This window comes from Gossypium hirsutum, chromosome A01 (assembly GCF_007990345.1).
Source record: "Gossypium hirsutum isolate 1008001.06 chromosome A01, Gossypium_hirsutum_v2.1, whole genome shotgun sequence".
NCBI classification, from domain to species: domain Eukaryota; kingdom Viridiplantae; phylum Streptophyta; class Magnoliopsida; order Malvales; family Malvaceae; genus Gossypium; species Gossypium hirsutum.
The window spans coordinates 117,690,409-117,833,171 of NC_053424.1; the positions used below are offsets into that span (position 1 = coordinate 117,690,409).

The window sequence follows — 142,763 nt, forward strand, 5'->3', positions numbered from 1 at the left end:
TGATGACCTAATGGCTTAGATTTATGAGGGAGTGATAACGAATTTAGCTTTGGGAAGATGGGATGAAATTGTAGTGGAAAGGTAAAAGTTGAGTTGTAATATTATAGCAAGAGGTAATTATGAACTTGAAATAAATGAGTTTTTGTAGACTATAAAATAGATATGGAAGATGAAAAAAAATCAATCTATTTGTATATTTATGTATGTTGGGGGATCAACCCGTATAAACAACGAACATAAAAAGTAAAAAAGATCGAACACACATATTTTACATAAAAAATTTCTTTAAATAGGATAAAAATTACAGGCAAAAGAGGCTTTGTCACTGCTAAAACTTGTACTATAGGGTGAAAAGAAAAGAAGAAAAGAAAAAAATTGGGTGTTCTGCTGTAAGGCTTAGATTTATTCAATCTAATTCTCATTATTTTTATTTTAAAGTACTCACTATAATTTGTCACAATTAAAAGTACTATAAATAAGCTAATTAAACCTTAACTTAATTGGTAACATTGTTTTTTTTTTTGAACAATTATTTGGTAACATTGTTATTGTTATAAAAAATTTGAGCATGTTTGAATCACATATTTTCCTTCGATTTATGATTTGCGGAGATTATGGATAGAAATAAATATTATAAAAAATTATTTAATTAGAATTTAAAACTCAAATATACCAACATTTATATAGCATATACGAAACGTAAAATGGTGTAGTAAATACAACGTTTTAGATTTTCAGCTGTTGGGACCATGAAGTTCCATCTCTCGTTCATTGTTTGCCTGCACTGGTCTTGCATTTTGTTCTGCATACTGAAAATAAAAATAAAATTAGTTAGAATTGCTTTGGGAATTTCAAATTTCAAATAATGTTCATCATGGTTTAAGTTAAATTCATGCATACTTACATCATGAACAGCCTCTCGGATTGCATGTATTTGTTCCTTCGAAACAGTTGCTATCTGGTATTATAGGATCGCATTTTCAGACAACAAATTAAAAAAGAAAACCAAACATGACCTAAAAAAACGTTTTAAAACATGACAAGTCATTATTTCTTAAGATTGTACACCCTTAACTAATACGCTAAACCCTAGGGGTCCAATTTGCCTCTATATCTATAGTATTTTTACTCAATAGTCGAATTAATTAGATCATCGACTTTTAATTTGATTGATTTGACTGGTTTGTCTAATTCAACTATCAATTTAATCGATTGTATTGTTCACAAATTAGTTGATATTTTATCTTATTTAAAACTAATATATTAACATATTTTCAATCCAACTGATTTGATCAACTAATCCAATCTAACTCTCGAAAAAAAGCTTTTACCTTCTTGTTAATAATCCAAATGACATTTTCAGTGCAAGGAGGGACAGTCAAAGAACCAATGTATCTATAATACTCCACGTCATCAATTTCTATAAGGTTTGGATCAGTCACCCCCATTGATCTTTGTTGGACCACATCAATCATATCTGTAATGTTGCTTATGAGCTGCAAAATTTTTCGTAATCAAATTAATGATAAAATCATATTTCCATGATCTACTAATTCTTTATAATCATCATGGAATTTTTTTTTTTCACCTTGTGTAGGAAATCATTAGGTAAACCATCTTCGTAAAGTAGTGCAGAAACAGCTAAACTGCTCTTCACATTAGGGTCCGCGGCTTTATGCACCATATGTGCCTCCAAGGCATACCTAATTATACATATATATGAACAATACGAACCTTGTGAGTTATACGAAAATTGTGCCACATTATCATATAAAAAAATATATTTTTTTCTAAAACGATTTAAGTGATGATATAACACAATCTTAGAATGTTACATCATCATAAGGATCAAAATTGAAATTTTTTTATCAAATTTAAAGATTAATAAGGAAAAAAAATCATAAACAAAGTATGGGAAAGTTGCCAATTAAGGGAAGTGACCTTTTGCCATTAATGGTATGTTCAGAAGGTGAGTGCCAATGAACTTGTAGGAGAACATATTCAATTCCATCGATTATAATTGAACCCGCTTTATGATCCGGCCATTGAAGCTACAAATTCAAAGAACAAAATTGAAAAAAAAAAAAATTTCACAGGAGTTATATTAATTCTCTATTATAATTAATGTTATGCTTTAGTTCAAATCAAATAATTAATTAAATTTCATTTAAAATGATAAATTGGTAGAAAATAATATTTTGATATGTATAATTTCACAGGTAAAAGTATCAATGGATGCCTCAAAATATTGACAAATTAAATCAAAAAGTAAATTGATCATTCATTTTTACTACTAAAGATTGATCTCTATATGTTAGAATGAGTTATACATTGCACATTACGTGCAACTATTAAGTTATCCTGTCAACTAGACCAGTTTTTAACAACAAGACTGGATGAATGTTTAACATAAAAAACCAGTTTGCTCTTCGATCTAATATACATAGGTTTCAATTTTTTTTTTTGAGTAAAGGAGGTAAAATGCAATCTAATTCCTTATACAAAGGCTTTCATGATACTTTCACCTAATTTCACATTATAAACGACATAGGAAATATAGAGACTAAATCCTTAAAACGAATATAGTAGGGACTAAAACCAGAATTTGGCCATTTCTAGAAACATGGAAACAATGATATATATAGTTTATCGTGTGTGTGTGTGTGTGTTGGATTGTTGAATTTGTTACCGAAATATCATGGCCTCTGTTTTTGATAATTGATTCTGCAGGCTTGTAATTCTTCTCTAGCTCTACAGGTTTCGTTATTATTTTCACTCTATCATTTGTTAAATCGATTGGGGACTGCATAGCACCATTTTTGCAAGCGGCCCATTCTGTCTTAAGATCTCCCCAATGAAGTGGCCCTTTCGAACTATTCTCCTTGTAATCGAATTCCCTCTCATCCTCTGCAATTCATTTCATTCTCATATATATTTATACAATGTATGCAATCCAGAAAAAAGAAAAGAAGAAGAAGATAAATGTACTATGTTTTTGACATTACCTACTTCTTCATCGTTGTGGGCAACAGAAGCAGAGAAGCAGAGAAACAGAACTGAAAATATGAGAAAAAGTGGAATGAAAATGGGTTGCTTTTGGCCCTTCATGCTTGATCTTTTTAAGCCTAAAAAACCAATCGATTCTCTGAAAATGTTAGGTGAGATGGTTTGTGGGGAATGATTATGGAGGATATTTATAGTTTTCTTGGGAAAATAACAGGTGAATTTTCCTAGGAGTTTCATGGTAACCAATTATTGTTATTGATTTGAGTGGACCTTAATGAACGTAAGAAAAACATTTGCCAAAAAGATATACATGGTTGTTACCATGGCCAAAGATAGAAATGTAATTTTATTATTTTAATATTTATATTTTTATAATTTTTAAAGGATTAAATTAAATTTTTATTATTTTTAGAAGGGTCAAAGTACAATTTTACCTTTATTATTTTAAAATTTTTTAAATTTTAGAAGGACCTAAATAGAAAAGTTTCCACTTACTATTAATAGAGAAAACTTTAAATAAGGTACGAGGTTGTTTGATTTTGTTTTTATTTTATTCAATTTTATTTTAGTACAAGCAAGCAATTATATACATAGAGATTGAATTTTAAATCTTTATGTCGATCCAGGTGTCTAATAAGTTTTTCTATTCACCTTCTTTCATTGTTTTTCTATCTTTTTCATCTTATTCTATTTATGTTTCCACTTTTCAAATTTTTTTGTTAGATCAAAATTTGATTTCACTTTAAATTGTATTTGATTCTATTTAATCGGCAGAATTAAAATAGGATGTATAAACAATATCAGCTTGAAATTCAATTAAGTTATGGTAGTGAACTAGTGGCATGATAGAGTTTCTATTTTAATTTACCACAATGGGACATGAGTAAATACAATATAATAGACCTGTAAATTTTAATATAAATATAAAACTTAGATTTAAAAGTCAACTATCCGGATTTGCTCAATTCAAACTTGAAAACGATTCAAACTAGAAACAACTCGAACTTAAAATTGACTTGAATAGACATCAAAATTTGCTCCATATTTTCATTGAAAAAAAATTTAGTTGCTCAATGATGTGCTATAATTTTACATATGCAATTAGGCCATTTTAATGCGTACTTTAGCTTGTTTCTTTAATGAAATTGTGTCTTTTAGTTGTTAGTAATTAGAGACGTTGCATTTAGCATTAGTTGCATTTTTATGTCGTTTTTAGTACTATTCTAGTTTTATGTAGAAAATGGTATTTTTTTCGTGCTTAAATTGGTTATGTAGGAGAGCTAGGAGGATCATGGCAAGTAAGGCTTGAGAGATTTTGGTGAAACAAGACAATGTCTCGACATGACATTGGTCAATGTTGCAACTTAAGTTACTATTTTGGAATGCTAGGAGATGCTCAGATTGAACGTCACGACATTGATGGAGATGAGGTCGCAACTTGAAAGATTGTCAAAAATGAGGAGTTGATTCTCAAGCCTGACGTCACGACATGAGTTGATCGAAGGTGTGATGTTGATTGGCCATAGCTTGGAGACATGGACAGAGAGTTAAGTCGCGACATGGAAAGCATTGAAGTCTCAACTTTGGGCCGCAATGTATGCTCCATGAAGTCACGAAGTCGATACCAAACATTAGCAAATGAGGAGTCTTTCGACAATGTCACAACGTTGTAGGGATGGGGGTCGCGATGTTTAATAGGGAAAAATGGTCATTTAATATTTTTTTAGCCTTCTACTAAAGATATATGGTTTGTATTAGAATTAAAGGACTTCTAGAGAAAAAGGGAGAAACTTTTAAAGACTTTTGAGAATTAGAAAGAATAGAACAATTCTTGAAGTTTGTTGAGGTTTCCATTTCCAACTCTAATTGTGGATTCTTCTTTATGACTGAGCAATTCTAAACTCTTTTCTTTGATTCTTTCCATTCTTTTAATGTTTAGAATGGTTGCATGTGCTTTGAATATCATGATGTGATGGAAATCTTTGATGGTTGATAGGGATGGTAGTTGTTAATTGTAGTTGAGATGCATGTTTGATGGTTGTTTAATTGTTTTAATATGCTTAGTAAGCTAGAATTGGTGGCTCTAGTTGCAAAAATAGGTAGATGAGATCAAGCAGAGAGTCTATCGTGTAAAACTTTAATACGATCATGTCAAATAGTGGGACCAAAAAGTGAACTATTAACTAGTTGAGAGTAAGAGGAAATCTTAACTGGTAATTATTAAGTGTGATTGAGACCGAGAGGAGATTTCCATTTACGAATGAAAATCAAGACAACCTAAGCATGTATGTTAGCTTAATTAGTAATTGCATTAACAATCCTCAAATCAAGCTCAATTAGTAATTGCATTAACAGTCCTTAAATCAAGTTATTAATTGGCTAGCTAGTAAGTTGTACAACTAGTTCATAGTTATCTATCAATCCTTGTGGAGACAATCCTTGGAATGCTTACAAGAGTATTTCATTGAAAAAATACTACTATATTACAACTTGACACCATTATGCTTGCTGTTATTCCATGTTGAAAAGTGAGAAATATATGATTTATAAAATAAATGTACACGGGCTTTGTTAATAATATTCTCTCATTTTCTTTTGTTTTTTCAATATACTTTATCATAGGTTTTTGTTTACATTTTCGTGGTTTCTGTTTTGTCCATTCTTTTTTTCTAAAGATAGTGGTGTTTTTAATTTAAGTTTTAAATTTTTAGTCGTGTTCTAGGATATATATGAGATTTGTCAAGATAAGGGTGCCACCAGACCTATTAAGAACCGTTCTCTGAAGGTTTTAGCATGATAGAGCACAATGATGCAGTAGGTCTCTTAAAACTCTTGGTAGTGGTTTCTTTGGTGATCAGAGTTTATAGCTAAGTTGGTCTAATAATGGTGAGGTCAGGATGCAATTTTCATCAGTTTGATGTAGATGATGCATCTCTAAATTCTTACAGTGTTGCGATTACTACCAACTTGTCTTTCTCCTCTTTTGGGATTATTCAATGGATGTGGCATTTGTGCATCAATTTTGTAATTTCATATTTATCATTTGCATTATGTGTCATGTCTTTGTATTCTTATTGTTCATGGCTCTTATTAATGGAAATATTTTCTTAAAAAAAGAAAAGACTTGAACCCAAAATCACTTGAATTCTAAATGACCCAACTCAAAAAACTCAACTGACAACTTGAATGAACCGAACCCAGAATAACATGAACTTGAAATGACTTGAGCTAATGATAACCCGAATTCTAAATTATCCTAACTAGGAATTGTTTGAAAATTTTAGAATCAGAACTAATGAAGCCGAGGTTGACCTAATCCATAGTCAACTCAACCCATTCAATTAGGTGACTATTGATGCAGTTTACCCTAATTCATTATTTAAAAAACTTTTTATTTAATTGGTTTTTTATGAGAGAAAAAAAATAATGGAATAAAGTCTTAACTTAGTTGGCACCATTGTTATTGAAACAATTAGAAGAATGTGGATTTGAGGTCGCTTAAGTGTGTGTTTTCCTCTGATTTAAAGGTTGAAGGGGGTTTATGAGTAGAATTAAGCATTGCATCAATATATATATAATTAGGATAGGATATACAAATGTCTTTGTTACAATTTTTAAGAATCGAGATCAAACTAAACAACGTGTAAACACTAAGTGTTAAAATTTTCAGAACCAATACCAAGTTGGCATAATGTGGGAACATTGAGGGTTAAAAGTGTTATTACAAAAATTTTGAAACTATCACGTCATGTTTCAATTAATGGCATTTAATGGAAATGGACAAAAAAATAAAATTGATAATTGAGTGATCATTTTGATGTAATTTACCCAATTCATTATTTTAAAAAAACTTAAATTTATTTTATTTTCTTAGGAGAAAAAAATTAATGGAATAAATTAATACCCAATTTTTAATTTTACCTAATCAAAACTCATAAAATTTTATTTTAAGCATCCTAAAACTTAATTGTTATTAACTCTTAGCATTAAGCAAATTCTTTTTGTTAAAAAAGTAACTTAAGATGAGAAGATTTTGAATATTACATTATATAGAAAAATAATTAAATTAAGATATTAAAAGTAATATAAATAGATTGATTGAATTTTAATTTTAGTTAGTATTGTTATTATTGTATAGTAACGAAACTGCAGGTTCAAACGGACTTAACTGTATTATTTTCTATATTATCAAAAAATATATATAAGTAATATAGGATATACAAATGTATGGACATTAATATAACATAAATGATTAAAAAAATAAAAGAATTTAAGGGGAAATTTCAGTATAAGCTTCTAGATTTCATATGAGACTGTAAAGTTCTACTTCTCTTTGATTTAGTGGCTGCACTGGTCTTGCATTTTCTTCTGCTTTCTGAAAAGAAAATGGATTACAACAACAAAAATAAATGTTAGATTTGCTTAGAAATTGCTTAGAAATTGCTCATTTCAAGAAGGTTTAATACCTATTTTTGCCCATAATGAAATTCTCACTTTAACTTTTTTACCATTTTTATTAAAAACGATTTCAATGTGAATAGGTGAAAGATTAAAGTGAGAATTTCACTACAAGTTAACGGGCAAACACATGAGAATTTTTTTAAACAGAGATGATGAAGGAGCTAACATGAGCAGAAAAATAATAGAAAATGACAACATGAGAAGAATTTCATTATAGTACAAAATCCAAAACAAGTATTAATCCTTTCGAGAATGTCGACCATTCTTAAGCTTAATTGATGTTAGAATATCAAATTAATAAGCATCTTTACTTACATCATGCACAAGTACACGGATTGCATGAACTTGCTCCTTTGAAACTTGTTTTACCTACGTAATATAGATTAAAACAATCAAATGAGTAAATTATTTTTCGTATGTTTAATTAATAATTACTTTAAACTTGAAAAAATGTTAATTTGTCGTGTTTAAGAAACGCGAGGAAAGAAAAAACCCAAAATTACTAAATTTTTTAGTTGCCGTTTACAAATTTACCTGTTTGCTGCATAATTAAACATACAAGGAGTGAAGTACTCTTTTTTTTTTTTTAATATTAGAGGGACTAGTTTACTTCTAAGTTTATAGTAAAGAACTTGTAATGTAATTTGGGCTTTCCTTAAGGGTCTATTAGATATTATACCTGCTTCTGGACTGACCAAATGACACCTTCAGTGCAAGGAGGGACAGTCAAAGAACCAATGTATCTGTAATACGCCTTGCCACCCATCCTTATATCAATATGGGTTGGATCAACAAACCCCAATGGCTTTTCATGGATTTGACCATTCGTGGCACTAATGTTGCCTAAGAGCTGCAAAAGAAAATCATAAGCAAACTTAATGATAAAAACTGTTGATGACAAAATACAGGTTTGACGGTTTATAACAGTTCACTCGAAAAACGAAAGATGGGTAAGAATTTGGGGAGTTTCTGGAGTAGCCGAGAAGAGCTATCCTTTCTCCTAGTTTTCTTTTGGGTTAAGGATGAGACCTCGTTTGGGTTAAAAGGGGTAATTTATTTAGCTCTTAAGTCTTGTCGGACAAGTGTGGAGCACAATGTAGCAGTTTGTGAGGTAGGATGCCGGTGAGGTCATCCTCAATATTGACAAGGCAAAATTTTCATAAGCAATTAATGATAAAACCTATTGATGGGGAAATACATGTTTGATAGTTGATGGTGGTTCACTCGAAGACCAAAAGCGGCATAGGTGGATAGGGTTGGAAGAGTTTTTGGAGTAGCGGAGAAGAGCTATCCTTTTCTCCTAGTTTTCTTTTATGTTGAGAATGAGGATTTGCTTTTTAGGTCTCCCAAGTCCCCTGGGACAAGTGTGGGCTGTAAAAGGCCATGCGTAGGTCATGTGTCAGTAGCCATGTAGTATTTGGCGAGGTAGGATGATGTTAATCAAGCAAAATTTCCGTGCGTAATGATTGATTTGACGAAGTCTTTCAAGTACGATGGAAACGTACACTAGCTCCACAAATTGATTTGAATTTGGAAGGCATCATAATAATCTCATGTTTGTCTAATTATTTTGGAAATTGATGTGTTTTTGTTTACCTTCGAGAGGAAAGCATCGGGTTTACCATACTTGTAAAGTAGTCCAACAACAGCTAGATTGTGCTTCACTTTAGGGTCCTTGGCTTGGTGCACCAAATGTACCTCCAAAGCGTATCTAATTATTGTCCAAAACCATAAATACATGGTGAGTTTGGTATAATGACATAATCTTTCCTCAATCGAATTTAAACTTTCAATGCTACAATAATAACTGTACCAACTAAATTAACCTCAGTAGACTGATATATAAACATTTTAAGTGTTTGTGTAAATGAGAAGAGAGAAAAGGGACCTTCTGCCATCAATGGCATGTTCAGAAGGAGAGTGCCAATGAGCCTGTTGAAGAAAGTATTCTGTGCCATTGATTTTGATAGAACCCGCACTCTTCAGCCAATGAATTTGCAACTATCAAAAATATATATATTTAATATATTTTATATCTGTTTTACAATCCATATAATGTATATAATAACTTTCTATTTCTTACCGAAATATCGTGGCCTCGGTTCTTAACAATCAATTCTGTGGGCTTATATAACATCTCTAGCCTTCCAGGATTCTTTATTACCTTCGCCTTACGACTCAGAATATCAATTGGTGATTGAATTTTTCCAGTTTTGCAATTAGACCATTCTTTCTTAATATTTCCCCATTGACTGGGTCCTTTCCCACTTTCCTCCGAGTAACTAAATTCTTTTTCATCCTCTGTGCATTCAATTCATATCCATATATATATATATACATCAAAATGTACAATGCATGCAAATAAAAAAAACAAAACAAAAAATGTTGTTTGGTTTTGACACTACCAACTTCTTGAGCTGAAACTGAGGTGGAATGGGAGTGAAACAGGGCCGAAAAGATAAGTAAAACATGAATAAAAGCTGGTATGGTTCGGTTCTTCATGTTTTGATCTTTCAATGCCAAAAGATCAACGGTTTTCTTTTCTTTTTTGTTGGGGGAAAACAGAGTGGAGAAATTTTCTACGATTTTCTGTTCTTTTTTTCTCAGCAAAGATTCGAATTTATTAAGAAAATTTTTACGATTTTCATGCGTAACCAACCTTTATTATTAATTTGAATGGACCATAAGAAACCCATTTATTGCTGGCTGTTTTCACTAAGTTAATAAGAAATTCTATATTATTTAATTTTTTTAATTATTAATTATTAATATTTATTCTAGGTGTGTTGGAAACTTTAATTTTTGATGACACATTTTTTTAAAGAAATATTTTGATACCAATTTTGCATGGTAACGTGGCTATGTTGTCCATGTCCCCTTGAAATTAGTGTAATTATAATGATATTATTATAACACCTTAACACGAGTTAATATTGAGTTGAAGATGTATAACTTAAAATTATATGGTAACAATATAATTTAATGTTGAAATGGTTGATAACCTTAAATTTAAAATCACCAGATAACAAAAATTATAATGTTAATTTTAACAGAGAATTAAGTAGAAGTCGACATCTTTTGTTTTTGAGTTTGTCATAAAAACTTAGCAAAATGGCAAGGATCAAGGTAGAGGTTGAGGTCAGGGTCGGGGTGGAGGTCGATACAGAGACAAAGATAGAGGCATCCTTGTTGAAGCTATGCTGGGCTATTTGTACTTGCCGGTCCAGGTGAAGGACCTAACTTCGTAAATGTAGAGGTTTATCCTAGATTGCTCGAATAATGGATGAAGGTTTGATGCACAAAGTAGACCATTAATGTAAATTTTTTTTATACGGTTGCACAACTTGGTTTCCTAGCTATTAGTTGTATTTATGTTATTGTACTAAATAAACATTAAAATTTGTCGATTGAGTCTTAACTCAATTGGTATGGGTATTGTTGCCAAAGCAGGAGGATATGGGTTTGAGTGCTCTGAAACTCATTATCCTCCTAATTATAGGTTGGGAGAGAGACTCTGGATAGTTTTAACCATTGTGTCAAAAAGACAGACATAATCAGAAATCTATAATAGAATTATTAAAAAAATAAATATTAAAACTTGTCATAATTCATTTCCACTTATTTCATTTTACGGTCATTGTGTTATTCATTTATGCTACATATTATCTATAAATTCTTTTTTTAACAATCTCATTATAGATTCTGATCATATTTGTTCTTTTTGACATAATGTCTAGAACTACCCATAGCTCCATCTCAACCGATAAATAGGAGGATAAGACTGAATTCACGTCCTCCTACATTGGCAACAATGCGCATGCCAATCGAGCTAAGACTGAATTGGCATGTTATATCTAAATTCTAAAATTTATATATACACCAAAAAGAACTTGAAACTTTGAGAGTTGATATGATCCTTATGAAAATGTAATTCTCGTATCTTTTATCTACTTTTACCTATGCATTTAAAATAAACGTGTTAGACTACGTGAATAGCTTAGTAAGTACTCAACTGAATTCAATCTTACCATTTATAACTAAATTAAATTTATAACTAATAATTTTTACTTTAACACATATAATCACTAATCAACTTTCATATTCATATATCAAAATGTTTTTCCTATGTCACAAACATAACATAAACACTTAATTCACATATTTCTTTTAACATTTAATCAGAATGTATTATTGGAACCTATATATAATTAAAACATTATTTTTACTTTTACATATATGTTTTGCAATCCTTAGTGAATCGTAGAGGAGTTAATAATTTCAATACATTGTAGGGATTTAGGCTAAACACAAACTCCTGGCCTAAAATAGAATTTTGATAACAATAATTCAAAAAAAAACGAGAACTCTAGTAAACATATCACATAACCCAATACTACTCTCTTAATCCTTTTTGAATCCCCGTATCACCAAACCGATTCCCATCCAAATCCCCAACCCCTCTCAACTTTGAAATCATTTTATTATCATATATCATATTTTCTCTGAGTTCATTAAGGCATTTATTCACATATCACTTTCATATAACATACTTGATATGTCACGCATATATCACTTTGTATCATATAACTTATTTACTTTGAATCACATAAATACATTTACTATAGTTTTATTTCACATATTCACTTTATTCACAATTCATCATAATACTTAGCATTTTAAGTTTCGATTCACAACCATTAAGCACTTTACTTTCTTATAACTGTTGGACAAAACACGTTAACGAACAAATATAAATATAAATATTTATATTAAATACAAGATCTAAACAAATAATATAAACAAATATTTATATTTATGTAAAACACCAGATCTAAACAAAACAAATTAAATAAATATTTATATTTATTTAAAACATCAGATCTGAAAAACAATTAAATCGATGCTCAAAGTAAGCCACTTGAGAATGATAATATTTTTTCTTTTTGACACAATGCCTAGAACTACTCATAGCCACACCCAACCCATAAATAGGAGGATAATGTGTTTCAATGCACTCGAACTCATGTCCTCCTGTGCATGCCAATCGAGCTAAGACTGAATCGACATATTATATCTAAATTCTGAAATTTAGATATGAGACCTTTATAACGGTATACCATATGCTCAAAATAAATGAGTGATAAATGAGAAATTGATGCTCAAAGTAAGCCATTTGTAAATATTTGTTGAGAAAAAGAAAATTTTAAATCCCACATTGGTTAAATACCAAGTGTGAGATATGTACATATATAAGAACGTACTTGAAAATTATTGAATGACTAAGCTTGAAACTCTAACTCGCACGTAAGGGGTGCAAGTCCAAACCTGCTAAGGTTGGGGGCATGCTCACACGACATGGGGTGTTTGGTTGAGCCATTTGGTTCACCATATTATGGGATAATAGTAAACTTTAGTGGGCTTTATTTTGTGGGCCTTAAACTGACCTTTAGACCTCTTAGTAGGGCCATTGATATTTCTCCCCAACAAAAAGCAAATGAATAAACATGATAATTTTGATTATTTATAGGTTACCATATCTATAAACAGTGGTGGAGTCAAAAATTATTTTTTGAAGAAGTTAAAATTAAATTGTATATTTTTTACGATAGTAAACATATAATTTTATTATTTTAATAGTTTATATCTTTATAATTTTAAAAATATTAAATCAAATTTTTATCATTTTTAAGGACCAAAATATACTAATTTAAAATTTTATAAATTATACAAGACTTAAAATAAAATTTTACCATTTTGAAATCATAGAACCTAAGTTTCAACTATGCTCGGCCACTGTCTACAAGGGTCTCCAGATTGATAGATAAATTATGATGCTAGTCTTATCCCACATTTCACCATGGCGAATCCTTTTCACCAACTATTACTAAAAAGTTTATATTTAACATGACACCCATATAAAATCTTATTTTAATCAACTTATGCCTTATGAATTATGATTGGGCAGTTCCAAAGGCAAAAACATAAAGATATGACAATATTTTTTGTCTAAACAAAATACAATTTATTAAGTAGAGATTGAAAATTATTATTTGTTCCCTAAGTTAGATGAAGATACACTAATTACCCTAAATTTTATTTATTAATTAAGTCTTAACTATAAAATAAATTCTTACTACATTTATTGGAGGTGCGCTTAGAGACTCAGAGGTAAATTGGCTATATAAATACTCGATGATATTTAGTAAGTATACTATTTTTAAAGTAGAGTCAAGAGAGATTTTGAAAGAATTTCTCATAGCTTGAGAAAAGGGATTTAGACAAGTAGAGGTCGAATATGATAATGCATTACTAGTGGACTTGCTTTTGGCTGGTGGGGGAGATAATAGCAATTTAGTCAAGTTACATTTGTTGCTTAAGAGAAGGAGGTGAAAAGTAAGAATTTACCATATACCGATGAATCATAATGGGGTTACCGATCAAATAGCTAAATATACTGCAACCAGAAGTTCAAGTTTACAGGTATTCAACAATCCCCTAATTACGGCGAAAGGCTTATTGTTTGTTAATCGAGTTGTATCGATGTCAAGTTAGATTTTAACTAGTTAATATTTTCGCTTTATGTTATTCCTTTCTTCCGAAAAAAAATTCAGCCTTTATTGATTACTTATTGTTATACTATTTTTGTATTTCCATTCTTATTTATTCACTAATTTTCAATATAATTAGCTATAGGAGTATATTTAAACTATATATAAAAGTCCAATAATGCTGTTTATCTTTTGGATAAAATTTACTGACTATATCTTGACTTAGATTGTCCATGAAAGAAGAAGAAGAAGAAGAATGCTTATATAATTACAAAAAAAAAAAGTAGAGTATTATAATGTATATCTGACATGCAAACATTGAAATAGTGTAATAATTTTCAAAGTTATGGACCTCACCCTGCCAAATATTAATCAAAAGAGTCAATAAAGTAATCTTTCAGTGGTCCCTCATGTATTTTTCTTTAAACAAGTGGGTCCATTTACTAAATAATTTTATAAAACACAAAATCATGTCTCCAGTCCATTCTTTAAAAAATGGGTATAATTCATTCTTTACAAAAATAAGATTAAATGCCTACCTTGAATACATAGCTGGTTTAAGATTCATATTTAAAATTTATGATTGTTTTTTTTAATGATGTCGTCTTTAAGGTTCGAATTTATAATTTTTTTCATGAATGCGGTATGTCTTACTATTATATTTAATAATTATTGACGTATTTAAATCTTATTTGTAAAATTATTCTTTTTCATTAAAATAATAAGATAAAACTCAAATAACAAACGCAATTAATACTACTTAAACTTAAACTACATCAAAACGATAAATACTTTTGACGATCGTGCTATCACATAGAGTTTAACATCTATTTGTGGTTTTAGTTCTACTAGAGTGGATGCTTTACATATTGATGAGGAAAAGAATATGAAAACAGCTTGTTTATCAAAAAAAACAATAATAATATTCAAAGGAAGAATTTCGTTATCCATGATTTGATAGTATTCGGTGCTTTGCCAGTTTTTTGGATTTTTCTTTTTTTTTTCTTTTTCTGAATAAAACAATGTATATTACATTAACCACTTTTACAAATTTATCACAAGGCATATATATGGGTGAAACTCCACATCAGCTATAATGTAATTCGAATGATTTTAATTTTTATATTTTTCGAATTTTAAAATTTTAGTCTTGATAAAATGATAACGATTAAATTTATTTGATTAGATTTTATTAATAATCTCGTATTATGCTTAAAATTGTAGATTTTGTCATTCTTAGTCCTTATATTTTTCGAATTTTTAAAATTTCAGTTTTAGTTATTGTTGTTAAATTTATTAACTAATTTTTTTAAGTATTATGTGAAAATAGTAAACTCGTATAACATTACACGTATGATAATAAATCTGCCACATCAAAATTTAAAAATTTAAAAAATCTAAATTAAAATATAAAGACTAAATTTACAATTTATACGTTACAATTAAATTAATTAATATATAGTTTAAAAAAGTATAGATAGATGCATGTTAGACCTATTTCCTATGTTGGATATAGCTTTTGACTTTTGGATAAACGAGTGCTTAAATTCTTTTATATAGTCTTCACTTGGATTAATGCTTGCTATATCAATGCTATTGAGCACCCCCAAGCAATTACAAAGCCGAAAGAAGAAAATATATATTAGGTATCGGATTAAGTTTTAGCTTAATTAATATTAGTGTTATTGTTAGTATAGGAGGGTGTCGATTCAAGTACGTTAAAACGTATTATCCTCCTATTTAAGGGGTTGAAAAGTGACTGTGAATAATTTTAAATATCATTTAAAAAAATAAATATGATAAAAATTTATAATATTATGATAGTGAAGTAAAACTTCTATTAAAATATAGATTTTATTTATATTGTTTTAAAAAAAGTAAAATAAGATTTTGTAAATATCCAGCAGCCATTAGGGCCGCAATGGTGGCTAACGCCGCTCCTTTTCCTCCCAAGTTGTACAATCTCTTTCTATGTTAGTAGGGAATTAAAAAGTAAAGTGTGAAAATTTTAGTTTTTTACTTTTTTTTTTAATTCAATTTTAATTGTTAACATTGTTAGAAAAAATTTATTAAAATTGTTCATCTGAAATTTTAAAATAAAAAAAATATTCTATTTTGTTTCTTTGGGGTTACTTTTTCTTGTTTTATTAAATGTTTTCATAGTGGTGTTTTAGTGGATAAGTTTCGTTAGGTGATAATAAGTGAAAACAAGTGTGTAAGTAAAGTTTGTTTTGCTTTGCAATAGTCTACTCTATTTGCTGTAAAAGCGGTGACATCTAGCATTGTTATTGTTAACCAGAGTTCAGTATTAGCACAATTTAACTGTGGCGGGGGCTAAGATGCTATTATTAGTGATTGATCACGATGGTGCATTCCTGGTTAATTATCCTTATTGTGTATATATCTCTCTTCCACATGGACACAACATCCAACTATTAGAATAATGTGAATAAGCTATTACTAGCCGTTAATTATGATGATGTATTTTTTTGATCAGACCTTTTTTTTTGCTTATACTTAGTGAACTGTACCGTCAACATAATTTATTAACACGTTAATTTTTATGTTTCATTTTAAAAACTTTTTACAAATGATTTACCACTAAACTAATAGATTGTTGGTAGAACTTGGGTTTAACTTAAATTGATAGTAGGGTTTCATAAGTTTAAAATTGAGGAATGAGTTGCACTTTCTTGAGGGATACATAAAAATAAATAATAATATAAAGTATGAGAAAAATGGCAGTTAACAGTTAGATCCATTCATGTTTTGTTTTATTAAATTGAAGAGAGATTGATAACGTGGCATTAGTTATGTTTGTTTATTTGTCCCCATGCATGTCCATAAAAAGAAGAGCATTGAATAGGCAATGCCAATGCCCAATGCCCTTTTGGACAGACCCGGATTCATCGCTGACCACGCCTCTCTTCTATTTTGTATTCTTTAATTTTAACCTACATAAATCATTATTTAGGTTTAAACTTTTTTCTAAGTTGATACTTGATACTTGAATTTGATAAATATTTTCATATTATGGTTTAAATTTGGTAATTATTTTCATATTGAAATTTGAATTTTAGGGGTTTTAAAGAAATAATAAGGACTAACTTGAAAAAAAAATTCAAGTCTCAATATGAAAATAATTGTCAAGTTCAACGCTTAACTTGAAAAAAAAAAAAGAGTATGACAAGGATATCCAATTAAGCTAACTTTTTAATAAAAATTGTTGATTATATTTATTGAAAATGTTGATTAAAATATTAATTTTTAATAATGTTGGTGCTAATTGCTGGTGTTTATGTAAGCAATTTAACACCAAAGTTTGATAAGGAAACCCAATTGAGCGAACTTTTTAGTTTTCATAAAATATGATAACTAGATTCTAATAAACTGAAGTAAAGAGAGTATTAAGAAGTACACATAGACTGTTACGCAGGTAAACTTGATTATAGATCGGATCGGGTCACTACAAAAATGGGCCTAAAATTTCACTCAAGCCCAACCAAAAAAAAATACTAAACTTGAGTTCAGCTTACTCGTATTAAATTTTTTTATTTTACTTTTTATATAAAACAAATTTTAAAAATATAATAAATTAAATACACTAAAAATATTAAAATAAATGTTTCTCAACAAATTAAAAATACATTAAAAAAAGTCTTTATACTTAAATAACACTCAAGCAAATGCATCTAACATAGTAGCAAAATTAATAATAAAACAAGAGTTATACAATATCCAAATAATAACAGTAAATAGTAGCAATACAATAGCAAAATGCCAGCAAAATAACCTAAAAATGCCAACAAACAACAACAAAACAACATTAAACAATAGCAAAAAGAATTTACGTAAATTCAAACCAAGTCAAACCCGGGCCAAAAATCTTACCCAAGGCCAACCTGTTTAGAAAACGAGTATTATTTTTTTTGTTTAAACCCATTTTTCGGGCCTATATTTTATCCAAACCCTTTTAATTTTTGGACGGACCTTCAAACCTGAACAAATGACCTGACCCATTATCAAATTTACATGTCAGTTACCAAGCCAACATCATTAAAAAAATAATATTTTAATCAAAATTTTTATTAAATATAATTTTTATTTTTATTTTTATATAATATCTAAACCACAACCGAAATTAATTGACTGTATATTTTTCCGCAAACAATTTTTTTTTGTTGTTGTTGTAAAGTCTAGATTCTAGAATCTATGCTAGTCAATTTTATTAGAATGTTCTTTTTTCTTCAATGGAAATTTCAATAGGATCTTTTTCTTTATCCATTTTCTCAAATTTGGCACATCATTAATGTTGCACTCTTTAGGGTCAGATATGCAAAAATATCATATTTTGATGGACATTGTAGTGTGTGCATATATATAATCAACATGTAAAAATGTTCAAAATAGCCGAAAATATATAATAATAAAAAAATTTCAAACTATTTAGAGATAAATATTAAATTTATACATAATTTTTTGTCTAATGTATAATTTGATATACGAATTTTAATTTGGTACAATTATATATATGGAACTTGAATTATAGTTCATATGTATACATAAAAATTTGATTTTATTCAATTGTACATACTCAAAGAAATTAATACATGCATTTATTTTTATATTGGATTAATATAATTGTTTGATGATGCAATATATCAATGTAAATGGTGTTAGTTCGATATTATTGTTAATGATTTGTAAAAATTGAATCAAATCAAAATTTTATGTATAAAATCATAAAAAATCAACGTTCATGTATAATATTACATATCGGATTAAAGTTCATGCATAGTTTTTATATTTAACCTAACTATTTAACTACTCTCGACTCTTGTTTAATGTGTTGTAGTACTTTATTGTTAAGAGAACGGTCTCTTTTGAAGGAAACTTCATCCTAATAAATAAAATGCCGAAATTTGAAGAATTCATGTGTCCTAATCTTAAATGAGGCAATTTCGAAAATTCTAACACATGCATTATGTGAATGTCAATGTTGCACATGTCAGATGGAAGTTTATACTATGGTAGATTGTTAGCTGTCCTTCAAGTATTGTTCCACACTTCATACTCTACAACATCTGAAACAACTTTGAGCTCAGAAATAATCTTGTCTCAACGCTATCGGATAGGAAAGAAAGGATTAATTGATAATATTCATAGAATTCAAGGAAGCCAGAATAACCCATTTCACTTGGTCGTTGTATGAATATGTTAAACAACATTATCTTGAAATTAAGAACACAAAGACTAAGTTTTCAAAGTTGGAAGAATATAACCGATTAAGTCTTAACTCAACCGGTATGGACATTGTTGCCAATGCAGGGGGACATAAGTTTGAGTGCGTTGAAGCGCATTATCCTCCTATTTATGGGTTGAGGAGGGCCTTTGAATAGTTTTTGGTATTGCTCAAAAAGAAGTTGGGGCAATATTGAACAATTTTGGAAGCATTAGACATGAAACCAATGTTGTCTGAAGCGAACCGGACCGATTCGGGTATCTATCTAAAGTGAGACAAAAAAATTTAGTTGAATGGTTTTTATAACTTGGTAACTTTTCCTACATTGGGCCTGAACTTTTTCTTTTATTCAAATTAGGCTTTAAACTTGGCAATTGTTCCTACACTGGAGCTTGAACTTTTTTTAGGCATAATGTGAGAACAATTGTCAAGTTCAAGATCTAACTTAGATAAAAAAAAATTCAGGTTCCAATGTGAAAAAAATTACTAAGTTTAAGTCCTAAATAGTTATTTAATTTTTTTATATTTTTTATAGTATTTTAAAAAAAATTAATAATTTATTTTTTCTAAACGAGTTAGACCAAGAATCAATAATTCGACTAGTTCAACCATACAACCAGACGTGGCATGAAACAAGGAAAAACAAGTTTGGGAAGTGGGAAATGGGAAATGGATAGAGGAATATTCATGCTAGTATGCAAGAAGCTTGACTTTAAAACAATATCTCTAAAGATCTGCTCCCTGTTCCCTGCTCATAAACGGCTTCTCCATTTCACTTATTACCCACTCTACTTTAAACCAACTATACACTCCAATAAAATGACTAAAAAAAAAACTCCCTCCATCACCCACCATTATCAATAAAGCTTTTTTGCTACAACACCATTTTCCTCGAGTGAAGTAAGCCTTATTTCTCTCCCTTCCCTCCCCCTTTTAGTCTCAATGAAACCCCAAAAAGTCCATTATTACAATGATTATAAAGCAAAGTGCATATGAACCACACTGTTACTAAAACAAACCCTAAAACCCCCAAACACACACTAGTGTTGTAATAACCAAACAATGTTGTCCATCAGCTGCATTGTCTTGTTCTTCCTCCTCTCCTCATTTTTTCCCTTCACTATATCCACATTCAACCTCACCGTTCCTATCCCACATCCCAATCCCAACGAAGTTGCTCAAGAAGTTCAAAGGTATGTATATATACATATATGTATGTGTAAAGACATATCAATGTTCATCACAATAGTTTCGTTTTTTTTTTCACATGTTGTAGGAGAGTAAATGCTTCGATTTCAAGAAGGGAAACCTTACAAACAACCCAAAAAGATATATCCAGTTGTTTAACAGGTAACCCCATTGATGATTGTTGGAAATGTGACCCTGATTGGCCTAACAATCGACAACGGTTAGCCGATTGTGCCATCGGTTTCGGTCAATACGCTAAGGGAGGCAAAGGTGGTGAGTATTACATCGTGACGGATTCGTCCGATGACGATGCCGTGACACCAAGGCCAGGAACACTTAGGTATGCAGTGATACAAGAAGAGCCATTGTGGATTGTGTTCCCTAGTAATATGCACATTAAGCTCAAACAAGAACTTATATTTAATAGCTATAAGACATTGGATGGACGTGGGGCTAATGTGCATATTACCGGCGGTGGGTGTATTACTGTGCAATATATCAGCAATGTCATTATCCACAATGTACACATCCACCATTGTTATCAATCAGGTATGGAAAGTGTTTTTTTTTTTTTGCATTAAATTTTCTGATATGAAATAATTTCACTGGTAACGTTGGTTGTAGAAATTGATTATCGGAAATATTTGTGTTTTTTATAATCATGCTCGACATTTTCTTCTGAAAACTCTTTAAATACATGAAAATTTTCAAATTAAAAAAAGTTAAAGATACCCACATCTGATACTTTCACCTGAGTCCGAGTAAGATAACTCTCGAGCTTTGCTTTGCTTTTTTTTTGTAATTTTTCAGCTAAATTGGAATTTGATTGTGGGGTGATACTAACTTAATCAATACTTTAAATATAGATTAAAAATTTTATGTAGATATAAATTAAAAGTTAGGGACTTATTTGAATATAGGTTAAAATTAATAGTTTCTTAAGTAACAAATAAAGTTTAAAAGCTATAAAATAAAAAATATAAAAACATCTCCAAACAAAGTGACAAACTTTAAATACTTAAATAAATATTTTAGCTTTATTCACTGTTGTCTTCATGAATATAACAGTCCAGTGGTAGTGAAGGAATACAAAATTTTAAGGAATACTGTTTATGTTTAAGGTTTGTGACTATTTTTTATATTAATGTTTTTTTTAATATTTGAATCTATTATTTTTTTTAAAATACAATGTGTCATTGATAATGTAGATTTTCTAATACAACTGGATTAAAATATATCTATAGTAAAGCACGTTACATCTTTAAAAGAGGATTCGGGTTCAAATTTTAGACATCATATTGTTAAGAGTAATATTTTAATTTCAAAAATAAAATATTAATACAAATTTTATGGATATGGAATAACTTGCTAATGCAGATTATATGATTGATTTCCCTTCACTTTTTTGAACCAAAATATCCTATACTAAAGTTGTAGGGATCTTTTCCTTTTCTTTTCTGAAAGTAGGGGTCCCAGATCAAAAACAAAAAATTAGGGTAAATTACTGTGAAAGTCACTTAACTAAGAGTTTTTTTTTTGGGTCGTCCATCAATTATTCAATTTGTCTTTTTTATCACTAGCTGGCTAATATAAAAATAAAAAAAAATACCTAAAATTTTAAGATAGGTGGATGACCAAATAAGACAAAATTAAATAGTTAAGTGATTATTGATTTTTTTTTTTTTTAATATCTTTGATGTTGGAGTAATGAAAATGTTGGATTACAGGTGAGGCAAATGTAAGATCAAGTCCAACACATTTCGGGTGGAGAACAGAATCTGATGGTGATGGGATCTCCATCTTTGGAGCAAAAGACATATGGATAGATCATTGCTCCTTATCACATTGCAAAGATGGGTTGATTGATGCAGTGATGGGATCAACAGGGATCACCATATCCAACAATTTCTTCTCTCATCACAATGAAGTGATGTTGTTGGGTCATAGTGATGACTATGAGCCTGATTCAGGGATGCAAGTCACCATTGCCTTTAACCATTTCGGTGAAAAGCTGGTTCAAAGGATGCCTAGGTGCCGACGAGGGTACATTCATGTGGTTAATAATGATTTCACTCAATGGGAGATGTATGCTATTGGTGGTAGTGGAAACCCCACCATTAATAGCCAAGGGAACCGTTATACTGCCCCTAGTAATCCCAATGCCAAACAGGTAAAAAAATGGGTTAATATAAGTTTTAGTCCCTGAATTTGGCAATAAGTTCACTTTGGTATCTATTTTTTTTGTCCACTTTAGTACCTGAACTTAACAACTGGATCTGTTTTGGTCCTTGAACTTAGCAAAAGTAAAGTTCGATAATTTGAGTGTTATGTCATCAAATTTTGATCAAATCCAAGTTCAAAGATCAAACTAGACCTAGTTGCTAAGTTCAAATACAAAAATAGATTTAAAAAAAAAAGTACCAAAGTTACCTTAATTGTCAAATTTAGGGACTAAAACTTATATTAACCCCAAAAAAACCCTTACACTTTTTGCTTTTTATTATGTTTGAAAATATACCTGTAATAATAGAAAATTAAGTTCACTTTGGTACTTATATATATTTTTATCTAAACTTTGACAATTAGGTTCATTTTGGTTCTTGAACTTAGTAGAGGTACACGTCATTGGAATTCAAATTCAAAGACGAAAATGAACTTAGTTGTCAAGTTTAAGTAACAAAGTAGGCAAAAAAAAAAGAAGTATCAAAGTGGACCTAATAGCCAAATTCAGGGACTAAAACTTATATTAACCCGAAAAACCCCTTACACTAATTGCTTGTTTGGAATGTTTGAAAATAAGCCTGTAATTACGGGAAATTATGTTTGGTTGGTTTTTCAAGGTGGGGTCTTTTGAAAGTGAAAGCACTTGAGAAGGTTTTGAAGGGTCTGTTTTTTTTATTTATTTAAAGCTGGAAACCATGGCTGCAACTTTGGACATAGTTTGGAATCTTTTTTACACTTTTCAATGAGAGATAAGGTCTTTCATGAAACAGTTACTAGCATCCTTCTTGGTTCATTAAAACAAAAGGGTTCCATGTAGCTATATCTTGCTTTTCTTTTTTCTTAAACCTTTGGTTAAATTATTTGATGGGTCCTTGACAGTGTTATCTATTTAAAGATTTCATTACAGTGAGATCCCATAGGATTATTTTAAATCAAACTTCAATCAGGTCGGAGTTTATCTTTTAACCAATTCAACTGGTTTCTACACTAAAAAAGGAGAGAATTTGATTTCCAAGAAAAATTAACGTACTCAATAATTAATTTAACAAGTTCTAAGTCACCAGCATAATTTTTTAATTTTTGACATGTTTCAATCAAACGACTATAGTCTCTTCATTTTTGCCTTTTAACCATAGTCGTTGATTTAGAAAAGATCCTTTGGGGTCTTACTCTATTAAGATCTCACCTTAAACATTATTCTCCTTGTACATTATGAGCAATTTAGCATTATTAAGATTTTTAAAGTGGTAATGACGGTGGTGTAGGTGACAAAGAGAGTGGATACAGATGAAGGAGATTGGAAAGGGTGGAATTGGAGATCAGAAGGTGATGTAATGGTGAATGGAGCTTACTTTGTTGCCTCCGGTGAAGGTGTTGAGTTTAAGTATGAAAAAGCTTATAGTGTTGAGCCTAAATCAGCTGTCCTCATTGACCAACTCACCATGCACTCCGGTGTTCTTGGAGTTGGTGGCAGGTATGTTTTTGAGTTCGAATTATTTCAAGTTCAAAAATTTCAACTCACTTTTTAAATTTTTTGAATTTGATATCTGGACTGTTTGAATTTTGAGCATTTGGGTTCAAGAGGGGTTAGCTCATATAACATTTTGTTGGGGGTTACGGCTTTTTTCTCAAAACCCTATATCCTTTTAGACATAATAATTTATTATCTTTCTAGTCCCTTGGCCATCCCCATCAACCATCTTTGGGTCCCAACTCTCAACAAGGTTGGTGGGAAATGATTTGAGCTCAGGCGCCTTAGCAATAAAAAGAACAATATACATGTTTCAACAATAATAAGTAGATGAAAATCTAAAATTTTGAAATGAAATGATGAAAACAGGGACAACAATTTGGGGAAGTGGAGCAGCGGAGCCAACGGCGGTGGAAGCGGTTTTGACTTGGGTGATGACGAAGACGACGACTATTCTGATGACATGTCGGGAAGCGACATATTGTTATCAACTCCATTTTTACCTCTTTTCATTGCAATGTCAAGCTTTTTGTTGTTGTGTTTTGAACCTATTACATCACCCATGTTGTGACAAAGAGGACCAAGTTTAAAATCACTTGGTTTCACTTCTAAATTGTTGTACCAGCTTTCAAAGAAGAAGAAAATGGCTGGCCTTTTCATTTATCTGAATTCACCAATTAACTTCCTCCATTAATGCTCCCTTTCTCCCCCTCTCTCTCTTCTATTAAAAAGATTAGATAGTACCCGAGTCTTTCATGAAATTCCTTCAATGGTTGCTGACCAGATACGATTAGATATATGTTTTCTGTTGTCCAATCCTATTGTTGCTCGTAATTGATATTTCTTTTTAATTTGTTACCCAAAAAAAACCGGTAAAAAGACTATTTTTTGTTTCTCTCAATTTTGATGTTAAGCAATTTGGTTTCTTTTAAAAAAATTGAGTAATTTAGACTATATCAATTTTAAAAAGTGAGAAACTAAGGATAAATAATCATAACATTAATATTTTTTCTGTCGATTGTACATTTTTTTTGGTATAATAATAAATTTAGCCTTCAAAATTTATACATTTTGTCAGTTTGGTCCTAATTTAATAAATTTAGCCCGTAATATTCATATATTTTGTCAATTTAGTCTTGATTGTACAAATTTATCTCGAACATTTACACGGAATATATAAACATCGAGGGCTAAGTTTGTTATTATACTAATTAAAATTAGCGTAAACTACCAATATAGTCACTTTTATTTATCTCATGTTACATTTTAGTCACTTATGTTGAAATGTGCTTTTTAGCCACTTGCATTATTGCGTTGTAACATTTTAGTCATTGAGTCGTTAACGGTGTAACGGTAAGCTGGCGTAATATTTTTTTATTTTGAGCAATTTAATTTTTTTCTTTTATGTTCTTTTAACTTTTCTTTTCTTTTTCCATTATATTTTGTTTCCCCCTCTGTTTTTCTCCCTTCATCATTTCTTTTAACGTATTTTTTCTATGTTTTCCATTTGTTAAAACTAGTCCCTATACTTTTTTTTTGAACAATTTAAATTTTTTTGAGTGAGGTAAGCTTGTGAACTAGTTTTAACAAATGGAAAATATAGAAAAACAACGTTAAAAGAAATGAAGAAGGGAGAAAAAAATAGAAGGAGAAGCAGAAGAGAATGAAAAAATAAAGAAAAAAATTAAATTGCTCAAAATGAAAAAAATATATGAACCAATTGTAGAATTTAACCTAAAATTTTCATTTAAAATGATGATATAACGTGCCACGTCAGCTCATCATTACATCGTTAATGATAATTAACGGCTCAATGATTGAAATGTTACAATACAGTAACGTAAGTGACTAAAACGTAACATTTTAAACATAAGTGACTAAAATGTAACATGAGGCAAACAAAATTTACCCTTAAAATTATATACAAGTGACAAAAAAAATTAATGTCATGATTAATTGTCTCTAGTTACTCACTTTTGAAATTGACAAGGATTAAATTGCTCCAATTTTTTGAAAGGGACCAATTTGCATAATAACAACATTAATATTTTTCATCAAATTTACATAAACCTATTGGTATAATAACAAATTTAGCTTTCAAAATTTACACATTAATGTTATACATATATTTTTTGAATCTTTTAATTTTTTTTAAATGTTATACATTTTTATATATTTTTTTTGAATCTTTTAATTTTTTTTAAATGTTATACATTTTTTGATAATTTTTTCAGAATCAAGATCAAATTGATAAAATGTATAAACATTGAGAGCTTAATTTATTATTATATCAATTAAAATTATGTATAATTGACAAAAAATACTATCATCATAATTAATTATCTTTAATTACTCACTTTTAAAATTCACAGAGATTATAAACTATTATTTTTATTAAACCCAACCTAACAAACTAGTTCAAAGTATTTCTATTCAATCACGGATTCAATTAATCATTAATTTCAAATTTAATCCCGGAAAAATCTCTATTTTTTTTCTTATTGACAAATTCAAAGAACATGTCCGTTATTGGCATTTATATTGAATTGTCTTTGTGTCCAATCTGTTTCCCAAAACTTGACATGGCACTGTCATACAAAACATTTCTAACAGGTATAAGTTCTTGCAAAAATGGCTGTCTTGTCAGGTTTTTTTTTTAATTATCTCCAGTTACTTCAATTTGAATAATTTACCTTTTTTCTCCTTTTAAAAAGAAAACTTAGAAAAAATGAAAATTTCAAGAAGTTCATGTAATTTTTGAAATTTAATTTTATATTTTAATTTTTTTATTTTATAATTTTTAAAATTTCAAAATTTAAATTCAATTATTTATTTCGTCATTTTTTAATTATATGACTATCAAGTATATATATATTTTTTAATTTCATAATATTACACCGACTAATTTAACAAAAAATTCAATAATATTAACAATTAAAGGTGAATTTTGAATTTTAAAATAAAAATATAATGATTAAATTTTTTTTTTAAAATACAGAGATTTATGATATATTTTAACATATATTCTAATACAAACAAAAAAATATTGATTTTTTTTTGGTTAAATTTAAAACTCAAAAAGGCCATTCTTCATTTCAACATGTTTGTTATTTTTATAGTGCTTCATGTTTTTCTATTTAATTATAATTATTTTTTTAATTTCAAAAAGGAATCAGATATTGTAATTTAAATCAAATCCTCATAAATTTGAGCTCTTTGTAAATATTTTACTTAAAGAACCTAATTGAAAGAACTGCCCTTCTTTCTTAAAAAAAACCCATAATTTTAATTAAATTATAGATATTTTTACATAATTTTTAAATTACTATTCTTTTTTAAAAATGTATCATTCATTTAAATTATACATACTTTACATAATCTAATTATTTATTAAATTACATTTAAAAATTAAAACCATTACCAGCACCTCTTACCCAAAGGAATCCCCCTCCTCATATTGTAATTAGTACAAATACATATATAAATTAATGATTTTATAATATTTTAATTTTGATAAATAATGTGCAATAGTACTAATTTATTACATTAGACCTTACATTTTTGTAAATTGATGATTTTGTAATATATTAGTCATTGATGTTGGTCCAATTTTAATTAATAAACCAATATTCTAATTATAAAGACAACATACATAAAAAAAAAAGAAGACAAGTATGCCAATTTATTTCTATACATAAAAGCAAAATTTAACATCTACTATAAAATTCTCAAATTGAGCCTTTACTCGATTGACACCATTGTTGTTGCAATAATTAGTAGAATGTGAGTTTACACATGCTTAAATGCGTTTTACAGAAATTATTGGCATTAACAGGGAAGAGGAAGTGAAATACAAACCATAATCGAACCCTTGACTTCATGCGAAAATAAAACTATCAAACAACCTAAATGTTATGCTTCTAACATTTTTAATATCCAGCAATCTACTTATCAGTAATCACATTCCATTAAAATGAGGAAATTATAAGGTACCAAATGCCTACTTTAGTTGCTGTAAAGTTAATGATTCTAACATTTTAATATACAGCAATCAGATTCCCGGTAATCAGATTCCAATGAAACTAGGACATGGTAAGGCCTCGAATGCCACCTTAATCCGGGTATTTTTCAATGATCAAATTGAATACAAATTTGGGGAGAAGAAAAGAATAATTATTAGAGAGGGTTGAGAGAAAGAATACCATTAAAATGGAGGAGTCTGCTTGAATCTAACTCCGACTAATCGGTTAGACTGTAACCATAAGGTCTCCACCTCTTTCCGCTGCTGCATCCGCTAGTTTTTTCCATATCATTTCTCGTTGCTCTTCCAAATCTCTGGCTTTGGCTTTTTTCTCTGCAAACCGTGCCTCGCACTCATCGAACAACTCGGCATCCATTTCCAAGAACATCTTCAACACATTTGCTGTTAACCCATGAATGTCCTCATTCCAATGATGTTGGATATTCCGTTCCAATGCCTCAAAGATTATCGGTAATATCACCCGCCGATTATGGGCAATTAAGCCCACAATGTGCTCATTATTCCACAAGAAGAGAGCTCTTTCTGAAACCTGCAATATAAAAGGGTTTTAGGAAGAGTCCTGAAGAAAAGTTCTTATGTTATAACTAAGACCAAAAGCAAGTCTTAAAGAAGCCAATAACTTCAGATTAACCTGCGATTCCATCATTGTATTAACTTGTAATTTCATAAATTCTAAACGGATTAAGTTGCAATTTTACCGTTTTGAGCAATAAGGCCTCTACCTCCCCCACCCCTACTCTGCCTTTGAACCTGCTCCCTCCCTCAATTCTAAATTTTGATCGGCACAGTAAGATGCTAACTCGTAAACATAAATTCCAAAACAACTCAAAACTCCTTTGTATCCTTATTGACAAAAGGTAAGCTATCATGTATGAAACTTAGCTCATAAAAAAATGGTTAAGCAGTGTCCTGATTATATGGTATTTAAGGCAAAAAAGTCATCTAAAAAACCAAATGAAAAAGGAAAAGAAGTACAAAGACTGAAGGAGAGTCGATCAATTAAGGTATAGTCATCAGATAGAATAGTTATAGTTAAGGGAGTCATGATGATGCCACAAGGTCTAGAGAATATACAGCCGAGAAGGTTTATTGAGCCAATCAATAAGTAGTGTGATATCTAGAAACCAGTAAATGTAGAAGAAATTATATTCCAATCTTGGTGAAATTATGTCATGAATTCGTGATTCAAGCAGCCATGCAAGATCAACACATGTAAGAGGAAACAACAGAAAACTTCCTAAGCAACCACAAGTAGATGTTTGGATCATCATATATCGGTTCGTAAGCTCTAAAATAAGTGATTGGTTGGCAATAAGATATTAACTATGGATAAAGAGGAAGACAGGAAAAATCAATGATGTAAGACATTCTATAAAGCAAAAGAAATTGAATTTTGTTTGATAAAGTACCATGGAAGCCCCTATACTAGGAGTCAGATTGCATTTTGTCCCCCCCAACTAAAAAATTGGTCAAATTAGTTCCTATATGTTAGATCAAAGAGCAAATCGATCGCTCTATTAAAAATTTCATCCATTTCTCCTGTTAAAAATTGGTCCCTATACATTAACATGAGGTACATGTGTTACACCACGTCTCTATCAGGTTATTCCATCGTACACGCCAGTTTTTAACTATACAAATGGATGAAATTTGCAACAGAAGTGACCAATTTGCTCATTAATCTAAGGTACAGGGACTAATTAACCCATGTTTTGAGTAGAGGGAGCAAAATGCAATCTGACTCCTAGTATAGGGGCCTCCATGGTAGTTTTACCACTTGTTTTCTTTCTGACAGAATCTCAGCCAACACAAAACCATGATAGAAGAGCCCTATCAAAAAAACATAAATAAACTACACCATGGGAGAAAATAGAAACTAGTAACTTACAACTTGGACACTGAGCTATTCTATAGTCCTCAACGAGTGCAAGTATAATGTTCAAAACTAGGCAACATTCTAACACAGTTAGCATCAAAATCAATTACTATCACAATGGTTTCTAAGGTGATTGACTACTTAAACTATTGGTAATTAGTAGATACATAATGTCGAACTCAAGATACAAAAAGGCCCTTAAAGTTACCTGAAAATGAGCACTATTGAGGCATCGTGCAATCTGTCTGAAAAGTGGAACAATACATCGTTGGAACTCGGCAGTCTGCGTTGCTTCGAGTACTTCCTCAAGTTCTCCAAGGAAAAGAACTTCCTTTTGACAATTAATCATTGGCCAATACTTCAATAACCCTCTAATAACTTTATCAGCAAGCTTATAATCTTTCTCAACAAACTGTACTACACAATAAGACAATTGCTGGTGATATGTCGAAACAGCTTTTGGCTTATGCAAAGGAATCAATACTCTAACAAGGAACAACTTATGTTCTTCTTTCATGGGCAAAGTGAAACCATGAATAATACTTCCTAAAATCTCCAAAAGCTCACCAATACCACTATGTCTCTGGGTTTCATATATAAACCTATAGAAAATGTTATTTATGGCTTTCCTAATTAAGGGTCTATGCACCATGAATTTACCGTAAATCCTATGAAGAATCATTCTTAAATACTCTCTTTCCCTGGGATCCTCTGAACCAAACAAATCAATTAACTTGGAAACAAAGGTATGATCAATGTATTTTTTGGCAACTTTGGTGTCTGTATCTGAAGAAACAATGTATCTCAAAAGAAGCTCGTAAACAAGCTGTAAATGCGGCCACGAGGGTTCCAAATAAGGTTCCTCGTCTTCAGGATCCTTGGCTTCTTGCCCCGTGTTTTCGTGAGACGCCGGTGGGAGACATCGGAAAATGTTGACTACAACCATTTTAATCATCTCTTCCTGACACCGCTCCGTGATTTTACCCGACCCGGCTTGAATGAAATCGACGAGTTCAAGCAACGTTTGCCGTTTGATTTCTTTCTCACGGACCAATTTCAAGGTATTAGAGAAATCCAATCGGAAGCAACAAATCTGCAATTTCCGCAGGAACAGGTTTTGCCTATCGGAAACGGCTACGTCTTTGAATAACGGCAAGGGTTCAACGGCGAACATCGGTGGCAGTGTCGTACGGGGGCAGGGATTTGAGGATTTTGAGTTATGTCCAGGCCGGGAAGCATAGTTGACGACTACAGAGGAATTCGTACCCGAAACGTGATGACCGGAGCCGGGTAAACCGTACCCGTGTAAAGATCCATCAATGGAATCTGATTTCGAATGCTTCTTATGCCCTCCTTTAATTATTTTCTTAAACATACTGAATCCCACGATAAACGTTAACAAAATCCTAATGAGGATTAGGAATTCGACGGCTGTGATTTAGCGCTTTCAATGGATCGGCATGCATGGAATGTTGGTCACCGTTGATTGATCTAAAGAAAGGAGAACGGAGACTTCATCGGTTTTGTCACCGTTGGTTGATCGGGAAACTGGAGATCGTCATCAGAAAAGGGAGTTCGCCGGAATGTTGGTCAGTTGATCTAACGGCGGTGGTTTTTCCGACAATTAATCAACAAAGTAATTTGTGGTAAAAGAAAAAAAAAAGGGAAAAAGGTGAGTGAGATAAGTGGAGGGTAATTAAGGGAAGGAAAGCTTAAAAAATGGTTGCAATTAACGGATTTTTTATTTTACAAATTAAATTATATTATTTTTTAAAATATTTTTGTTATTTTATATTTTTTATATAAAAATATAAACACTTACTAACTTACTATAATTTAAATAAAAACTTTTACTCTTTTAAATTCCCGTAATTTATCCCTCAATCAAAATCTCATTTATTATTATATTTATTAATATAATTATGCTTTTTACCCGCATAACATTTCTAAATCTATTCATGGATCGAAACAAGCTATAATTTGATTTCAAAAATATTTTAAATTCAAACTTATTTTCAGTTTGATTAATTCAAAATAATTATTTCACTGTTAAAATTATTAAAACATTTTATATATTTTTATAATTAAATTTAATTTTTAAAATATTTTTATTATTTAAAATTAAATTCGAAACATAAAAAATGGGTTGCCGGATCATAGACAGATCAAATCTTGTCCTAAATGAAACACATTTGGTTCAACATGTTGAATGGATAGGGACAAACTACATGTGAACGTTGAAAAGACTAACATTTTGGTTCAACTATGAAAATATTTTGGAATAATATCAAATTTAACCTTCCTCGTTTATAATTTTATCAATTTAATCTTTATTCTTTTTTTAAGTTAAATTTATTCTCAACCTTTTAAAAAATGAAAAAAAATATCAACATTTCAAAAAGAGTCAAATTATTGTTTATAATTTTATTGTGTTCTAAAGACAACGAAAATCTTCACATGCAACATGGCAATATGCCGAAATTGGATTCTGATGTTCATTCAACATCTTCTGCATTTTTATGTACAAGGAAACGAAAATTGATTTAGACATTTAGTCGGTTTGTTTTCGAATAATAATCGAACCGACCCATCGAAGATTACTTGCGTAACAAGATATGCATATGATATTTACCTCTATGATACAACTTTCTAATAGACATGGCCATGTAACTCCTCGATACCGACTTGTCCCGATGCAAAATTTTAATGATATATAACCCGGATATTGTCATCATATTTGTTCCCAACCCATCAACAGCTTCCAAACACCTTCCTCAATTTTTCGTCTTGGAGTAGATAAGCTAGCTCCTTCATCGAGTAGGACTCGGTATACCTCCCACTCTTGATCTCCGATCACGTGTCTCCCAATCTCCGCCTGGAAAAGAAAGAATGCGAAACGTTAATCTGAATATTATAAATGTTCAAGGACACGGCATACCCATCAAGTACACCATATCCTACGACACTTTAACAGCAAAAAAGAGGAAAACCAGGAAGCATATATGCTTACCAAGAAGATGCAAGTGTTGAGCATCTTTAAAGCAAGGGTAATGTCATGAAAACCGAGCGGTCGACGCTTGCTCGATAACTCAACAGGGTTTGCCACTAGAAGCTCTGTATCAGGACCTCGGCTCACAACAACTACACGGAGTGGTCGAAGCAGTTCCATCTGTAGCCGTGAAGACAATGCACGTTGCATGCTAGGATCAATGATCTTCTTCCCATCGGCTTGTGTTATAAACAAGTCGATCTCGCACTTTCTTCCTTGTTTTATATAAAACCGTCCATATGAGATCTAGTTTACATCATATAAACAAGGGCAGTAAGATGGCGATACTTGTGTTTCGGTTTTACATAGGCTCAGAATTTTACCTGAATGTTGTAATCCTTCAGAGTTCTCATTATGTCATAAAGAAGACCTTTATGGTCTTGACAAACGATCTGAACGAGCGTGTGAGCCGGACTGAACGAGTTGTCCATTGTGACGGAAACGTTGTTAGAAGTACATAATACAACATCATTCGTTATTGCGGATGAGAGAAATGGAGATGCTTGAGAACATGCGGTAACTTCGGGTCCAACTTTTTCGATATTGCAGCTAATTATAGCAGCCTGCATAACATCTACCAACGCTTCATACGTCTCCTTCTGCCGCATTTTTGTATGTAATAGTTCCCTAGGAGAAAAACAATCGAAAATATACAAGATGCATTAGCTTATCGAAGATAGTATCTTCGTAAAACCGATTTGAATCTGCAAAATACGAAGTTCAAGCATATACATGCATTCCCAATCCATTTGCAGTCACTTAAAAGAAGCCTAACTGATCAAAGCAAATCGAACATAATACGTATATAACCAAAGGGAACTTGTAATACAAAACCTTGTATCAGTGACAAAGAACAAGTTCATCACCGTCCCGACCGGAGTTGTCGATACCTTCACTTTCTTTATATTGAGTTCGAGATTACAAAGAACTGTTGTGATATCTGCCATGAAAAAGCACCTATAATTCATTCACTAAATATAGTTTAGACCCACATTTTCAATGCACAAATTCATCTATGATTGACGAAACTAACAAAGAGGAAAGTTAAAAGTTAAATTCTGATATCAGTCCCTGTACTTTTTACTTCTCAAATTTTAAAATTTCAGTCCTCAACAAACAATAAATTGTTAAATTCATTAAGTTTGGTTATTTCCAAAATTTTATGGTTATTTCCAAAATTTGATGGGACAAACATATTATCATAAGTCTCATGCCATGTTAGCTTGTTATTTTCATATAGTACTCACTAAAACCTAGTTAATAGATTAACTACCATCATTTGCAACAAAATTGAAATTTCAAAATTCGAAGATATAAAGAACTTGGAATTTCAAATCGGAGAAGATATACTAAATCTATAACAGTTCGCATAGCAAAAGACTAGTAATTGTTTTTAACCAAACGAATTTAACTACTAGCGTTTGAGTCAGACTAAAATACAGGGACTAAATCCACAAATTTCACAGAGTATAAAGACTAAAGAATTTAACCAAAAATAAAAGATCTTAGCAATCCTAAAATTCAATATAATGAAAGAACCCCGAATCAAGAACAAAAGCTTACCATGTGAAAGGCCTTTTCTATCATAACAAAAAAGCTTGATAAGAAACACATCTGTAACCATTGAAGACGGTAATTCAGAACTGTAATATGAAATACCAAAAGCTGAAGAACAAGAAGGGCAAGTCCCAATTAATCTGTTCTTCAACAATTCCCATCTACAAGTATCCCATTTTATAATTGGCTTAGGAATCACCCAAAGCACTATGTAACACCATTTCCCATCTGTTGACACATCTTCACAAAAAAAAAAAAGACCATAAAAAAGTCAAAATATCAAATTCTCAATATCTTCACAAAATCAAAACTGAAATACAAAACTGGGTTTTTAGTTTTTTACCCCCTCTAACAATGGTGAGACCAAAAAAGAGTAAGATACGGCATAAATCACAGCCTAAACCGGTTTTGTCAGGGCAGTTAATGGTGATGACACTGGGTTCTGCTTCATTCTTTGATTGATTTATGATCACTACGTCGTCGTGTAGGATACCCATAGCTTTGTTCTTATTCTAAGCTTTCAGAAAAACAAAAAAACCATTGAATGATTCTTGATTTTTATTCATTTGGGGGCTGGGAGTGCTTTCATTTGGCTGTTTTTGAAGGTCCCAGAGAATATTAAGTGTAAAAGTACTTGCATTTTTACTTCCTAATTAAAAAAATTAGTAAATTAATTTTTCTACGAGTAAATCGCTCTTTTCTTTTCTTTTTTTTTTAATTTTCGTCCATTTGTGCACCTCATACTGATGCTAATGTAATGGAGGAAATTTTTAATAAAATAATTAATTTACTTTTTAATTATTAGAAAATAGAAAAGACGGTATGCAATCTCCAGAATACTTTGGTTCATATTGCATTAGTGACGAAAATAAATTATTAAAAAAATTAAAAAAATTAAAAATTATAAAATTAGGTTCAATCATGAGCGCGAACGATTCTTCTTATTGTTTCGGATTGATGTATTGGTCGATTTTCAATCTAAATTCGATTTCAACATTATTGAAAATAAATATAATTTGCTAAATTTTTTATATGTATATAAGTTTTAATAAAATTACTATTTCTATTAGATAAAATTTGAAACAAAAATTTATTCATGCCATATTTGTATAATAATATCTATTTTATTTCATATTTTAATTATTTTTATGGTAAAGTTATCACGGAAACCTTTATACCAAGAGCAAGATTATATTTTATTCCATCTACTCAAAAAATATCCAAATTAGTCCTTGTAAGTTAATTTAAAGAGCAAATTGATCATTTCTATTAAAAGTTTTATCTATTTATACTATTAAAAACTAGCGCGGCTGGCGCAATAATTAGACATTGATACGTGACGTGCCACATATATCTCATACTAATGTATAGGGACTAGTTTTTAATAACAAATAAATAAAATTTTTAACAAAATGATCATTTTGCTCTTTAATCTAAAATATAAAATTAATTTAATAATTTTTAATAAAATGAATGAAATACAATTTATCTCTTATTATCGGGGATTCCTCTATAATTATACCAAGTTTTTTATGGAATTTAATATCAACCGGAAATGAAGATATTTTGATTTTACCTGTTACTTTCACTCCATTGGGTCAGCATTTACGTTACCCGAGCGTGACTCACCTGCACACGGGCTACCGCCATCACGTGTCGTATTTTCTGGATGGTCCCCATTGGTCACGTGACTTTCTAAGGCTTTAAAACCTAGGTTCCTGGGAAAAGTTACCTTTTGTCATCTGTCAACTATACGTCACCGTTTCGAGTTTTTTTTTCTAATAATAATATTAAAATTAATACAAAGTTTCTCATCCAATAGGATCTCACCACTTGTTAATGATCAATCCAGCAAAGCACAAATGAAAACTACATTTTTTATTTTAAATATATATTTTCATTATTTATTTATTTTTTAAACTCGATATTTATAGATGTTAAAATCTTCATAAAATTAATTTTTCATAAAATTTATACTCAAAATTTATGAAAAAGTATATCATACTTGACCCCAACACTCACAGATATCAAAATTAGAGTACTTTCATAAATATATGGCAATCTGATTCTCATCATTTAGAACATATTAAATTAACCTTGCATTAACTTCGACACTCATGAATGTCGAGATTAGTCTTATTTAATAGAGATTCTCTCAAGAATCTTGTACTTACATTGATACAGATTTAACTTATGATATATTAAGGTTAAAGTATCTAAAAAGTCCCTATAATATAGGGGTTAGGATTAAATCAAAACAATTACTAAATTGCTAGACATTCATATTCAAGTTTCAATCCCTTGTACCCTAACTCTACCGATACAAATGCTTTTCATCAATGTTGTCTTTCACAAGTGTTTAAACATTATTTGGATACAAAAGTATATTCAAAAAGAACCCAGAACCCTTAATTGGGTTTATGATTTATCAAATGTTTAACTTTAGTTTGGAGAGGGGGATGAATCAAGATTTAGGGTTAATGGAGTTAGGGTTTAAAGAATATTGTATATATTAGGGTTTAAAGAGTATTGCATATAAATTAATAAAAAAAACTTTGATCTACGAACATGGAATATATTAATTGAATTGTTAAAATATTTATCATACAAAAAATTATGAATGTGTGCGAACTATTTTACTCGTACACATGCCAAGTTGAAAGACAAAAGGCAGAGCTTGGATGAATCAATAACTAAGGCCAAGTTGAAGTCCAAGAGCAGCATGGATAAGAAACAATGCCATTATCCCACTGCCTAAAATCCCATGCACATTTCTCAATCCAGGTTTACCCTACAAAATGATACCATCATAGTATAGAAAAATAAACATAATAATGAAAAAGAGATTGTCTGTTTAAGGATCAAACCAAATGTTTTCATCAATTTACCTCAAACAATGTTGGCAGAATGGTTTGGATTGTCAATAGGGTAAGACCAATGAAACCTGTAACAGCATGTGTACTGCAAAAAAACACAAAGATGACATTCATGCTGGCTTATATACATTTCAAGAAATATAAAGATGGAAGGTAAAAGTACCATGGAGACCCTTGTATTAGGAGTCAGATTGCATTTTGCTCCCTTTATTCAAAAATGGGCAAATTAGTCCATGTGCATTAGATCAAAGAGCAAACTAATTATTTCTGTTAAAAAATTTTATCAATTTCTATTGTTAAAAACTAGTGTGGCTCACGTGTACCTCATTCTGATGTACATAAACCAGTTTTTAACAGTAAAATAGATATAACTTTTAACAGAAAGACCAGTTTGCTATTTAATCAAATGTGGAGGGACAAATTTATCTATTTATTAAGTAGAGGAAGCAAAATGCAATCTAACTTTTAGTACAAGAGCTTCCATGATACTTTTACATAAAGATGGAATTATATATGATTACCTTTCAAAAATAGGTTTGTCTGAAGTTAAAAGAGATGTTACTCCACCTGTTGCTCCTAAAGCAAAGAAGAAAAACATACCACCTAGAAGCTTTGGGTGCAAATCTTTAGCCTTGGCCTTTTCCTCCTAACATGATCAGAAAAATTAAAACCATTACGATATGGTTGATCTTTCACGGTTTTCTAGTTTTTTCCGTCATTCACAACTGAAAACCAGTTTGGGTTTTTAAGACTTTCTTACCACATCATCGGAATAACGAATGCGGAAGCCTAGATATGTTCCACACCCTCCCATGGCAAAAAGCACAACTGCCTAATAACATATGAAAAAAAACAAAGCTAAGAATAATGTGAAAGGTAAAGCAATTTCCAACAGATAAATTGAGAAACAAGGCATAGAATCTTTATACCATATTGCCTGGGTGCCCCCAATGGACAAGCCAATCAGGTAGATTCCATGATTTCACTAGCTCAACAAAAGGACCAAAGAGAGACCTTACATTCCCAGCTGCTTGTAAACATATTCAAAGCTTGAAATAATTAGCAATGATCCAAATTCTACCTCTCTATCTACTAGTTTATCCAACACATCAATCAAATTCCATGGAGCTTAACAGCAATCATGGTGAAAAACACTTTGTTGAGGGGAGGTCAGACTCGCTCTGGGAAAAATCTTCTCAAATGACAGAGGTATTATACCCGGGGTGTTATCCTTGATTTTATCTCCCAACTCGGCCCATGAACCCATCGAGGGCTCTCCGCGGAGTGGAAGACAAAACCCAAGCATAGACACCCGAGGCATGATAACTCCACCGTTTGAAGGGTCTGTCACCTCCTAACACTTGGAAAACATTTCCAGAGAGTCCGACCGCCTATCAGCAACATCCCATAGACTTCCTCTTTGATATGGAACTGACAGAGTATTTCAAACAACATATTACCACAAAAGTTGTTAATACATTCGCATATGACATTTACATTCTCAATTTTTCTACATTAGAGAATCATTTGAAAAGATCATATAAAACATTCTAGAAAAGAAAATATGAGAGCAGCCATGGACTAAACCAGAAAGTCAAAACGAAGCAACTGCAGCATATATTAGTTACTATTTACCTCCAGGAAGAGCAGCCAAAACTAGTAAAGGCAAAGGAGTGAAAGAGTACAATAATGTTTCACTAGACTCCTCCATTTCTTCCACTTTCACATCATCTCCTCCATTATCAACTTCACTAAGCTCATTTTTTGCAGCAAAACATTGACTGAGCATAACATTTGTCTTTCTTTTTGCTTGCAATACTAAAGGCAAACACTTGGTGGGCATGCCAAAAGAGGTAGGCAAGGGATAAGGAAATGAAGCTGCAACAATAGGGAGGATAGGGGTAGGCCTTGTACATAAGGCATGGAATCCATTTGCCAAAGCCATTTATGAAACAAGAAAAATAAAAGTTGGGGAAAAGAGCAAAGGAATGAAAGAATGTCAGAGCTTGAAGACGAGGATTAGAGGAAAGAGCTAAAGTGAGAGAGGAAAGGTGAAGAAAGAGACACGCCAATAGATTGTGGAACCTTTACACGTGCTCTCCATACGCTTCCTTTCCTTTCTAGATTGTTTCAATGTTTTGAGAGTCGTTCCCATACTCGGTTCGAGTCAATTCATAGGCTAATTGATTTTATGTCTCTCATTCATTCGGTTTAGAATGTTTTAACCATAATTTTGAAAGTTAATTCAATTAATTTAAATTTAAATTTGATTTGATAATAAAAAGTTAATAATCTAAAATTTATTCATCAAATTTAAATTTAAATTTAACTCAAATTCGAAAAAAATTTACTCTTTAAAGTAATTAGAATTCAAAATGACCCAAATAAATAAATTCAAAATGACCTCATCTTGAAGCAATCGGTACCCATAGTAACTCAATCCAAAAAATTAAAGTCTCAAACCTAAAATAACCCGAACCTAAAGCAAAAACAATCCTAACTCAAAATCAACCCAAACTTGAATTGATCTAAACTCGAAATTAACCTAACCCAAAATAATCTCGAAAATTTTATGACCCAAATTAATCAAATTCAAAACAACCCGAACTATCAAATTAGATTTCAACCTTTTAGTTACTACAAAAGAACATTGATTTAGAAAAAAAGAAAAAAATCCACTATTCAATAGCTGTGTATTATCATGATTCAGCAATTCATGAAAATTCTACAATGGGTTACGTTTTAGCTAGAAAATTTGACATTGATATAAAATTTGAAATTTTAATATAATTTAAAAATTTTGGTATGAGCTTTTAGAGAAAAGAACATCTTTAAAGTTAAACTGAGTTGAGTTTTTCTACTTGAATGGACCTTTTATTAAGTTGATTAAGGTGAAAAATGGAAAGAATCAGCCACGAATCTCATAGACAACGTACTTTGAACCGTGAGTAATTCAGTATATGAGAACAGGAAAATTTGCACTGAAAACTAATCAAACCATCAACATTTCAAGAAATGCTATATAGGAGGTTATTATTTGCAGGAAACTCCTTAGCTGCAACTTGTTAAGTTCCCATGTTTCAAATTCCCAACTCACTGAATCTTTAAAGCTCTGAACTCAATGGGCAAATTTTGGTGGACAATGTTCCACCTAAAGTTCCTACAAAACCTCATACAAGATTCCGAGATACTCGATGTTTTACGGAAACCAAAAGATATACAGTCACTGAAAGTCATTTGTACAAATTCTAGCACTAGATAGAAAAAAAAAGAAAAAACCTATTGCTTCAATGTCTTTCTACTGTGAGTCACTGGAAAAAAACTTACACAACTATTACCTTACCTATCAAAAGTTATATAGGTTTTCGGTGATATCACAACGAAAACATTGAAGTCTTTATTTTGTGTTCGACCAGGAATGGATGACTTCACTCCCCAAATCCTGTGGCCGTGCATGAAACAAGCCAACATCCCCAATGCAAGCAACGAGCTTTCTCTGTTCTAATCGACATCATCGGATGCTAAAACCAATCCACCACTTTGCTCTTGGCAAACAATCTGCAATTACGAGTATAACTTAACAATGGTACATCAGCACACATTTTAAATCTTATCGAGGGTCAGTTGGCTCCTTGAAGAGAAGTCTTTGAAATGTCATCCGCCGGGCAACCGACTGCATCCCCAACAACCAAAGGTATGTCCCCCGAAGGAGGGTGTTGTCTCCTGTGCTCTATCGAGAGCCAGCGTGCAATGAGCGGCTGCCCTGAGGGCTCTTGGCAGAGCACGGGAGACAAAACCCTCTCCCTAGGGATAATTCCTTCGGTTGTTGGGGGTCCGATTGGTTGTCTGGCTGATACTTCGAGAACTTCTCCAAAGAAACTGACCGACCCTCAACAAATCTTAAAATGGAAGTAGTAGACATCTTCACTATTTCAAAAGTAGAGGTAGGGCTCCCTATGCCATATCGAGGACTCTCAAAGTTTAGGCTGACATCAGTTTAGGCTTAATAAGCAACCAGAAACCCGAGAGTATCGAATATAATATACTGTAAGAATGGAGATTACTCATTGAAAAGCCATTTACCTTAATGTTAATGCAGAATACAAAGAATCTCTCTCTTTTATCCCATCGAAGTTTATCTATCAACTCGGAGAATGTTGTTGCATATTCTACTGCTGGTTGTTGACTCTCTTTGAGGATCAAGTGTCCATTGACCGTCAACAACAAATTTTATCTGCAATTTAAACAAAATGATGGAATGAAAGTCTTAAACGGTATCACTTACTATCATTCAAAAAACAAAGTATCAGTTTTAGGATATCTATAGGAATCTAAACAGCATAACATAAGCAGGGCAGCCCTTTGAAGTGAATTGAAAACCAAATGGTTTGGATATATGAAACAAAATATGTCGAAGTAAATACATTAATATGCCGGTTGCGAATATAGCAATGTAGCCACTAAGACAAAGTTATTATGTTATTCAGTGGTTCATAATACCTCGTATACCCCGGGATAAAGCCATAGCACCGTTGACCATATTTTGGACTTACTGGCAAGTATGTGAAACGTAATAAGTTCGAAAATCATATACTAATAATAGCAAAATGTGATCGCACATAACATATAATTTAATCTAAAAATACCAATAATCAATCAAAAAAGTTATTCGACAAAAAAGAACATGGAACACCTTGATTCAAGGGGGGTTTTAATGGTAGAAGATGGCTTAGGATCCAATTTAATCCGATGATGCCAACCATTGAAGCTACCAGATACTTCCACAATTTCACCATCTCCAGTGTATTCGAGTTGCACCTATTATTGTAGTAAAAAATTCAGTTTTGTTTGGTTTGATATCTACTTGAAGAAAAAACTATAATAACAAGAAGCAAGAAAATTATAGGGGAGATCAACACAAAAGGATAATATAATCTCATTCTCCGAATGATTTTAGTAAGAAAATAATAGGGTTAAATCATTATTCGGGGTCTGAACTTGGCAACACTCTCGCATTGAGGCCTGAACTTTTTTTAATCCATGTTTGTCCTTAAAACTTGATATTGTTCCCATATTGGAGGTTTGAACTAGGAAATTGTTCCCACATGAGGGCTTAAACTTTTTTCTGTCCAAGTTAGTCCCTAAACTAGGTAATTGCTTCCCATACTGGGGACCAAACTTTAGGGTTTTCAAGGAAATAGCAGGGACTAACTTGGACCAAACAAAAGTTCAGGCCCCAATGTGGGAGTAGTTGCCAAGTTCAAGCCCCAAAGATTTAACCCAAAATAATATTATGATCCTTAAAAATATATATAAACAAAATAGTGGAAAACAGAAAAAGAATGAAGAAGCCAACCAAGACTGCTACAAAAATGTACCTCTTGTAGGCCCAATAAGCTTTCTTCAGCAGCAAGCAATTCAGCATCCTTCTCAGAGACAAGTTTTTGAGCTTTTTGGATCTCTGTTTCAGCCTTGTTTTGCATGGAAGCCAAAGCAATCTAGAGAAAAAAAGAGTGGTAAGGAAAGTTATACTGAAATGAACCCTCAAAAAATGTGTAGCAAAAATGTGTATGTCGGACTTTATACAGTACATGTGCAAGAATCATAAAAAATGGTTTACAAAGAAACATGCCTTCAGAAAATAACTAATGTACCTTTTCCTTTTCAATCTGCTCCTTCAATAGGGATAATTCTAATTCCTTCTGGTGCTATTCACAAGAAGAGAAGCAATAAAGACGTTAATGGTTTATTTATGTTAAGGAAAAAAACTTTATATACCGACAAAACTACAGAGAAATAGTTAGTGGTAAGAGACATTATACATTAAAATTATATACCAGCAAAAACTTGAGATGATTAATCTCAATTATGGTGTCCCTTCCAGTGGTCTGCAACAAAGAGGAACATACAATGAGATATTATATGTGAAAATAAACACTGAATTTAAACCGAATTAGAAATTGAAAAACCTTGGAATCCAAATCCTCCCTCGAATCATCACTGTTTAGTGTTTGAGCTTCCATCTTGTCATAACTGCAAATAAATTAAATTCTGGTTCAACTATGTTACTTGGACAACACAGTATGTTAAATTTCTTTTTTCCCAAGATTTCTATGTATTTGGAGGGTCCTTGGAGGATTGTCAAACACAGGTATTTTGAGAAAAAAGAAGAGTCGAAGCAACATAAAAGTTTAATGACACTAAACCACTCACTGATCAGAAAGTAATACGAGCTTAATGAATGGCTAACCTCCAAGGAAGATAATCCATTGCTACGGGAGGAGCAACCTGCTTGGCAACTGTTGCACTTCCATTCGATTTGAAGACAGCATCATAGGCATTTCTCGAGTGATCTTCACTTCCTGTCCTTGATTGAGTTGCTACTTCATCATTAGTTTCATTTAATTTCTCGTTAACAGTATCTGCATAGCAAGCACCTACAGATACTTAACTTCATGTTTCGAACCGACCAAATAAAAAAAGTGGCAAATTTTCAATTTTGAAACATCCATTATCATTCTTTCCAGGAATGTACTAGCGTATTGAGGAAATACTAACAGCTGCTATTTATCTACTGAAACTTACACTCGATTGCATCCAAATCTCCATTCTGAACAAATCTCGCAACTTTTTCCTCCAAAATTGACATGGCCGGAGATTCTTCAGGCATGAAACTACTATCATCAGAATTCTGGTCCAGATTAACACTCAAACTCCCAGAATAGTTTTCCTCGAACGGGAGCAAAGTTGATGCGGAAACATCTTCAAGCACAGTGCTTTCCATTTCCATTTGATCTCCTGAAGTATACACTGTAGTTTCCCTCATGCAATTATGGTTATCGGAATCAATATCCTCTGCAACCAACTTATTCTCCATGTTGAAAACTTTGGTTGACAAAGGAACAACTTCGATTGCATTCTCCCTCTTTAGATATTGACCTTCAAAACAATAGAAACAGGTTACCACCAAAATTAAAGCGAGAGGGTTCATGCATTGGTAAAGAAATTTATATTGACCTTCAAAAGTATCTTCCGAATCACTGTTGGCATTGTGCTTTTGAACTACGCTTGTATCTGCAATAAGTCCATCGGTTTCTGGTGAGCTCGAAAGAAGCTTTTGGATAAGCTTGTATCCTCTCCTTCGAACAATGTTAGCCAGATCATTCCTAAAGAGGAACAATTAAGCAACAAGGTTTAAACTTGGTTCCTTTCATTTCAATCATTAGTAATTTAGAAACATATATATCTCCAAAATAAAAACTTGGTGTGATTCAAGGCCAAAAGGTTTAAACTTTTTTCATACAAACCCCCCAATTTCCCTAACAAATTAAATAACAGACAAAAACTTGATCTTAATCAAGACCAAAAGATTAAACTTTTCATACAAACCCCAAATTTCCCTAACAATTCAAATAACAAATCAGAACTTTGGTCTTAATCAAGGCTAAAAAGCTTACATTTTTCATTCAAACCCACAATTTCCATAACAATTCAAATAAACAATCACAACTTGGTTTTATTCAAAGCCAAAGTTCAAACTTTTTTCATACAAACCCCACAATTTCCCTAACAATTAAGACCAAAAGGTTAAACATTTCATACAAACCCCCCAATTTCCCTAACAATTCAAATAACAAATCAGAACTTGGTCTCAATCAAGGCCAAAAGGTTTAAACTTTTTTCATACAAACCCTCAATTTCCTTCACAATCCAAATAAACAATCAAATTTTGGTTTCAATCAAAGCCAAAGTTTGAACTTTTAATACAACCCACAATTTCCTTCACGATTCAAATAAACAATCAGGACTTTGTTTCAAGGCCAAAAGGTTAAACTTTTTCATACAAACCCCTAATTTCCCTAACAATTCAAATGAACCCTTTTCAAATGAAACAAAATAAATTAACAAAAACTATGAATTTTCAACAGTAAAATTACCTTCCATGCTGAGAAAGTTCTTTGAAGGAAGGAACATGACCCTCTGGAAGCCCAACCTCAGCTACAAATTCCCTTATATCATTACACAGTTCCTCATTACTCTTTACCTTTCTTCCACTCCTAATTCAAAGAAACAAATAACAAAACCAATGAGGAAACTAAAAAGGCAATTGAACCATTAATAAAAATAAAAAAAAAACTTTATACAAAAAAGTACAAACCTAGGTCTTTTAATAGAAAAGGCACATATTTTTAAGCTTCTTCTAGGTCTAAATTCATGGGTTTTCCAGCTTATCCATTGTTGTGGCTTTGATGAGAAGATGGGTTTATGAGAAGAGAAGGAAATGAAAGTTGGAAATTGAAACAAAGCTGCCATTGTGAGTGAAACCTTGTTGTAGCATTGAATACTTTATTATCGTTCTATAATGTTTTCATGTCAGACAAAGCAGACTTAGATTTGGGATACACAGGCTTTATAATATATAATTAATGATTTCAGGTTTGAGGCTTGCCGAAAACAAGGTGGTGGGTTGCTGGTGTTTTACAAGATTTTTTAGTTTAATAGTATCAATAGAGTTATTTTAAACTGTCAATTTGATGATTTTGTTGAAATGAAATGTCAGTAAAACATTATCTTTAAGATTTTTTTGTTCCAGTTTTTTCTGTGTTTTCCTTTTAGATAACTTTGAACAAGTATTGTCATTTGGAAGGCCCAAAGGGGAGGGTTTTTCTTGCCAAAATAGCCCACAAAGTTGTTTCCAATGCTGGGTTTTGAAGACAAATTGAGTAGCATAAAAGAAACATATTTAAAAGATGATCTTGTTTTTTTTTTTTAATTTCTCAAAGTATTTATTTATGCACATTCTATAGACCGTCAAGAGTTAAATATTGACCACGAATTTTAAAATTACTCCATACCCAATGCGAGGATCAAACCCTCGATTACTGGTTAATGTAAAGGAGACTTTTCTCATTTCACCAACTCTCGTGCTTTGAAATTTTATTTCACTTGTTTTGAAATTTATATAATATTTTTTTATAAATTATGTAAACTTTATACTATAAAATATTAAAATATATATTAATTTACTTATGTTTAGAAATTTAGCAAATGAATAAATATAGACAAATATAAACAAATTTAAATTAACTATTTATAAATATGAACATATTTTAGTTTTTAATTCGAGTTGATATTGGACAATTATATATAATATTGATGGAGGAAAGGCTTCTATTTTTTGACCAACCTTCTCGAAGCGTCATTCACCTGCCGACGATGGACATCGAAATGATTGCTTTCTCAAGGACTATTACTTTAGCTTTAGTAGGCTTTAACCCTCTTTTGTAACCAAAAAAGAAAGAAAGTACAAAGCAACTAAAAATATGTAAAATGCAAATAAAATCTATACTATATATTAAATGTTAATTGAGTTAGAAATTATCAAATATCTCTTCATTTTAGAAATAAAATTGTTATTTTAAGGGTATTTATGTCTTTTTAATATATATATATGGTAATACGAATTATGAAATTTGAACTCACGACATCATATTTTTAGATTTTGACTACTTAATATTTTAATATATATATGGTAATACGAATTATGAAATTTGAACTCACGACATCATATTTTTAAATTTTGACTACTTAATTATACAATTTCAACTAAAGTTATATTATAAATTTGTTAAATATTTATGTCTTTTTTTTATAAAAACTAAAAATGTATATACGCATACAATAATTATGAGATTTGAACCAAAGACATCATAATCTTGATTATCATTACTTTATAATTTCAATCAAAATTACATATGACTTTTATAACAAATTTTAATAAATTTATTATATAATTATTTTCACCCACATCGTGAATGTGTTATAATCTAATAATAATAGAATTAATCGATTTTAAAATTAAAAAAATTGATGAAATTGATTTATTGAAAACATCCTTATTTTTCACTTCACCAAAAAGTCTAGTAAATTTATTTATAGTTTGACCCTCCAATTTTTGCTCACATTTGAATTTGGGAGTTTTTTTCCACCGCCACTATTGCAAAGAGAAGGAAAATTACAAACAAAAAGAAAATGAAACCCCACATTTGCTTGCTTCAAGAAAATTAGCATTTTTCTTCTAGAAAAAAAATTATATTTTCTATTGGGACCATAGATGAACTTTAGCATTTTCTTGATATTTGCAAAGAGAATTATGGCTTTAAATAAATTCGTCCAAATATTAAAATATATAGTTTTTATTTAGGAGAGAATTTTACTTAATAGGGATAATTATCAAATTTATACATATATTTTGGTTTAATGTGCAATTTGATACATGAATTCTGATTTCGTGCAATTATACATATTTAAAGAAATGAATACATATATTTATTTCCATATTGAACTAATATAATTATTTGTGTATGCAATATATTAATGTAAAATAGTGTTACTTCGATAATATTGTTAGTGATTTTGTGAAAATTAAATTAAATCAAAGTTTCGTTTATAAAATCACACAAAATCAAAATCTATGTATAACATTGCAAATTGGATCAAAGTTCATATATAGTTTTTATATTAATCCCAAATTAATATGGTTTGACACGCTTTCATAATTTTTCCTATGGCTGATATTATTTTTATTTAGTGAAGGGTTCACTTATAATGGTTGGATTGTTAAAATATTAGTTGTAAAAAAAGTTATGGAAGTGTGTAAAATCATAATTTTACATACATGTAAATAGATTATTCTCCTTTTATTTATCATAAAATGCAAAAGTATTCTTTTTAATGTTTTAGTATTTTTTGAATAGTAAAATAAATTTTGGTTAGTGATGGATCGAGCTTGACAATATTATTTGAAGAGAGTAAATTGGGCTTACAAGATACCATTAAGTTAGCAAAATATGATTGTGGAATAAGTAAGGTTTAAACATGTAAAGTTGAGAGTGGAGAAAGAGGAGGGCCATACATCAAGTATTTATGAAGCCATGAATAGGAAAATTGGAACAAATCCTAAGAGTGAGTGTGCAATGGCAGGTGATGGTTAGTAAGGTGGAATAAGATTAAATGTGATTAAGAATAAAGCTAATCTAAGAAATACGAGTTAAAATACTAAAAGTCCCTCATAAGTTGTGAATGGATCCTATTCATAAATTTTAAGAATAGGAGTAATGACATGAATTTTGGGGTTTCAGAAGAGATTATTAATTTTTAAATTAATAAACTTTAATTATTGTTTGGGTAATAATGAGTACTGAACTACAATTAAAGAATGGAAGAAGCACTTAATAATTTTAGGGTAGGTTAAGAGATCTTTTAACTAACTTCAGATCTAATCTGTCAAGTCAAGCTCTTTAGAGCATTCAAGTATGAAAATAACCTCAAAATATTGTCATATTTTGCGGTTATTTATACTTCTTTTTCTTTGGTGTAATAGCACATTATGAATTTTTTTTTAAAAACATTATTCGAAGAATGTGCCTTCTCGAATAATATTGTTCTAATGATTAGTTATTCTGCAATGGAATCATTCTTGAAAAAGATTGTTTTAAATGGCAATTATTCTTAGAGCAGAGTTATATTGAGGACACATGGCAACACAACAAGTTACCCGAAAGACGCTCTTTTGATAAGTGTCAAAAGTAACATAATTTAACTTTATTCTTAGTGCATTTTTAGGTGATTATGTGATATTAATTGTGAATTATATACTCCTAATCCTTTTATATTCATGTTTTGATGCTTAATAGGGCAATTGGGAGCAATAGGAGTGAAAAACTAGTGGAAATTAGAACATTGGAGCATTCTGGAAGCTACACACATGCAACAGACTTTTACACGGGCAATCCACATGGCTATGTGATCATACGGGTGTGTATCCAGGGCGTGTTGATCTTGGGAACCGTGTGCACTAACAATTGAAAATCACGACATTTAGGATTTTTTAACATTTTAAGAAGACATAAATAAGGAAATAAAGTAGGGAAGTGTTGGAAAATCAGATTTGGAAAACACAGTCGAAAATAGGTTTAAGGGAAAATCAAAATTTTAATTTTTTTTCTAAAAACAAGAACTTGATTGTATTATCTAAAAATCATACATTTATGATTCATTTAGGATGAACACTTTGACCCAATAATCTTCTCCGCTATTCTCAAGCTCATGTCTGCCAAGTCTGGACTTACTTCAAATCAGAAAAATTTTCACAAAATTATCAATGGAACAATTTCGTAATTTCTCTAAACTTATTGAGTCACAAAATTATTCTAAACCAACTATTCTAAATAAAATTTGTTGTTACTAAATAAATATTAAATATTCACACCCGTAATTATGCCAAATCAATTTTGTTATTAATTTTAGAAGCACATTTTCTCACAAAATAAATTTATAATTTTATCAACCTTGTAATTTCGATTGCGGAATTACCAAAGAAACTTTCAAATGAGGTTATGGGTTTTTGATAGCTACTTGTTGCATCAGATGACTTATAAGTTTATATAACAAAATTTAATTCAAATTTTGAATAAAAAAATTAAAAAATTTCAGACGACACCGTTCTAGCCAAGGCAATGAACACGTCTGACTATAAAAGTCAATCATGAATTCATGGAGGATGAAATTAAAGAAGATTCTAAACTCAAAGAGAAGGTAACGACATCATATCATTAAAGATTAAACACATTTTCAATAACTTATATGGAAGATTGTTTATATATAAATATATGAACCACAAATTTTCCAAAGATATTTCTTTTGGGAATTCATAATTTGATTTTATTGCTCAAAAATTCATGTGATTGGATGACATATTAATCACATTTATTAGCAATCTGTATTTTAGCTAGGAACCAATCCAACTTTTATTAGAAGAAGATGTGAACATATTTAATATTCTAGTTATAGAAAATATATATTTAATTATATGTCTTTCCCCATAAAATTTTCTCTTGTTTTTTTTCTTCATGCCGTTTGTTTCTTATTTATCGCCCGCCTTTTTTTCTCTCTCATCAACCCTTTCTTTCTTTCTTTTTCTCATTCACTACACACGACTTCTCTCTTTTCAGTTTGCAAATCTATTTTTTGGGTATTTTTGTTGTCTTCACAAGTTGTGATAGATAGATGACGGCGCATGTTGTTCAATAAAACTTCACCGACCACTAGTAGTTTTTCTTGGAAAGTGTGTGGTTCTTTATTAACTTCTTATTTTATTTCTGATTTGAGAGTATTTCAGAATAATAAATAATTTCATATGTCAATTTGGACACGTGTTGTCTTAAATTTTATATCTTTTTTGTTTGTTTTTTCATTGTTTAATAAACCTTCAGTTTTAGAAGTTTTTATCTGCTCTTATAGCATATTTTTTAGTCTTGCTTATGAATGTAATTTTAGTTTTACAAGTGATTTTAGGAATGATTTTGTTGCCCTCCTCTCTAGTTTGGTGAATGCTCGATTCTTTTGTTGATTTTTGCTCGTCGATTTGAACCAACCAGGGCTAATTTCATTATCGTATTAAGTGCTTACAATCACTCCAAATATATCGTGCTTGAGTTGTGACAAAACCAATTGTTAACGTGCCATAATATTCTATTAATGCTGAGACTAAAGACTTTATTGTATTGATGGAGCTTGATATTCATCATCTACGACAAGTGTTTGCTATTTTTTTTCCGTCTGAATTTTATGATTCCATTCATTGAATGAATTAATGAATTTACCTTTCAAAAAAATTATAAGTCTTTCCCTTAATTAATGTTTTAACTTTTTAAGTGTCATTATAATAACAAGTGGTTCTAACCCAAGACTAATATTGTTTGAATTAAGAGCGATATTTAAATAAAACATTTTTAATAATAATGACATCAAATTCGATCTTGATTCAAATGCTTAGTTCAAATATAATAAATTTATATACAGACTGCAATTCCTATATAATATATTTAGTTACGTATATATATAAATTTCACGATAAATATAAGATTTGATTTTACTCTTATATTTATAAATTTATGTTTTTCAAATTTTACTTCCATGAATTTATTTATATTTCTTCAATGATTAAAGGAGGATTATAAATATAAAGGATTAATTTAGTTTCAATGGACATCTATAGATACGTCACAAATCATATATGACTTTTTTCCTTTGAACAAACTAAAAGTGTATAAACTATCTTTCAATATATATAACTATAGGCTATCATTTTCAATGTAAATTGTGTCTCATTACTTCTAATTTTAGTTGACTTTTGTATTCTTTTAAGCAACGAAATAGTAAACCAAGATAGCTAATTAGGTTTTAATAGTGTTGGACAAAGGTTTGAGGCTCTGAAATTTAAAGATTTAGATTTGAGTATTATCGTTTGTAATTATAATGTGAGTTTATTTTATTTTATGTGTATGTTTTTTGTGTGGGTTTTATCTGATTTTTAAAAAAAAATAATCTAGTTTTTATATAATTTTTCATCCGTTGTGCATTGTATTAGTTGAATTCTATATTATAATTAGTCAAATATATATTTGTATTTGTAATCGTACTATTTTTTTACTAGAAAAATTTAATAAAGAAAACACTAAGTTAAGGCTTAATAATTTGGTCCTTTTAGAGGTCTCCTTTGCATTAATTAAGAGTTAGATTGTATTTTATTCTCTTAATAAAAAATAGACAAATTAATCATTATACATTAAAAAAAAAGTAAATTGGTCTTTTTGTTAAAAAATTATCTATTTCTATTGTTAAAAACTGGTCCATGTATGTCAGAATGAGATATATGTGACACTCCACGTGTAACTTTCAAGCTACTCTAAATAGATAAAATTTTTAACATAAAATATCAATTTACTCTTCGATCTAATGTATAAAAATTAATTAATTTATTTTTTAAGTAAAAAGAAATAAAATGCAATCTATCAGCACCGTAATATGTGAAAACCGTCGTATGGAAACTTCTTTTCATATAAAAGAAGGCTTGCCATTTTGACTTTTGTTTTCACACATCCTTAACTCTTTATATATGTAACCATAATTTTTTGTTAGGTGTTACTTTAAAGCAGCTCTTGTTTTCTTCAAAAACCCAAAGTATATAACATAGAGATGGGAAGAGCTCCTTGTTGTGACAAATCTAATGTGAAGAAAGGTCCCTGGTCACCTGAAGAGGATGCAATGCTCAAAGACTTCATACACAAACATGGAACTGGTGGCAACTGGATTTCTCTCCCACAAAAAGCTGGTATGCATATGTGTGTATGTATGTATGTATGTATGTATGTTTTTTAATGTGTTTGGGTTTTATGTTATAGGTCTAAGGAGATGTGGGAAAAGTTGCAGATTAAGATGGCTGAACTATCTAAGGCCTAATATTAAACATGGAAAATTCTCTGATGATGAAGATAGGATAATCTGCAATCTGTTTGCAAGCATTGGTAGCAGGTATATATATGTTTATACACATATTAATCATATTTCTTGATGTGGGTCTTTTTTTGCTTTTTGCTTTTAGTATCTTGTTTGTTTCCTGAGAAAATTAACTAAGAAAGGAAAAGACAAACTTTTTTCTATGTTAAATTTCAAGAATTTTCTTTTTACAGGTGGTCAATTATAGCAGCTAACTTACCAGGTAGAACTGATAATGATATCAAGAACTATTGGAACACAAAGTTGAAGAAGAAACTTTTTGGCATGGTTCCTCATAGCTATTCCTCGTCAAGTTTTTCAAACATTACCACTGCTGGATCAGTTCTCCAATCACAGCAACAACGGGGGTTTTCCGCCAACCGGCTTGGCCAGAACAAAGACTCGGAGTTTGGATACGGTGGTGGCAGTGGTGAAAATCATGGTGATCAACAAATTGGCAACTTGGAGAGTTGTTTCTACAATGAAGGTGATAAAAATTACCACCACAACCTCATGGACTCATCTGGGGATGTTGCTAATGGATTTTCGAGTTCGATCGGTTCAATCGGTTCAACTATCGATTCAAACTTTTTGTATGGTGAAACAACATCATTAGATTATGGGATAGAGGGAATTAACCAGCAAATTAGTAGTACTTCTTCAAGTTGTGAAGGCTTTGGTTTTTATCAACACAATGCAAATGATTATCCATGTTAATTTGACAATTCGGGTGTTTGTGAATGTCATAATATCGTATTTCATAAATTATTAAAGGGTAAAAGTACAATTTCATTATTATATTGACATGTAATTTTATAAAAAATTAAGGAGTTAAATAGTAAATTTACTATCTTTTTGGGGCCAAGACTACTGTCATGTTCAATTCAACCGACCAATCTAATTAAGTTGCGATAATTTTATTAAAACGTTTTCTTTAATTTAAATGAAATTCCGTTGGTTAACTTTGAATAAAGTCAAGCATAAGGTGAGGGGTTTTTGGATCTTTGTGGAATTATTCCACAAAGTCTGTCAATTTTTTATATTTTTAGTACAATAAGCTAATAAAAATCTATGAAATGTGGGCACAATAAGCCAAAATCAATACATTAAAATAAGTTATCATTAAATAGTGGCCAATGTTGATTGTTGTAATGACTCAAGTGTAAAACATATTAATTTCATAAATATTTGTTTAGTTTATTGATAAATTATAGAATTTTTGGTTTTATGAATTTAAATTTTTTTGATAATTTTAAATATTGAAAATAAAATTAATTAGAAATTTGTTTCGTACAATATTTTTAGTGACAAAGATTATGAGTGATTTAAAAAAAAAAAAGATTGTTACGGAAAAGAGTATCTTTTCTTTGCAATGATGGAGAGAGTTTATAGAGGGGGCTTGCTATGTGGAATGAGTATTTTACTATAGGGGCGGTGTCGGGGTAGGGGTCCTGGCCCCTCTAAACGGAAAATTGTAAGTTTGACTCTTGAAGTTTTATAAATTTACAATTTAGTATATGATAAAAATTACATTTTGACCTCCCAAAGGTATAAACTAATAAAATGTTAAAATTAAAGTTTAACTCTTATAAAAATATGTAACTTAATTTCGGCTCTCAGAAAAAATTCTAACTTTGCCCTTGCCTTACCAAGTAGAGGTAGGGACTAAATGTAATAAGAAAGAACTAAATATAGTTGTAATTTGTCTTGAAGAGTTGGTATAGGATCTCTGAGATGTAACATGAATTCACTTTTTCTAAATTATCTCGAATTTGACAGTAATTACGCGACCCTGAATTAAGCGAGCTTTTATTTAAGTTAGCCTCTCTTGTTCTGATAAATTTTTTGACAGTCTGCTTTTGAACGAGACAATTTTAAAATGTTAAAGACTTTTTGACATAAGTAGCATGGAACATGGAAAGCAAGTTCCAATTTCAGTTGGAGAGGAAAAAAAAAGTAGGACAGCAATAATAAATAAACCCAACTAGCTTACACTTATATACATGCATACATAAATAAACCCAACTAGCTTTTATATATATATATATATTATATATAATTGAAAAGTGGAAGAGAATCCTCATGGGGAAGGCAGTCCAAAGAGCTCCAAAATCATATGATCTAAAAGATAATGATGCCTTTGGGTACTTCTATCAATTATATTGGCTAAATCAAAGAGAGTGAAATATAATATAGTTCTTCTGCCATAAGAAACATAAAAAAAAAAATCCATTGACCTTTTCACATTTTGTTTTATTACATAAAAAAATCTAATGGATTTTTAAAGATAAATTATTTCTAAGCATTTCATATCCATAGTATAGGATTAAATCGTAAAAATTACTTGTTAACGGTGTGGGAAAAAAATATGGATTATTTTTGAAACATTTCTTATAGTAACATCATAGACTTTCTTGAAATATGAAAATGTAATGATTTTTTTTCTCACCCCTTTTCATCCTTCATACCAACTAAAGGCCAAGGATAATATTAATAATGTTTGAGCATGGAGAAGTACATTTATCCTTTTAATTAAAGGTTGAGATAAGTTATGGATAGTTTTAGGTATTTTACAAAAAAAAATGTACAAAGACTAAATCCATAAATTAAATATAGTAAAGGGACTAAAACCACAATTTAACCCAAACTTTAAAAGAAATGATCTTCAACCCAATTAAAGCCCAATTTTATCTATGAAAAAGGCCCTAAGAACCTATAACATTCAAAGTGAATTAAGTCCAAAATATAATCATCTTGGTTATGCTAGGAAGGTTAAGGTTTATTGATTTTTATTACTAGTTCTCTCTCAAATTATTTTAAATTTAAAACCTATTATATATAAAACCTATCTTAAAGTCAAAGTAGCTTAGTTACATGATTAAATTACGTTATTGGGGTCGATTGAGTTTTAGTTTGATTGATATCGGTATTATCATTCTATATTTAAGGGTTGGAGAGGGACTATGGGTAGTTCTAAGTATTATATCAAAAAAATTCATCCATTCTTATTGTTTAAAATTGGCATGGCTGACCAGAAAGTTATATATGACATGTCGTATGTACCTCATTCTGACGTACAAGAATCAATTTTTAATAGTAGAAATAGATGAATTTTTTTGCTCTTTAATATAACGTATAAAGACTAATTTTTTTATTTTTTGAGTAAAAAAAGTAAATTGCAATTCGAATCTTAATGCAAGGGTCTCTATTGTATTTTTACCATATACATATGATATATTTATGTAATTTTCCTCTGGGGTCCAATCACAATCAGCACAGAATTCTCAGCAATAGCAGAAGAAATTTGCAGGTGGAAGCAGAAACAACATGGCAGGCTGCAAGAAGCGGACTTTGAAAACCCAAAGTGACTAAACAAAAGTATTGTTGAAGCACAGTGAATTTTATATAAAGATTTCATCTTTTTACCAATGTTGTATTGTTGTCAAAGTGCATTACACAGCGGGCAGCACCTAAGCAACAACATCATAAAAACAAAAAAAGAAGAAAGTGCATGCCTTGTTGGCTCTTTTCTTCAATTCCAAATGCTTCTTTGGACTGACTCACTTTCCCCCACACTTTGCTTTTCCTTTTTCCCTTTTTATTTTTTATTTTGTATTTTTTACATTTTGCCCTTTGTTTCCTATTTTTTACGTTTGCATTACATCAAACTTTATTCACAATTATATATATAGGGAAAAGTGGAAATTTTGTATTAAAATTAATTTTTTTATTTTTGAAAGGGGTAAAGATTTTTTCAAAAAATCTATTTAAAATAAGTTAAAGAGGATTAAATTGAATTGTTTAAATTTAGTAGACACTCAAATACAAATTAAATCATTCAACTAAGGGAGTCAAAGCCCCTACCAATCCCTTTGGCTATGTCTCGTATGTATGTATTCCAATTAGGACTTACTAAAATGGTTAGTTTGAGGTTTTGAGAACATTTATCTTTGGCTTGAGTCTAATCATTTGTAAAGTTTGCGTGTGCAAAATAGCTTTGAAAATAACAATCAATACATGATTTACGTAAGATAAGATTTGAATTTAAGACATCAAAATTTCAAGATCTCAACATTTATCAATGGTGCAAGCTCTCATTACGAGATTAATGTTTCATGAAATTCAAGTTTTGGGGATGCACATTTCTCTTTTATTTACGCCTCTTATAGGTTGATTTTGACATAAGATGCTAAGCTATTAAGAATTTTGATATCAAAATTTTAGAGATAACAACCCGTACATGAGTTAATATGATGAGAGTTGAATTTAAGGCATCAAAATTTCAAGATCTCAAATTTTACTAACAGTTCAAATCCTCATTACGAGATTAAAGTTTAATGAAATTAAAGTTTTTGATGCACATTTCTCCTTTATTTACCCCTCCATAGTTGTGGAGATAACAACCCCTCCATGATTTTCGTAAGATATGAGTAGAACTTAGGGCATTAAAATTTTAAGATGTTAGAGTTGTGTGACTCAAATTCTAAGCGATTGCTTGCAAGTTAAGTTAAACAAAAATATATTTTCTTTCTAGAAGATTTAGTATTTATTAGTATAATATATTTAGCATTTATTAGTATAGTTTATTTGACTTGCTAATTTAGCCTATAAATAGGTTCTTTTACAATCTTAGAAAATACACCCATTAGAAATTAGAACTCATAACACATTTAGAGAATTTTGTGTTTACGTTTTGAAGGTTCTTTGCTTTCGGGTTTTCGGGGTTTAATTTTTTATCTCCATCTTTTGTACTCTTCGTTCTTTTGCCATTATAGTAAAATTATCTTTGCCCGTGGTTTTTTATCCTCTTTGGAGGGTTTTTCCACGTTAAATTTATGTGTTCAATTTCTCAATTTATTCTACTATTTTACTTGTTAGCTGCTTAATCGGATTGAAATCCTAACAAGTGGTATCAGAGCTAGTTTAATTTTCATAGATCAGCCCGTTCAAAGATGGCAACAACAAGGTTTGAAATTGAGAAGTTCGATGTGAGACAAATTTCAATCTGTGGCAAGTTCGGATGATGGCAATTCTAGTTCAATCAGGCTTGAAAAAGGTTGTTACTGGGAAAAAAGCCTGAGAATCTAAATAAAACAAAATGAGAAGAGCTTGATGAAAAGGCTTTGTCTGCAATCCAGTTGTGCCTCGCGAATACGGTATTGCAAGAGGTATTGATGGAGAAGACCTCATCTGCCTTGTGGAAAAAGTTAGAAACTCTTTATGCGACTAAGTCTCTGGCTAACCGTTTAGTGTTGAAACAACGTCTATTTACATTTCGCATGAACGAATGTGAGGTTCTTAAAGATAACATTAGTCAATTCATTACTCTTTTAAATGATTTAAAGAATGTTGAGGTTCATATTAAAGATGAAGATCAGGCTATGCTATTATTGTACTCTTTACCCCCTTCATACAAGTCTTTCAAGGAGACCCTGATTTATGGCAGAGACAAAATCTCGTTCGAAGATGTGAATGGTCATTTGTTGAATAGAGACAAAATCGACAATGAGTTTAGTTTGGATAGCAAGGCAGATAGGCAACCTTCTGTTTTGGTAGCATCAAATAAACGAGACAAAAGGTGTCGCTATTGTAAAAAGTTGGGTCACGTCAAAGCAGATTGTTATAAATTGCGAAATAAAAGAACTGTTGAGAGTAACGAGGAAGATGTAGCTGGTGCTAATTTGGCCGATGAAAACGATGATGATTTCTTGCTAGTGTCAACGAGCAATAACTCCAAGCTCACGTCCGAGTGGATCCTAGATTCGGGATGTTCTTTCCACATGTGTCCCAATAGAGAATGGTTCTCCACATACAGTTCGGTTGAAGGTGGAGTTGTGTGCATGGGAAACGATTTATCTAGTAAGGTAATTGGTATTGGTACTGTTAAAATTAGGATACACGATGGGACGATTGTGACACTCTCAGATGTTAGGTATGTACCTGATTTACGAAAGAATCTCATCTCATTGAGTATTTTAGACTTGAAAGGATGCAGAATTAACATCGAGTCGAGTGGCATTAAAGTATCTCGTGGAGCTCTCATTTTGTTAAAAGGTAAAAGAACCGGCAGTCTTTATATTCTGGAAGGTTCTACAGTGACCGGTGAAATCGGACGTCTCTCGTCCGTTACGGAGTCGAAGTCAACTCGTTTGGAGCAGAGGCAACTTGGTCATAGGAGGGAAAAATGTATGACTGTTTCGTTAAAGAGAGGTTCTCTTTTAGATGCAAGTTTTGAAAAGTTAGGGCATTGTATTCATGAAAATCAGACCCGAGTTAGTTTTGTTTTGGCAGTGCACAAGTCGAAGGCTAGAAGTCTTCCAACTTCTAAGCACAGATTCGACTCAATTAATTCCCTGCATAGTTCAAGATAGGCCCGTAGCGGGCTTTGGCAAAGATGGCGTTGAAAGAATTCATGTCAAGGTGGAGATTGTTAGAGTTGTGTGACCCAAATTCTAAGAGATTGCTTACAAGTCAAGTTAAACAAAAATATATTTTCTTTCTAAAAGATTTAGTATTTATTAGTATAATATATTTAACATTTATTAGTATAGTTTATTTGACTTGCTAATTTAGCTTATAAATGGCTCTTTTACAATCTTAGAAAATACACCCATTAGAAATAAGAACTTATAACACATTTAGAGAATTTTGTGTTTACGTTTTGAGGGTTCTTTGCTTTCGGGTTTTCGGGGTTTAGTTTTTTATTTCCATTGTTGACACCATTTTTTAGGATGAAAAATGGGGTTGACTTGGGTTTTGAAAAAAAGAAACGGGAGTCGCCACCAATCCTCTTTTTTTATGAGGTGCGATTGGATCACCTCGAAGAGGGGTTGTTTTTAATAAACGGTTTGATTTTATTAAAACAACAAGTTTGGTCCACGAAATTCAGAAAAACGGGTTCGGGAGTCGGTTACGCACGAGGAAGGATTAGCACCCTCGATACGCCCAAAATTGGTACCTAATTGATTACTTAATGTCTTAATGTCAAAAATTGAGAACCTTGAAGAATTTTAAAAATACGATTCTTGTATTAAAACGTTGAAAATTTTCAGGAAAAAGGGGATATTTCACGTTATTCGAGAAAGAGAATCATATCCAGTAAGTTAGGACACAATGTCTCAAATTCCCGATACGCGGATGAAAAATGCTTATTTAAAAGATATTTTATTATTTTGGTTTTAGAAATAAATCAGGCCCAGTAAGTTAGGGCACGATCTTTTCTTAATTCCCGAGATCGTTTAAAAACTTGAGTTTGAAAAGATTCGTGTATTTAGATTTATTATGAAAATCGAAACCCAGTAAGTTAGAGTACGATCCTTTCGAATCTAAATACGAAATATTTTTAAAACAAATTTTGTTATATCGAGTAAAATAAAACACGAAAATCGTAGTAAAAAATGTGAAAGCAAATTACATTGTTGTTATACGTGGTAAAATCATAATACACATAAAAATAAAAAATAATACGAGCAATAGCAACAATATAAAATAAATAGAAGTCATACCTACAATCATATAAAATAACAATATATATAAACAAATAAATTAAAACATTCATTCGAAATAATAACGAAAATGAAATAAATAAGTAACAAATACAATTAAATATAAAAAGATATATATAGACATAAACTAAAATATGTATATATATAAATTAACAAAATGTATAAAGTATATTTTAATATATAAAAGAAACGATAAATGTGTATATATAAAAATATGTACATATATATGGGTGTATAAAACTATGGAATATGAAAATAATAAAATACATATAAAAGTAAGTATATATATATGTTGAAAAATAAAAGAAAGTATGTATGTACAAATTAAAGTTTAAAAATAATGAAAATATACGTATGTATACGAATAAATACGTTAATTTTGATACATGTTAAAAAATATATTGAAAATGTATATATATATATATTTATGTAAATTAAGATATACAAAAATATGTATATACGTGCATATAAAAATATATATACTTATAAAATAAAAGGATATGTATGTATATAAATTAATAGTAATATGTGTGTATATACGGATTTATAAAAAAAATATATTTTAAACTATAAAGATTATATATAAATATGTATATATTTAGGAAAATGAAAATATATATATAGATATATAGATATGTACATAAGTTGTAAAATATATAAACTATATAAGTATATATGTTATAAAAACAATGTATGTATATCACAAAAATATACGCATGTATATGTATATATGTGCCGAAAATTTAAATAAAATAAATATAAACAAATAGGTAATAATAATAATAATAATAGGACTAAATCAAAACGGAAACGAAATCTCAGGGCTGAAATCAAAAATGAAATAGAGTAAAGGATTAAAATGTGAGGCGCGCGAAAAGGGAAGGACTGAAAAGAGAAATATTCCCTAGTCCTAGAGTGCAACGTTTCAGCGCAAAGGACCATACATGGTCAAAGGACCTGATTGAAACAGAAACAAAACTCGCGGCCCAAATCAAAAAAAAATAAAAGGTTTGATTGCATTTCAACGCGAGATGGAGGGACTAAATGCATAAATTACCCATTAAGGACAAGCATGTGCAAGATTCCCCACTAATGCGTCGTTCATGATTGAAAAAAAAGACCAAAAATGTTTTATATTTTTATTTTTTCACTTTTTGAATTTGCTAGAGGAAAAAGGCTCTGCCTTCTTTCAAACCACCATTTTTTCAAACACCCAACACTTGGGTTTCTTAACACCTTGAGTGCCACCACGCCACCAAGACCGACGGCCGACGATGGAAGAGAAACCCCAGCGGCACGGTCACGGCCAACTCCGGTGAGTTTCTCCTCTCCTTATTTCTTTTGTTTTTATTTTCGTAAGTAGAAAGAAATAAAAAGAAATCAAACTAGATGTAAAAACACACAAAAATAAAGAAACGAAAATTACTTCTCCGATTCAAAGTTTATGTTTTTATTGTTCTTGTGTCCGTAAAAAGAGAGGAAGAGCTCCCTTTGCCGGCCATCGGCCACCGCACTGGTCGCCGGACGCCGGTGACGACGCCGCCGTTCGCGGTGGCCGGAAAACCAAAAAAAGCTCCCTTTTTCTCCTTTTTGTGAATAGAGTCCAGATCTGGGGTTAGAAAAGCCGAAATCCCGGCAAAAAGGGCCGAAATCGAAAGAGACCTTTCGGTTCTTCCTCTTTCCACCGCCGCCGGAAACAGGTAAACTCCTTTTTACTTTTATTTTTTATCTTATATATATGTGTGTTGATTGAATGATAATAAAAAAGAGAAAGAAATACTATAGAAAACCGAAATAGAACGAAAATAAAGAAAATGAAAAAAAACAAGGTGAATCACCTTCTAAAGCCCCCTTTTTTATTTCTTTCAATTTTTTCAAAAGCCGAATCTTCTCTTTTTTTTGTTACAAAAGTCCCCCCTCCTTTTTTTGTTTCTCTTTTTTTTTCCTTCCCCAGGTCCGATTTTGCTTGTGGCTTTTATAGCCAAAAATACAATATTCTGTTAATGTTTATTGCTCCATTTTTTGTCCTTTTCCTTTGCTTGTTTGCAGGTGCGGCAAAAGTCATGGTGGTGGTAGACGGTATGGGGGTGTGTGATGGTGCTGGTGGCAGACAGCATGGGAGAGTGGGAGTGGTGCTGGTGGCAGACAACATGGGAGAATGGGAGTGGTGCTGGTGGCAGACAACATGGGAGAATGGGAAGAGGCAAGTGGGAGTCTAAGGTTTTGGGATTGGGCTTGGATGTTGGGCTAGGTTGATTTTAGGTTTTGGGTTTGAGGATGGGTTAAATGGGCTTGGGATTTTATTTTGGATTTTATTATTTGGGTTATTTTGTTGGTATGGGCCTGGGCAAAAATGGGCTTTTACATCCATCTTTTGTACTCTTCGTTCTTTTGCCATTATAGTAAAATTATCTTTGCCCGTGGTTTTTTATCCTCTTTGGAGGGGTTTTTCCACGTTAAATTTGTGTGTTCAATTTCTCAATTTATTCCGCTATTTTATTTGTTCGCTGCTTAATCAGGTCGAAATCCTAACATAAGATCTCAACCTTTTTCGACGGTTCAATAATAGTATTAGAATTTCATGAAATTCAAGTTCTTTATGCACATTTACCTCTCTTATAGGCTAATTTTGACATGTTAAGCTATTAAGAATTTGATGTCAAAATTATTAGGTTCAAGACTCATCATATGTAAATACTACGTGAATTACAAAATAGTTTGAGAGAACCCATATATAATTTAATTAAGATGGGAGTTGAACTTAGAGCATCAAAATTTTAAAGTCTCAACTTTTACTGACAATGCAAATCCTCGTTACGATATTAGACAAAATTTAAATTTCAGATAGACTTTTCTCTGTTATAATTACCCCTCCAATAGGTTGATTTTGACATAAGATGCTAAGCTATTTAGTTCAATAATTCAACATGCACATGCACCACAAACTTCTTTTTTCTAGACTCAGCACCGATTCATTCAAAACGTTACCCACAAATCTTTTCAAACTTTTCTTTTTAAATTATTTTGGTTTGGGGGTTTTGGGTTCGGCCCCATTTGGGATTAAATCAAACATTATTGTATAGCTAACTTCATAGCTAGGAGCAATGCTTTTAGACTTTGGTTGCCTCAAACAATAGTTTTCACATGCTTCTGTGTTAGATTGGGACTTCTCATATATTAGAGTCCATTTATCTTTATTGAAGTTAGATTTTTAATGTCTTAATCAATTGCAGAATGGAAAACTACTCTTCCACTTATGAGTTAGGCTAATAAGTATTGAAAACGAGGGATGGATATGAATATTTTTTTAGAAATTAAATATTTGAGTAATTCTTAGTTTATGAATTTCTTATCAAACAAATAATTAATTAAAATGTTATTCTGTTGATGGAAGGTTGATTCTTTTGGAAGAAATTTTTGAAATATTGTTTGTTTGGAATCGATAAATCCCTCAACAGATTGATTTTGTATTCAGACTCTGTAAATAGTTTAAGGCTACTTGAAGAGGCAACAGTCCAACAAAATTAGAACACCTCGTCAAGATGGATAATGCGAGTAAGATTTGACCTCACAAGTGCCCTACAACATGGTAGCATAATTGTTCACAAGTACTTTATATATTGGAGGGGATAGGCTCAAACCCTAGCAAACATAAATGCTCACATTTCCTTGATAAGTGGTCGTTCTCTACACATGGTCTGCCCTAATAAGAGACTCTCACTTTATTAAACTTATCACTTTTTCAAACTCTCCACAAATTAAAAAAAATAAAACCAAATAAAAAAATTTACTAACCCAAAAAATTACTACCCTAAAATGATTGCATTAACAATTGAGTTAATCTTCAAGTTTGAAGATATTTTATCTTGACATTATCAACATCAATTTTATTTTAAGAAAGCTTTAGTTCCAGTGATGAAAATGACCTAATCTTTTTTTTCTGTTATGTTTCTTCCTTTAAAATTTTTCATGCATGAACCATGATCTCATGGTAGGGAATACCACACATGTTGAGCATATGCAAAGGGTCAACTCTTGTTTCTTAAGGCAACAAACTTTTTGAGTTTGCTTTTATAGGGCTGCTAATGTTTCCAATGCTCATCCAACATACTATTGGATAGGTTAAAATATGTTTTGGGAAAATCTGAAATTTAGTTTTTATATTTTTATTTTAAATTTCATATTGTTAATTTTTTGTATTGTGAAAATTTTAACAGTGTTAACTGTTGAATCTAAATTTTGAAATCTGAGAATTAGACGAATTAAATTTCTGAAAATAAAAGTATAGAGATTAAATTCTAAATTTTCAAAGAATATAAAGACTAATAACATGTTTTAAACATTCGGATATGACAATTCATTCCTCAGTAAACACTAAATCACACTTGGAATAACAACAATTAAAATTAATTTCGAATTCAATCATTAAACAATTTATTTCAGAAAAATAATATACGAAAAATTAAAATTAAAATTTTGCATTTTATTTTTCATTTAGCATGCTAAAAAAGAACCCATTAGGTGGGTGGAAGAAAGGGATTTTTTAATACCAATTGTGACATACAGCTTAGCTTTAGCAATCAATCTCTCCATGACCCACACTACACAAAGGAGATGACCATACCATGTCCGTACAACAAGAACTCGTTGAGTTGAATGGTTAATAACTAAGGTGATTAATTCAATAATAACTTTATTAGTTGAAATATATTGAAATTATTAAATGGTTAAAATACATTATAAGTTTTTGTATTTTTTATAAATTTGAAATTTAGTCTTTATATTTTTATTTTAAGGAAATTAGTCTCTCTATTTTTTCAGACTTCAAAATTCAAATCTAACTGTTAACACTCTTAAAATTATTTTTGTTAAATTCAAGTTCATTATAATGTCATTTTATAGTCACATTACTATCAAGTAGGGGCGAAGCCAAAAAATCATTTTAAGGAAAGCGGAATTAAGTTGTATATTTTTACGATAGTAAGAATGCAATTTCAGTATTTTAATAACCTATACCTTTATAATTTTTAAAAGATTAAATCAAATTTTTATTATGTGAGGGGCAGAGTGCAAATTTATCATTATTAATTTAAAATTTTATAAATTATAAATGGGATAAAATGAAATTTTCTCATTTTAGAGAGGGTCGGGGCCCTGCTAGCTCCCTTAGCTCTGCCCTTGCTATTTAGTGTATATATTTTTTTATTTCAAAATGCCACACTAATAAATTCAACAAAAAAAATTAACAATTGGATTTGAATTTTCGAAATTTGAAATGTAGAGGGATTAAATTCCTAGGGGCAAAGCTAAATTCAACAAAATTAACAATTATACCTGAATTTTGGAGGACCAAAAATTTATAATCTAATCCTAATCCCCCTAAAAAATATTTCTACCTTCATCCCGTCTAAGAACTTTAAGATCTTTGGTCCGAGCCTTGCCCTGTGTAAATATATGGATTCTATCTCAGATTTATTTTGATTAATAAGTTACTTTGAGTTCAATTAGTTATTGATTAATTCTTTTGAAACTATTATAGCTAAAAAATTATACTTTACCAACAAATGTTGGATGCAATAGTAAACATATTGCACTATAAAAAAATACTCAAACTTTAAATTCGAAGATAATATTATTAAAAAGAGTAACCACAAACCCAAAATAATTAATCTCGGTAGAGCATAAAAAATAACTTACAATATACATTCACTAAAAAAACCCTTACTTTTATTAACTAAAAGACAAATTGGATCAAATTGATATATAAAGCCACTAACACGTAATCATTAATCATTTAAAATACGAACAAATACCCCCCCCCCTCTTTAAATTTGCTTCAATGTAGTTAACCCTACTTTAATCTCCAAATAATTTTGTTCCTCAATTCCCCAACTTGACTTAATTACATGCCTAAAAAGTTAAGTGTGATGTTAATGATTTTCGTTAAGGGATATTTATTGAAAGGTTAAATTTTGCACAAGTCCCTATATTCTTCGTAAATTTGAAATTTAGTTTTCTATTTTTATTTTAAAGAATTTAATTCCTCAATTTTCTTTTCAATTTAAAAAAGTGGGTCCAATTGTTAGCATTGTTAAAATTCTTTCTTTAAATTCAGATTCATTACAACATCATTTTTTTTAGTTACATGACTATCAAGTGTGTGAGTTTTATTTTAAAATGTCATATCAACAAATTTAAAAGAAAATTTTTAATTGTGTTGAGGGGACTAACTCCTTCAAGAGAAGTTTTTGAAATGTCATTCGTCGGCTAGTCAACTGGTGGTACCATACTTGCAAGTATGTTGCTTAAGTGCCTCATGTTTGTGGTTCAAGACCCTTGTTCGAGTCCCCCTTACTTAGGCAACTTCATGATTATTCTCACACACAACATTGACACCTCTCCCTTGAGCTTTACAAGTCCACCAACTAAGGTGTTCCTAACTCTGTAAACAAAACCTACCAGGCAACCATTTACGACACGTTGGCTCTTGGCAGAGGACGGGAAACAACCCTCACTGAGGGATAATACCTTCGATTGTTGGGGGATCGATCAATTGCTCGACAAACAACACTTTGAAAACTTCTTCTAAATGAATAGTCTTCCTCAACAAACGATGTTAACAATTGAACATAAATTTCGAAATCTAAAAAATATAAAACTAAAATTTTAATAATAAAAAATACATAGAATAAATTTCAAATAATGAAAATCACGTAGACATTTATCATATTTTAACCTTATTAAAAACGTACTTAAGGATCTGAATGTAGATTTTAAGATTCCAATTCAAGGTCTACAAAGATTTAATTAATCACAAATATTAAAATTCAGAAAAGATTTATTAAAGCATGTGACACAATCACTTTTTTCTCCCCTTTAAATGAGGAAAATATTTGGCCAAGGTTTCTTCATGCATGCCATTAGATGTAGTGGAAACCACTTAAGTGAATAGAATATGTCGATTCTTTTTTATTAATTAATTAATTGGTTCTTACAAAAGAAAATTAATTTAAGAGTAAATTGTGTCAAGGTCACTAAACTATTAGTATGTTTATATTTTGGTTAATCAACTTTAAAAAGTTAAGAAATAATCACTATATTATTTGAATGTTTTCATTTAAGTCACTCAACTGTTAAGTCTATTTTTCTTAAACTCCTATCCGTGAGCTTCGAGCGATGATTCTACTATCGGTAGAGTGAAATAGTACTCATCGATGAGGAGAAAAATATAGCTTAGATTCAAATTGATCTGATGGCGGGTGTTGAAGAAAAAAGTTGTCCAGATTTTGATTCACAGATTCGTGACATTTAAATTTGTTTCATGAAAAAACTAAACTGTAAAAGAGAAGAGAAAATTTACCCTTTTGATTTGTGCTGAAGGTGAGATCCCATAACAGAGATTTTAACAACCCAATGAATTAAATGAAAATTTTCAAATAGTTTAATGACCATTTTATAACTTTTTAAAGTTAAGTGACCAAAGTATAAAATTACTAATAGTTCAATAACCTTGAATGTAATTTATTCAAAATTTTATTAATCTGCTTTCTGTATAAAATATTAGATTACAATACATCCACAATGTAGGTGAAAAGAAATTATATAAAAGATATATTTATAAAAAATATTATGTTAAAAACATATGAGGCTTTAGAGAGCATAGTCCCATAATGTATAAGTATTTTATAAGTTTTATATAAGAATATATAAAGATAAAAACACCCTCGTAATAATATCAAATATTTTATAAATAAAATGCGTGTTTAGTCGTTTTTCAATTAAGTTTGTGTCAAGTTAACTCGTGATACAAATTTAATCATAGTTTTAAATATATAATATAAATTATTGCATTTCAAATTTTTGAAAATAAAATAAAATTATTAATGAGGTGTTAGTTTAATGGTAAAATTGAGATCCACAAAACTTTGAGTTTTTAGGCATAGAAAAAGTCAAATTGAATTCATAATTTGACACTAATTAGAAAGGTAATGGATCTTAGCAAATCAATTGAAAATTGAGTTCATAATAATTGTGATTAAATTTTGTACAATTTGCATTATTGGATGTACGTTTTAGAATTGTAAATTATTTTTATTAATTTAATAATTATCCAACTTAGATTTTTTTTCATATTTAATATTTTTATGAGTTATGCCATGGAAGATAAGGGGAGAGCTTCCATTGAAGTAGCGAAAAAAAGTTGAAAAGGTGCAAACCTGTAAAGTATGGAATATTCCCTTTATTACAATAAAAAAAAACCAGAAATTTCATAATCAATTCGTTTTCTTTTAAGAAGTTAATTACAACGTACTGGTATCACCGTTATTATTATTGCAAGAGTATGTGAGTTTAAGTATGTTGAAACGCATTATTTTTCTATTTAAACCACTATCCGTAAAGTATCTAATAGTTATCATAAAATAAAAGAAACTAAATAAGTGAGATACGTGATACATTCTTAATTTCACCCGTCAATATATCAAATAATAATATTAATTTTGTTTTATCATTTCATGTTAAAATTAGTGGTGTTAAATATTAGGGTAAACTATTTTGAATGTCACTAAATTATTAGTAAGTTTATGTTTTAGTCACTCAACTTTAAAAGATTACAGAATGATTATTAAATTATTCGAAAGTTTTCATATTAAAATTTTTGTTGTGTGGCATTCTCCGTTTGCATCGTTTGCACAAATCGAAAGTTCTTTTTCCCATTCTTTTTTACAGTTCAATTTTTTCCATAAAACAGTTTTGAATGTCATGGATCAGTGAATCAAAATCCAAAACACTTTCTTATTCAATATTTGACACCGATTGTCAAATTATCTTGAACTTAAGGTATGTTCTTCTACTCGTCAATAAATACCAATCTACTATATCGTTCGTCAAATTATCACTTAGAACTTGTTAATTAACAACTCATTAATTTAAATAAAAACTTTCAAATAATTCAACAATTAATTTATATAAGTTAAATTACTAAAATTTAAATTTATTAACAATTTAGTGATGTTACCAAAATAATTGGGAATCTTCACTAGTCAAGAGAGTGGCTTGAATGGCAGGCCAAGTGCCCAAGTCCCATAAAATTTGACTTATTTTTTTCCAGCTTTTGCAGGGAGCTACCAAAAGCTGAGTGTCCTATCATCTGCTGCATTTTTCAATGGTTGGTTGGTTGGGGACCATGATTTGAAAATCAAATCCCATCTGAAAATTTTTAAAAGTATAAATTATTAATAATTAAAAGAAATATATAATTTTACAAATAAAAAAATCCTTGATGGGAACGAATCTAAACACCATGAAAAAGTTCAAATTTTTTAAAACATTTTTATCAATTCACTAATTTTCCGATTTAATTTATATAATTATTAGGATCAAATCGATAAATATACCTATTTATATTTTCTTTTATCAAATGATATTTTCCTAAATAAAAGGTAATAAAAATACAAGGAAAAGGGAATTTTTTCAGTGTCAGGTTTCTGCAAAGTGCAAAACAATATTGTATTTTACGCCATCAGAAATAAATAAATAAATTAATAAAAATACAGAAATAAAAACCCAAAGGCGTGATTAAAGTAACTGTGACATATAATGTGGAGTAATGAATACAGTTGATGTTGGCAGCTGAAAGCAACTGTTGTGAATATAAAAAATTAAAAAAAATTGGACAAAATTAAATTCAGAGGAAAAATAAAGGGTTTAATTTCTAAAATAAATTATTGTAAATAAATTTGAAGAACTCTAATTGCATTAAAAAAAACTATAATCTCTTTAATCACCGTTTAATTATTTTACTTGAATTAAAAAAAACACATTAATTACAAATATATTAATTTATGATTTAATTTTATTTTAAGTCATTATATTATTCTTATATTTTAAATTTAATCTCTATATTCTTTTAATTTAATAATTGAAGTTATTTTGGTTTGGTTTATGCGTATTCAAAAAATTTTGTTCATCTGATCAATGTTACACATTCGAAAGTATTGTATTTGTAGTGAAAATTGATATTATTTTTTTTTGACTAATTTTCAAAAATTAAAATAAAAAATTAAATTTCAAATATATAAAAAATTATAAGTACTAATTATTAAACTTTTTACGACAAATTATTTCATGTAAATAAAAATTAGGGTTAAAATAAAAAAATGGTTTGAAATCCAATTGTTAAAATTCATAAATAAGATGATAATGTGTTTTAGCACAGTCAACCTACATTTTCTTACATTGACAACAATATTCATACCAATCGAGTTAAAACTCAATTATAACCATAAATTTATTAATGATTTTTACAACTGTTAAACTTCCAAATATACCTTTAAAAAAAGTAGTTTTTAATCTCCTTTTTTCCTTTTATATAAAAGACAAAGATTAAGCCTCAAGATTACTCCTTTATTCCTTTAATTAATGAGATGCTTAGTGGATACATATAGAATGATTGCACTTAATCAATACTAGCATTAGTATTATATTGGTATAAATATTAAATTTATATATAAATTTCGGTTTAATATGTAATTTGATACATAGATTTTGATTTTACGTGATTATACATTTGAAACTTGAATTATGGTTCAACTGTACACATTAAATAAATAAATACATATATTTATTTTTATATTTATTAATATAATTATTTGTAGATGTAATATATCAATGTAAAATACTGCTAATGGTTGATATTTATTAAGTTGAGTGGTAATTTTTTTTTTAAAATTTGATTGAATTTGATTCGATTTTAAATTTAAATAAAATCCAATTTAACTATCGATTATCAAAAGGTGGTTCTTTGATTATGTGGTAATGTGAATGCCTTTTAGATTATGTATTTTAACATGTATTGGAATTAAACCGGATTAAACTTGACTTACGATTTTTTTTAAGGTATATAGTATATCTTTTTATTTTGAATTTGAATTTGACTTTGAAGATAAAACTTGACCCGATCACTCTAAACTTTAATCCAATTCAATTCAGTTTGATAATAAAAAGTCAACAATATAAAACTTAATTAACTCAAACCTAGAACAATTCAAATTCGAAATAGTCTAAAATTAAAATGATTTGAACAAGTAATTTAAAATGGCTCAAACATAACCTAAAATCTATCAATACTCAAAATAATTCAAATTTAAAATTAATTCAGTCTTTTTTTTCGAATTTGAAGCCACCCTGTTCAAACTGTCAAATTGATTTAGGGTTAGTTTAGTATTATTTTTGAAAAATTAAATTCTAAGGTGCGATGAAAAAGTATTTTTGAAAATTGTGGTTTAAAATTTTGTGTTTAATATTATTGTCAAAAGTACTACAAAAATTTAAATATTTTATTTTAGACATAATATTTTAACTAAAAAAATAAGTTACTTTAAATCATATTAAATTTCATTAATATTATAATATACGAACTATCAATTTTAAATAATTAATATAAATTATTTATAAAATTTAATTTCAATATATAAATTATAATTTTTTGGTATCATGCCATATAAAAACATTTATTGTTAATATAAAATATAAATTTTAAATAATTTCTCACCAATAAGCATAAAGAAAACTTAAGAAGAGGGATTGAAGTGAAAACCTAAAATTCACTTATATCCCAAAATTAATTTGAAATAATTTAAATCTAAAATTATCTAAATGAAACTATTCATAAAAATATTTAAAACTCAAATTAATTTAAAATTAAAATTATCTTAATACAAAATTAACTTAAAAATATTCAAAAGATTTTAAAACTTAAAATAACTTGTGGTATCTAAGTTGTTAATAAATCTTTAAAAAAAAGCATTGGTAGAGGAGCTTTAGCTTTATGGATTCAGTTGAGTTTCCCTCAAAGTTGAAAGACAAAAACTGGAAGATAATATTAATAACACATCTAAGGACATAGCTGAAGGGGCAGGCAAGACCCTTTTCGACAGAATAGATTAATTACTATTTTAGTATCTTTAAACATAAAAAATTCAATTTAATCCCTTTTAGATTGTTTTAAAGAAAGAAATTGTAATTTTGACCCTTTCAAAATTAAAAAATACAATTTGAATCATTTTAATATATATATTTTTTGCTTTGATACTTAAAAAAATTTTAATTTTATCTCCACCATAGTCACATAATTTTTAAAATTTTCCCCTCCTCAACTCAAGTCCACCTCCAAGGGTTGGAAATAAAAAGTATGGCGGAAATAAAGGAAGACTGACAGGCAACCGCAGTACAAGGAAAAAGGTTCAAACTTGCCTTTGAACAACTTACCAAAAGCTTGATCAACAAGCCGAAAAAAAAAGGATTAGAAATATGGGAAAAATCAAACTGTTCACATACATAAATTATTCATTGGAACATAAACAGTAACAAGATTGATGTTTGGTAGTAGTAGTGGTTGTTGTAACTAATAAGAAAACAACTGTTAAAACACTGATCTTTCATGTTTATTTCAGCAGTAATAACCTATTGTTTTCAGTCAAAAACACCCCATCTCTAATTATTCACACAGCATGGTTTTGTCGGGTGAAAAAAAAAATCCCTCATCTGTCACTATCCATGGTTTTTACACTTCAAGCCACCCAAAAATAAACCCAAACCCCAAACACCATCATCCATTGATGTTTTAAAAGCAACCTCCGAAAAAACATAGGATTTAAAAGGAAACAATAAGAGTAATATATATAGATATTAACGAAGAGAGAGTGTTTTTTCATGTATTTTCATTTTTGTTCATAAAAAAGGATTTTTTTTTTTTACAAATGTCAAAAGATTCAGAAGAGATAAAGAGGATAGAACAATGGAAATGGTCTGAAATGCAAGGCCTTGAACTTGTTTCTGATCCTTCTTTAAACCCCAAAATTCAAACAGAAGAAGCTTCTTCATCATCATCTTGTTCAAAGCTTGAAAGTGACAACAATGGTGGAAATGAAGAGAAGCTACAAAAAGAAGTGCCTTCAATTGGGTTCAATGAATTATTTAGATTTGCAGATGGGTTAGATTATGTATTAATGGGAATTGGTTCACTTGGAGCTCTTGTTCATGGCTGTTCTTTACCTATTTTCCTTCGTTTCTTTGCTGATCTTGTTAATTCCTTTGGTTCTAATGCTAATAATATGGACAAGATGATGCAAGAAGTTCTGAAGGTTTCACCTTTAAACCCCCAAAGTTTTCATTTTTTATTTTGGTTTAAGTCCATGTATTCTCATTAAGCTTTTTGTTCCATTTAGTATGCATTTTATTTCCTTGTGGTGGGTGCTGCAATTTGGGCATCTTCATGGGCAGGTTAGTAAAAAACATTGAAACTGTCTCTCTTTTTTTTTAAGATTTTTTTTTATTTTGGTCCCTGGGGTTTAATTGTTGAAAACAAAAAGATTGAAACTTCTTTTTGTTGTTGTAGAAATTTCATGTTGGATGTGGACTGGTGAAAGACAAACAACAAAGATGAGGATTAAGTATCTAGAAGCAGCTTTGAATCAAGACATTCAATATTTTGATACTGAAGTTAGAACATCTGATGTTGTTTTTGCCATTAATACTGATGCTGTAATGGTTCAAGATGCTATTAGTGAGAAGGTATATTCATAAAGTTTCGATCACTTTTGGATTCTATGGGGGATCAATTTGAACTGTTTTATTTTGGTTTTTGGTTGCAGTTGGGTAATTTCATTCATTACATGGCAACATTTGTGTCTGGCTTTGTGGTGGGTTTCACAGCAGTATGGCAATTAGCTTTGGTTACACTTGGAGTTGTTCCATTAATTGCTGTAATTGGAGCAATACATACCATAACATTAGCTAAGCTCTCTGCAAAAACACAAGAAGCTTTATCACAAGGTGGGAACATTGTGGAACAGGTAAGAAAGATAACCTTTCTCCGAGTAAAGTACTAAGGTCCTTGTATTAAAAGTTAGATTGCATTTTGCCTCATCTATTAAAAGCATAGGCAAATTAGTTCTTGGAAACTGAGGTACACGTGACTCATCTATTCTGTTCGCTCTTTCATCTAGGATACATGGATTTATTTGCCTAGTTTTTGAGTAAATGGAGCAAAAATGCAATTTGACTCCTACTACATGGACCCTCATGATACTATTACCTTCTTTTTCCTCTGTTTCAAAATCTGGGTATTTGCTAATGTGACTTAAATTGCAGACAATAGTTCAAATCCGGGTTGTTTTGGCTTTTGTCGGTGAATCGAAAGCATTACAAGCTTACTCATCAGCATTGAAAATAGCAAAAAAGATAGGTTATAAAACTGGATTTGCAAAGGGAATGGGATTGGGGGCAACCTACTTTGTCGTGTTCTGTTCTTATGCTTTGCTTCTTTGGTATGGAGGTTATCTGGTTAGACATCATTACACTAATGGAGGACTTGCCATTGCCACCATGTTTGCAGTTATGATTGGTGGATTGTAAGTACACCGTTTTTCGGTAAAAATATCATGAAAGTCTTTGTACCAAGAGTTAGATTGCATTTTATTCCATTTATTCAAAAAATGAGCAAATTAGTTTTAGTTTTTGATCAAATGTACAATGAGTAATTTACCCCTTTTTTGAGTAGAGGGAGCAAAATGTAATCCGACTTCTAGTATAAGATCCTCATAGTACTTTTACCACTGTTTTTCATTTTTTTGGGGGGGGGGGTGGTTGAACTGTGTTTTAAGTCAAAGATTAAAACTTTGAATTGATAGGGGTTTGGGACAGTCTGCACCAAGCATGTCTGCATTTGCAAAGGCTAAAGTGGCAGCAGCAAAAATTTTCCGTATTATCGATCATAAACCCGGTATCGATAGAGATAGCGAGTCGGGTTTGGAGTTGGAATCGGTTACTGGATTAGTTGAGTTGAAAAATGTGGATTTTGCATACCCTTCAAGACCCGATGTAAAGATTCTTAACAATGTTTCCTTATGTGTTCCTTCTGGAAAAACCATAGCTTTGGTTGGAAGTAGCGGTTCGGGGAAAAGCACCGTGGTGTCACTTATTGAGAGATTTTACGATCCTACTTCAGGTAAACTATGAGATTAAAATGAGGGTGCCATCGTGTTTTTAAAGTGTCGGTTAATACGATGTGCTTTTGTAGGGGAAGTAATGCTAGATGGACATGACATAAAGACATTAAAGCTAAGATGGTTAAGGTCACAAATAGGACTTGTAAGCCAAGAGCCTGCACTTTTTGCTACCACCATTAAAGAAAACATCCTCTTAGGGAGGCCCGATGCGAACGATATCGAGATTGAAGAAGCTGCGAGGGTGGCTAATGCTCATTCATTCATTGTGAAGCTACCTGATGGTTTCGACACTCAGGTTCAGTTCATTTGATGTCGGTTTAATAATTGCTTTCCGTTTCACCTAATATTTGGATAATGGCAGGTTGGGGAGAGAGGACTTCAACTCTCAGGTGGACAGAAGCAAAGAATCGCTATAGCAAGGGCAATGTTGAAGAATCCGGCAATCTTGTTATTGGATGAAGCTACTAGTGCACTAGATTCTGAGTCCGAAAAGCTGGTGCAAGAGGCCCTTGATCGGTTTATGATTGGGAGGACTACTCTCGTAATTGCTCATCGGCTTTCAACCATTCGGAAGGCTGATCTTGTAGCTGTACTCCAGGATGGAAGTGTTTCGGAAATCGGTACGCATGATGAACTTATGGCCAAAGGAGAAAACGGTGCCTATGCTAAACTCATTCGGATGCAAGAGGCAGCACACGAAACCGCCCTTAATAATGCTAGAAAAAGTAGTGCAAGGTAGCTTCCGGTCTCATGTGTTAATGCAGTCTTGCTTGTTTTAGAATGTTATCGGTTGTTATGATTCTTCTGCAGGCCATCTAGTGCTCGGAACTCAGTAAGCTCACCAATCATTGCCCGGAATTCATCATATGGCCGCTCACCATATTCACGCAGGCTGTCTGACTTCTCTACTTCGGATTTTAGCCTTTCCCTTGAGGGATACCACCCTAATTACCGAATGGAAAAGCTTGATTTCAAGGAGCAAGCGGGTTCCTTCTGGCGTCTTGTGAAAATGAATTCACCCGAATGGATTTATGCTTTAGTTGGTTCTATAGGATCCGTTGTTTGCGGCTCCCTTAGCGCTTTCTTTGCTTATGTGCTGAGTGCTGTTCTCAGTGTTTACTACAACCCAGACCATGCTTACATGATTCGAGAAATCGGGAAATACTGCTATCTGTTAATTGGACTTTCATCGGCTGCACTTCTCTTCAACACACTACAGCATTCTTTTTGGGATATTGTGGGAGAAAATCTCACGAAACGGGTGCGAGAGAAGATGCTGACTGCAGTGCTGAAAAATGAAATGGCCTGGTTCGATCAGGAGGAAAACGAGAGTGCTAGGATTGCTGCAAGGTTAGCTCTTGATGCGAACAATGTACGATCAGCTATTGGAGACCGGATTTCAGTTATCGTGCAGAACACGGCACTCATGCTTGTTGCTTGCACTGCTGGTTTTGTTTTGCAGTGGCGCCTTGCCCTTGTCCTCATTGCAGTCTTCCCTGTGGTTGTAGCAGCCACGGTTTTGCAGGTTTGTTTCTAAATCCAACTAAAAACTGATTAAAAGCCGATCAATTACCTCACAATCAACTGTATTTCTTGAAATTTTCGACAGAAAATGTTTATGAAAGGTTTCTCAGGAGATTTAGAAGCTGCTCATGCCAAGGCCACTCAACTAGCTGGAGAGGCCATTGCCAATGTAAGAACTGTTGCTGCATTCAATTCCGAGAACAAAATCGTTCGCCTTTTCTCCTCAAACCTTCAAACTCCATTGAAACACTGCTTTTGGAAAGGACAAATTGCAGGAAGCGGGTTCGGGGTAGCTCAGTTTGCACTATATGCTTCTTATGCACTTGGTCTTTGGTATGCTTCATGGCTTGTGAAGCATGGGATCTCTGATTTTTCCAAAACAATCCGAGTCTTTATGGTTCTTATGGTCTCTGCCAATGGTGCAGCCGAAACATTGACCCTGGCTCCAGACTTCATCAAAGGAGGTCGAGCCATGCAATCAGTCTTTGAACTTCTTGACCGTAAAACTGAGATTGAGCCTGATGACCCGGATGCCACACAAGTTCCAGACCGGCTTCGTGGAGAAGTTGAACTAAAGCATGTAGACTTCTCTTACCCTTCACGTCCTGACATCCCAATTTTCCGGGACCTTAATCTCCGCGCCCGAGCCGGAAAAACCCTTGCCCTTGTTGGTCCAAGTGGATGTGGTAAAAGCTCGGTTATTGCACTTATACAAAGATTTTACGAGCCCTCATCCGGACGTGTTATGATAGATGGAAAAGACATAAGGAAATACCACCTCAAATCGCTGAGAAAACACATTTCAATCGTTCCACAAGAGCCTTGCCTCTTTGCTACCACTATTTACGAAAACATCGCCTACGGACATGAATCTGCAAGCGAGGCTGAGATCATTGAGGCAGCTACACTAGCCAACGCCCACAAGTTCATATCCTCAATGCCTGATGGTTACAAAACGTTTGTTGGGGAGAGAGGGGTTCAACTTTCCGGAGGCCAAAAACAGAGAATCGCCATCGCAAGGGCTCTAGTGAGGAAAGCAGAGCTTATGCTGCTCGATGAAGCAACCAGTGCCCTCGATGCTGAATCTGAGAGATCAGTCCAAGAGGCTCTACACCGTGCTTGCTCGGGTAAAACTACGATTGTGGTGGCTCATCGGTTATCAACAATCAGAAATGCTCATGTCATTGCAGTAATTGATGATGGGAAAGTTGCAGAGCAAGGATCCCATTCACATTTACTCAAAAACTATCCTGATGGATGTTATGCACGGATGATACAATTACAAAGGTTCACAAATAGCCAAGTTTTTGAAATGACCTCAGGCTCAAGTTCATCAAAACAAAAGGAAGTCAATGAAAGAGAAGGTTAATGAAGAGAACAGTAGGGGGAAAAGGGGGCATATCCTATACCCTCTTCAAGATATTTTTTGGGTGTTTACTTTTGGATTTAATGTTTGGATATAGTATATAATATATGTTCATTATCTTCATGGATCTTTTTTAAAGAAATGATAATGACAAATGAAGTTCCTTTGAGATTGAGAAATGGATTGGTTCTAAGGGAAGTCAAGGCTCAAACCAATGGTTGTCTAAAAGCAGACCAGACATTGACTTAGCTGTCACACCTTGTATGGAATTCAATCACTTTCACAAGTTTGATCACATGGATATAATTCAAGGGTGATTGTGGATGAGGACCTTAAGAGGAATGACACATTTGGTACTTTAATCCAAGCTTTTGAATGAATGGATTCATGGCAATTAGGGCATTTATCCCATGGGTTAAAGATGACAAGCTGAATACATGCCAAGATTCTTAACCCTCCCACAAAAATAAGCTAATTTTTGTCATCTTTCATTAACTTGACAACTAAGGTATGTTTACATTGAAAGACACTTTTCTACACAAATCATGATTTTAAATAATAATAAAAATTAATAAACAAGCAATTTTTCAACCGTACTTTAATTTTAAATTGAGATTTTAAGTTAAAAAGCCAAAAAATTTAAATTTTGAAAAAACGCTTTTCAATAAAATTACTTTTTTATCCACTCATTAAATATTCTACTTTATAACACGTCTAAAATAGCCATTTTATGTTCTCATAAGCAATTATGGACAATAATGGTAAACATTATCAAATTTTTCAAAAATATTTTTTCACAGCATTTTTCAACCTCAATGGAAAACTGGCCCTAAGTCTATTTTTGCACCTGAACTTAGCAACAAAAATCATTTTGGTCCCTGAACTTATAAAAATGTAAAAGTTCGATGACATGACACTTTAAGATTATGCTACACCATCACTTGAAAAAAGTAAACTTAATGATATGACATAATCTCAAAGTGCCACATCATTGGACTTTTACAATTTTCCAAGTTCAAAGATCAAAATGAACCTAATTGACAAGTTCAAGTATCAAACTAGACATAGTTGCTAAGTTCGAGGGCCAAAATTTGCATTAACCCTATCCTCTAAAAGCAAAGAAATGGACCATGTTGTTGCATTTTCTAACTTGGATATGCATCATAATTCACTACTACCCTCTTCCCTATTACAGCTTTACTGTCTAACAATGAAGAAAGAACAAATGCAGTATAAGAACTTCTAAACTTGCTTAAATCCTAATAAGCTATACTTTCTAGTATATCCTTCTATTTAAGGTTCATAAGCATTCTTCAAGCAACAAAGAAATGGTAACCAAGTAAGAAATACTGCTAATGTCAAGCAGTTTTCATTGGATATTTTACAAACTGGCTCATTAACCTGATAAGGAAGAAACAAATAATACTCAGTAAGACAGTTGGAGACCAATAAGTGATCTATCATCATCTTCATCATATGATCCACCACATCGACCCCAACTGAAGACTTTAAGATATGATAACACAAAAGAAAAACAAATGAACTAAACCAATTACGCGGACAAGCATTAGTATATGGAAGCAAAATTGATTTAAAAGCAGTAACGCAACCGGTCTTCATGGAATGGAAGACCTCTCATGGCACCAGCCATCATGGATGGGAGCCAAAACATAAAAGTGGCTCACATTTTCATTAATGCCGGTCCATTATCCGGCATACCCATCCCAGCAGCCAACTCAGCATCGAGTTGAGTATGTGGTGCAGGCCCCGACATTTGCTTCAAACTGCACCAAACAAAGATTATCTCAAACAAAGCATTCTTTCATCTATGAAAAATAAGCTAAGTGCTAACCGCAAGCGTTAGTATCATGTAAGTCACTTATGCTAAATTCGTTAAATATGTAACTCGGCACGTAATCTCAAAGTTGACTTCGTCTAGAATTAGAACATAAGTAGCATATGCATGCCAAGTCATAATGTAATTTGATACCAAATTCAATGACTCATAATGTAAATAACCCAAAATTGCTCACCGTTTCTTGTGACGTTTCGTCTTGAAATGTTCATCCCTCACAGACGAATTCGCAAAATATCGGCTGAAATTAATAGAAAATAACAATATATGTTTAAATTAACAATTCTACCATATTACAATTTCAATTTTCTTTTTCATTTTTGTAGTAACAAAAACAATACCTTAATCGAATTAATGAAAATTAAATTCATAAACAATTATATACTTACTCGCAGTGTAAGCAGTAATATTGTCCCATTCCAGGCAAATCTTCATCGCGAGGTAACGGCTTCTTCTCGGTATCACTCTTTTGCAGCTCATCATAAACGAGGTCGTCACGTGAATGGAGAAAACTCATCGTCAAGGAAAAGAAAATAGATTTAAGTGTAAAAACTTTGATCATAAAATAATGAAAATTTAATTCAATGAAACCGAAAATTTAAAAAAAGGATATCTTTGAGAAGGAATTTGTCACGGCGAGCTGTTTTGTGGGAAAATCTTCGCTTCTTTACTTTCCTGCTTGGACATTTTCCTCCCATTGTTTCCTTTCGATGGGAACTTAGGGTTTTGCAGTAGGACTCCTTGAGAAAACCCTAATCGAACAAGGAGGATAAAAGAGGAGAGAGGGCCGCGAGGCGGTGCTTGTCTTTGACTTTTATTTGACTTGGTTGATTAATGAACGATGTCGTTTCAGCGTCACATCCTCTTATTTTGTGCCTTCAACCTACCATTAATAAGATTACGTTTTCCTCGCTCAAATTCAAAGATTTACAGAATACTCATTGAATTGTTTGAAAATTGTTATTTAAGTTAATTGGATGGTTGAAATTATTGCTATACATCTCTTTTTGCTTGCACCGGTTATACTAATTGAAAATTTTCTTTCTCCTCTTTTTCTACAATTTAATTTTTTTCATGAAATAATTTTAAACGTCACAAATTTGTCATAAATTTGTAGATCAAAATTTAAATAACTTTATTCTACAAACTATACTAACCATCAGATCAACTTGGATCTAAAGTATGATTTTCTACCCATCGATGAATTCTAATCTACTATACCAATCGTTAAATCATCACTTGAAGCTCACTAGCAAATTTAAAAAAAAAATGACAACCTAGTAATTTAAATAAAAATTTTCAAATATTCATAAAAACTTTCGAATAGGTAATTTATCCAAAACTTTAAACCCCCAAACTTAAATCACCATCCATTTTAAAATTGTATTTAATATATTTAATTAGAATATATAAATATATATATAAAATCTAAGTTTAAAACACCCTCTTAATAAATTCTATTATTTTCAAAAACTTTTCTTTTGATTTTGATTTTTTTAGATTTAACTCCTAACAGCAATTCAATGAAGGAAAAAATACCATTTACTTTAAAAAATATTTATGCTAACACAATGTTTCAATGTGTATGACAGTAAGTACTATGGAAGTAGAGATTGTCTTTGTGCCATTATAATATAAGTTCATTGACTAGTTCATTCTATGATTCTGTATTCTAATACAAATAAGGTAATTTTCTACTAAAGTGAGGTCAACGTAACAAGGCAATATAGGACAGAAACAATTACAAAAGCAAGATCATAAAGATGTAAAAAAGCTGAAGGACTTGCTGGAACCGATACCCTACAAAAACCCTTCGAGAAAACGGAGTAATCCCAGCTTATCGTGGTGGTAAATATTGTGAGGTGAGGATCATCTTACAGGGGAACCTTCTGGCATATTACTTTACACAATGTACAAATTGGATTGTTTGTGCATGGAACTTGACTATCAATGTTCATGCTTCACACGTGCTTTTAGAATTCCGGGGAGAGGCGGTGACGTAGGAGGTCTGCCCGGTGTGTTTGTCATTGGGGGTGGAACAATCTGTTGTTGGTACATCGCGGACATGCTAGAGCCTTCACCATCTGCAGAAAAATTGTGTGCCATTTCGTCACTCCCTGGTCTCTTGCAGAATTTCATTGCCTTTAAAACATAGTTGTCGTCGTGGAGCTCGAATGGAGTGCTGTAAATAGAACGCCAATAAGATGAAAAAGAAAAGGTAACAAATAAATCTAACTAGTAACTACCCCTCTACCCTGATGGGCCGTTCTTTCTCTCTCTTTAGCATTGTACGGTTTTACCATAATGGATGTGCTAGGCTGTTCTTACCTATTGAAGTCAAAATGCACCAACTGCATATCTTCCGATATTTCTACCTCGACAGCTGCATGAGGGCGTGTCTACAATTTCCAGATGACAAGAGAAACAAGAGATGAGAAATTAAAACACTTTGTATCAGTTCAGTAAGTGCTTACTTCATTGATAGCCCACTAGCCTTAATAAAGAAACCTCATTGTGCTCCTTTTTCCTTCAAGTTTTTTGCAGTTAAGAGTTATGGAAAGTGATATAGGTTTGATAATGCCACAGGACTGTTAATACAGACATTTCGAAACTCTTGTTCAAGAAGGAGAAATAAGCATACAAATCCATCATTATATTCCACTTGTCCAGTAGAAAAAGACATGGTAGAGCTTCTGGTTTTAAGTCATCAAGTAGGTGAACTCAAGCTGTTTTACAGGCAATAAATTTTAAAGCCCAAACAGAGTTAACCAAAGAACCAAATACTGGTTATAGACAAGGAAAAATTGAAGTAAAACAAGCATATATATGCAAATCCTAACAAAACCAGCGCTCACTCGAAAACCGTAATGAAAAGATAATTGAATTGAGTAACAGATGACATGAAAAGGTGGCTGATCATACATTTTTAATTAAACAGAAATATGGAGAATCATTAAATTTAAGATCGGTTCATAAACCCTAAACCCTAATAAACAAAGAATTGTGGCAAAGCTTCAATGATTGGAGTTTCTAATTTTGTACAAGAATGAAAGACTTGAGAAGACAACAAACCTGCACCAGGATAAAAGGTAAAGCCACACCCCCATTCAGAGGATTTCCTGAGCTGTACAATTGCTCATTTCGCTGTATCAAATTCTGAAGACCTACAAACTAAGAAACAAGACAACTATTTTAACAAAAGATGGCATGCAAAACGACCAAGTGAAACTCGATGTCCTAAAGCATCTTTCTCTCTCTCTAAATGCAAGTTGATGATAGCAAAAATATGGAACTCTCAACAAAAGGGCATGTGAAAGTAATTTTTATTTACAAACATGTGAAAATTAAGTATGCTATTCTTACCTGTTCCTCCAATTCATGAAGATAGGCAGCTTTTTTTTCAATCCTATTTCTCAGTCCAAGCCGTTCAGTCTGTATTAATTAATTTGAGAAGCTTGTTAAGCTAAAAATTACATTCTTGGCAGATTAAACCTACTTAACATAAGAAACTTAAAAATGGAGCCATATTGTCACCTTTAGATCTTCTATATCACTCAAGCTAGTACGCGGAAGTCCCTTCCACTGTATTTCTTTTTTATCCTTAGATATAATATCCATCGCCATTAGTACATTCAGGGCATCATAAACCCTTCGCCGAATGTTTTTCTCATCATACTGCCGCTGTTGGATATAAAAATAAAATGAAATATATATAAAACAAACAAACAGACAGACAGACAGACAAAGGAGATTCAATGGTGTTAGTTTCACTCTCTTAGGGTAAAAGATAGAAGTTTAGGTTGTCGAGATCAAGGAATCCAATACTGACATGTCGAAAGAATTGCAAACCTGATCTGGTGATGCTATGTTATTGCCTGGATCAGTAAACTCAGCAACAAGTTCATCTGCCACCTGGGAAAAGCTTTCACTCTCAGATATAGACATAGGCTTAGAGCTAAGTTGTTATAAGCAGACAAAGTAGTAACGGTCCAACACTTTGAAACTTTAGGAAATGAATGCATAAGTCCAAGTGCAGGAAAGTGTGTGTTTGCTAGCACGAGAAGAAAATACTAGCATTTAAGAATCACATTTTGATATGATGTCAATTTGAAAGATAAACAGTATCATTCTGCTTGAAAGTTTGAAAGGTACATGAATTGTAAGCATCAATAATGGAACTCAGTTGATGCTCAAAATAACAAAATCACTTTATACATGCCATTAGTGATTAGTAAGAAATCAGTGTAAAACAAAGAAGTTGACAAGAAAGGAATAACTGGAATATCAATTTGTCGAGTCTACTCTTCATTTATAGCTCATTTGCACATTTGAAGCTTCTACGAGGCAATTTTGGAGTTATACATAAAAAAATTCTATATCTTACTAGTATCATAGTCTCGCAATTAAGAGTTATGGCATGCAAATCCTGACCCACAAGGAAGAATCAAATGCATAACTAGTTCAGACCCTGGTTAGGCAACAATCTCTATATCTAATCCATAAACGCAATATCAAAGAAAATGAAATTTAGCTTCTGAATATAGCACATAACAAAGAAAGAATAAATTCAGGAAAAAATTTGAACATTTTGGCAAAATGGCTTGAGCATATATATACAACCATAAGCACTGATGCAATGACCATTAATAAGTTTACCAAAACCAACAAACATGAATGAAAGAGCGACTTTCAGAAACCAACGGACCTCATTGTACGTGGTTCTTCCCTTGCTCTCCACTTTTTCACAAACTGAATGAAACCAAAGACAGTTCAAACAAGAAATTAGATAGCTAAGCCACAACTGCTAACTCAACTACAATATGCATGGCAGAATAAGGAGCACAATATGTGATTGAACTTTAATGCAATCTTTTACGACCCAAAAATTACACCTTTCATGCTAAATTGACGGAGTCCTCTGCCACTCTTATCACCACCAACTGCACGTTGACCTCTCTTTTTCTTTTTACTACTGAAATTAAAATTGGCAATCAGTTAAATCATGGAATACTCTGATCATCATAACAACATAGTATGATCAGTCCAGTGCTAAGCAGTATGAACAAACCAAATGCAGTCACCAAAAAGTTCAAAAGTTTCACTGATATAAATTCTTTGGTATTATAGCCCATAAACAATGTCCATTTCAAGCATAATGCAATAATGTTTACCAACTTCAACCATAAACAAACACAAATTTACATTATGAAAGCACAACTGAAGACTTCTTCTTCCATCTACCCCAGACCCTCCTCCCCCCCCCCCTTTTGTTCAAAAACCCACAATTAAATCAAACCATTAAACATAATTATCATAATCTCAAACTAAAAGGGCACCTAGAAAAGAAGGAAACACTCACCCAACAGCACCTTGAGATCCAGCATCATCTCCGTGAATATCGAGATGGTTCAACCTTAAAAAAGTGTTCTCACTAGCAGGCGTCGCCATAGCTAGCTCACTCCGGCTCGAAGGAGAGCCGACACTACCACTAGTCGAAACGGATTGACCCGAAACAGTGGTGCCCCACGACCTAGAAGCACCTATCTTAGTTCGATTTTGATCCCCATCTTCTTGGTGGTTATGGTTTTGAACACTGTTACTACCAGTTACCATACCTAAAGAAACCAAACCCAGAGGTCAAAATTAAAAATCAAGTGAAGTTTTAGGGGTTTTGAGACCTTAAGAAAAGTGGGCACTGGAGTTGAAGGGACGTCAATGAGCATAATCAGTAATAGCTTGGCACCAAAAATTGTTGATCGTTATCTGTTTGATTAAATTCCTGAAAGAAAAGAAAAAGGAGCATGAAATTGAGGAAGGAGGGATTCTAATAAGGGAATGCAGGAAAAGCCAAATTTCAGCTTTCAACTTTCCAAAGGCTTTGAAGAGCTGTGAACGAAGGTAGTGGAAAAGAGGGAAATTTTATTTGTGAGGGTTTGGTTTTTTTGGTTGAAGAATTAAAGTGGGGTTGAATAGATTGGTCCAAAGGGCCCAAATTGGGTTCAAGGATTGATATGGGTTCTAACAAATAAGGGTTAATATATTATTTGGTATCTAAGTTTAGATTTAATGTTTAATTTGGTACTCAAGTTTGGCTTCAACGTTCAATTTGGTACCTGAGTTTTTTTCTTTGTCCTAATTAAGTGTGTATATATATTAATAGAGCATACTTGTCAAACATTCATTGGCTACATGATGTCCCTTGGCTTAAGTGCCAAATTGAACTTTGAAGTTAAGCTCAAGTATCAAATTGAGACAAAAAAAAAAAAATTGGACTTTGTAGCCAAATTCATGTACCGACTTAAGTCAATTAAAATTTAATAAAATCGAATAGAATAAGATTTAGTGCAATCGTATGGAGCGATTCGAGTTGATTTTTTTTTCTTTGCTTAGTTTATCTTATACTAACCCAAAATCAAAGTTATTTTTGCTTAAACTCAGTTTTAATTCAATTCATATATTTTTTTGTCTAAGTACTTATGTCCAATAGTCACGTTGGGTTCTAACTAAATTTAAAATCGAGTTGAATTAGAACACTAAATGAGGACCAAAGTCTTCCAAAGTTACAAGAATCAAATTGGATACCTTAGAGGTATCAAACTCCCTACTATTTAACTCGTAATTCAACCGTAACTATTTTTTAGATTAAAATATGTTTATAAGTTTTTATACTTTTCAAAAATTTAAAATTTAATCCTTGTACTTTTATTAGAAATAGTCCCTCTATTTTTTAAATTTTAAAATTCATGTTCATCTATTAACACTATTAATTTTTTTGTTAAACTTGTTAGTGTGGCATTTTGAAACCAAAAAGAAAAAAAAACCTTACTTGGTAACTATATAATTAAAAAATGACATTGTAATAAACTTAAATTTTAAAAAAAATTAACAGTATTAATAGTTACACCTGAATGTTGAAATCTAAAAAGTACAATGACTAAATTCTAAATTTTTGAAAATTACAATAACTTATATCATATTTTAACTTTTATCATTAGTGAAAATTTATGAAATTAGCAAAATAGGAAAAAAAAAAGAAGAAGAAAAAAATGGTAGAAATGAAAGAAGAAGGTTATTTAATGGATTCAAACAAGAATTTGGGATGCTTCATAAATCATAAATAAATAAACTAATGTCATTGGATTCATAAAGTGGGGGGTGCATTTGATTAAAGCTTTTAACTTACCTAAATCTCATTTAATATTCTCATTAAAAGTTTACCTAATCACAACATTTTCTTCATGTGGTCCTGGGGTGTATCGAAGGATGTATCTAGGGGTGTTGGTAGTGTCCGACCTCTTTAAAATGATATTTTTTTAAGATTTTAAATTAGTAAACATAAAATTATGTCTTGACCCCTTTAAAATGATAAAAATTTGATTTAATCCTTTAAAAATTATAAAAATATAGGCTATTAAAATGGTGAAATTACATTTTTACTATCTTAAAAATTACAATTTATTTTTTGCTCTTTAAAAAAAATTCTGACTTCACCCCTAACGTGTGCTAAAAGTGTTTTAATTGGATCCTAGACTCAATAAATTAAACTCGTTTAGTGGAGTTTTATCGTTCATGTTATATAAGTCATTCTAAAAAATATATATAAAAAGGGATCATTTTTAAGTCATTTAATATAACTTCAAAAGTGTATAAGTACAAATATGGAAGGCTGAAAAGAAGATTTTGATAACTTGAAGTTCTTTCTTAAAACCCTAAAAAATTGAAAAACTTCAATAAATTCTAAAGAATGTAGCATCTTTTTGACACAATGATTAAGACTACCCATAGTTTCCCTCAACACTTAAATAGAAGGATAATACGCTTTAGTACACTTGAATTCAAGTTCTCTTGCACTGGCAAAAATACCCATGCCGATCGAACTAAGGCTCAATTGACAATAAACCGATTGTTTTAAACATTAAAAAATAGTTTTATGATTATACCTAAGTAACCCAATCCAATAAAAACTAAAATCTAGCCCAAGTGTCCAATAAAAAAACACTAACATAAACTAAAAACCCAACCCAAATATAAAAAATATAACCCAAACCCAAACCCAAATTAATATTTATAAATTTATAGTCACAACTTTATATAATTTAGTTATAATTTTAATGTATATTATATAAATAATACATAAATAATTTAATCAAAAACCTAAATCCTGCTTCATTTACCAATTCCCAAATCTGAAATTCCTATCCCAAAGCCTAGCACCATTTGCACCGCCATCAGCCCCTCCTCGACTGTCACCTACTACTGCAGGCCACACGACCACACCCGTCCAACGTCCACCACCAGCAAGCAATTGAAAGCAAAGTAGCAAGGATAATGCGGCCATGGAAGGCAAGAATTGAAGACAAAGAAGAAAAGGAAAGGAAAGCAAGCTTTATCACGTAATAGAAGGTTTGAGTGTTTAAAAGAGATTTCACATGCAAGTTGGTTGGATTAATTAGGCTAATCTCTAATTTTTGGTTTATTTGATTATTGTTATAAAAAAATTGAATCGATTTAGTGTGCACTTTTTTTTTCACCTTCTATTTTCTTTCATGAACTTATTGATTCAACCATAAATTTTTTTTTATGATATGTTCTTAATTGAACAAATTCTAATCTACTAAAGGTGAATTGCTCTAAACACAATTATTGTACAATTTCGTTTTTGATGTTTTCTTTTAAAAAAGATATTTTATTTTTTGAAATTATATATTTCAAAATAATTACAAATATGTCAATATTAGTACGTGTGACTGATGTGGACAATTATTTTTAAAACTTTTGTAAAATTTTTAAATTTTTTAATTTTAAGAAATACATGTTACCATGTCACTTTCATTAAAATTTTAATAGTCGTTAAAATTTTCAGTAAAATTTAAAAATATACTTCAGGGAAAAGATTGTATGAAACAGTGACGCCACGTCATCTATATCCCTTTCTAATAGTTTTATGTCACATCAGTACTCTTATCCTAAATTTTAGGATTTTATCCTAAAAAAATCAAATCTAAATTAAAATACTAAAATTCAGGATAAAATCCTGAAATTCAGGATAAGAATACTGAAATGGCATAAAACTATTAGAAAGGGATACAGATGATGTGGCGTCACTGTTTCATACAATCCTTTCTCTACACTTCACGTTTAAGAAAAACAAATTTAATATAAAATGTTTTAAAATAATACAATTATAATAAAAAATGCATAGGACAGCACTAACTATATTTATTTATTAATTTAGTCCCTATAATTCCACTGCAATTCAAGAAATTACGTGGTGGATATAATAAAAAACTGATATTAAAAGCAAATAATTCTCAACACTAAGATCACATGGTTGAATTAAAAAAAGTTGATTTGCGTAATTGTGAAAGAAATCACATTTTCACTAAAGCTATTTATAAACCCAATTTTTGTCAAAATATTAACACTCAGTTCTCCTTTTGTTTTTCCTAAAGGAAATTAAGGATTTAATTAAATTAAAAAAAATCAAGCGAAATAGATTGTACGAAATAAGTTGAATAAGTATGTGTGAGTGGAGAGTCGTGGTATGAACACAAAGAGAGTAAGTTAGATTGTTTTTGAATGTATAGTAATATGTATTTTTTTGGCGAAGTTGAAAATATTAGTAGAGCCTCAACAAACCGGGATAAAGACAAGCATAAAGCTTTTTAGTTCGACGAGTCGTGGTGAGCTACAAGTGAGTGCATTTGTATATCATATTTTAGCATGAATTATGAGATTTAAAGAGTCGAACTGAGGCTTACAAATCCCAATTATAGTATGCGAACCTCGACTTTTTCCTGGTACAACTTCTTGCAATTTTGTTTGAATTGTTGATATCCATGTTGTGCAAATTTAAAATGTATGTGTATATATAATATATATACGTATAGGGGCTTTGTTATTTTATATATAATATATATGAGTTTTGTTGTTATATATATAATATATATTTACGAGCATAGGTGTTGTTATAGGCCAATTTTGGCCTATTTACATTAAACCCCATGACCCATGACCCATTTACATTTTTTACAAAACCATTAACCCACTTAAACCTTAAAACCCAATACAAAACAGCCCAATATCTAACCCAAACCCGAATGGCCCACTACAACCCATTCCAACCTAATACCCACCCCAATTTCATCAGCCCAACATCATCAAACCCAATCACATTCAGCTAAACCCAATTACCCATTTGCCTATTTTTAAACCCCAAACCCGGGAGCCCAATTAACCTACCCCAAACCCATTTACAACCAGACCCAAACCCATCGAACCCACTAACCTAAACCTAGCCCACTTACAACCCCAAACCCAAACAGAAACCCTAATCAACCAAACCCCCCACTTGCCCCCTACTTGCGCCGCACGCCCCTCAACCTTGGCCACCACGCCCCAAGCGTCTGACACTGCTCCACCTTGTCGGCCACCACGCCCCGCGCATGCTGAGCCATCACACACTCCACCATCCATGCCCATTCCCTGCAATCAGGCAAGACAGAAGCAATAAAAAAATTAGGCGAAAAAGGGTTATAAAAACCCAAATCAAAAACTGCAAAAGGGGTTCCTTTTTTCTCTTTTCTTATTTTCGGCAGTTTAAAAACAAAGAAACAGAGAATACACACATTAGTTTTTAGGAACAACAATAGATCAGTATTGAAGATTATTCAAATCAAAACCCAGATCAAGGAAAAAGGTGAAAACCCTATTTTCTTTCCTATTACCGAATCGTTTTTTTCTTTTCATTGGCTTTTCTTTTTTTTTCTATACTCTAATACACTCAAACATATATAAATACAATATTATAAAAAATATAAAAACAAAAAACAAAAAAATCTAAAATTTTACCTCCTCCGGCCACCGTGCACGGTGGCCGGCGCCGGCGTCTGCGACGGTCCGGCGATCGGACCGACGCCCTCCCCTTCTGGCCGGAAATCGCTCTGGGCCCTCCCTCTCCCTCTTTTCTCTCTTTTTTTTCTTCCTCTAGTCTCAAATGATTTAAAAATTTTTTTTTTAACTTTTATAGGGGACCAAAACGCACTGTTTTGGTCCCCCCTGTTTAATAATAAAACGACGTCGTTTTGGACACGGGTTGGGTTGACCCGACCCGCTCCAACAGGATCCACGTGTTTTCTTAGAGAGGGGTTATTTGCGCGTTTAACCCCTCCGCTTTTTAAACATATTGCAATTAAGTTTCTTTGTTATTTTAATTCGACCCTGGAATCTTACTCGTTTTTTCAATTTAGTCCTTACTGCCACGCTGCGTTTTGAGGATCAGGTAATATTGCTGTTTTGGTCCTTTCACGTTCCTCGCGTGTTCTAATAAGTCCTTCCTTGTTTACTTATTTTTAAATTTTGCACCAAAATGGCGTTTTACGTTCAATTTAGTCCTCTTTGTCGATTTATTGTTTTATTTTCAATTTACCTGCTTTCATTTTCTGTTATTTATCGATTTTAATATTTATATTTATTATATTAAATGTATTTATTGCATGTCTTAATGTATAATTATTTATATATGCATGTGTATGTATGTATTTGTGTTTAGCCTTTTAATTATTTTATTTTAATATTTTAATGCTATATTTGTCTTTATATATCAATATTATTATTATCGTTATTATTATTATTATTATTATTATTATTATTATTATTATCATCGTAGTACATGTTTTGTTATATATGTAATTTATATATTATGTATATTATCATTTTATTATACATTATGTATATGTTGAATGTTGTATTGTCCATGCATTTTACTATATATGTACATAGCTTTAATATATATAAGTATATCTTCATGTAATATTATTATATTTTTTATGTATTTAACCTTGAAATCATATGTGTATATTATGTAAATGTTTTAATATTATATTATATATGTTTTTTATATATGTTATGTAAATAAATTTTTAAATATTATATTTCATATATATTATTATATGTATTTTAATATTATTAGTTATATATTTCTTATGCTATTATATGTATATTTCTAATATTATATTGTATATTGCTAATACTATTATTTATATCTATATATATATGTGTATAAGTATGTGTATAGTGTACAAAATAGTTTTCTTATTATTATTATCATTTCTAAGGTACGTATGTATTGTATATGTTCTATATATGTTATATATATTTTTAATATTACTAGTTATATATAGTTCTTATACATTTCCAAGTACATATTTTTATACCATCTTATGTATATATTTTTAAATACTATATTATATATATTTTATTAGTACCACATTACGTATATATCATGTATATATTTATTTTTACCCATATTGTATTTATTATTAATTTTAATGCATTTATTTTATCATACGTATATATATACCTTCCTTATTTGTATTATTTGTGTATGTCGCATTATTGATTTTGTATTTATTATTTTCCCTATTGCTACTTATTATATTATTATTTGGTGTACTTACATCTTTTACTATTATTAGTATAAATGTATTTTCCTTGTCCATAGTATTCCTAATATTATTGTATATGTTCAATTATACTATGTGTACTTGTATCTAGTACGTATATATTTAGTAATATTGCACATATATGTCTATTAGGCATTATATTTTCATACATCATGTATATATGTCATATATTATATTTTTGCATATTTATATATTACCTTATATTATTATTACTAAATGTACTTTATATTTGTTCATGCTTGGTTTTTTTATTTCTCTTTTGAATATTATTATTACTGTTTTGCTACCGCTTTAGTATTATGTTAACATTTTTCATTGATAATGTCACTGTTTGTATCTTTGATTTATTTTAAATTCTCATTTCGTGAATATTTTTTTGTTTTAATTACTAATCGAGGCAATATATCGATTTAACATTAAGTCGTAAATTTCATCGCTATGTTGGATGGAATTTGTCGGCTCGTGTTAAAACGGTATATCCTTCTCAAAAATCAAAAATTAAAAGTTCTCGTCTTTTAAATCGGATCACGATTGGAATTTAAATTGAACTAGCATTTTTGAAAATTAAGACAACACATGTTTAAAAGATACCAATTTTGGGCGTCGCGAGGGTGCTAATACCTTCCTCGCGCGTAACTGACTCCCGAGCCCTACTTTGTCTCTGATTTTAACATAGACCTAAACTCGGCCTTCTTTTGTTTTAAAAATAATTTTATTAGGTGTCCGATCACACCTATAAAGAGGATCGGTGGTGACTCCCTTCTTTATTTCCATTTTTCAGCTTATGTTTCAAAAAATCATACTTCAGTTTTCAAGTTTTCAATGAATTGCCACGATTAGCGACTGAGCTAAGCTAAAAAATTTTATGTCGCTACAGGTGTTATATGTATAATATATATGCGTGGTTTTACTATACATAATATATATGTGTAAGTTTTATTTTATATATATATGCGGTTAGAGCTTTTGTATTATCTAATATATATAAATCTTTATGGGACTTTTAATGTATGCTAAAAAGGGGTGAAGTCAGAACAAATTTTTAGAGGGGTCGAATGAAAATTTAATTTTTTATAGTCTATATCTTTATAATTATTAAAGGATTAAATCGAATTTTTATAATTTAAGGGGAGGCCAACGTACAATTTTACCTTTACTAATTTAAAATTTTTTAAAAAATTTCAAGAGCCTAAATATAAATTTTCCATTTTAGGGGGGGCCAGGGCCACTGCCAGCCCCCCCTTGTATTCGCCTCTGATGCTAAAGTTGATGTGACAAAGACCACCAAATAGGTATGCATATATATGTAATATATATTTATATGTGGTTATGTAGTACTTGTGAATGGATATAAAAATAAATAATATAATGTGGACTTTTATAACATGTGAATTTTATTGATAATGCACATTTATGTATGCACGAACCCCTAAGTGAATTACGAGTTTTATGATATTGTGAGTTTTGATTAGTGCAAATTATATTATTGTGAAATGCTAAGAACAAGCTCAACAGTAGTGTGAGCCAATTATATTGTGTAATAAAATGTGATTAAATAGATATATTGGCAATGTGAGCACTTGAAACTGTTGGATATCATTGACATGCCATAGGATTGTGAGTACTCACCCCTTTTATTTTGTGTTGAGCATCATGGCCTGGAGATAACGTTGGAGAGATAATGGAATTTCGAGCATAGCTCCATTCACCATAGATAACGTGGTGTGTTTGGAGAGTATGAACATTCATGCTACACATGAAGATAGCGTACAACTTTATGAGTCATGTGGAGTGTTTTGGAGATTCGTTTATCTAATGAATATATAATTTAACTATGTTTCATATTCATGAATTGCCAATATATCACTATGTTGAGTATGTAAATTGTGTTATATGTGAATTTTTCTAGTATGTTCAAATCCTTACATGTTTGGTGTGTTTAGTTGTGTTGTATGCATGTGTATTCACTGAGCTTTAACCAGCTCACACTCCTTACTTTATCTTGTAGATAAATAGTTCGCAAATTAGTGAGGATGGTGGCAAATCGATGATCCATTGCAATGCATTTTTTTAAAGCATTTGTGTTGAGCTTTTAAACTTCAAAGTAAAGGCAATGTGGGTCATTCCAAGGGTTTAGTTCTAGAATTGAACTTAAAATTTTAAATTTTTAACGGGTCATTCTATTGCGATATAATTTTGTTTTTGATGGTTTTTTAAAAGAAAAGATACTCTACTTTTTGAAACTATATATTTCGAAATAATTATGAATATATATATAAATATGTGTGGTAGTATTTATTGATGTGGACAATTATTTTTAAAACTTTTATAAAATTTTTAATTTTTTTAATTTTAGGAAGCACACATGAAACTTCTACTTGAGTTACCACGTCACTTTCATTAAGATTTTAATAGTCCAATTAATTTTTAGGTAAAATTTAAAAATACAATTATTGCGAAGATCTTTGAATAAAAAATGATAGGACAGCACTAACTACAATTTTTTAATTATTTAGTCCCTATAATTCTACTCCAATTCAAGAAATCACGTGGTGGATATAATAAAAAACTGATATTAAAAGCAAATAATTCACGACACTAAGATTACATGGTTGAATTAAAAAAAGTTGATTGTGTAATTGTGAAGGAAATTACCTTTTCACTGAAGTTATTTATAGACCCAATTTTTGTCAGAATATTTGCACTCATTTCTCCTTTGGCTTTTCCTTAATCAAAATGGCCTCCTTCAAAGAGATCATATCAACACTCCCAAGAAGAAAAGGCTGGACTGACTATGATATTTTTTTGTATCAAGGCTTTTGGTGTGACACATTTTTTATTGAAGGAGTAATGAGAGCTCAACAAAGTTTTCGATCTCAACCTTCTGATATCGTCATATGCAGTGCGCCGAAAACCGGACCAACGTGGTTAAAGTCCCTCACTTTCGCCATTGTAACAAGATCCACCTTCGATGATTCCACTAACCCTTTACTTAGCAATCTATCACATGATTGTGTACCCTTTTCAGAGGTTGATTTAGCCCAATCTTCCTCCAATCGAGACCCTAATAATCCTTTGTTAGCCACACATGTCCCTTACTCTTCTTTACCAAGATCAATAATTGATTCTAGTTGTAAAATTGTTTACATTTGTAGGGACCCTAAGGATTCATTTGTTTCGAATTATCTCTTCTTTGTTAGGATCTTGGCATCTAAAGACATGAAGCCCCTTGCTTTAGAAGAGGCCTTTGAGCTTTATTGCCAAGGTGTAAGCTCTTATGGACCTTATTGGGACCATGTTCTAGGGTTTTGGAAAGCAAGTTTGGACCGACCTGATAAGATTCTTTTCTTGAAATACGAAGAAATGATGGAAGATACTGCTGTATACGTTAAGAAATTAGCTGATTTCATCGGTTATCCTTTCTCTTTTGAAGAAATTGAAAAAGGATCAGTCGAAAAAATTGTAAACATGTGTAGTTTCGAGAATTTAAGCAAATTGGAAGTGAATAAAAGCGGAAAACACCGTGAGGGAACTCCAGTGGTGATTGAAAACAAGATCTATTTCCGAAAAGGTAAGGTTGGGGATTGGGAGAATTATTTGACACCTAAAATGGCTGCTCGGTTGGACTCGATAACGTTGCAAAAGCTAAATGGTTCAGGCTTAACTCTGTGATTGAATCATAAAGCAGCCATGGGGTACATTGTCCCTTCCCTGCAATTTCGACATATTATGTTTCTAAAAGTAATTTGTGTATGCTTTTTGCAAGTAGTAACACTTCTCGTGTTGTTCATGTTAACATCAATAAAAAGCATAGTTGATTCAATATGTGAAATGTGATTAAAAACATGTAAAAGACTATGCGAATTGAATTATATGAGTTCGGAGGACCGATATAAAAATTAAAAAAAATAAATAGATTCGATATAGAAATGATACGATTAAATGATATGAACTGAAATGGAAATGATTGTGTTTTTTTATAGTGGAAAAAATAGCATGGTATGTTATAATGATTTGCCGATTTTCATAATGTATGAATCGAGATATATGACATGAAGAGATGAAATTCAAATGTTTGAATCTTGAATATGTTTTGATTACATTCTTGTCGAATTAATGTTTATGTTGGTATGACTTGATCATAAAGGTATCGCTGATCTTTATCGCTTAGTGTACAATTTGTTTATTCCATATGAGGTATTAGTTAATCTCGAAGACTTGAGGAGTGATCCAACATCTGATTTGTAACTCTCGACTTAACAATGTTTGTATAGTTCCTTTACGTTTTGATATATGACATATACCTAAGTTTTAAGTTAGTTTTATATCTTGGATGGTCATTTGGAAAATTGGATAGTTGATGTCAATTTGAATTTATGAATATGAAATGTTTAAGTTATCATGAACATTATGTGATGTTTAAATGGTTAAGTGGTGTAAATGGTCATATGTATTAAGTTAGGTTTGAGTTATGAATGGTTAAATTGATAAACATGAATGGTAATGATATAGCAAAGGTAGTATATGAAGTGTTGATGTAGGTATTATGCTTGAACGGATTGGTTTCGCATTGGTTGTTTTGGTTAGGTTAGTATGGATTGGTACCATATAAACATTTCAAAACAATATGTCACATTGTAACAAGAAATCGATAGTGAATGACGTCGCGACCTGGAATCTCCCAAGTAGTGATGTCAACTTGATAGTTTTAATATTTTACATTTTAGTTCTTAAACGACTTTAAGTTATCGAAAGAGCTTTCGTATGCTTGTATAAATCCTAGATATGTTTGTATAATATGATATAATGATGTATTGATCATAATTACAAGTATAAACTGTTGAAGTGATAAAATTTAGATCGTAGTTGCTCCAACAACGAATGTGACATCCCATAGTTTGGACTTGTAAATCAAGTTGGGTATGGGGTGTTAAGGTGGGTTTGGAGAAGAAGAATAGCACTTTGTATTATAAATTAAAAAAAAAACACAATCAGTTTAGTAAATGGAGTTAGAGAAGAAATAATGGGTTTAGAAAAGAAGTAGAGTACTTTGTATTATAGGCCATTGATGGTAGAAGTTTTTATGATTCTCAAGAATGAAAGCACTGTTACCCAAGCCCTGATTTTGTTTCTTGGAAATTCGAGCAACAACAATCGGTCTAATAATTATAATTAGTTAGACTTTTCTAGACAATAAAATACTATTACGTACCAATTTTATAAACTACTAACAATATCTATTTGACAGTTAAAAGTTTTTTTTTACATAAAATGAATATTTAGAAAATTTTAATTTATGCCAAACTTTTTTTGCTTCATTCAAATTATTCTGCTTAAAAGCAATAGAACAATAGTTCCAGTTAACCAATACAATTGTCACAAAAGCTAATATAACATGAAAACCAGACATTCCAATAACATTCACCACCACGCCCTTGAACATAACCCTACAATTAATACCTGCTGACGCTAATGTGTCTACCATTTCATTGCCATGCTGCTCTGCTTTTGAAAATGCTACCTTACCCACATAGGTTAGTCTCCTTTCCATATCTGCGAATGTAGTTTGTTGCGACCAAGGTCTCCTGTCTTTGTTGAATAACCAATTATACGCCACCAGTGACTCAATTTCAACAATAATCAAACCAATTCACCTCCACCTTATTTCAATTATTACATCCAACGCAGTAATTATTGCTCCTAATTCAGCTGAATCTGCATCAATGGCATCACATGGTCCCGAGAATAAAGCTTTTACATTTCCTTCCTCGTCTTTAAGAACACCTCCACAGTGTATAGCTTCCTCAGTTACCATTCCGCTTACATTAAACTTCAGCTACCCATGAGGAGGATAATGCCAACCTAGTGTAACGGGTTTGGAATCGAACCTGCAATTAGAAGAATTAACCACCATAATCTCTCTTGTACTATACACTCATCGAAAGCAGCTCTTACCCACAACAATGCTCTCATCTTGGAATGAAATATCAGCGCATTCATAGACAACACATTTCTTTCAAACACCATCTCGTTCTTTGCGAGCCAAACAGACCAACATGATGCCGCTATTGCTATCAACCAAAGATTTTTGCTAGTACCATGTAACTTAGAATTAAAACATAAAGAGTAAAATTCTTCAAAACCGCTCACCATTTTCCAGCCAACTTCCCACCAATTAAATATCCTTCTCCAAAAACCCACAATAAAATTGCATTTAAAGAACAAATGGTCCGCTTTCTCCTGTTCACGTTCACACCATGGGCATACATTCATTATGTTTTGCTGATGCACCCTTCTCTTCACCAATAAATCCTTTGTGGGAATTCTGTCGATTGCAAACATCCATAGTAAGTTTCGCACCCTAGGAGGGATTGTTAATTTCCAGATTTTATCAAAAGCAAAAATGATGTCATCCCCTTCTCCCTCGATCAGCAAATTTATGCCAAACTTGACATACATGATCTATATGAATGGAGTATTAAATATGACGGCGGAATTGTTAAAATATTAATTGTATAAAAAGTTACTAAATTATGCAAAACCACTTTAATTTTACACCCAGTGTAAATGAATCTCTCATCTTATTTAATTTTTTAAGTATTATATTAATAATTTTTATCTTACATATTTTATTTATGTTTTTTGGGTACATGTTTTATCTTAAGATTTGTATCATTCTTTACACGATAATAATTCATTTTACATAGTTATAAAAAATCATAAATTTTACATAACTTTTGATATATTATTATATTTTGGTTTATGTTTATTTCTATGTGACATGATAATTCTAATTATTTGAATTTTTTTATGTACGCTAAATAAATTTGGAGTAATCTAAATTGATTTAACTTGAATAGGATACAAAGGTTTTACTTATATAGTGTACAAATCATATTAAAAATTAATCTAACTTTACGAAGCATAATGAGCAGGTATGTTCTAGTCATATATTAAATATATGATATAACTCTTGTACATACTTTTTTTTTACATCATTTTAGTCCTTTTTTTTATCATTTTAGTTTTGAATCATCAAATTTCAATTAAATTACCTTTTTTTTTGACGTAAAAGTTGACCTAACAAGTAAAACTTTAACGTGATTGACGTGGTAACCTGTATATATAGTAGTATACGTGTATTTTATTGTTGACGTAGATGATTATTTTTAAAATTTTTATGAACTTTTTGAATTTTTATTTTTATTTAATTTCATGAAGTACGCGCAGACTTTCATGTGTATAACCACGTCACTTCCGTTAAAATTTTAATAGTCCAATTAATTTTTCCGTTCAAAGAAAAACAATTTAACAAAAATTTGAAAATTTAAAACAAATCGATCCAAAAAAAGTATTAAAATAAATGCATTTAAGAAAAGAGAAATTATTTGGTACACTGCCGACAGAACTTTTATACTCCACAAACAGAATCAGGAATTGATAAGTATTCTATAAAGATATAATAAAATATTAATTTTTTAAGATTACTTATGAAATAAAAAAAATACACTTCACCTCAATTATTGTCAACAAAACCTGATTCCAAATCTTTTAAAATAATACAAAAAAATCTATCAACTAGATTGTTTAGTGACAAAATCATGAATAAAGATACAAATCTTTCCGAACCTTTAAATATATTTGAATAAAATCAAATCAAATTGAAAATCAATCTGATTGGAATAAAATAAAATCGAGATATTTTCCTTTTAATACAGATTCTTGTATAATTTTTGTTAAGAAAAATAAATTTTGTTAAGAAAAATAATATCTTGGGCCCAACAGATCCAAACATTTCGCATCGCCCATGTTGTGAGAGTGCACCCCTAACCGCTGTTGAGTTTGGACATGCACCCCTTATACGCAAGACAAAATTTCAAGTTTAGTCATTTAATTACTTTTCAAGTGGGTTGTTATATATATACATATCTCAACTTGGTATTTAACTAATGTGGGATCTAAGCTTTTCTTTTTCTCAACAAATATTTATAAGTGACTTACTTTGAGTATCAATTTCTCATTCATCACTCAATTATTTTGAGGATATGATATACCGTTGTAAAGGTCTCATGGAGTAGAATATAAAAATATAATTTTATGATTCAACTCTCCACCTTTACCAATCGAGAAGTTTCCAAAAATTACATATTTTCCAACAAAATTTTAACGGCATTGACGTGGTAGCCTGTATAGTAGTTCATGTGTACTTTATTGCTAATGTGAACGATTATTTTCAAAACTTTTATGAACTTTTTGAATTTTTATTTTTGTTTAATTTTATGAAGTACAGGCGGACTTTCATGTGTATCACCACCTCATTTTCGTTAAAATTTTAATAGTTCAATTAATTTTTTCGTTTGAAAAAAAGCAATTTAACTAAAATTTGAAAATTTAAAGCAAACCGATCCAAAAAATATTAAGATAAATGCATTTAAGAAAAAGGAAAATTATTTGATACACTATCTATAGAATTTTTATATTCCACAAGAAAAATTAGAGGTTGAAAAATATATTAGAGATATAATAAAAAAAATATACGTCAAATTTTCAAATCACATCACCCTAAACAAAAAATTTCGACAAATACTGCCAAAAAACCTGATGCCAAATCTTTTAAAATAATACAAAAAAATCTGGTTGGTGACAAAATCATGCATGGGACAGACCTTGACAATTGCTAAATAAGTACTAGCTACACTTTTTATTTATTTAGTCCCTACAATTCTATTCCAACCCAAGAAATTTGGTGGTGGATATAATAAAAAAACTGTGGCTATATAAGCAAATAATTCTCGTGACTAAAATCACATGGTTGAATTACAAAAAAATTATTGTGTAATTGTGAAAGAAATTACCTTTTCTCTAAAGCTATTTATAGACCCAATTTTTGTCAAAATATTTGCACTCATTTCCCCTTTCTTTTTCCTTTATGAATATGACCTCCTTCAAAGAGATTATATCAACACTCCCAAGAAGAAAAAGTTGGAATGACTCAAACGACTTTTTTTTTGTATCAAGGCTTTTGGTGTTACTCATTTTTCATTGAAGGAGTGATGTCGGCTCAACAAAATTTTCAATCTCAACCTTCCGATATCGTCATATGCAGTGCACCGAAAACTGGAACAACATGGTTAAAGTCCCTGACTTTCGCCATTGTCACAAGAACCACCTTCGATGGTTCCACTAACCCTTTACTTGCCAATCTATCACATGATTGTGTACCCTTTTTAGAGGTTGATTTAGCCCAATCTTCCACCAATCGAGACCCTAAAAATCCTTTGTTAGCCACACATGTCCCTTACTCTTCTTTACCAAGATCAATAATTGATTCCAGTTGTAAAATTGTTTACATTTGTAGGAACCCTAAGGATTCATTCGTTTCGTTTTATCACTTCATTGCTAGGCGCTTGGCATCCAAAGACATGAAGCCCCTTGCTTTAGAAGAGGCCTTTGAGCTTTATTGCCAAGGTGTAAGCAATTATGGACCTTATTGGGACCATGTTCTAGGGTTTTGGAAAGCAAGTTTGGACCGACCTGATAATATTCTTTTCTTGAAATACGAAGAAATGATAGAAGATACTGTTTTATACGTTAAGAAATTAGCTGATTTCATCGGTTATCCTTTCTCTTCTGAAGAAATCAAAAAAGGGTCAGTCGACAAGATCGTAAGCATGTGTAGTTTCGAGAACTTAAGCAATTTGGAAGTGAATAAAAGTGGCAAACACCGTGAAGGAACTCCAGGGGTGATTGAAAACAAGATCTATTTCCGAAAAGGTAAGGTTGGGGATTGGGAGAATTATTTGACACCTGAAATGGCTGCTCGGTTGGACTCGATAACGTTGCAGAAGCTAAATGGTTCAGGCTTAACTTTGTGATTGAATCATAAAGCAGCCATGGGGTACATTGTCCCTTCTCTGCAATTTCGACATATTATGTTTCTAAAAATAATGTGTATGCTTTTAGCAAGTAGCAACACTTCTCGTGTTGTTCATGTTAAGATCAATAAAAAGTATAGTTGGTTCAATTGAAATTGATTCAATCAATATAATATGATATAAGTGTTTTGATTTTGTTAGTTTAATTTTTATAGATAAACTACACCAACTCTCCTAAGCTTTGTATAAAATTACATTTCGGCTACCCAACTTTCAAAATTTATATCATAGTCACTGAAATTATCAAATTGATACATTTTTGTCACTTGACTGTTAACTTCTGTTAAAAAAGTAACATTGCACCTTAATTCAAAAGATTGCTCCGACAATGGATGTGACATCTCATAACTCGGACATGCAATCAGGTTGGGTATGAAGTGTTACAAGAAATGTGGGTTTGAAGAAGAAGAATAACACTTTGTATTATAAATTTAAAAACAAAAACCCAATCAGTCTAGTAATTGGAGTTAGAGAAGAAATGATAGGTTTAAAAAGGAAATAGAATACTTTGTACTATAAATTAAAAGAAAAAAAATCTAAAATTTCAAAAAATTGAAACTTACCAAAGAATCCAAATAAATATCATATAATAGAACATTTTGCTCCTCTCTTGCCCGATAGCCCGTTGACGGTAGAAATTTTTATGATTCTCAAGAATGAAATCAATGTTACCCAAGCATTGATTTTGTTTCTTGGAAATTCAAGCAGCAATAATTGGTCTAATAATTGTAATTAATTAGACTTTTCTAGATAATAAAATACTAGAACGTAACCAACATTATAAACTACTAACAATATATATTTGATGGTTAAATTTTTTTTACATAGAACGAATATTTAGAAAATTTTAATTTATAACTTACATACATGATCTATATGAATGGAGCATGAAATATGACGATGAGATTGTTAAAATATTAATTGTATAAAAAATTACTAAATTATGCAAAACCACTTTAATTTTACACCCGTGTAAGTGAATCTCTCCTCGTATTTTATTTTTTATTATTTTATTATTTTTTTTCCAGTTTTGCAGCATAAAATGTTTCTAATAATTGAGAGTGGCGCGCTTAAAAAGTCCGTGGTGCCTGCACCTTTCTTCTGAAATTAGGATGTCCAGAGATGGTTTTATCTCCGTTTTGGAAGCAGATATGCTCGGTTTCATAATGGGATTTGCGCTGGCGTTTTTAGGTTTGTAAAGGCCTGGTTTGTTTAAGGCATAGTGGTGATTTTGGAGAAGAATTTGGAGTGTTGTTGATGTGTTTCCACTGGAGAGTTGATAAGATATTTTGTGTTGTTACGAGGTTTTTGTGTTGGTTTTGTTTTTTGGGTTGAGTTTTGTTTAACTGATGAGGATATTGGGGTTCTGGTGGGTGGTTGTTTGTTGTTATCAGTTTATGTTTGGTTGTTGGTTCTTGGGTAAGGGTCATTTTCGTTGGGGGTTAGCATTTCTTGCAAATGCTGAATTTGTAATTTCTTGATTGAGCAAAAAAAAAAATCAAATTTCAATCAAATAACTTTTCTTTGGGTGTAAAAATTGATTGAACAAGTAAAATTTGTTGGACAAAATACGTTAATGAACAAATATAAATATAAGTATAAATATAAATAATTATGTAAGAAAATAAAACAACTTAATATAAAAAAATATTTATACACATGTAAAAACACCAAATTTAACTAAAACAAATTAAATAAATATTTGTATTTATTTAAAACAACAAATTTGAAATGAAGGAATAAACAAGATTTCTGAAAAACCAAAAATCGAATAAAGGGATTCGAGTTTTACTAGATGTTTAGGCATGTTTTCACAGTTTCCTTAAGATAGATTTGGCCGCTCCTATGGTACTTCAAGAAACGTTGGTCAACTGTCTCCTAGGATACAACAACAAAATGATTGCGACAGTAGTGCCTTTGCAATGATCAATGAACAAGTCTTGCCTTCTTCTATCATCGAAACATTTGAAAAATTGGAGAGAAAAGAAAAGAATTTTGAGAGTGAAAATTTGTTATTTCTTTGTAAGCGTGTGTGTAGAATTCTTTAGGCTTTTATAAGCATTTAATATGGAGGAATTTTGGAAATTTCCATGAATAAAAATACAAATCTTTCCATTAAAGGAGCCTCTAAATCAATTTCAATAAAATCAAATTGATTGATTAGAATAAAATCAAATCGAGATATTTTCCTTTTAATACTTTGCTGAGAAAAAAAAAATTCTTGTTGGGCTTAAAATATATTTAGGCTCATCTTGGGCCAAATTGATCCAAACATTTTGAATTGACAATGTCGAGTGTGTGCACTCCCAACCCTTAGCAAGTTTGGACCTACACCCCCTATGAGTAAGGCAATGTTTCAAGCTTAAGTATTCAATTACCCTTCAAGTGGGTTCTCATATATATACATATCTCATACTTGGTTTTTAACCAATGTGGGGTCTAAGCTTTTGTTTTCCTCAACTAATATTCACAAGTGGCTTAGTTTGTGTTGAAAAGTCAATTAAGGGGGTGTTGAAAAGTCAAAAATGAGAGGTGCAATTGGCACCGAAAGAAAAAGTGATAGGCAAGTTGTTTAAAGTTGAATGGGATAATTGCAATTTTGGTCCTTAATTTTTTAGGCCATTTGCAAGTTGGTTCCTGAACCTCAACTATAAATAGGCCTAATCATTTTTCATTTCAACCATCCTAACCAATCTTTCTCTCTTAGTTTTCTCTCTTCTCCCATTTGAGAATTCTTAAGGAATTCTATTTGTTTGTAATATTTTGGAGATAGTAAAGTTATCATCTGGTGTTAGTGCCCGAGGACGTAGGTATAATTTACCAAACCTCGTTAAAACTCTTGTGTTCTTTCTTGTAGTATTTTTCTTTCAATATTTGAGGGTATAATAGTAGTATTTAATTGTGCTATTAAATTACTATAGAAGGGATATTTTGACTAAGAAAAGACTTGGTATTTAAGAGATCCTTGTGATCCACCTCTCTTCCCTGGGAATTGAACTTTGTGTGATTTTTTAGTACAATAATTTACACGCTTCCGACCCTATTGAAACAACAAGTGGTATCAAGAGCCGAAGGTTAATCGTAGTATGCTCTGTGGTTGCAGTTTAAACTGATCTTCCACATCAGAAAAGATTTCCTTATGTATATTGAAAGATTATGGAGAAAACGGTCGGTGTAGGAGCTTCAACATCGTCCATGTGGACAAGACCGACAATTGCAAATGCAAGATTGGCCGTGGAGATCTTTGATGGTACGGGCCATTTTGGTATGTGGCAAAGTGAGGTTCTAGATGCCCTTTTTCAGCAGGGTCTAGACATTGCCATTGATGAAGAGAAACCAGATGATGTACAGAAGAAAGATTGGAAGGCGATCAATCGGTTGGCATGTGGCACAATTCGATCATGCCTTTTTTGAGAGCAGAGGTATGCTTTTTCAAATGAGACTTCTGCAAATAAGTTGTGGGTGGCACTTGAAGAAATTTTTTTGAAGAAAAACAGTCAAAATAAGCTCTACCTAAAGAAAAAACTGTTTCGCTTCACTTACGTCCTAGGTACCACAATGAATGATCACATCACCAAATTTAATCAGTTAGTCACTGATTTGCTAAATACGGATGAGACATTCAAAGATGAAGATTTGGCTTTGATGCTGTTGGGGTCACTTCCTGAGGAGTTTGAGTTCCTAGAAACTACTCTACTTCATGGCAGGAGTGATATATCTCTGAGCGAAGTCTGTGCGGCCTTATACAGTATGAATAGAGAAAGAAGGACAAACAGAAAAACTTAATCAGAGATACGGAAGCTTTAGTAATCCGAGGTCGTTTATACACTCGGAAGAAAACTCAGAAAGGGAGATCAAAGTCAAAGTCCAGACTCGGGAAAGATGAATGTGCCTTTTGTCATGAGAAAGGTCACTGGAAGAAAAATTGTCCAAAGCTGAAGAATAAGGGAAAAGCTGCTGTAGATGCTTGTGTTGCAAAGCATGATACCAGTGACTCTGAACTATCACTGGTTGCATCATCATCGTCGTTCCATTCAGATGAGTGGATATTGGATTTGGGTTGTACCTATTATATGTCCCCTAACCGGGAGTGGTTCTCTGATTTAGTAGAACTAAATGGAGGAGTTGTTTATATGGGCAATGACAATGCCTGTAAAACTGTTGGGATAGGTTCAATCCAATTAAAGAATCAAGATGGATCAACCAGAGTTCTGATTGATGTTCGGTACGTGCCTAGTTTGAAGAAAAATTTCATCTCATTGGGAGCCTTGGAATCCAATGGTTCAGTTGTTACTATAAGAGATGGGGTTTTAAAAGTGGCATCTGGCGTACTTGTGATATTGAAGGGCATCAGGAAAAATAACTTGTATTACTACCAAGGTAGTACAGTTATTGAAGCAGTCGCTGCAGCTTCCGGTAACAAAGAATTGGACTCAATGCAGTTGTGGCATATGAAGTTGGGACATGCCAGCGAAAAATCCTTGCAAATTCTAGCAAAGCAAGGATTGTTGAAAGGTGCAAAGGCTTGCAAATTAAAATTTTGCGAGCATTGTGTTCTGGGAAAGCAAAAGAGAGTGAAATTCAGCACTGTTATCCATAATACAAAAGGTATTTTGAAATATGTTCACTCAGATGTGTGGGGGCCTTCCAAAACACCTTCGTTAGGAGGAAAACACTACTTTGTTACTTTTGTTGATGACTTTTCGAGAAGAGTTTGGGTGTATACCATGAGAACTAAGGATGAAGTGCTTAGAATTTTTCTTAAATGGAAAACTATGATCGAAAACCAGACTGGCAAGAAAATCAAGCGGCTTAGGACGGACAATGGAGGGGAATATAGAAGTGATCCGTTCTTCGATGTGTGCCAAGAGTGTGGTATTGTTCGACACTTCACAGTTAGGGATACACCACAGCAGAATGGAGTGGCAGAGCGTATGAATCGAACATTGCTGGAGAAAGTTCGATGTATGTTGTCCAATGCTGGGTTGGGCAAGCAATTTTGGGCTGAGGCTGTGATATACGCTGGCCATCTTATTAATTGTTTGCCATCATCTGCATTAGAAAGAAAAACTCCTATGGAGGTATGGTCTGGAAAATCGGCTACAGATTATGATTCCTTACATGTGTTTGGATCCACTGCATATTACCATGTGAAGGAGTCAAAGTTAGATCCGAGGGCAAAAAAAGCTCTCTTTATGGGAATCACTTCTGGAGTGAAGGGATTTCGTCTTTGGTGCTTAGACACAAAGAAAATGATCTGTAGTAGAGATGTTACCTTTGATGAATCTGTCACATTGAAAAAGGTAGCAGATAAAGATATTCAGACGAGCGATACTCCACAGCAGGTGGAGTGTACTCCAAAACAGGTGGAGTTTGAGCAGATGGGGATTTGCCCAGTTCATAAGTCTAATTCTCCAGCCACAATGGAGGAATTAGAGGTTGAAGAGGTTCTGACCCAAAAACCGTTAAGTACACCAGAACCAGTTGCAGTTGCAAAGCCACGGAGAGAAATTCGTAGACCTGCTCGATTTACTGATATGGTGGCCTACGCCCTTCCCGTTGTTGATGATGATATTCCTGTCACTTATCAAGAAGCAATGCAAAGCTTAGAAAGTGATAAATGGAAAAGCGCCATGGATGAAGAAATGCAGTCTCTCCGGAAAAATAATACTTGGGAGTTGGCGCAATTACCGAAAGGTAAAAGGGCAATCGGATGCAAATGGGTATTCGCAAAGAAAGATGGATCTCCTAGCAAGAAAGATGTTCGCTACAAGGCAAGATTGGTAGCAAAAGGCTAAGCTCAGAAGGAGGGAATTAACTACAATGATGTATTTTCCCCTGTTGTGAAGCATTCCTCCATCAGAATTTTGTTGGCCTTGGTAGCACAGTTGAATTTGGAGCTAGCTCAACTTGATGTTAAGACGGCTTTCTTGCATGGTGAGTTAGAAGAGGAAATCTATATGACTCAACCCAAAGGATACACAGATGCTGGTGGTAGAAATTGGGTTTGTAAGTTGAACAAATGGCTATATGAATTGAAGCAATCCCCGAGGAAGTGGTACAAGCGATTTGATAGCTTTATGAGAAGGCAGAAGTACACAAGAAACAAATATGACAATTGTGTGTATTTGTAGAAGCTGCATGAAGGATCTTTCATTTATCTACTCTTGTATGTTGATGATATATTAATCGCTTCGAAGAGCCAAAAAGAGATAGATAAGCTGAAGTCTCAGTTGAATCAAGAGTTCGAGATGAAATATCTAGGTGAGGCTAAGAAGATTCTCGGCATGGAGATAAGTAGAGATAGACAGAGAGGCAAGCTTTGTTTGAATCAGAAGTAATATTTGAAAAAGGTATTACAATGTTTTGGTGTAAATGAAAACACAAAACATGTAAGTACCTCACTTGCTTCTCATTTCAAACTTAGTGCTCAATTATCTCCGAAAACTGAAGAAGAAAGAGAATATATGACAAAAGTCCCATATGCTAATGCAGTTGGGAGTTTGATGTATGCGATGGTGTGTACACGGCCTGACATTTCACAAGCTGTTGGAGTTGTGAGCAGGTATATACATGATCCTAGAAAAGGACATTGGCAAGCTGTGAAATGGATTCTACGGTATCTTCGAAAAACCGTTGGTTTAATTTTTGAACAGGATGAAGCACTTGGTCAGTTTGTAGTTGGATATGTTGATTCCGACTTTGCTGGTGATTTAGATAAACGTCGTTCAACTACGGGGTATCTGTTTACTCTTGCGAAAGCCCCAGTGAGTTGGAAGTCTACCTTACAGTCTACAGTAGCAGTGTCTACTACAGAGGCAGAATATATGGCAGTTACAGAAGCTGTTAAGGAGGCTATTTAGCTTAATGGATTGTTGAAAGACTTGGGAGTTGTTCAAAGTCACATTAGTCTATATTGTGACAGTTAGAGCGCTATTCATTTAGCGAAAAATCAAGTCTATCATTCAAGAACCAAGCATATCGACGTAAGATATCACTTTGTGCGGGAAGTCTTTGAAAAAGGAAAAATTTTACTTCAGAAGATTCCGACAGCAGATAATCCCGCAGATATGATGACCAAGGTGGTAACAACAATCAAGTTTAATCATTGTTTGAACTTGATTAACATCCTGAGAATTTGAGCACCTTCAGGTGTATGGCGCTCGAGAGCACATTTGGAGGCACTACAAAAGATAGCTTTATCGAATATGGGGAGTTGAAGGAAGTGTGTGAAGATGTGATTATCCTAATCAAATCTTCAAGGTGGAGATTGTTGAAAAGTCAATTAAAGAGGTGTTGAAAAGTCAAAAATGGGAGGTGCAATTGGCACCGAAAGAAAAAGTGATAGGCAAGTTGTTTAAAGTTGAATGGGATAACTGCAATTTTGGTCCTTAATTTTTAGGCCATTTGCAAGTTGGTCCCTGAACCTCAACTATAAATAGGCCTAATCATTTTTCATTTCAACCATCCTAACCAATCTTTCTCTCTTAGTTTTCTCTCTTCTCCCATTTGAGAATTCTTAAGGAATTCTATTTGTTTGTAATATTTTGGAGATAGTAAAGTTATCATCTGGTGTTAGTGCCCGAGGACGTAGGTATAATTTACCGAACCTCGTTAAAACTCTTGTGTTCTTTCTTGTCCTATTTTTCTTTCAATATTTGAGGGTATAATAGTAGTATTTAATTGAGTTATTAAATTACTATAGAAGGGATATTCTGACTAAGGAAAGACTTGGTATTTAAGAGATCCTTGTGATCCACCTCTCTTCCCTAGGAATTGAACTTTGTGTGATTTTTTAGTACAATAATTTACAAGCTTCCGACCCTATTGAAACAACAGTTTGAACATCAATTTCTCATTCATCACTCAACCATTTTGAGCATATGATATAAAACCATAATTTTATGATTCAACTCTCCACCTTTACTAATCGAGAATATGCCTCAAAGTTTCCAAAAATTACATATTTTCCAACAAAATTTTAACGGCATTGACGTGGTAGCTTGTATAGTAGTGCATGTGTACTTTATTGCTGATGTGGACGATTGTTTTCAAAACTTTTATGAACTATTTGAATTTTTATTTTTATTTAATTTTATGAATTACACACGGACTTTCATGTGTATCACCACGTCACTTTCGTTAAAATTTTAATAGTTCAATTAATTTTTTCGTTCGAAAAAAATCAATTTAACTAAAATTTAAAAATTTAAAACAAACCGATCCAAAAAGTATTAAGACAAATGCATTTAAGAAAAACAAAAATTATTTGATACATATCTGTAGAAATTTTATACTCTACAAGCAAAATCAAAGACTAATAAATATCTTATAGAAATATAAAAAAAAACATGACCACTTATAAAATAAAAAAATCACATCACCCTAAACAAAAAATTTCGACAAGTACTGCCAACAAAACCTGATTCCAAATCTTTTAAAATAATATAAAAATATCTATCAACTAGATTTTTTAGTGACAAAATCATGCATGGGACAGACCTTGACAATTGCTAAATAAGCACTAGCTACATTTTTTTATTTATTTAGTCCCTATAATTCTATTCCAATTCAAGAAATTAAGTAGTGGATATAATAAAAAACTCTTGTTAAAAGCAAATAATTCTCGTCACTAAAATCACATTGTTGAATTACAAAGAAATTATTGTGTAATTGTGAAAGAAATTACCTTTTCTCTAAAGTTTTTTATAGACCCAATTTTTGTCAAAATATTTGCACTCATTTCCCCCTTCTTTTTCCTTTATGAAAATGGCCTCCTTCAAAGAGATTATATCAACACTCCCAAAAAGAAAAGGTTGGAAAGACTCAAATAACGACCTTTTTTTGTATCAAGGCTTTTGGTGTTCCTCGTTTTTCATTGAAGGAGTGATGTCGGCTCAACAAAATTTTCAATCTCAACCTTCCGATATCGTCATATGCACTGCACCGAAAACTGGAACAACATGGTTAAAGTCTCTCACTTTTGCCATTGTCACAAGAACCACCTTCGATGATTCCACTAGCCCTTTACTTACCAATCTATCACATGATTGTGTACCCTTTTTAGAGGTTGATTTAGCCCAATCTTTCACCAATCGAGACCCTAAAAATCCTTTGTTAGCCACACATATCCCTTACTCTTCTTTACCAAAATCAATAATTGATTCCAGTTGTAAAATTGTTTACATTTGTAGGAACCCTAAAGATGCATTCGTTTCGCTTTATCACTTCATTGCTAGGCGCTTGGTATTCAAAGACATGAAGCCTCTTGCTTTAGAAGAGGCCTTTGAGCTTTATTGCCAAGGTGTAAGCAGTTATGGACCTTATTGGGACCATGTTCTAGGGTTTTGGAAAGCAAGTTTGGACCGACCTGATAAGATTCTTTTCTTGAAATACGAAGAAATGATGGAAGATACTGTTGTATACGTTAAGAAATTAGCTGATTTCATCGGTTATCCTTTCTCTTCTGAAGAAATAAAAAAAGGGTTAGTCGAAAAGATTGTAAGCATGTGTAGTTTCGAGAACTTAAGCAATTTGGAAGTGAATAAAAGTGGCAAACACCGTGAAAGAACTCTAGGGGTGATTGAAAACAAGATCTATTTCCGAAAAGGTAAGGTTGGGGATTGGGAGAATTATTTGACACCTGAAATGGCTGCTCGGTTGGACTCGATAACGTTGCAGAAGCTAAATGGTTCAGGCTTAACTCTGTGATTGAATCATAAAGCAGCCATGGGGTACATTGTCCCTTCTCTGCAATTTCGACATATTATTTTTCTAAAAATAATTTGTGTATGCTTTTTGCAAGTAGCAACACTTCTCGTGTTGTTCATGTTAAGATCAATAAAAAGTATAGTTGGTTCAATTGAAATCGATTTAATCAATATAATTTGATATAAGTGATTTGATTTTGTTAGTTTATTTTTATAGATAAACTACATCAACTCTCCTAAGCTTTGTATAAAATTATATTTCGGTTACCCAACTTTCAAAATTTATATCATAGTCACTAACATTATCAAATTGTTACATTTTTGTCACTCGACTGTTAACTTTTGTTAAAGAAATAACATTGCACCTTAATTCAAAAGGTTAATAGCTAATTTGGTCCCTAAACTATAGTTAAAAAATTATTTTCACATTTAAATTTTTTACAATAATTGTAAAAAAGTGAAAAAAATCTTAAAAATAAAATTCATATAAAAAACCAGTTGCAGCAAGAAACAACTAAGAATTTTGCTGCTTTCTTTGCTCTTTTTTTGTTTTTTTTTTCTCTTTTTTTCATGCAATTCGACGTTGGCTCTGCTCTTCCCAAATCTTTAAAAATAATATATATATGTTTTATTTATAGCTAAAAGTAAAATATTAACTTGAAATTTGAGAGAAGAAAGGTGGGTTTTGAGAAAAAGAATAGTACTTTGTATTATAAATTTAAAAACAAAAACCCAATGAGTGTAATACTCCAAACCCAACTTAGACATTATGACCGAATCTTGAAGGTTACATTAACTTCTTGAGAATTTAGATTGTTATTTTCTGAAATTTCGACTTGTTTTTCTATAAAAGTAAATTCTTAGAAAAAACTCGTTTTCACTTATTAGTTGAAAAAAAATTATACAATAAGGGTTTCTTTAAAATATTTGTTCTTTACTGCTAAATTGAAATAATAGACATACTGTGAACTCACTTATTTTCCAGAAAATTAGATTTCCCATTGTAAGCACTAAATTTTTGTCCGACTAGAATTTGTGTTTAATTTTCAAAATTTTTTAAAAAAATTTAAAAATAAAAATTGCATTTTGACCCCTAAACTTTTCCTAAATTTCATTTTGACCCTTAAACTTTCTTTAAATTTCACTTAGACCCCTAAACTTTCATTAAATTTCATTTCAATCCTAAATTTTCTAAAAATTACATTTAGCCCCAGAAGTTTTACTGCATTTGTGATTTAGTCCTTCAGACAGGTTACGTGATTTGGGGCACCCACTTCCCAGATTTTCAGGCCACAAACATGGGTGGCTGCTCCTTCTTCACCTACCACCTGCAAAAAGGAAGCAAATATCAACTATAAAATGGGTTTAAAACCCCAAAATCAAACCCCCACACCCAGGAAAAAAATCAAAAAAACTTGCAAAAAGAGAGATTTTTTCGAAGGAAAAAAGAAGAAAAGAGAAGAAAAGAGAAAAAGGAGAAGAAAAGAAAGAGTACCGGCGTCGGAGGAGGTAGCGGCGACGCAAGCGGTGGTGGCGGCTAGGGTTCGTGTAGGAGGAGGAGAAGAAGAAGAAGAAGAAGAAGAAAGAAGAAGAAAGAAAAAAAGAAAAAAAATTTAACAATCGGGTCAAACCGACCCGACCCGACCCGTGACCCAAGAAGACCCAGCAGCAACCCAAACCCAAACCCAACAGCCCAAAAAAATTAATTAAAAAAAACAACACAAAAAAAACAAATCAGCCAAAAAAAACCAAAGCAAAAAAAAGCAGCCCAAAAAGAAAAGGCCCCAAAAAAAACCCAGAAAAAAGAAGCAGGCCACAGCAGCCCACCAGCATCAGCAGCCCGCGCGGCCCAATCCCAGCAGGCCCAGCAGTCCCAGCCCAATCTGAAGCAGGCCAGGAAAAAAAGAGAGAAATAAAAAAGAAAAAAAGAAAGAAGAAAAAAGAAAAGAGAAAAAAGGAAAAAAGGAAAAAAGAAGAAAAAAAGAAAAAAAAGAGTTTCAATTCGTGTAACCCGTTCGACGAAGCACGTGTTTCGGGAGTTTTTCGGTAATTTCGTTTATTTTATTTTAAAAAGAAAAAAAAAGAGTTTCAATTCGTGTAACCCGTTCGACGAAGCACGTGTTTCGGGAGTTTTTCGGTAATTTCGTTTATTTTATTTTAAATTTAACCATCGTATTTTTATGTTGTTTTCTTATAATATTATTAACATTTTATACATCTTTATATTTTTATATTTTGGTATTTATATTTTTAATTCAATTTTAATTTTATTTTATTTTAGATAATTTTAACAAATAAGGCAACGAATCGATTTAACATAAAATCGTTGATTTCATCGCTACGTTGGGTGAATATCACCGGTTCACGTTAAAATCGATACGCCCTTTTTAAAATAAAAAATATTAAAAAAAAGTCTCATATTTACAAAAAAAAATTTCTATTTTTCAAAATTTTTCGTGCCTTCAAAAATTTTTCTCGTGTTTCAAAAAAATATATTCGTGTTTTTAAAAATAAGACAATGAATCGATTTGACACTAATTCGTTGATTTCATTGCTATGTTGAGTGAATATCACCGATTCGTGTTAAATACGATACGTGTTTAATAAAAAATCAAAAATTTTGTGTAAAAAATCCAGTGTTTTCAAAAAAAAATCCATTTTCCAAAATTTTTAGTGTCTTCTAAAAATTTTTGTGTTTCAAAAATTTTCGTTTTCAAAAATTTCCGTGTTTCAAAAATTTTCGTGTTTTCAAAATTTTTCGTATTTCAAAAATCCTCTTGTTTTCAAAAATTTTGGTGTTTTGAAAATTTTCGTGTTTTCAAAAAAAAAATCTCGTGTTTCATAAATTTTGGTTTTTAAAAAAAATATTATGTCTTAAAATTCTCGTGTTTTCAAAACAAGAAATTCTCGTGTTTCAATCAGATCACGATTAAATATTAAATTGAACTCGTATTTTTGAAAATTAAGATAACACGCGTTTAACAAGATACCAATTTTGGGCGTCGTGAGGGTGCTAATACCTTCCTCGCGCGTAACCGACTCCCGAACTCGAATTTTCTCTGGATTCTTACGTAGACCTAAAATTACCTCTTTTTTAGAAAATTTAAAAATAAAATTTTCTTCTAAAAAGAGAATTTATTAGGTGTCCGATCACACCTAGAAAAAAAAGATCGGTGGCGACTCCTTTTTCAAATAAAATCGAGATTCAGTTTTCAAATTTTCAATAATTACTTCGACTAGCGCCCGTGCCCAATTTTTAGGTCGCTACAGTTGGCGACTCCATTGGGGACCTTTTTTCGAGAGTCGAGTCTAATGTTAAACGCGTGTTGTCAAAATTTTCAAAATTTCTTGTTCAAATTAACATTTAGTCGTGATCCTTAAATTTTTGTTTTAAAAAAAATCATGCATTTGCATCGTGTTGTATATATTCTAACTTGTTTTATCAGGTTGTTTTTCAGCTTTAAATTTTTGCGGTTTTAGTTTTGGTTTAGTTTTTCTAAATAAAACGTAAAGGTTTACAAGTTTCTCCCCACACACCGTGCACGTGCATTTATGTTGCATAACATGAGCTCTATACTCGGGCTCCGTCCCTGTTAAGAGAAAGTAAACGCTACGCCTTCGTGAGTTAACTCGTTCCTCCGCACAGGCTAGTGAATACTTTCGGGTTACATATGACTTATGCTTTCGTGAGTTAACTTGTCCCTCCGCATAGGCATAAGTAAATGTAATCCCTCGAATTGATCTCGTAAGCCTATGATGGGCCATGACCGAGGCTCTGTACTAATCTTAGTAGATGACAGTGCAGACGATTCGAGTACCCACCTAGAACCAAAACCGCATATAGTGAACCATACGAGCTATCCAATTAGAGCCATGCCGAACCTCTGTCCGCTTATAGTCATCAAAATAAGTACACGGGGAAAATGCCTTTTGCCTTTCATTTACACTGTTTATGCAAAATAATTGGATTGGGTAGTTTAATTTGTTTTTCAAATTATATTTGTTGTGTTTACTAACCAAGTTTGTTTGTTTTTACTTTTATTTTCATCATGCATCATAGGCATCATATTAGGAAGGTGTTGATTAAAAGTTGGTTGCCAAAAAAACGGGTTTCTGATGGAGGAGTCAATTACACAAATAACCGAGAAGAATGCCGTGGTTCGGGATTGGTCTCTAAAAATTCAGAGAGAAAAGGGGGATAGTCTAGTGGAAGGGTGTGTCGCTAATTTGCCCGAACATATAACTGTAAATGTTCGCCAAAATAACTTTAAGGATTTGGTTCGAATTTGGAATCAGTGGGATTCAGACACTAGAGACATTTTCACTGAGAGGTATGGAGATATAGCTCACCTGATCACCATCCGTGTAGACGAACAGTTGATTCAAGCCATGGTTCGGTTCTGGGACCCAGCTTATCAGTGTTTCACCTTCAATCAAGAAGACATGAGTCCAACCATAGAAGAGTATGCTGTTTTACTCCGCATCGACAATGTACAATTCGGCAAAATATATGTGAAGGAGCCTAAGCCGATGACCTTCAAGAAAAAGTTAGTGAGACTGACAGACATGACTGATGCATGGGCCGAAAAACAGATAAAGAAGAAGAATGAAACCATTTGCATTCCATGGTCCTCCCTACGAGATTTGGCTCTGAACCATCCCAACATGCTGAAAAGGGTAAATCTATTTGCTTTGGCCATTTACGGTTTGGTCATTTTCCCAAAAGTTCTCGGACATCTCGAAGTTGCAGTAGTTGATTTCTTCGAAAGGTTAAAACAAGGAATCAACCCTGTCCCGACCATCCTAGCCGAGACCTTCAGGTCCCTGAGTAGTTGTCGAAGAAAAGGGGAAGGACGATTTATCGGATGCGCGCAGTTGCTCAATGTTTGGATTTTGAGTCACTTCTGGAAGGTAGAGCGCACTCTGTTCCATATGTTTTCTAAAACATTCTCCCCGCTAGAAGCTTACCTCAATAAAGAATGGCCGAAGGAAGTCACCGAGCAACATTGGGTATCAGTTTTTCAGAATCTTCGCGCCGAGAATATAACATGGAGAGCACCCTGGATCGTCCTTCAGTTCTGCTATACAAATGTGGAAGCCAAGATTGGGTACCTTTACTTGGGTTATGGGGAGGAGTTGGATATGCTCCGCTATTAGTCCAAAGGCAATTTTCTTCGCGACAATTCCTCCCCGCAACTGGAGGATTAGCACAGTTCGAGTTCGCTTTCGCGGGTGAAGGATATATGAAGAGAGTCCGAGACACTGCAAAGTATTGGAAGGAAATTCATTTCATGGAATTAGCTTTGTATGTTGATACCCTTACCCAAGATTACGACATATGGAGGAAACAACGGGTAAATAGTCAGCAAATCTCATCAACAAACTACACCATCCAGAATCCTTTCTCGGAGGAAACGCTGTCTGAGCTAGAAATGGCAAGACAAGAATTCGAACGAGAAAAGGCCAAGATGTCTCGGGACCTTAGTGCCCTTCAAGAAGAAAACTATCAACTGAAGATTGAAGTTCAGGTTGAAAGGTCCAGGACTGAAAAAGTACAAAGAGAAGCCGAGATTGTGAGAAACGACTTAAGGGACCTTCATTTGGAAAACAAGAAATTAAGAAACACTATAAAGAATAGCGGGTTTGGGCAAGTCGACAGCAGAATGGAAGGAAGAAATTAGCAATATCAAGGGAGGAATGGAGTTTTGGAAGGGAAAAGCAAAGAAAGAGGAGGAAAAGGCTGCGCGCGCTGTGATAGAGTTAAGAAGGAAGAACGCCAAGTATGAAATAGTGACTGCAAAATTGGCGAATAGTCAGTCTGAACATCAAGAATTAAAAAGGAAAACACGAGATCTAGAAAATATGCTGCAATCTCGTCAACAACAATTAGATAACCTCTTGAAGGCTCTAGAAGAAAAGAGTGAGCAGTACGATAGGGACATTCACGCGTATGAAGGAACTTTCAAAGAAAAAGAAATACAACTTGACTTCTTGATCAATGAAATTCGTAAAGCGGCTATGCAAGTTGTTCAATTATCAGATGAAGCCGAAGTTCTCAGTTGCCAATTCCCTCCGGGCCAAAGATCGAGCATATCAGAGTTTTTAGAGCAAGTGAAGAAACAATGCAATGTGGCTAGGAAATTTGTGTAACTGTTGGAAAAATTAGAACTTTGTGTAATAGACTATGTTGATAAATGAAATGCCTAAATATGGGGCTATCTTGAAATCAACACCAATTTCTTGCATTTCATTCATAACTTACATTCATTTGACATTCATGCATTTATTCATGCATTAATTCATTCATTGCATATCCCATACTCGTTCGCTGAGATTAAAACGTACAATTCGCAGTTGCCAGACTTCAAGACTGGAACCACGTCATCCGTATAAAACGCGCCGACAAGCTAGAGTAATGGAGAATGAATTCAATGAGAGAATTGAAAGGATGGAAAGGGCTCAAAAGGAATTACAAGAGCAACTGGCCAAATCGCAACAAGAGACGAGAGACCTAATGGTGAGATCTCGAGAGGAATCGCTCGAGCAAAGAGATCAGATGGCTAAAATGATGGAGATGATGACAACTTTGGTCAAAGGAAAGGGACCCATGCAGAACTCCGATGTTATGGAACCTCGGTCAAGAATTTACCATGATCAGGATTCATTCTATCCCCCGGGATTCACTCCACCGCCCGTATATACAATACAAAGAGGGTATACTCAAGAGGAACCCACTGGCTTGGAACATCGACCTATGCCACCTGCTCCACCCACTAATTTGGGGCAAGGAATGTTAGCGTCGAACCGAGGGGCTAGTCCTGCTAATCCACTAGTTCCAGATCTGGATGACCCAGCAGAGGTAGCCAAGTTGAAATTGGATAACCATGACGCAAAATATAGGAGTCTAGAGGAAAGACTCAAAGCAATAGAAGGCACTGAAGTCTTCTCCGCACTAGGTGCCAAGGAACTCAGTTTGGTACCTGATCTAATTTTGCCTCCGAAGTTCAAAGTGCCTGACTTTGAGAAGTATGATGGGACAAGGTGCCCAAAAGCACATATCATTATGTTCTGTCGAAAGATGACCGGTTATGTGAACGAGGATAAACTACTCATACATTGCTTTCAAGATAGTCGAACAGGGTCAGCTCTTCGGTGGTACAATCAACTTAGTAGAGAAAAGATTCGATCCTGGAAGGACTTGGCGTCAGCATTTTGCGAGCAGTACAAGCATGTATCGGATATGGTGCCAGACCGTATGACCTTGCAAATGATGGAGAAAAAGCCATCAGAGACCTTTAGACAGTATGCGCAGAGATGGAGAGACATCTCAACTCAAGTGGAACCCCCACTAACAAAAACGGAGATAACCGTTCTCTTTATCAATACTTTAAAGGCACCGTTTTATGACAAATTAGTGGGAAGTGCCACGAAATATTTCGCGGATATTGTAATATCCAGTGAACTCATAGAGAATGCCGTCAAGAGCGGTAGAATGGAAGGATCAGAAGGCTCAAGAAAAGCAGCACCCTTAAGGAAGAAAGAGCCAGAAGCCCTCATGGTGGGAACTGGGAGTCGTTACATTCCCAATTCGTATCCTAATCAACCCCGACCTCGAGATTATCCACCCTCGAATTTCTATTATCCCCTTCAAACCCCATACTACCAAGCACCACATCCGTCCTGCCCCGTATACGCCACGAACAACCAAAGACCCGTCACCATTTTCCCACAAAACACGGTACCCGCCCAAAGCCAACCCAGAAACGAACCAAGACCATCAAGGCATAATCCCGAGAGACCGCAATTTACCTCAATCCCTGTGTCGTATGGGGAATTGTACCCAAAACTTTTAGAAAAATAGCTAATTTCTCCCCATTACATGGCACCCCCTAAACCTCCATACCCAAAGTGGTACGATCCAAACGCTAGTTGTGCATACCACGCAGGGAACCAAGGGCACTCTAATGAGAACTGTCTCGCTTTCAAAAGGAGAGTTCAAGGACTCATTGACGCGGGTATCCTACGATTCGATAGTGCTAGTAACGCCACGGGGAACCCGTTCCCTAACCATACCGAAGGGAATGTGAGCACAGTGGGGAAAGAGGATGAATGGAAGGTCAGAAGATGTGTGGCAGAAATAAGGACGCCTCTGCAGAAAATCTGGGAGGTATTAGTTAAGAAAGGATTGCTCTGTCACTCTGATAGAGTTTTTGGAGAAGAAGGTCAAAGTTTTTGCAATTTTCATGGGATTGTTGGGCACGACATTCAGTTGTACGAGGACTTTAAAAGGTTACTTCAAGACCGGATGAATAATAAGGAGATCAAGGTCCTTAACAAGAGTGAAGATGCCAACGAAAGAGAAGTATGCGTCTCTGATAGCTAATCATCAGGGCCCCCTTATAGTGCTGATCGACCGTTGGTAATTTATTACGACGCGATGAGAGAGCCATTGAAACCACAGATGGTAATTGAAGTACCATCTCCTTTCCTATATAAGGACAACAAAACAGTACCGTGGAGATATGATGTTAATATCGTTACACCGGAAGTTGAAAAGTCCAAAGCCATAATTAAAGATGTTGGGGAGGTAGGTCATTTTACTCGAAGTGGACGATGCTATTCTAAAGAAGTTGAACCGGTAAAGAAAAGTAGTGACTCGAAGTAAAAAGGGAAAGCAGTGATGCACGAGGTCGAATTCGAGCAATAAATTCCACCCGTGCAAGAAACTAAAAAGCCTGTGAATGAGGAAGAAGCTCAAGAATTCTTGAAATTTATTAAGCACAGCGAATATAGTGTGGTGGAACAACTGAGCAAGCAGCCAGCACGAATCTCAGTTCTATCTCTACTGTTAAATTCAGAGCCACACCGGAACGCTTTATTGAAGGTGTTAAATCAAGCTTACGTGGCCAACAACATATTTGTTGAAAAGCTTGATAGGTGGGTAAACAATCTGAATGCGGACAACTTCATCTCTTTTAGTGATGATGAGATACCGCTAAATGGTAGAGGTTCGGTGAAAGCGCTGCATATCACGACCCGCTGCAAGGGCTACATAATACCGAACGTACTCATCGATAATGGGTCAGCATTAAATGTTATGCCATTGGCTACACTTTCCAGAATACCGATAGATTTGTCCTACTTAAAGCCCTGTCATTCCACGGTAAGGGCATTCGACTGGACGAGGCGTGAAGTCATGGGAAAGATCGAAATCCCTTTGGAAGTGGGCCCTTACAGCTATGAGGTCGAATTCCAAGTCATGGACATTACACCCTCTTATAACTACCTTTTGGGAAGACCTTGGATTCATTCTGCTGGAGCAGTCCCATCATCCCTCCATCAAAAAGTGAAATTCATCATGGATGGCTGTTTGGTCACAGTCGAGGGCGAAGAAGACATCATCGCATCTATCTCTGCTGATGCGCCATACCTGGAAGTAAGCAAGGATGCAGTGGAATGTTCCTTTCGATCCCTTGAATTCATCAATGCCACTTTCGTCGCTGAGGGAAATAGAATTTCGATGCCAAAACTGTCGAGAAATACCAGAATGGGTGTCAAGTTGACCGTAGGAAGGGGAGCTCGTGCGAGAAGAGGTTTAGGGAGACATCTGCAAGGAATAGTGAGGGCTTTAAAGCCAGTGCACCACAAGGCCCGATACGGTTTGGGCTTCCAGCCTGACATGCGCCAAAGAAGAAGACAGTGGAAGAAGGATCAAGAGAGAAGAATTGCAAGAACTTTGGGCCGAGAACCAGAATGGGAACCAATAGAGTACCCTCCTTTGTCAAAAACATTTATATCTGTGGGAATGATGTACCCTGGACAAGAGGATCCACGAAACATGCTGGGATTAATTGAAAAGGATTTTCAAAATGCTAGTATAAATGTCATTGACAAAGAAGCTGGTGCAAGTAAAGATGTCTCGAGGATACGCCATTGCCCTCCTGGTTTCATGTTGAACAATTGGATTGCTGAGGAGCTTCTTGTAGTTTATAAGCCTTCAGAGTAATGCCAAACATCAACCTTCTATTGTGTCCTTAGATATAATAGAGTTCTTTTGTAAGAGTTTGCATTCGCTCTTTATCATTTAAATGAATTTCAATGAAGATGTATTTTGTCATGATTTTTCGCATTATCACTAATTTCATAATCATTTTCTCATTTCATAGCCTATCCTTACATTTGCCTCATTGCCATGACATAACATTTTGTTTGTTGTTTCCAATACTTGGATGTCCCCCGATAGCTTCCTTTTCCATTCAACTTTCAGGTGCTCAGATATTGACGACATGAATAAGCCCGTTACAAATCTTGAAATTGATGTTGAGAAGGCTGTTTGCTTAGGAGAATTTGAAGCCGAAGAAAATGCTGAAGATTATGTCTCGTCTCCTGAATTGTTAAGAATGGTGGAACAAGAGGATAAACAGGTTCTGTCTCATGAAGAATCTGTAGAAACAATAAATTTGAGCACTGAAGAGAGGAAACAAGAAGTGAAGATTGTGACTTCTATTTCAGAAAGTACCAGGCGTAGTTTGATCACTTTACTTCGCGAATACAAAGATGTTTTCGCGTGGTCATACCAGGACATGCCAGGGCTAGATGAAGATTTAGTGGTCCATAAGCTCCCATTAAAGCCAGAATGCAAGCCCATCCAGCAAAAATTAAGACGGATGAGGCCCGAAATGCTGTTGAAAATAAAAGAGGAAGTCAAGAAGCAATTTGACGCTGGCTTCCTACAAGCCTCCAAATATCCAGAATGGGTGGCTAACATAGTCCCTGTACCAAAGAAAGATGGAAAAGTACAAATGTGCGTGGATTATCGTGACCTGAATTGAGCAAGCCCAAAAGATAATTTTCCCTTGCCACATATTGACACGTTGGTGGACAACACAGCAAAACATTCATTGTTTTCTTTCATGGATGGATTCTCGGGGTATAATCAGATCAAGATGGCTTCTGAGGATATGGAGAAAACTACCTTCATAACAATGTGGGGAACGTTCTGCTACAAGGTGATGCCATTCGGGTTAAAGAATGCTGGGGCAACATATCAGAGGGCTATGGTGACGTTATTCCATGACATAATGCATAAAGAAATAGAGGTCTACGTCGACGATATGATTGCTAAATCTCAAGGAGAAGAAGAGCATGTAATGAACCTCAAGAAGTTGTTCGAAAGGCTGAGAAAGTTTCAGCTAAAGCTTAATCCAGCCAAATGTACATTCGGGGCTACCTCGGGAAAGTTGCTAGGCTTCATTGTCAGTGAAAGAGGTATCGAAGATGATCCAGATAAAATAAAAGCCATCCAAGAATTACCACCTCCGCGCACGCAAAAGGAAGTTAGAGGATTTTTAGGGAGATTAAATTACATCGCCCGATTTATCGCTCAACTTACCAACCAATGCGACCCAATCTTTCGGCTTCTTCGAAAACATAACCCGGGAGAATGGAACGAGGAATGCCACGTGACCTTTGATAAGATAAAACAATATTTGTCCAGTCCTCCAGTGCTAGTACCGCCAACTCCGGGAAGACCATTAATTTTGTATCTGACAGTGTTCGAAAGTTCAATGGGTTACGTACTGGGACAACATGACGAGTCAGGAAAGAAAGAAAAGGCGATCTACTACCTCAGCAAAAAGTTCACTGAATATGAGGCAAAATATTCGTCCGTTGAGAAATATTGTTGCGCTCTGGTTTGGGTAGCTCGGAGACTCAGACAATATATGTTATATCACACGACATGGCTAATTTTAAAGCTGGACCCAATAAAATACATGATGGAATCGCCGGCACTATTAGGAAGAATGGCACGATGGCAGCTCCTCCTTTCGGAATATGACATTGCCTATGTAAGTCAGAAGTCAATAAAAGGGAGCGCAATAGCTGACTTCTTAGCAACTCGAACGACAGAGGAATATGAGCCTTTAAGATTCGATTTCCCAGACGAAGACTTAATGTGCATCACAGAAATAGAATCTGAGTCATCAAAAGAGAAGTCATGGAAGATGTGCTTTGATGGTGCGTCAAATGCTTTAGGGCATGAAATTGGAGCAATCCTGGTATCACCAGACGAGAATCATTATCCGTTCACTGCAAGAGTAAACTTCTTCTGTACCAATAATATCGCAGAATATGAGGCCTGTATCATGGGGCTTCGTGCAGCTATCGAACGAAACATCGAGATCTTGGAGGTGTACGGGGACTCAGCCCTAGTGATTTACCAAATCCGTGGAGAATGGGAAGTGAAGGACTCAAAATTGATTAAGTACAGCTATTTAGTGGCTGGATTGATCAAGGAATTCAAAGAAATAACTTTTCATTACTTCCCACGAGAAGAGAACCAACTGGCTGATGCCCTAGCCACTTTGGCTTCAATGTTCAAAGCAAGTAGAGAAGCAGAAATAATGCCCCTCAAAATGAGCATATACGAGGTCCCTGCACACTGTTGTAGCATTGAGAAAGAAGTAGACGGAAGGCCTTGGTTCCATGATATCTTAGAATATATCAAGAATCAAAGGTATCCCGAACAAGCGAATGAGAACGATAAAAGAACAATTAGAAGAATGGCAGCGGGATTTGCTCTTGATAGGGATATCCTGTATAAAAGAGGAAAGGATCAGATGCTTTTGAGATGTGTGGATGATGTTGAAACCAGAAAAATACTTGAAGAGGTCCATGAGGGAATTTGCGGAACGCATGCCAATGGTTTCAATATGGCCAGAAAGATCATGAGACTCGGTTATTATTGGCTAACAATGGAAAGTGACTGCATCAATTTTGCCAGAAAATGCCACAAATGTCAAATCTACGGCGATAAAATTCATGTAGCCCCTTCACCCCTTCATGTCATGACTTCTCCGTGGCCTTTTTCTATGTGGGGCATGGATGTCATAGGGCCAATTTCTCCAAAAGCTTCAAATGGACATCGGTTCATTTTTGTGGTTATCGATTACTTCACAAAATGGATTGAAGCCGCTTTGTTTGCCAATGTGACGAAGACTGCAGTGTGCAAGTTTTTGAAAAAGGAAATCATTTGCCGATATGGTTTGCCTGAAAGAATCATCTCAGATAATGCCACGAATCTGAACAATAAGATGATGAAAGAAGTGTGCGAGCAGTTCCAAATAAAGCATCATAATTCCTCGCCCTATCGCCCAAAGATGAACGGGGCTGTTGAAGCAGCTAACAAGAACATTAAGAGGATCATTGGGAAAATGACTGAGACATATAAAGATTGGCACGAGAAACTTCCATTTGCTTTGTTTGCTTATCGCACATCTGTGCAAACATCTACGGAAGTAACTCCTTTCTCTCTAGTCTATGGAATGGAAGCTGTGCTACGTATCGAGGTTGAGATCCCCTCTCTGCGAGTATTGATGGAATCAAAGTTAGAAGAAGCAGAATGGGTTCGAGCTCGATATGATCAGTTGAACCTCATTGAAGAAAAACGTCTAAGGGCAATTTGTCATGGGCAAATGTACCAAAAGAGAATGATCGCAGCCCATGACAAGAAGGTACGACCAAGAGAGTTCCATGAAGGAGAACTCGTTCTGAGAAAGATTCTCCCAATACAAAAAGACCTGCGAGGAAAATGGGCACCAAATTGGGAAGGACCATACGTTGTAAAAAAGGCATTCTCAGGAGGAGCTTTAATCCTTACCGAGATGGATGGGAAGAAGTTACCGAATCCGGTGAATTCGGATGCGGTGAAGAAATATTATGCTTAAGATGAAAACCCGAAAAGGGCATCTAAAAAAAAAGGGCGAAAACCCGAAAAGGGCGTCTTGATTAGTACAAAAAGATTAGGATGAAAACCCGAGAGGGTGTCCTAATGAAACAAACCTGGCGGTCGAACGATAGGTCAAGTAGTGAGACTACAGTATTTGAAGCACTTCTGAAAGCTCGAAATTTTCTACGCAAGAAGCCATGCTCGAAAAGATTATTGATTGAGGAACGTGGAAGAGTTCATGTGTTGAATATCTAGAGCATTTGTATCCGTTGAATACGACCTTTTCTTTCTTTTTGACATTTTTACTCTCATTGGTTAACTTTCTTTGTTTGCCACACTTGAAATAAAGGAATATGAGATATCCTTTGTGTCCCTACCTGACCATTTTCATGCATCTCATTATGTGTTTATTTAATGATAAATAGTGAAATGACATACTCTAAACAAAAGAAATGTCAAGCATTACCCGGATAAGAATTTGATAAGTGCAAGATCTTCAAAGCAAGAACAAAGTTTAACCAAGGGCAAAAAGGGTGATATATGAGAAACGTCGATTACTCGTAAAGCTCGAAGACAGGTATGAGGCCTGAAGAGAAGGTCGAGAATCAAAGCAATGAACGCAGATCCTCAACAATCATGGCGAAAATGACATACGACCAATATGCTTAAGGAGCACTGCATAATCATGTAGGCATAAAGGCATTTAAGACAAACATGTGCATATCATGATGACATCATGCATGGCATATACAAGTAATCCAGTAAAGCAAGAAATCTTGAATGAGAGTCGCACTGAATCAAAGGAAAAGATACCTGAGTTCTACCAAAGGACTGGTTTTGGTATTTTGATGTTTAATATTCATGCTTTCCAAGGAAAATCAACTCATATTGCGAGAAATGAGTTGAGCCTCAAGACACGTTGAGGTATTTTTAAATTTTTTAAAAAAATCAACTCATATTGCGAGAAGTGAGTTGAGCCTCGGGGCACGCCGAGGTATTTTTAGTTTATATTTTAAATTGACTCATATTGCGAGAGGTGAGTTAAGCCTTTTAATTTTTGTTTTTCAAAATCAACTCATATTGCGAGAAATGAATTGAGCCTCAAGACACGTTGAGGTATTTTTAAATTTTTTAAAAAAATCAACTCATATTGCGAAAAGTGAGTTGAGCCTCGGGGCACGCCGAGGTATTTTTAGTTTATATTTTAAATTGACTCATATTGCGAGAGGTGAGTTAAGCCTTTTAATTTTTGTTTTTCAAAATCAACTCATATTGCGAGAAATGAGTTGAGCCTCAAGACACGTTGAGGTATTTTTAATTTTTTTTAAAAAATCAACTCATATTGCGAGAAGTGAGTTGAGCCTCGGGGCACGCCGAGGTATGTTTAGTTTATGTTTTAAATTGACTCATTTTGCGAGAGGTGAGTTAAGCCTTTTAATTTTTGTTTTTCAAAATCAACTCATATTGCGAGAAATGAGTTGAGCCTCAAGACACGTTGAGGTATTTTTAAATTTAAAAAAAAAATCAACTCATATTGCGAGAAATGAGTTGAGCCTCGGGGCACGCCGAGGTATTTTTAGTTTATGTTTTAAATTGACTCATATTGCGAGAGGTGAGTTAAGCCTTTTAATTTTTGTTTTTCAAAAATCAACTCATATTGCGAGAAATGAGTTGAGCCTCGGCTCACATGCTGAGGTATTTTCAATTTATGTTTTTTTCAATCTATGCTTTTCAAAAATCAACTTATATTGCGAGAGGTGAGTTGAGCCTCAAGGCACGCTGAGGTATTTTCAATTTCTGCTTTACTAATTCTACTTTTCAAATCAACTCATATTGCAAGAGGTGAGTTGAGTCTCAGGCCACACGTTGAGGTCTTTTCAAATTCTGTTTTTAATTTCTGTTTTTTTTAATTTCTGTGTTTCAAAAAAAATCAACTCATATTGCAAGAGGTGAGTTGAGCCTCAGGGCACGCTGAGGTATTTTCAATTTCTACTTTTCAATTTCTGTTTTTCAAAAATCAACTCATATTGCGAGAGGTGAGTAGAGCCTTTTAATTTCTATTTTTCAAAAACCAACTCATATTGCGAGAGGTGAGTTGAGCCTTTTTCTATTTTTCAAAAAATCAACTCATATTGCGAGAGGTGAGTTGAGCCTTTTGCAAATTCTGTTTTCAAAAATCAACTCATATTGCGAGAAGTGAGTTGAGCCTTGGCTCACGTGCTGAGCTATTTTCAATTTCTATTTTTAATGTCTAGTTTTAAAGAGTCAATTCATATTGCGAGAAATGAGTTGAGCTCAGGTTCACATGCCGAGTAAAGAATAAAGATTGGACAATTGAACAAAATTTAGTGCTTTTAAGTCTTTGCACTATCCTTGTTTCACAATGATGAGCAAAGAGGGGCAGTTGTAAGCACTAAATTTTTGTCCGACTAGAAATTGTGTTTAATTTTCAAAATTTCAAAAAAAAAATTTTAAAAATAAAAATTTCATTTTGACCCCTAAATTTTTCCTAAATTTCATTTTGACCCTTAAACTTTCTTTAAATTTCACTTAGACCCCTAAACTTTCATTAAATTTCATTTTAATCCTAAATTTTCTAAAAATTACATTTAGCCCCAGAAGTTTTGCTGCATTTGTGATTTGGTCCTTCAGACAGGTTACGTGATTTGGGGCACCCACTTCCCAGATTTTCAGGCCACAAACATGGGTGGCTGCTCCTTCTTCACCTACCACCTGCAAAAAGGAAGCAAATATCAACTATAAAATGGGTTTAAAACCCCAAAATCAAACCCCCACACCCAGGAAAAAAATCAAAAAAACTTGCAAAAAGAGAGATTTTTTCGAAGGAAAAAAAGAAGAAAAGAGAAGAAAAGAGAAAGAGGAGAAGAAAAGAAAGAGTACCGGCGTCGGAGGAGGTAGCGGCGGCGCAAGCGGTGGTGGCGGCTAGGGTTCGTGTAGGAGGAGAAGAAGAAGAAGAAGAAAAAGAAAGAAGAAGAAAGAAAAAAAAGAAAAAAATTTAACAATCGGGTCAAACCGACCCGACCCGACCCGTGACCCAAGAAGACCCAGCAGCAACCCAAACCCAAACCCAACAGCCCAAAAAAAATTAATTAAAAAAAACAACACAAAAAAAACAAATCAGCCCAAAAAAAACCAAAGCAAAAAAAAGCAGCCCAAAAAGAAAAGGCCAAAAAAAAATAGCCCAGAAAAAAGAAGCAGGCCACAGCAGCCCACCAGCATCAGCAGCCCGCGCGGCCCAATCCCAGCAGGCCCAGCAGTCCCAGCCCAATCTGAAGTAGGCCAGGAAAAAAAGAGAGAAAGAAAAAAGAAAAAAGAAAGAAGAAAAAAAGAAAAGAGAAAAAAAGGAAAAAAGGAAAAAAGAAGAAAAAAAGAAAAAAAAGAGTTTCAATTCGTGTAACCCGTTCGACGAAGCTCGTGTTTCGGGAGTTTTTCGGTAATTTCGTTTATTTTATTTTAAATTTAACCATCGTATTTTATGTTGTTTCCTTATAATATTATTAACATTTTATGCATCTTTATATTTTTATATTTTGGTATTTATATTTTTAATTCAATTTTAATTTTATTTTATTTTAGATAATTTTAATAAATAAGGCAACGAATCGATTTAACATAAAATCGTTGATTTCATCACTACGTTGGGTGAATATCACCGGTTCGCGTTAAAATCGATACGCCCTTTTTAAAATAAAAAATATTAAAAAAAGTCTCATATTTACAAAAAAAAATTCTATTTTCAAAATTTTTCGTGCCTTCAAAAATTTTTCTCGTGTTTCAAAAAAATATATTCGTGTTTTTAAAAATAAGACAATGAATCGATTTGACACTAATTCGTTGATTTCATTGCTATGTTGAGTGAATATCACCGATTCGTGTTAAATACGATACGTGTTTAATAAAAAATCAAAAATTTTGTGTAAAAAAATCCAGTGTTTTCAAAAAAAAAATCTATTTTCCAAAATTTTTAGTGTCTTCTAAAAATTTTTGTGTTTCAAAAATTTTCGTTTTCAAAAATTTCCGTGTTTCAAAAATTTTCGTGTTTTCAAAATTTTTCGTATTTCAAAAATCCTCTTGTTTTCAAAAATTTCGGTGTTTTGAAAATTTTCGTGTTTTCAAAAAAAAAATCTCGTGTTTCATAAATTTTGGTTTTAAAAAAATATTATGTCTTAAAATTCTCGTGTTTTCAAAAAAGAAATTCTCGTGTTTCAATCGGATCACGATTAAATATTAAATTGAACTCGTATTTTTGAAAATTAAGATAATACCCGTTTAACAAGATACCAATTTTGGGCGTCGCGAGGGTGCTAATACCTTCCTCGCGCGTAACCGACTCCCGAACTCGAATTTTCTCTGGATTCTTACGTAGACCTAAAATTACCTCTTTTTTAGAAAATTTAAAAATAAAATTTTCTTCTAAAAAGAGAATTTATTAGGTGTCTGATCACACCTAGAAAAAAAAAGATCGGTGGCGACTCCTTTTTTAAATAAAATCGAGATTCAGTTTTCAAATTTTCAATAATTACTTCGACTAGCGCCCGTGCCCAATTTTTAGGTCGCTACACCCATTTTGTTTTGCAGCGGAAAAACTTTAACTTGTTTAATTTTGAAAATCGAACATTTTTTTAATTAACAGAAATCATGTAGAAAATTTAAACTAATTAACTAAAAACTCAACAAAACCAAAATCCAAAATAAAAGTTTGAAAATTAGTCCGACAGTCCAAAAGTCCATAAATTTTAATTAATAATCATTTAAAATGATTTTATGTTAGAAAACCAATGCGAGCTTCCGAGTGCCACCCAATCCTAAGCCCGTGGGTTACCTGAAATATTAAGCAAGTGGGTGAACTAAAAAGCTCAGTGTGTGCCTTGGTCCACACACAAAAATCATATAAAAAAACATGCACATATGCAAATAACAGAACATACAGATCAAATGTTATAACATGCTTAGCATAGCAAAGTTATACATATTATTCCTATCCCCATCCGCTACATACCAACTCCATCCATCCAATTACACCAATTAAGGCTATTAGAACCCATCCATACATCACACCAAAATGTGGTCATACGCCACTCAAATGATATGCAACTGTGCTGCCATATGTATATTGAGGAAATACCACCAAAGTTATTTAGTGCAATTAAACTGCCAAAATCATACTGCCTCCATCACATTACCATATCTCACCCCCAATGCATATGCAAAGACATACCTCATGTTCATATATAACCATAACAAATCAAAATTATGCCATACATAAGTAAGAGATATCATAACAAAAGCACACTAATTAGCTTACTCAGAGCTTTCCTAATCAGAATCATACTTAAGCTAATATACATACACATAGGTTTACGGATTACATGACCTAGAATACTTATAGAATATTTGTACATAATGTTATTGATTAAATTATGCTTATATCTCTTTCGAGAGTGAGGTAATTGACTCTAGGTTGATTAATTGAAATTTCTTTCTAATTAAAATCACTATTATCCCATTAACTCGATTTATGGATTCTCCTATTAGATTTGACTCTGATCCGGTAGATTTATGTCATCCTACTATTAAACATGGTCTATTCCTCCTCTGATTTAAGCACATCAAATATGGATCAATAATCTAGAAATATTAAACCAAGAATTAAGCACACATAATTGAGAACAATAAACTAAGAACATAATTGAGAACAATAAACTAAGTATTTGTTGCATAAAATAAAAATCAAATGACAGAATCCATCATAGGGTTCATCTCCCTAAGTATTTAGAAAATTAGTTCATGTTTGAAAATAAAAACATCCAAGATAACTGAACAAAAAAGTTAAGTTGGAGAAAAAAAGTGATGAATTTAGAGTTAGAGAAAAAAAGTGATGAATTTAGAAAAGAATTAGATTATTTTGTATTATAAATTAAAAGAAAAAGATCTCAAATTTCAAAAAATTGAAACTTACAAAAAAAAAACCTAGACAAATACAATATAATAGAGCATTTTGCTCTTCTCTCTTGCCGGATAGGCTGTTGACGGTAAAAGTTTTTGTGATTCCCAAGAATGAAAGCACCATTACAAGCCTAAATTTTGTTTCTAGAAAATTCGAGCAGCAACAATCAATCTAATAATTATAATTATTTAGACATTTCTAGATAATAAAAAACTATTACGTACCAACATTATAAATTACTAACAATATATATTTAACGGTTAAATTTTTTATACATAAAACGAATATATAGAAATTTTTAATTTATATCAAACTTGACATACATTATCTATGTAACTCCCATTATTTTTTTTATAAGTATTATATTAATAATTTTTATCTTACATATTTTATTTATGTTTTTTGTGTACATGCATATTTTATTGCCAAAAATAAAATCATTATGTTAAAAATAAAATTAAGGATTCAAAACCAACTATATTGGCAAATTAAAATTATATTTGGTAAAGAAATGCATTTATTTTTTTTATTTTTATTTTGCAATTATCAACAAAATCTAATACCAAATCTTTTAAAATAATATGAAAATTTCTAGTGATAAATTTCATGCATGGGACAAAACCATTACCGTCATTAAGCACTAGCAATGTTTTTTAAAAAAAAAAAATTATTTAGTCACTATAAGTTTACTCCCAATTCACGAAATTAGGTGGTGGATATGATAAAATCTAACATGCATACATATATGTTTAAATCAAACAATAGTCCCACTTCAAATGACAAAATAAATTCTATTAACCTGTATTCACAATAAATTAGTTGACAAATTTATATTATATATAAGTTTCGTTTGAAATGTGATCGGTGCTCCATCATCTCTCAATAAAATGTGTTTTAGTGAAATCTTATAATGCAATCTATCAGGGAAGTTGTTGTTTCTCGTTCCATGTATCGTTATAACAAACCTATTTCTTTTCTTAGGCCATTGTTTTAGGCTCTATATAGGTTTTGATTGCATTAAGTTTGATTCATTTAATTATGGCATGTTTGACAAAACAATAACATTGGTCGGCTAGAGATCTTAGTCACCCAATCGACTTCCTCGAGGTGGTTTAATAAATATGGAAATCTTATTATATCTTGATGATTAAAGTGTATTTTTTAGAGATAATTATTAGCCTTATTCAAGGAGTTTCTCAAGGACTTATTAGCTGTTTTAAAGGAGAATATTTTGTTGCTTTCTACGCTTATAAATAGGCGACATATTCCCTTGGGAATGGTAAAATTTTAAGAGTTGGTTTCTTCAGAAAGTGTGTGCAACTTGTGTTTCGATAAGCTTGTGTTTTTCTTTCTTCATTTGACTACCTACTTAGTTGATTAAGGTGTTTGTTTCACTTAGTCGAATCACTGTTGAGTGACCATTGCAAGTTGTGGGATTATTAGTTCTTTATCAAGGTTGTGATAGGTGCTAAAAGTAACATGTTTTAGTTTTATTCTTAATGTGTTTTTGGGTGATTATTTGATGTTAATGGTGAATTTTATACTCTTGATCCTTTCAATTCATGTTTTATACTTAGGAAAGCATTTAGGAGCAAAAGGAGCGTAAAACAAGCTAAAATCAGAAAATAGGAGCAAGTTACAAGAGCCACACGGGTTGGACCATTCCACACGGCCATGTGACAGGCCATGTCGATTTCACAATTTGCATTCTAAAATTGCGGGAAAAAGCGAGTTTTAGGTTTTTCGAGCATTCTAATATATATATAAATAAGAAGATAAGAGGAGCTGTCATAGAATACTCAAGAAAACAACTCGAAAAACACCATTGAAGCAGATTTCCATCAAGATTGAAGATTTCCTTTTGATTTATTTGGAGATTATTATAAGTTTCTTTGTTTCTTGTGGTTATACTGTGTTTTAGATGGTTTTATTTTCAAGTATGAACTAATTTTCTAAATACCTTGGGAGATGAACCCTATGATGGATTCTGGTGTTTGATTTTTATTTTACGCAATAAAGACTTAGATCTTGTTCTCAATTATGTGTGCTTAATTCACGATTTAATATTTTTAGACTGTTGATCCATGTTTGATGTGCTTAAATCAGAGGAGGAATAGACCCTGTTTAAGAGTAGATCTAGTGTAACTGAGTGGAGTTGCATGCAACCCTAGAAATAAGATGACATAAATCTTTAGATTCAAATCTAATAGGGGAATCCATAGATTAAGTTAATGCGATAATAAGAGCTTTAATTGGAAAGAAATTTCAATTAATCAATCTAGAGTCAGTTGCTCTTATTTTTGAAGAAAGATATTAGTATAATTTAGAGATTCTACGGATCAAGATACTAAGTAAAGAAATTGTGTAATTTAGATTGATAATAATAGATGAAATCTAGGTGAATTTTTTCTCGGGTATTGTTTCGCTGCTTGGTTGTTTACTCCATTATTTTCCTGATTTATTCTTTGTTGCGTTCGTAGTTAATTAATTTAGTTAATTTTAGTTTTCAATCAATCATTCGTATTTATCTATTAAATAATAGAAAGACAGTAATTACTAATACTTTTAGTCATATGGGAATGATATCTTTGCTTACCATAGCTATACTATTAATTGATAGGTGTACTTGCCTTAATCAGATTTTTAGTTAATTTTATAGACATCAAACTGCATATACTTGCTTAGATAAAAAGTTATGAGTTTTAGGCAATAGGGAAGAAGTGTACTCTTGAAATAGTTGGTGATTGGATAAAAAATCTAAGCGAGACTCCAGAAATGTAAAACTATTGTGTCTAAACTGTGTAATAGCCAATTTTGGCCTAAAAAATAAAACCCAAATTGTAGCGACGTAAAAATTTTTTGGTTTGGGGTCGCTAATTGTGGCGATTTATTAGAAATTTAAAAATGGAATCTGATTTTAAAATAAATAGGGAGTCCCCACCGATCTTTTTTTGGGGTGTGATCGGACACCTATCAGATTCTTTTATTTTTAAAACAAAAAGAAGGCCGAGTTTAGGTCTACGTTAAAATCCAGAGAAAAAGTAGGGTTCGGGAGTCGATTACGCGCGAGGAAGGTATTAGCACCCTCGCGACGCCCAAAATTGGTATCTTATAAACATGTGTTGTCTAGATTTTCAAAAATACAAGTTCAATATAAGATTTAATCGTGATCCGATTGTAAAGATGAGAAATTTTAAATTTTCGATTTTTGATCAGGATGTTCCACCTTTAACATAAGCCAATAAATTCCACCCAACATAGCGATAAAATTCGATGACTTAATGTTGAATCGGTACATTGCCTCGATTATTGAAATTAATTGGAAAACAAGACTATGATTTTCGAAGTAACAAAATTGAGATGAAACAGATGACAGAGCTAGAAATATATTGAAGTGAATATAAGTGTGACAAGTATATTAAAAAACAATGATGATATATGCGCAATATGTGCATATTAAAGATAATAATAAAAAGAATTATTGATGATACTTCACAAATATATATATACATATATAATATATAAAATGTAACATTAAGAACACATGTATATAATATATGAAATATATATGGATATAATATAATATTGAAATATTTACATAACTTATACATATAAAAAAAACAACTAATAATGATATTTCATAAGTATATACATAAATATATTAAATTTATATACGTATTATAGATATATACATAAATAATGAAACATATACTAATATTCGTATGGTAAGGATAAAATATATATACGTAAGATAGTTCGAGAAGAAAAAGAATATATATGCATATATATAAATATTATGGTATTTAACAACATATACATGAAATAATAAAAGAAATATATAACAAATAACATAAAAGTATATGTATGAAATAACATAAAAATATATGAATAGCACAATATTTACAAATATATACATAATATAATTATTTAAAAATAATATAATGAAATATACGAAAATGAGACTATATACACATAAATATATATACATGTATAATGAAATATATATACTAATATTAAATATAATAGGAACAAAAATAATATAATAATATATATACTCGATACGGTATTAAAAAATACGTGTATACATATAATAGTATGCATATGAGACAATACAAAATATATACATGGAAGATTACAAGAAAATATAACTAATAATATTGAAAAAATATATATATATATAAAACATAATATTTAAAACACATATATATATATGAAATATAAAAATTATATATAATACACTATATGAGTATATTACATGCGCATACATATACAATATTATACATTAATACATATAATAAATATATTTAATATAATAAATATAAATATTAAAATTAACGAATAACAGAAAGTGAAAACAAGTAAAATGAAAATAAAGCAGTAAATTGACAAAGAGGACTGAATCGAATTAAAGAATAAAGTTTGGGGCGAATTTTAAAAGAAATAAATGGAAAAGGACTAAATTGCACGCGCAAAAAAACCGAAGGGACTCAATCGGACAATAAACCATTTTCCCAAAACGCAGCGCATGGCAGAGGACCACATCACAAGGCGCAACAAATTTAAGGGCTAGATTAAAAATAAAAATAACTTAATTGTAGAATCATGAGAAAGCGGAGAGGTTGAAAGCGCAATTAGCCCCTCCAATTAAAAAAACACGTAGATCCTATCGGGTAGGGTCGGGTCGACCCGATTCAAGGTGAAACGGTACCGTTTCAGCACTGAACTCTAATGCCAAAACGGCACCGTTTTGAAAGGCTATAAATAGCCTAAAATTCAGAAAAAAAAAAACATTTGAGAGGGGAGAAAGAAAAAAAAGAAGAGAGAGGGGGAGAGAAAAGGGATCCGGCCAGGGAGGGACGGTTACCGGTCCGGCTACCGGACCTTCGCCTGCGCCGGCGCCACAGTGGTCGGATAGGTAAAAAATCTACTTTTTTCTTATTTTTTGTATTCTTTTTTTTGTACTATATTTTATGTTTATATTAAATAAAAAAATAAAGAAATGTGTATATATATATATGTATGCAAAAATCGAAAGAAATAAAGAGAAAAAATGCAACCTTTTCGTTTACTCCTTGTTTGTTTGAACAACCACTATTGTCTGTTTGTTGAAGTCTATAAATTCCTTTTGATGTTTACAAAGAAGAAAGGAAGAAAGGGAAAGGAACCCCTTTTCCAACACTTTGATTCGGGTTTTATAACCCTTTTCTGTCCATTTTCTATTGTTTCTGTCCCGTCTCCTCTTTTTGATTTCTTGCAGGTGCAGGGGGATGGTGGAGCAGGTGAGTCAGAGGGCATGGGGGCGCCAGGAAAAATGGCCGGTAATCAGGGACAAGTGGGGGAGGAGGGTAGGTTCGGCTAGGGGCAATTAGGTTTAGGTTTTTTGTTTTTGATTTGGGTCTGTGGATTTGTAATGGGTTTGGGCCTTCGTTGGGTTAGTTTAGTTGGGCTAAGTTGGTTTAGGTTAGTGGGTTAGTGGTATGTGGGTCTGGTGGGTTTAGGTTAGTGGGTTAGGGTAGTAAATTGGCCAACCGGGTTTGTTGTATTGGGTCCTGGGTTATAAATGGGTTTTAATTGTAAATGGAATTGGCTAATGGGTATTATAATGGGTTATGGGGTTTGGGCATAGGGGTTGTATTTGGGTTTACGTAATGTATTTAGGTTCCAAAATTGGCCTATAACACAAATAAAAATAAAGAATCCCAAAATAAAGTCCATTTTTACAAATATCACAGCCCAATAAAAAACCCCAAACTCAAATTTTAGCCCAAACCTTAAAACCACAATCAGCCCAATAACAAATACAGCCCAAACTATCAATCTAATGCAAAAAAAATCAGCAGAACCCTAGGAACGTTCAGCCACCGCCCCGCGCCTCTTCGTCTGCTCGCACGCTGCTCCATCAGTCGCCCTCCACGCGTCGTCTGACATCTGAAACAAGCACAATAGCAAAGAAAAAAGCATGCGAGCGCAGAGAAATAAAGAGCAAAAAACAAAAAAACTAAAAAGGAATCGATTGTAAATGGCTTTAAAAGCCCGGATCTACTCTCTTGTAATTTTTTTTACGTACATTTTACAAGCAAAAACTAATCAAAAAACAGAATACTCGTTTTAAAGGTGATTTTTTATTTTGTGTGAAAAATTTCTGTCTCTTTATCTTGTTTTTACTTTTGTTTCTCTTAGTTATTTTATTTTATTTTATTTCACTTACGAAAATAAAAGGGAAATAAAACTTACCAGAAAACCCCCATGGTCGGTCGTCGGAGACTTCTTTCTCCATCGGAGTTGAGCCCAAAAGGGGAGGTTGGGAAGTCCCTTTATTTTCAGGCACTCGACCGAGGGATTTGGAACCTTCAAAGGCACCACGAACAGAGGCTAGGTAGCCTATTTCGCCTGTCGTCGGCCACTGATTGTAATGGTGGTGTGACAAACCACCGAGGGCGGCGATGAGGGGTTCAGGACCCTAGCCGAACGGAAGAGAAAAGGGGGTAGGGAGGCTGAGTTCTTTTAAAAAATAAGCAGCAGAAATCTGCCTACAAAAGGAAGAAACCCTTTTGTTTTCTTTAAAAGGTGAAACGACGCAGTGTAAAAGGGGGGTCAATTTCAAAGCCCGAATGGGCTATTTTCTACTCAGGCCCCTCTGCTGTCTTGCGTGTTTCAATTATCCCTTTTGCAGTTTTCTACATTCAAAATTATCCCCGCAAGTTTGCGTGATTGTTGCTTTGGTCCCCCTGTTTAAAATCTTTTATTTCTTTTATTCTGAGTTCTTTTTTCTTTGTCTTATTTAAATTGTTTTACATATTATTATTATTTGGTATATTATTTATTATAGGCTTATATATATACATACATATATATTACCTTTTAAGTTTTATAGGTTACTTTATTTCCATTAAAATAAAAACGTTTTATGTTTTATATATATATATATATCATTTTATTATATTTTATTTTAAATTTCTTTTATATTATATTTGAAATTTTTATTATTCATTTGAAAGTGTTTTCTTTAAAATCATTCGTTTAAAACTTTTTTATACCTTATATATTATAGCTTAGATTTATTTAGGTATTATTTAAAAATCATTTTATTACTTATTTTAAGTTGTTTATATACCTTATTTTGAACCCTATTTACTTATTTTGAAATGTTTTGCTATTATTATTTACTTTAATTTTTTTATACATTGTTTTATACTTTTGTATATATATATATTATCTATTTTTAAAAGTTCTTCATATGTATATATCATTCTTTCTTTCAAAAAACAAAATCGTTTTGCATATTGTTGATTTTAACCTTTTTTACAATATTTATTTTAAATTCATTCATGGTCATTTAAAATTCATCTTGCAATTGTTATTTTAGTTTGATTTTAACTATTTATTTATTACATTTTTTAATTGTATTATTTAATTCATTTGTTTTTAGTATTAATGATTAATTTTTAAAGAGTGCATATTGTGAGATTATTGCTATTGCATGTACGTTAATTTGCTTACTCGTGTTCATATTATTGCCATGCGCTTGTGGAATATTTTATACATGTATCATTGTTCCATGTCGCACTATACTTTTATTTCATATCATCGGCCCATGAATCAAGTCTCTTTATATTTATCCAATAAATCATTGTATCTTGACCCAAACAAATAATGTACGTCATTTAAGTATCGTATTCGCTATTATTCAAAAATAAAAATTTTAAAAAAAGGCAATGTTTCGCGTTTTGGAACATCGAGAAGTTGTGCCCTAACTTACGGGGTTTCGATTTTCTCGTTGGTTCTAAATAGCCAAATATCCTTTTGAGTTTTAAAATACACGGAATTCTAATTAAAATTAAAGATAAACTTGCGCTCGGGAGTTCATGGTATTGTGTCCTAACTTACGGGATGTGATACTCCTATATCTCGAGACGAGGAAATATTTAATAATCGTTTTGAGCTAACTCAAGCATTTTTAAAATCGACGTTGATAAAAAGAATCGTATTTTAAATCCATTCTCGATTTTTAACTTTCGACATTAAGACACTAACTAATCAATTTGGTACCAATTTTGGGCGTGACGAGTGTGCTACTCCTTCCTCGCACGTAACCGACTCCCAAACCCATTCTCTCGAGTTTCGTAGACCAAAAACACCGTTTTAGTAAACTAAAATGTTTTATTAGAACAAAGGTGATCCGATCATACCTAATAAAGGTCGGTGGCGACTCTTGTTTTAATTTTCGTTTTCAAAACCAAAGTCAACCCCTTTTCAAAAATTGGTTTCGACAAACTGCATAAACAAATATTGGACGTGTTGCTTCTTTGCTTTTCTTGTTTTTCATTACGCTACATTTTTCGTTCTAATTATTGTTACAACGAACTCTAAGCAAAATTGATTAATCATACCTGTAAACTAATTAATTTTCATAATCGAACTGTTTTAATTCAATCAATAACTATATTAGGAGAAATCTGACCAACATAAGTAAATGGAAAAAAAGGTTCAACCATTAAGTGCAATTTTTAATTCAGCCAGTCTAATAAATCAATCCAATTTAAATAATAGTGAGTATGATTTAGTCTACCCCTCTCAATCACCCAAATAACCAAACTCTCCCTGATAATACTCTAAAATGACGTGTTTTTATATATTAATCATGTGTTTATTTTGAGCTTGAGCCTACTAATTTGAGCTATTTATGTCTTTTTATCTTTTAGGGACTAAATTAGAGGCGAAAGTAAATTCAAGGGAAAAAGCGTCAATTTGGAGATTAAATGGGCCAATATGCAACGTGGGACAAATATGGTGCCAAAAGTGCGAACATGGAAGGCACAAGGACTTAAAAGCAAATAGAAGAGATTTTATTTTGGAAGACTCTATTTTATTTTATTCTATTAGGATAATTAATATTAAGATAATTATTAGGATTATTCAAATTTAGGATTTTATTTTAATTATCTTTGTTTATCTTTAATTAAATGTATTTATCTTTTTAGAATTTAAGTTCAATTAGACTATCTCCCTAGCACTATAAATAGGGGGTGAAGTGACTCTATTTAGAGGCATCTTTTTCTGTAAATACTTTCCCCCAAAAGTCTTTTGTTCTTTCATATTTCTTTTCAATAAAATTTCTTTTTTCATATTTTTATTTATTTGCTTTCCCTCCATTATCATGAGCCACTAAAAAACCCTTCTAGCCAAAAGTTGTCAATATTTCCCCAAAAAGGGTTCTTGAGGCCTAGAATCTGTACTTAGCCTTCTCGCCAAGTATTCATCGTTTCTCCGCACTACGGGCTGACGCTTCCGTCCATGGCCCTTAAGAAGTAAGCTTTTCAGCATATGCAAAGGCGGCCGCTTTGTATGTTTTGGAATGACTGCATAGTCGGTTCGTTAACTTACTGCGTCAGAGGTTGGCGAGCCAAAGAGACAAAATGGCGTGGGATTCGCCATTGAGAAGCGTTGATCTAGCATAGATTACTGGCTAGAGTCAGGTTTTTTAAAAATCGTAAATCTTATCTTTGGAGCTGGTGGTCGTAGGCGTCCTCTTCCACTATAACTGGCTTACTTGAGTCGAGAAGGATCATCCAAAAACCAAGGATTGAGCCCAAGGCGGAATGAGACAACCGGAGGCTAGAACTTTCCCATAAGAATTTCTTTTCTCTTAAAACTCTCTTTATTATTTTTATTATTTTCGTAATCATAATTTCAGTAAACTTTAAATTCTGTTTTTATTTTATTTTCGCTTCCAAAATCAATTCTTAAATTCTGTTTTTATTTTTTTTCCAGGAACGCAGGTTTTCTTGGGCACGATTCTGCCCGGATTTCGAGAGACAAGCATTCGTATAATCCGGTCCCTGAGGATTCGACCCTACTTCCCCTTTACTATTTCTTTTTCATTATTTTACAGGGAATAGGATATTTTTAGTGCTCTCAACGACCGCATCACTCCCTCTGACACATACTCAAATAACAGGTAAATCATTTTCCTAAAAGAGATTCACAAAATCCACTTTTTTGTTCAAAATAACCATATAATATATATAATATGGTCAAACATTGCTAGATGATTCAGATTGATTTTCTCACACTTACAAATGTAAAATTTAATGACCAATGTTTAGTCATTCTATTAAGGTAAATTTTTTTCATTAGTCCCTATACTATATGGAAGCATTCAATTCAATCATTGCATCTCAAACATCCTTAAAAATGTCTACATAAATTTATGGGTGAGTGTTCATAACTTCAAAATTATAGTTAATTTAATATCCTAAATAAGCAAATGGCTAAATACCCAAATGATATTATCACCCATAAATCAATTTTTTTTTGTATGTATCACACATGAATCAAAATTATTTACTTTCTTTTGTTGCCTCCAAAGCAACCCTTCTCAGTTCAAAATTCAATAATATAATTAAATTAAATGGAAAAAAGAATTAGCTAGTAAACCAAGAAAATTAATCACTAAACCAACAAAATTAATATAAACTAAACAATTTAAAGTAAAAAAGGAACATGCAAAAGTAATTTGAAATTAAAATAAACATATAAAAAATTAAAAAGAAAAACACTCACCAAAAGGAAAAAAAAAAAGCAACCTTCCACACTTGTAAAACATCTTCTACTAAAAAGAAAAAAAAAACCATGCAAACCTATCACTACCTTAAAACTAGAGTTAGCTCATGGCCAGGCTAGTTCGGGTTTAGATCAGGTCTAAATATTATATTAATATATTTTATACTTACTTAAGCTCAACCCGACCTGAAATATGGGTCTAAAATTTTGTTTAAGTTCATCTGTATTTGCAAAAGATTAACTCAAGCCTATTTTAAG

General features: G+C 32.2%; 13 protein-coding genes, 2 long non-coding RNA genes and 1 pseudogene across 28 annotated transcripts; 7 read left to right on the forward strand and 9 right to left on the reverse strand.

Moving 5' to 3' along the window:
• Positions 1–631: 631 nt before the first annotated feature.
• On the reverse strand, positions 632–3,166 carry LOC121230407 (alpha carbonic anhydrase 7). Its single transcript, XM_041115107.1, has 7 exons — positions 3,006–3,166; positions 2,690–2,907; positions 1,942–2,051; positions 1,589–1,703; positions 1,332–1,496; positions 905–958; positions 632–809 (listed from the first exon to the last, which is right to left on the reverse strand). Exons 1-7 carry the CDS (start codon positions 3,106–3,108, stop codon positions 735–737), a joined length of 840 nt encoding a protein of 279 aa, XP_040971041.1. The 5' UTR covers positions 3,109–3,166; the 3' UTR covers positions 632–734.
• Positions 3,167–7,166: 4,000 nt separating this feature from the next.
• LOC121230408 (alpha carbonic anhydrase 7) lies at positions 7,167–10,041 on the reverse strand. Its single transcript, XM_041115109.1, has 7 exons — positions 9,873–10,041; positions 9,551–9,768; positions 9,356–9,468; positions 9,064–9,178; positions 8,147–8,317; positions 7,783–7,836; positions 7,167–7,381 (listed from the first exon to the last, which is right to left on the reverse strand). Exons 1-7 carry the CDS (start codon positions 9,967–9,969, stop codon positions 7,310–7,312), a joined length of 840 nt encoding a protein of 279 aa, XP_040971043.1. The 5' UTR covers positions 9,970–10,041; the 3' UTR covers positions 7,167–7,309.
• A 9,959-nt stretch (positions 10,042–20,000) lies between these two features.
• LOC107886801 (probable pectate lyase 12) lies at positions 20,001–24,802 on the forward strand. The gene is made up of 5 exons (XM_016810873.2): positions 20,001–20,450; positions 20,534–20,994; positions 22,173–22,615; positions 23,934–24,142; positions 24,509–24,802. Exons 1-5 carry the CDS (start codon positions 20,320–20,322, stop codon positions 24,708–24,710), a joined length of 1,446 nt encoding a protein of 481 aa, XP_016666362.1. The 5' UTR covers positions 20,001–20,319; the 3' UTR covers positions 24,711–24,802.
• A 3,285-nt stretch (positions 24,803–28,087) lies between these two features.
• On the reverse strand, positions 28,088–31,747 carry LOC107886802 (serine/threonine protein phosphatase 2A 57 kDa regulatory subunit B' beta isoform). The gene is made up of 2 exons (XM_016810874.2): positions 30,266–31,747; positions 28,088–28,710 (listed from the first exon to the last, which is right to left on the reverse strand). The coding sequence occupies exons 1-2, from the start codon at positions 31,430–31,432 to the stop codon at positions 28,387–28,389; spliced, it is 1,491 nt and encodes a 496-aa protein (XP_016666363.2). The 5' UTR covers positions 31,433–31,747; the 3' UTR covers positions 28,088–28,386.
• A 783-nt stretch (positions 31,748–32,530) lies between these two features.
• Positions 32,531–35,296, reverse strand: LOC121230411 (ACT domain-containing protein ACR10). 2 transcript variants are annotated; one of them, XM_041115112.1, is made up of 6 exons: positions 35,007–35,296; positions 34,670–34,903; positions 33,941–34,046; positions 33,430–33,733; positions 33,068–33,352; positions 32,531–32,932 (listed from the first exon to the last, which is right to left on the reverse strand). In XM_041115112.1, exons 1-6 carry the CDS (start codon positions 35,158–35,160, stop codon positions 32,789–32,791), a joined length of 1,227 nt encoding a protein of 408 aa, XP_040971046.1. In that variant the 5' UTR covers positions 35,161–35,296; the 3' UTR covers positions 32,531–32,788. The 2 variants fall into 2 exon arrangements, with proteins under 2 accessions (XP_040971046.1, XP_040971049.1); XM_041115115.1 differs by having other exon boundaries at positions 34,670–34,891; positions 35,007–35,274.
• A 1,928-nt stretch (positions 35,297–37,224) lies between these two features.
• On the reverse strand, positions 37,225–39,900 carry LOC107886803 (uncharacterized). The gene is made up of 6 exons (XM_016810878.2): positions 39,175–39,900; positions 38,469–38,566; positions 38,300–38,371; positions 38,061–38,185; positions 37,552–37,624; positions 37,225–37,454 (listed from the first exon to the last, which is right to left on the reverse strand). Exons 1-6 carry the CDS (start codon positions 39,482–39,484, stop codon positions 37,350–37,352), a joined length of 783 nt encoding a protein of 260 aa, XP_016666367.1. The 5' UTR covers positions 39,485–39,900; the 3' UTR covers positions 37,225–37,349.
• A 736-nt stretch (positions 39,901–40,636) lies between these two features.
• On the reverse strand, positions 40,637–46,333 carry LOC107886804 (protein PTST homolog 3, chloroplastic). Of its 11 annotated transcripts, none has more exons than XM_041115132.1 (14): positions 45,698–46,079; positions 45,477–45,596; positions 44,557–44,705; positions 44,125–44,478; positions 43,790–43,961; positions 43,509–43,572; positions 43,377–43,427; positions 43,194–43,247; positions 42,918–43,037; positions 42,233–42,357; positions 42,040–42,091; positions 41,623–41,773; positions 41,468–41,525; positions 40,637–41,097 (listed from the first exon to the last, which is right to left on the reverse strand). In XM_041115132.1, the coding sequence occupies exons 1-12, from the start codon at positions 45,850–45,852 to the stop codon at positions 41,675–41,677; spliced, it is 1,515 nt and encodes a 504-aa protein (XP_040971066.1). In that variant the 5' UTR covers positions 45,853–46,079; the 3' UTR covers positions 40,637–41,097; positions 41,468–41,525; positions 41,623–41,674. The 11 variants fall into 11 exon arrangements, with proteins under 11 accessions (XP_040971066.1, XP_016666369.1, XP_016666368.1 ...); XM_016810880.2 differs by having other exon boundaries at positions 43,362–43,427; XM_016810879.2 differs by lacking the exon at positions 41,468–41,525 and having other exon boundaries at positions 43,362–43,427; positions 45,698–46,333.
• A 6,190-nt stretch (positions 46,334–52,523) lies between these two features.
• Positions 52,524–53,741, forward strand: LOC107886806 (transcription factor MYB36-like). Its single transcript, NM_001326729.2, has 3 exons — positions 52,524–52,714; positions 52,785–52,914; positions 53,073–53,741. Exons 1-3 carry the CDS (start codon positions 52,579–52,581, stop codon positions 53,593–53,595), a joined length of 789 nt encoding a protein of 262 aa, NP_001313658.1. The 5' UTR covers positions 52,524–52,578; the 3' UTR covers positions 53,596–53,741.
• A 7,454-nt stretch (positions 53,742–61,195) lies between these two features.
• LOC107888120 (uncharacterized) lies at positions 61,196–62,912 on the forward strand. Its single transcript, XR_001681287.2, has 3 exons — positions 61,196–61,698; positions 61,859–62,083; positions 62,433–62,912. It is a non-coding gene; the product is annotated as an uncharacterized lncRNA (long non-coding RNA).
• A 10,035-nt stretch (positions 62,913–72,947) lies between these two features.
• LOC107886807 (ABC transporter B family member 1) lies at positions 72,948–78,450 on the forward strand. Its single transcript, XM_016810885.2, has 10 exons — positions 72,948–73,525; positions 73,610–73,664; positions 73,780–73,955; positions 74,036–74,236; positions 74,535–74,794; positions 75,074–75,390; positions 75,463–75,686; positions 75,753–76,126; positions 76,202–76,916; positions 77,001–78,450. Exons 1-10 carry the CDS (start codon positions 73,142–73,144, stop codon positions 78,282–78,284), a joined length of 3,990 nt encoding a protein of 1,329 aa, XP_016666374.1. The 5' UTR covers positions 72,948–73,141; the 3' UTR covers positions 78,285–78,450.
• Positions 78,451–79,621: 1,171 nt separating this feature from the next.
• Positions 79,622–81,072, reverse strand: LOC107886808 (zinc finger protein 593). The gene is made up of 4 exons (XM_016810887.2): positions 80,750–81,072; positions 80,526–80,634; positions 80,315–80,377; positions 79,622–80,065 (listed from the first exon to the last, which is right to left on the reverse strand). Exons 1-4 carry the CDS (start codon positions 80,832–80,834, stop codon positions 79,963–79,965), a joined length of 360 nt encoding a protein of 119 aa, XP_016666376.1. The 5' UTR covers positions 80,835–81,072; the 3' UTR covers positions 79,622–79,962.
• Positions 81,073–81,735: 663 nt separating this feature from the next.
• Positions 81,736–86,117, reverse strand: LOC107886809 (transcription factor-like protein DPB). 3 transcript variants are annotated; one of them, XM_016810888.2, is made up of 9 exons: positions 85,496–86,117; positions 85,029–85,108; positions 84,842–84,885; positions 83,986–84,048; positions 83,671–83,817; positions 83,500–83,568; positions 83,209–83,307; positions 82,465–82,535; positions 81,736–82,318 (listed from the first exon to the last, which is right to left on the reverse strand). In XM_016810888.2, the coding sequence occupies exons 1-9, from the start codon at positions 85,747–85,749 to the stop codon at positions 82,084–82,086; spliced, it is 1,062 nt and encodes a 353-aa protein (XP_016666377.1). In that variant the 5' UTR covers positions 85,750–86,117; the 3' UTR covers positions 81,736–82,083. The 3 variants fall into 3 exon arrangements, with proteins under 3 accessions (XP_016666377.1, XP_016666378.1, XP_016666379.1); XM_016810889.2 differs by having other exon boundaries at positions 85,029–85,105; positions 85,496–86,078; XM_016810890.2 differs by having other exon boundaries at positions 83,671–83,814; positions 85,496–86,078.
• Positions 86,118–95,321: 9,204 nt separating this feature from the next.
• LOC107888121 (flavonol sulfotransferase-like) lies at positions 95,322–96,443 on the forward strand. The gene has a single exon (XM_016812264.2). It carries the CDS (start codon positions 95,337–95,339, stop codon positions 96,270–96,272), a length of 936 nt encoding a protein of 311 aa, XP_016667753.1. The 5' UTR covers positions 95,322–95,336; the 3' UTR covers positions 96,273–96,443.
• A 5,077-nt stretch (positions 96,444–101,520) lies between these two features.
• On the forward strand, positions 101,521–102,624 carry LOC107886810 (flavonol sulfotransferase-like; annotated as a pseudogene).
• An 8,601-nt stretch (positions 102,625–111,225) lies between these two features.
• LOC107888122 (flavonol sulfotransferase-like) lies at positions 111,226–112,394 on the forward strand. Its single transcript, XM_016812265.2, has one exon. It carries the CDS (start codon positions 111,299–111,301, stop codon positions 112,244–112,246), a length of 948 nt encoding a protein of 315 aa, XP_016667754.1. The 5' UTR covers positions 111,226–111,298; the 3' UTR covers positions 112,247–112,394.
• A 25,238-nt stretch (positions 112,395–137,632) lies between these two features.
• Positions 137,633–138,667, reverse strand: LOC107886811 (uncharacterized). Its single transcript, XR_001680915.2, has 2 exons — positions 138,177–138,667; positions 137,633–137,870 (listed from the first exon to the last, which is right to left on the reverse strand). It is a non-coding gene; the product is annotated as an uncharacterized lncRNA (long non-coding RNA).
• Between the last annotated feature and the right edge of the window lie 4,096 nt (positions 138,668–142,763).

What these genes read in the sequence shown, in the direction of transcription:
- LOC121230407 (XM_041115107.1), bottom strand. Translation starts at nt 3,108, where the DNA reads ATGAAGGGCCAAAAGCAACCCATTTTCATTCCACTTTTTCTCATATTT. An exon ending in CCACAACGATGAAGAAGTAG is followed by an intron (nt 2,908 to 3,005) that starts GTAATGTCAAAA and finishes AATGAATTGCAG; the next exon opens with AGGATGAGAGGGAATTCGAT. An exon ending in CATACCATTAATGGCAAAAG is followed by an intron (nt 1,704 to 1,941) that starts GTCACTTCCCTT and finishes ATGTATAATTAG; the next exon opens with GTATGCCTTGGAGGCACATA.
- LOC121230408 (XM_041115109.1), bottom strand. Translation starts at nt 9,969, where the DNA reads ATGAAGAACCGAACCATACCAGCTTTTATTCATGTTTTACTTATCTTT. An exon ending in CATGCCATTGATGGCAGAAG is followed by an intron (nt 9,179 to 9,355) that starts GTCCCTTTTCTC and finishes GACAATAATTAG; the next exon opens with ATACGCTTTGGAGGTACATT. An exon ending in TCCGTGTACTTGTGCATGAT is followed by an intron (nt 7,382 to 7,782) that starts GTAAGTAAAGAT and finishes TTTTCTTTTCAG; the next exon opens with AAAGCAGAAGAAAATGCAAG.
- LOC107886801 (XM_016810873.2), top strand. Translation starts at nt 20,320, where the DNA reads ATGTTGTCCATCAGCTGCATTGTCTTGTTCTTCCTCCTCTCCTCATTT. An exon ending in GTTGCTCAAGAAGTTCAAAG is followed by an intron (nt 20,451 to 20,533) that starts GTATGTATATAT and finishes CACATGTTGTAG; the next exon opens with GAGAGTAAATGCTTCGATTT. An exon ending in GTTCTTGGAGTTGGTGGCAG is followed by an intron (nt 24,143 to 24,508) that starts GTATGTTTTTGA and finishes TGATGAAAACAG; the next exon opens with GGACAACAATTTGGGGAAGT.
- LOC107886802 (XM_016810874.2), bottom strand. Translation starts at nt 31,432, where the DNA reads ATGTTTAAGAAAATAATTAAAGGAGGGCATAAGAAGCATTCGAAATCA. An exon ending in TCAATAGTGCTCATTTTCAG is followed by an intron (nt 28,711 to 30,265) that starts GTAACTTTAAGG and finishes TTTATATTGCAG; the next exon opens with GTTTCAGAAAGAGCTCTCTT.
- LOC121230411 (XM_041115112.1), bottom strand. Translation starts at nt 35,160, where the DNA reads ATGGGTATCCTACACGACGACGTAGTGATCATAAATCAATCAAAGAAT. An exon ending in TCTCACCATTGTTAGAGGGG is followed by an intron (nt 34,904 to 35,006) that starts GTAAAAAACTAA and finishes TTTTTTGTGAAG; the next exon opens with ATGTGTCAACAGATGGGAAA. An exon ending in TCAACACTTGCATCTTCTTG is followed by an intron (nt 32,933 to 33,067) that starts GTAAGCATATAT and finishes TTTCTTTTCCAG; the next exon opens with GCGGAGATTGGGAGACACGT.
- LOC107886803 (XM_016810878.2), bottom strand. Translation starts at nt 39,484, where the DNA reads ATGGCTTTGGCAAATGGATTCCATGCCTTATGTACAAGGCCTACCCCT. An exon ending in TTTGGCTGCTCTTCCTGGAG is followed by an intron (nt 38,567 to 39,174) that starts GTAAATAGTAAC and finishes GTTTACAAGCAG; the next exon opens with CTGGGAATGTAAGGTCTCTC. An exon ending in GGGGGCACCCAGGCAATATG is followed by an intron (nt 38,372 to 38,468) that starts GTATAAAGATTC and finishes ATATGTTATTAG; the next exon opens with GCAGTTGTGCTTTTTGCCAT.
- LOC107886804 (XM_016810879.2), bottom strand. Translation starts at nt 45,852, where the DNA reads ATGGCAGCTTTGTTTCAATTTCCAACTTTCATTTCCTTCTCTTCTCAT. An exon ending in ATGGATTATCTTCCTTGGAG is followed by an intron (nt 43,573 to 43,789) that starts GTTAGCCATTCA and finishes ATTTATTTGCAG; the next exon opens with TTATGACAAGATGGAAGCTC. An exon ending in AGCAGATTGAAAAGGAAAAG is followed by an intron (nt 43,038 to 43,193) that starts GTACATTAGTTA and finishes TTTTTTCTCTAG; the next exon opens with ATTGCTTTGGCTTCCATGCA.
- LOC107886806 (NM_001326729.2), top strand. Translation starts at nt 52,579, where the DNA reads ATGGGAAGAGCTCCTTGTTGTGACAAATCTAATGTGAAGAAAGGTCCC. An exon ending in TTCTCTCCCACAAAAAGCTG is followed by an intron (nt 52,715 to 52,784) that starts GTATGCATATGT and finishes TTTATGTTATAG; the next exon opens with GTCTAAGGAGATGTGGGAAA. An exon ending in TTTGCAAGCATTGGTAGCAG is followed by an intron (nt 52,915 to 53,072) that starts GTATATATATGT and finishes TTCTTTTTACAG; the next exon opens with GTGGTCAATTATAGCAGCTA.
- LOC107886807 (XM_016810885.2), top strand. Translation starts at nt 73,142, where the DNA reads ATGTCAAAAGATTCAGAAGAGATAAAGAGGATAGAACAATGGAAATGG. An exon ending in GTGGGAACATTGTGGAACAG is followed by an intron (nt 74,237 to 74,534) that starts GTAAGAAAGATA and finishes CTTAAATTGCAG; the next exon opens with ACAATAGTTCAAATCCGGGT. An exon ending in TAGCAGCCACGGTTTTGCAG is followed by an intron (nt 76,917 to 77,000) that starts GTTTGTTTCTAA and finishes AATTTTCGACAG; the next exon opens with AAAATGTTTATGAAAGGTTT.
- LOC107886808 (XM_016810887.2), bottom strand. Translation starts at nt 80,834, where the DNA reads ATGGGAGGAAAATGTCCAAGCAGGAAAGTAAAGAAGCGAAGATTTTCC. An exon ending in TATTACTGCTTACACTGCGA is followed by an intron (nt 80,378 to 80,525) that starts GTAAGTATATAA and finishes TATTAATTTCAG; the next exon opens with CCGATATTTTGCGAATTCGT. An exon ending in ACGAAACGTCACAAGAAACG is followed by an intron (nt 80,066 to 80,314) that starts GTGAGCAATTTT and finishes TGTTTGGTGCAG; the next exon opens with TTTGAAGCAAATGTCGGGGC.
- LOC107886809 (XM_016810888.2), bottom strand. Translation starts at nt 85,749, where the DNA reads ATGGTAACTGGTAGTAACAGTGTTCAAAACCATAACCACCAAGAAGAT. An exon ending in TTCATGAATTGGAGGAACAG is followed by an intron (nt 83,308 to 83,499) that starts GTAAGAATAGCA and finishes CTTGTTTCTTAG; the next exon opens with TTTGTAGGTCTTCAGAATTT. An exon ending in GTGCATTTTGACTTCAATAG is followed by an intron (nt 82,319 to 82,464) that starts GTAAGAACAGCC and finishes TTCTATTTACAG; the next exon opens with CACTCCATTCGAGCTCCACG.
- LOC107888121 (XM_016812264.2), top strand. Translation starts at nt 95,337, where the DNA reads ATGGCCTCCTTCAAAGAGATCATATCAACACTCCCAAGAAGAAAAGGC.
- LOC107888122 (XM_016812265.2), top strand. Translation starts at nt 111,299, where the DNA reads ATGAAAATGGCCTCCTTCAAAGAGATTATATCAACACTCCCAAAAAGA.